This window comes from Mobula hypostoma, unplaced genomic scaffold (assembly GCF_963921235.1).
Source record: "Mobula hypostoma unplaced genomic scaffold, sMobHyp1.1 scaffold_88, whole genome shotgun sequence".
Lineage (NCBI taxonomy): Eukaryota > Metazoa > Chordata > Chondrichthyes > Myliobatiformes > Myliobatidae > Mobula > Mobula hypostoma.
In genome coordinates this window covers 29,151-156,303 of record NW_026948254.1, presented here as the reverse complement: position 1 = coordinate 156,303, position 127,153 = coordinate 29,151, and the positions used below count along the sequence as shown (strand labels likewise).

Here is a 127,153-nt window from a genome sequence, read left to right as displayed (position 1 = left end):
CTCACCCAACACTCCTTTCACCTTGTGTTACTCTTGGCTGCCCACTCAAGACCCTCACTTTGCCTGTGGAGTTGGAGACCCACCTGCCGGAATCCCGGCCTGCAACCTCAGTTGACTCCGCCCAATAAATCCGTGGAAACGGAGTGAACCCCGGCCGTCACCGAACCTGCACAGGACTATCACAACTTAGCCATCGCTTTCAGTAATAGAGAAGCAAACGCCCTGTCACCTCACAGACATGGCCTCCTTCCGGACATCTCCCATTCCCGCGGCACTCTCTTCTCCCTCACACCTTCACTGACCGAAACTATCTATCACGGCATGGCCGAAGCGGTAAAGCGCGGCTTCATCTGCCTAGCCAGTTGTCCGAACTTGCAGTATCTTCGTCTCTGCAGTGACAACGGTGGACTCACCAGGATCACTGTAACGATACACAAACCTATGCCCTCATGGACAGCAAATTCACACACACCGTGTGGTCCAGATCTGCAGAAATCCGATCAACATCCGCCAGGTGGTGGTGTGGGGGGCGGTGTGTGGGGCTGGAGTTGGTGGGGGGGGGGGGGTTGCTGCTGAAGGCTGGTGAATATGGAACATAGCGTTCATAACGTCCGCTGGGCACAAGGTGATGCACTTCCGACTTTCCAACATTCTAGCCGTTTTCCATGGCTTCATTAATGAGACACTCCGAGATATGCTGCGTTGTCATCTACTCCAATAACAGAAAGGATAAAGTCATTCAGGTCTGTTCAGTTCTACAGCTTCTCCTCTAAAAACCCCTTGTTCGACTAGAAAACGATCTTTTGTGTGAGATGGTGCAGGTGGAACACAGAGCCGTGTTGCGGCAGCTGACAGAACTTCTAACTATACATCTGAACTAATTTCACGACAGACGGCAGCCTGCAAATTCCCTTCAGTTAACACACTGTACTTTTGAACCATCTTAACGAACTAGCGGTTTCACGATTTTCTGAATGATTTGGTTCGTTTAACTGTGAGCCTTGCAGGTACCAGACCTTTAAGCTATCCAAGGTACGTCGCCATAAACCTAAGCGGGGTGGGGGGTGATGACTGTAACCCAGGAAGAAAAGCAAAGGAATGAAGCTCCTCTAACCTGCATCTTCTCAGCAAATGTACTGGCCGACGAACACGATTAACTACCTTATAGATAGATCGTTGTGTCGGAGAGAAATGAGAATTTGCTGCATTTCCCGCTTAAAGAAGACACGGCTTACTCAAGACCCGCCGTTTCCGTCGGTAAGACTGGAGGTTTCTCGATACACAGTATGGAATGGACTGCTGATTCGGAGAAGACAAAAGGTCAGGGTTTGTCGTTCAGTATAAACTCTTTGAGTTGCTAAGACGCAGCTGTCTTGTCGCACTCGTGTTTCCCAAAGCTGATACCTTTAATGACCAACTACCAAGAGCGTTCTTCTTGCTGTTCCAGTTTACATGCCGACAAATGCCTACCTCAGGCAAGCACTCGAGGTATTGAATGATATCGTCAGCAAACAAGAAGCAGCGTAGCACGAACCCTTCAAATCATTCGTTCGCTTCAATCAGTCTTTAAAATTATTGTCGCCGACTTCAATCAGGCTTGTTTGAATAAATTTTCCTGCCAATTATCTCCAAAATGTAACCTGCAACTCCAAGGGTCACAACACATCCAGGTATTGCTATACCACGATTAGCGATGCCAACTGTTCCTGGACCACACTTCGGGAAATCTGATCACTTGGCTGTACATCTCCTCCCTGCATTCAGGAATAAGGAAATCAGAAAGGCTCCGGTGATTAGACATCAGAAGCGTGGTCCCGGGAGGTACACGAGCAGCTGTAGGATTGGTTCGAGTCGGTGAACTTGGCCGTGTTTAAGGGCTCATCAAAGGATCGGAATGATCATCACCGTGGTTGTCTCGGACTTTATAAAAACAGTCGTAAACGAGTGTGTCCCCACCAAGTCATTCATCTTCTTCCCCAGTCAGAACCATAAGATCCGCAAGCTACTGCGGGCCAAACCTGAATCACTGACAAATGCTCGACAGCTATGGCAGGGCTTGAATGCAATCACTTCCTACAAAGTGAAGCCAAGCGACATAGATGAAAACAAGGCATTGCCTGCAGATGATCCTAATGCCTTCTCGACATGCCCTCTGGCCGTCAAGACATGCAGGAGTCTTCAAGAACACTCACAGCCCCCGATGAACCTGTCACTGCTGACATGACAGAATCATTCAGGAAAGTGAACCAACGGTAATCATCCGGCCGAGATTGAGTACCTGGGCGAGTACGAATGGCGTGTGTTGAGCAACTGTCTGGACTTTTCATTGATATCTTTAATCTCTCGCATAGGCAGTCTGAGGAACATACCTGCTTCAAGCAGGCTTTAATTATACCGGTGCCTAGGAGAAGCCCTTCCCGACCATTGAGCACATCGGCACGGAGCGCTGTCGCAGGAAAGCAGCATCTACCATCAGTGACCCACACCATCAAGGCCTTCTTCTCTTCCTGCTGCTTCTGTATGGAAAAAGGTATAGGAGCTTCAGCGCCTCCTGCAGCAGGTTCTTACCCCTCAACCATTAGCCCTTGAACTAGTGGGGATTATTTCAATCAACTTCCCTCACCCCATCTCCGAACTGTTCCCAGAGGCTATGGACTGACTTTCAAGAACTCTGTATCTGCTTTTCTTGATATGTATTGCTTATTTATCATTTATTATTATGTTTTCAAAGTTCAGAACCTGTGGTACATGGGCATAGCCAAGCACACTCGTTTCTTAAATGCTAGGAACCTCCGGACTATTCTAGTGTTGGTTAGTTTAGTAGCTTTCTGAATACTTACACAGATATTGTTGTGTAGCCCTAATTGTTTAGTGCTAGTGTGCAGGGCCTTTTGGTGTGAAACCACTTGTGGGTATTTCTATTGGGACAGAATTTGTCCTGTTCTTGCCCATAGTCTTTCAATTTCTCCTTTGAATTCGACATGTCTCCGGTGGTTTTCACTTATTGATTTCTGAATGTTATATGTTTTTAGAATGGCTATATCTGTTAAGTACGTTGTTCCTGCGTGTTTATGCAGTAATATTACATCTGGACGATTATTATGGATTCTGCGCTCCACAATCGGTCGTGGTATAATGAGTAGGACTCTGACACTAAAAGTGGGACAGATTGTGTTTATAGTAAGGTATGGTGTCTTTTAATGAGTTTATATTTTAAACCAGTATTTTGGTGAATGATGCTATTAATTTGATTTTGCCTGTGTATGTCATCAGATTGAGTTAAACTGCTCCAGGGTCATGGAGTGTGTTCAATTGTTTCTAGCTTCTTTTGGAATTTCCGGCATTTACCTTGAATTTTTTGGTATTTTGTTATGTATTTTCAATAATATTCTACATCTACATCTACATCTCAGAGCCAGAATTTCGACGCTTCCGTGTCGACGTCTGGACATTGATTATGTTTACTGGGTTCATTGTTTATGAAATTCAGAAAATGAATCTCAGTCTTGTACGTACAGTGAAATCCCGTTATAACACGATCGTTTGGCGTTTGGCTTTTAGACCTGCTTCTTCTTCAACTTTGCAAAGCGACGCTCGTAACTTTTCTTCGTGAGATTTCCAGCCACGGAGTGTTGGTTCAGGCCTCGTGCATCTTGAGTATGACTTTTGCGTCAAGTGCGTGAAGCTTATCTTTCACAGAAAAAGGTTTTCTTTTTCTAGCAGTTTGTTTCTGCTAGAGAAAGGTCCAGTGACTCACACAAACTGCTGGTGGAACGCAGCAGGCCAGGCAGCATCTGGTCGAGACCCTTCGTGAGGAGTAACGGAAAAAAAGAGATAGTAAATGATTTGAAAGTTGGGGGGGGCGGACAGACCCAAAATGATAGAAGACAGGAGGATGAGGGAAGAAGCCAAGAGCCGGGAAGTTGATTGGCAAAAGGGATACAAGGATGGAGAAGGGGGAGTGTGGATGGACATGGACATGGATGGACATGGAGTCCAATGACACATCGTGTTATATCCGAATTCGCGTTAAATCGGGGCGTGCAAAATCCGGGTTTCACTGTATACGGTGACATATAGCTGCTTTGATAATAAATTTACACATCTACTTCAAAGTGACCATTCTGGATTAAATTTCTCCGAGAAGACCAATTGGTTGCTCACTCCAAAACGATATCCTCCCTATGAAGTGCGGTGATGTTCTCCATTCTCTATCGTACAAACCTTTCCCTCACAAAATGAACTCTTTATCAGCGCATTCGTAGCCTGGAAGCTGGAGATGACAATCAACCGATACATCGGTCATATGTCTATATGCAAGTTTCCATAATAATTACTATTCACAGCCACCTGCACATTTCAAATGTTTTGTTGTTCAAACTATCTCAGTGATGAAGAAAATTACGTTAGTAGTTTTAGTAAATCCGCTAAAGGCCAGTAAGTGGAAGAATGTTTACGAAGGACGATTGCTTGATATCGCTTTGCTTAACAGTACACTCTACAAAAGCACGTTCTCGTTAAAAATGAACTTTGTAATTGAAACGAGATGATAATAAATACAAACAACAGGAATTCTGCAGATGCTGGAAATTCAAGCAACACACATCAAAGTTGCTGGTGAACGCAGCAGGCCAGGCAGCATCTATAGGAAGAGGCGCAGTCGACGTTTCAGGCCGAGACCCTTCGTCAGGACTAGGGTCTCGGCCTGAAACGTCGACTGCGCCTCTTCCTATAGATGCTGCCTGGCCTGCTGCGTTCACCAGCAACTTTGATGTGTGTTGATAATAAATACATTTTCCGGTCACGTTAGACGAAGTGACTAACTACGAGGTCGCAGTAACTTGTAATTTTTTAGACGCGGGACTCTCCATGGACCTGTGTCTTAGTAGATAACGGAATCCATAGAGGTACCTGTCTGTGCTCATTACATTTAGATTCTTTAAACAAAAACATTGATTTGATGCGCGAAATTGTAGTTAAATAAGCAAAACATCTTCAAGTACAACAATTAAAGCAGAGATCGATTCCATTTCACCTACCATGTATTTCTGTGCCTGTGTGTGTGTATGTGTGTATGTGTGTGTGTGTGTGTGTGTGTGTGTGTGTGTGTGTGAGTGTGTGTGTGTATGTGTGTGTGTGTGTGTGTGTGTGTGTGAGTGTGTGTGCGCGCGCGCGTGTGTGAGAGAGCGAGAGTGTGTTTGTGAGTATGCGCGAGTATTAACGAGAAAAAAATAATGTAATTGCAAATGGAGACGAGGTGTCGCAGCGTTAAAAAATGCGACCACATAGTTTCAATGGTCATATTAGATAATGATCTCTGTCTTTCCCCATGTATCATGTTCGACGTGCCATAATTGCGTTGCACTTTCCTCCAAAATTCAAAAGATATGCGGGGGGATCAGTCAAGGTTCGTTCGTTCTCGTCCACAAATCAGCTTGTTGGTCGAATTCCATTCAAAAGTCCTTCACTTCCTGATCAAGTGTTGTTTCATTTGCAGGATGAACGTCACAAGGATCTTGAGATTGGTTAACATATGCAAGCCTGATAATCCTGTGGATGTAGCGAAAAAACTATGGATGGTGGTGGCGCGAAATGCAGAGTAAGGTGGAGAATGAACCAATCCAGATAAACAAGACGACCAAACGCAACCGAAAGGCGAAATAACAAACTGAACTACTGAAGCTGGAACTCTTACGATTAAGCACTGAGTGCTCAGCCTGTCCTCCTGTCCTCTGCCTGCCTGGTCCTGTGTCTATCTGTCTAAGTGTCTCCCGCTCGGCATTTGGGCCATACCCGAACTTGGAGACACAGTTCCTTGGTCTTATTGATATTGAGTGAGAGTCTGATGACACCGCTCAGCCAGGATTTCAATCTCCTTCTGTCTGGTGATTCATCTCTCAATTTGATACAGATCACGCCGGTGGTGTCATCGGCAAACTTGAATATGGTGTTGGAGCTGTGCTTAGCCACACAGTCATACTTGTAAAGCGAGAGAAGAAGGGGGCTAGTTACACATTGCCGCTGCTGTGCTGATGGAGATCGTGGAGGTGATGATTTTGCAAATCGGAGCTGACTATGTTATATTTATGATCGATTTGCACAAGCGGGTATTGAGGCCCAGATCCTGGTGTTACTGATCGTTGAGAAGAGGATAATAGTGTTAAATTCCGAGCTGCATTCGGTAAACGGCGTCATGATGTAAGCCTCTTTGGTGTCCAGATGTTCCAGGGTTGCATGAAGAGAGAAGGAGATGGCATCTGCTGTAGACCTGTTGCTGCGGCAGACGAACTGGAGCGGATACATAGTCATTCAAACAGGAGCTGACATGTTTCAACACCAGTCTCTCAGAATTATTTTATTGTGGAAGTAAGTGCTACTGGACGATAATATTTTGACACGTTACCGTGTTCATCTTCGGCACTGGTGTAATGAAAGCCTGCTTAAAGCAGTTGGGTACCACACACTGCGCAGAGGGAGGCTGAAGATTTGCGTAAATGCAACAGCCAGACCTTTTTCCGGAAAAGGTCATCAGTACTCGGCCAAGTGCTTCGTCCGAAACGGATGCTTACCTTGTATTCACTTGCTTGAGGACAGCCTCCTCGTCATTTTCGGATACTGAGACCAAAGGAGCATCGGGAGACAAGGGTGTGCGCGACGGTTCCTTCCCGTTCTGGTGATCGAAGCGATTAGAGAACGGACAGCGGCATCTACCCACACTGCGGGGAACTGGAGTGCCGGAACCCGAATGCTAGTCGCTGATCAGTTGGGACAATCAGAGTGGAGCTCTTCCCTGTAAATGGACTGCAGGGTTCTTGGTGTTAATCTTCATCTGCCCTTGAATCATTCTGTTTACGTTATTCCGTTGTATGTCCAGCCAACTCATTGGGGCTGAGAACTTATATTTTCATCTGAGTTGATTGTCCATCACTGTGCTTCATTTTCTCAGCCAGTTGGCATGAACCTTCACTTACTTTTGCCACTCTATATCCACCAAACCATATATCATCAATGCAGTTACACCTGGGACACCAAGTGAGAGATTGCAGACTGCCGAATCGCTGGCTAATGGATCATGAGATTCAGTCCGACTTTGTAAATGCCTTGAAGCGGCAATGGAATGGTGAACTGCCGTCATTCCCACAGCACAGCATTTCCATCTTGTGGACATCGATCCAGTAGGATTGAGAAAAGAGGCATTTCCATCTCCATAACAGTCAATCAATGTCCATCTCCTTGCGATCAAAGCTGCAATTTCTGGTGCAGCAACAGATGAACAAAATACGGTTAGACAGGTCGAGAGAGGAGCAATCGGGCAGGGAACAAGAAGAGAGAGATACAGGTAGGTAGATAGACAGACGGATAGATAGATAGACAGATAGATAGATGGATAGATATAGATACTGCAAATAGATGGATGAATAGACATACAGACAGATGCGTTCTCCAGAAAGAACTGTAATCTGCAGATCAGTAAACAGGAGCGAGGCAAAGGCAGTGGAACTAGGCAATGGGGAAAAAAAATATTTATTGTCACTCAGTGAAGACTTAATCAGAGCTATTACAGGTGGACACATTGAGTTTTGTTTAGTCATATTATCCTTATAGTTTTCTCATTGCTTCTGATCTGCTAAACCAGAGACTATTTTCAGATGAGAAGAAAAAAAAAAGAAACAAACTAGCCGAAGGAACAGCATGTCACCTGGTGGTCTGAGCCAAGTGTTTGGCTAACCTAGTTGGTCTCGTTTAAAACAGATTGACAGGAGAAAAATTAATTACTTGGATCACAAGCGTGGGGGGAAAGCCCTACAGATAGAGTCAACGAAAATTAATCTTAACAGATTGATCTGATAAGGAAATGAATACAAATATCTGATTTCAGGAGTACCAGTAGCAACAACTCTGAGGATGGCAACCGTCGTAGAAGATGATGACCCTATGTCAGAAACACGAAGATTTCATCAGGATCAAGTGGGACGCCTTGTCAGTGTAAAATTATTTTCCTGGTTATTTCCTTTCCTATTCTATGACTGTTCGTGGAGTGTAAGGAACACACAGTCGGTGTACACAAAAGTGATTTCTCTGCCGCTTGTGACAATGTGCATTTCATCCTGGAGGAAATCTCGCACACTTTTAGATATCATTCATCCGCCACTACACCACGCCAAGCAATGCCTCCACATTATTCGCTGCCATAGATCGGCTTGCTCTGACCATAGACGTTTGGCAAATTATGACCCATTATTTCTTTCCAGCGTGAATCGCGAAACAGATGTTGTTTCAAGGTCTGAAAAAGAAAAATAGACTGGTAGAACTTATCCATTGGAAAAGTCTCCGTAGTAAGCAAAACTAGTTAACACTCACCCTTGGAAATGGGTCAAGAGTGTAAATGTGCCAAGTTCCAACATGAAGATTGCAGGGCGGTGAACAATAAATTAGAACACGGAGTGGTTCTTTAGGATTTTATCTTGCCGGGGCGAGAGGGGGACCTGGACATCACCATAGAAACAATCAGAGGGAAGTTCTGCCAGCGGACGAAAACAAAGTACAGCGCATTCCCGATCGTCGCAATGTGTCCATTTGGAAGATGAGGTGCCGATCCTCGAATTTAAGTGCTGCCTCGTGATGGCAGTGGAGAGTGTTGGAGACAGAGACAAAAAGTTTGTGTATCAGTGGATTAAGTAATATAGTGCAAATAAACAGGGAACAGACCAAGTACACACAGCCGCTCTCTTTTATTTTCTTGTGTAGGGGAGACATCACTGTGACCGCTGTAAGTACAGTAGCCGAGGTCGGTACAGATACATTGAAGTTGCTGTGTCATTTCCTCACATCATAATGAAATCAGGAAAATCAATAACTTACGCTAACTTAGCATAAACTTCCACTTCCACTGAACCTATTCCCTTCATATTCGAAGCATCTGATATAGAGAATGTCTACTACTACTGAACACATGAATGTCGCTAATAATTCTCTATGAAACACCTGTTCCTCCTCCGTTTTAAGAAGAGTCTGATCCCTGAATATCTGAAATGTTCCGCTTTCTGCAGCTTCATGGCGAAATCCCTCTGCATCGGCTCCTCTGCTATCACACCCTTCACTGAAGAAACATTAATGTTCTAATCAGACCAATATTATACATTATGATTGTTATCGTCACTGAAGGCAGGTTTTCGGAATGTACTGAACACCACATTATCAAACCGTATGCCTATTTTCACTGATGTTTGAACTTCCATTTCCTTGTCCGTCTCTACATCAGCACTCTTTGGAAACCCATCACTCTTTGAGAATATCCCAGCCCTACTCACCCATGGGAGTTAATCACCACGTATCACCACCCCTTATCAGCCCTTCGATGACCATCTGACAAATTGATACATTTTTTTTCAATGACGGGGTCCTGTGTTACCCCTATCAACTGTGCTTTTGAAAAGAGAGAGAATGAGGTGCCATACACTAGACACCTTGTTAAAAAGACAGAGAAAGAAAGGGAAAGAGAGGGAGAAAGAGAGGGAGAGAGAGAGCGAGAGAGACAAAGACCGCTCACAGTTTACTTATACATTCTACAGGGACATTTCCTGCATGTACGTTCTTACAGAGAGAGAAGGGAGGAGCTGTTTGAGAGACAGTTGGTATTCAGCGCAGTGAGATAAATAGGTCAGATGATAGACCTACGGGCACATGGCTTTGGACACTGAATGAACTTCGTTGTGCCCACAGAAAGGGAGAATTTTGGAGGATGGATCAGGCGGATCGATCAGTTGTTCTTGCAGTATAGAAAGGGTGTGACCGGTGGGCAGTTATTCGTGTGTCCAATCCTCGCCTGGGTTGACAATTCAACCACAGAAGAACGGCCCCCTTTGTTGTGCTCACAGTCGTTGACTTCTAAAGGATTTCGGAGGACAAAGGGAAGATCAACGGCATCAGCTCACCTGGAGATTCAAAGCTCTCCTTCTCTTTCTCTCCAGCAGTACTCAGCACAATACCAGGAACTGAACTGAACTTTACTCATCATCTTAAGACTACTTGCTTACCCCAAGAGTTGAAGAAGCTTGGTTTTCATATATTTCCACACACACACACACACACGCACACACACACGCACACACACACACACACAAACACACACACACACAAACACACGCAAGCACACACACACACACACACACAAACACACACACATGCACACACACAAACACACACACACACGCAAGCACACACACACACACACACACACACACACACACACACAACAAACACACACACACATTCATTGCTATTCTGTTTGATATACCTGCATTTAAATTACTGTATTGCGTAGTTACTAATAAATAGTATTAGTTAATAGCAATACTGGACTCCAAAGTGCTTTCTATTTCTGCTGGTTCTTTAACCCGTCACGGGATACGTGACAATACCCACGGGGTATGTAACACCTCCCTCCCAAAAAAAAAAGTTGGTCTGTCACGTGACACTACCCATAACCAACGACCCACTACCTTATTACCTCAACAATTATACAGACACAGCGAGCGCCCTTCTTATGTGCTACTCAATTCAGATCATTCAATACACAGGTACATAGAGGTAGCACGTCACGAAATACGAATATACAATGTCGTATTATCTTTATAGTGAAAGTGCAATTCAAAATGTCAAATAAGTTAATATGCCTAAGTACAGTGGCTTGTGAACCCTGTAGAACTTTCTCTCTTTCTACATAAATATGGCCGAAAATGTGATCAGATCTTCACACAGGTCCCTAACTAGATAAAGAGAACCCAATTAAATAAATAACACAAAAAGACATGAGACTTATACAATTATTTATTGAGGCAAATGATCCAATATTAATGCAACTGTTGGAAAAACATGTGAACCTTTGCTTTCAGTAACACGTGTGACCCCCCTTGCACAGCAGTACTTTCCAACAAACGTTCCCGGCAGCAATTGATCAGTCCAAAAAATTGACCTGGAGGAAATTTAACGGATACCTCCTTACAAAGTGGCTTCAGCTGTGACGAGTTGCTAGGTTTCCTTGCAAGGACTACTCGCTTCATGTCCATCCACAACATTTCTACTGATTAAGTTCCGAACTTTGACTCGGCCATTAAAAAACAAGAATTTTCTTCTTTTTAAAACTTTCCATTTTTGAATTACTCTTATCTTTCGGATCAATGCTTATTGCATTACTCAACTTCTATTAAGCCTCAGGTGATGCATTGCTACTCGAACATTCCTCTGAAAAATGTTTTGACACGTACAAATCGCATGAGGAGCTCCGCAGACCAGGTAGCATTTATGGAAATGAATAATTAAATAGTCGATGCTTCGGGCCGAGACGCTCCTCAGAGCTGGAGAGGAAAGGGTTAGCTGCTTCCACAACAGCAATTATGAAACCTAGAGTTCAGCCTGAGAAGGTTTCACAACTATATTCACTGACTTCTCCGTTATGTCGTGTCGTCATTGAGATTTTGCAATTTCGTGTCAAGCTATCCATACCTCATCACAGTTGGGATTTCACTTGAATTATATTATTTTTATTTTTATCCCAGCTGTTGGAAGACACGTCAGCCTTGTGTAGTATTGAATATTCAGTGTGCTGGAGCGAGTATAAATGAATGACCGTGGAGATTCATCAGCTCAGAGTTTCTTCAGCGAGATCGCGGGCAGCTGGAAGACAGGCTGAGTCTCACACAGTATGCTTGAAACATTTTACCTTGTGAGGAAGATATGTCACATGATCATTGCCGTTATTGGTGTTCCTGGTGAGAACATAGGCGAATTAACTTTTGCAGTTCTGTGTGTACAGTCTTTGGACTCGTTCATTTACCGACAGCGTTGTGATGCCGCTGTCAATGTAAACCCCCATAATCCAGCGCGCTCGGTATTATTCCATATCAATAGTGCAACCTGCTTTAAATTCAAATGTAAAGACATTGCTTTGTGCTTTATCAAATCGCTGTAAGTGTGAAGGAAACGCGGGAAGCGGCTCGCCAGTGAGATTCAGGGGAGAGAGGTAGACAAAACTTATGACTTGGACTTCAAACTATCGGGAGTTTCCAACATTTAAATCAGGGTCTATGCGCGATTTTAGTGCACCAGGGATTGTTTCCATGAACTGTTCCGTGAAGCGATTGGAGTTAGGAGCCAATACAGCGATTTCCGTCAGGGGCTCTGGAACAATAAGCTTCGCATTTAGAAAAACACTGCAGTGATTTGGAGCGACATCTAAGACAGGAAGATGATTCGAAGTAACTATATTTTCTATGCTTTAGAAATTGGATATTTTGAGCACTAACAAGCAAAATATCTGAAATGTTCATCCGGTCAGACACAATATGTAAAAGCGAAAATTGGAACTTTCTGATCCTACATACTGACACCGATCAGAAAAGAATTGGTGTAGGAACCCCAACAAATATTACTTGCAGATTTTAAAAGAAGCGAGCCAGCCGAGGCCCCGTGTGCAAACGGGAACTGAGGGGGAAGCGAAAACAATCGAACTAAAAAACTAAATTCATTTGAAATTCTTAAATGGAATGAGAAGGAAGGACCGGGCAGATCATAGCTCACGGGAAGGCGGCGATCACTACCGCTGAGAATGCGGCCGAGGTATCCAAGCTTCAGTAGAAAAGGTGATGATGGGAGAATGATATTGATTTCTACAAAGCACTTTCGGTGATCAGTTAACGATTCCAAAACAAAGTTCCTATTCCAGTACCGAGTATTCTTCTCAATTTCCAACTCATCTAGCACATGGAGCGGCGAGACAGTAATTCACTCATTATTTTTGCTGTTCCCCCAGTGAATTTAGTGGCGATTGTGATCCTGTCCCGGGGAAAGTGCGGCATCTCCACCTGCACCACCCGCTACCTGGTGGCCATGGCTACGGCGGATCTACTAACCATCGTCTTTCCGGTCATATTGTGGCGGGTCAGTTATTATTACTTCCCCGGGACTTTCCTGGACATCACCCCCGTATGCAGTGTGATCTCTGCCCTGGGAGAGGCAGCCACTGACTGTTCTGTCTGGTTCACCGTCACTTTTACATTTGATCGGTTTGTCGCCATCTGTAGGCAGAAGCTGAAAGCAAAGTATTGCACCGGGAAAACTGCGGCTGTGATTCTGACAACAACCGGTGTTTTGTTCTTTTTTAAAAATGTGCCCATCTTCTTTATATTTCGTCCTGTTAACGTGATTGACAATATACCCTGGGACTGTATTCGAAAGCCGGCCTACTTTGAGGATCCCGGGTGGGTGGGATATAGAATGTTTTCCACCGTCCTAACGCCGTTACTCCCGTTCGTGTTAATACTACTGTTCAACGCTCTGACAGTCAGACACATCCTAGTGACAAGTCGCGTCCGTAAGGGGCTGAGGGGCCATACCAAGGGAGATAACCGTAGTGACCCGGAGATGGAGAGCAGGAGGAGGTCTGTGATTTTACTTCTCACCATCTCCGGAAGCTTCATCACTCTGTGGTCCCTAAATGTCGCCGAATTCCTGTATAACACCATCGCCGAGTTGGATCAGAATAGTTACAACGTTACGGAATACATAGTTGAACACACCGGTTACATGCTGATGTTATTAAGTTGCTGTACAAACACTTTTATTTATGGGGTAACGCAGACAAAGTTCAGAGAGCAGTTCATCAGCGCAGCGAAATATCCTCTCACGTCAATTACTCAAATGATTAACAAACGCAATATCTAATGCCTCTCCGAGGCGGTCGCTGTTTTCTTTCTGTCTTGACGTTACAGAACCGGCGGGCACCGAAGATCGTGGCACATGCGAGAATAAAATTGGTTTAGATTCCGAGAAAGACGCAGCTCGGAAACATCCCCTCCCGCACCCACAGCCCACCACGTAACCCTTCTATCAACTATTAAACTCAACCTACCTTTTATTGTTTTATTCTCTTTCGCTATATTCCGGCTGTCGTCACCGCCACGACACTTTCGATAACGAATCCCACCCTCCGGTGTAAATACTCACCGGTCGAGTGGCCTAAAAGCCGTTGCACTCGGTGACGGAGAGGAAACGGAACAACTGGAAACTAGCGGAAATACTGCCGTCACTAGGAGAACGGGCGGAATCCACACTGAGCGCTCCGGAAATCAGATCGAGCCTGGCCCGTACGCAGACTGAACAGACAGCGCCACAAAGAGACTTAGCTGATTGCCTCCAACATCGGCACGGTCTTTGAAACACTATGAGCAGACAACACTGGCGTGTACAGAGATCCTCACTTCAGCTGTGAGTGTGCCTGTCCAGTCAGTTGGTATCAACATTGTGATGTGTCTCCCTGCACAGGCAGTGTCTCTCCAAGGTCCAAATATCACCTGCAGAAAGTCTGTAGCTGATGGTGACTTGCATGACGTTGTGAGGAAGGAAGTCTTCCTTCCTCATTTCCCTGGGTGTCTTTTAGCAGGTAACAAGACCGTTCATGAAGGCAAAGCGATCGAAGCTGTCGATAGACAGCTTATTGAGGCTTCGGTCGAAGGCCCGATGGTTAACACCGACGGTCAAATGACACGGCATTAAACCACAGGATACAGAAGCTGTCGATAGACAGTTTATTAAGACTTTGGGCGAAGGCTCGATGGTCAATACTGACGGTCGAACGACTCGGAATCAGACCATTAAACCACAGGATACAGAAGCACAATCCGCTCATTCGCTCCATCGAGCTCTTCTGCTGTTCTTTCTCAGGTAATCTCTTTCTCATCCCAAGTCTATTCACCAAGAAACTGTGAACCCCCTCACGAATTAACAATCAAACTTTATTTTCTTTAACTTCACCCACGAACCGGACCTCCGCGCCATCGGTGGCATCAAATGCGACTCCTCTGCCAGCATTGCATTCGCTTCTTTACTAAGCAATTGCCCTGCACGTTAGCCTTCAGTAAATCCAGAGCTGGGACTCGTCACTTCATATGAATCTTTTTTTTTCTGAATTACCTCCGCAATTAGAAACTTCTTTGCGCATTAATCTTTCTTTCTTAAGTCCTACCCCACACCTTCATACACTGTATTCCACCTGTCACTGCATTGCCCACTCGGTCAAACTGACCCCTGCCGGCGACACCACTTGTCTCTTCAGGTAAATCCTGTCCATCTGAATCCCATCCATTGTCTGACCCTGCACTGTTGTGAAGCTCATCTGCAGTAGTTCCCGGCTTATCTGTGTCTTACATTGCGACACAACATTGTCCATCCGCCATCCTTTCCATTCATTACTGTTTGATAAGGAGGGCACAAAGATCGCTTCCAAAGGCACAACAATCTGTGCTTTGTTTCCCCATAGGATAGAGTAGGCGAAGATAGTAGGATATACAATATACAATAGACCATAGGTGCAGGAGAAGGTCATTCGGCTCTTCGAGCCAGCACCACCATTCACTGTGATCATGGCTGATCATCCACAATCAGTACCCCGTTCCTGCCTTATCTCCATATCCCTTCACTCCGCTATCATTAAGAGCTCTATCTAACGCTTTCTTGAAAGCATCCAGAGAATCGGCCTCCACTGCCTTCTGAGGCAGAGCATTCCACAGATCCACAACTCTCTGGGTGAAAAAAAAAAAATTCCTCAACTCCGTTCTGAATGGCCTATCCCTTCTTCTCAAATTGTGGCCTCTGGAACATGTTTCCTGCCTCTAGCGTGTCAAATCCCTTAAACAATCTTATATCTTTCAATCAGATCCCTTCTCATCCAACTATAGTCCAGTGTACACAAGCCCAATCGTTCCAATCTTTCAACGTATGACAGTCCCGCCATCCCAAGAATTAACCTCCTGAACCTACGCTGCACTCCCTCAGTAGTAAGAATGTCCTTCCTCAAATTTGGAGACCATATTCATGAAGAACTCCAGAACTTCAACCTTTCTAATGTTGATTTGCTCTCACGTGCAATAGACCCCTCCAGTGAACTCACAATGTCCGTCTCACATGTAATTATAGATGAGATGCGTTCATTTAACAGTTCGACCATTTCCTGTGGTTCTACAGATAGATCAGCATTTATGTTAACGGCGTCTATTCCCTGCAGTCACACTTCTAAAATCAATCGTTTCGGTTTCTCTTTGATCTTTTCAGTAAGGAGCATTTCTTGGCCAACCCTTGTCCTACTCAGGTACTGTCATGTTCCTTCTACTGAACAAGGAACTGATTGATCCCGGCTGCGTATATCCAGAAGATACCTCATCTCCGTATTGTTCCTAATATTACCCTTAATGGTCATTGTAAAAAGAGCTTGCCTGCTTATTCCAGCGCTGCCCTTTACTCTAACCTGAGCATTCTGACACCCATGTTTTCTCAAAAGCTTCACACATGTGCAGCGTTTACTAATATAACATTTGCAACTTCCTGCCTTATGCCACCGGAATTAGTGTTCGACCATTCAGGTGTTTGACTTCAACGTCTGTTCCATCTTTTCTCTCTAACAACCTGTGATCGTTTAGAGTGATGGCCATTGGTCACAAATGAGCCCCCACGGACACATAAGCCACGGGGACAGTCTCATTCCCTCACAAGTGATCGAGGGTCACCGTCTGATTTTCATAATCATGTACATCTTAATTCACAAAGCATTCCTGGGGGCTCATAACACATTGTTACCAATCCAAACAGCTGGCACTTAGGCTATCTCGGGCAGTATTTAAGAAGATAAACTCACGAAGTATTACACCCTATTATTATTCATACACCTATCTCTGAATTCCTCCAAATTTTCCCCTCTACATCGAGCTAACGATTGAGTGCCCTGTTGTGTTGTCATTGTGATCTTCCCTTCCGTATTTCTGACTTGTTCCCCAATTACGTCACTGGGTCCCATCCTTTGTGACGTACGTACTTCCTGTGAACTACCGTCAGTGACGCAACTACCGTCCATTTCACCTCCATCAGAGCAATGGTGCAGCGGAGAGCCGAGCTGCCCGTCTCACCATCCGTCAGCCACGCTTGTACAGTCATTTTTACATAATTGCTAGTTTCTCATTCCCCCGCTCCGAGTTCCTGTGCCTCTCCGCCATTACTCCTTGTTTTAATGTAATTGCGTCCCGACACTTTGCATAGTTATGCTCTGCGGTGCTCGCTTACCTGTTTCGTATTCCGTCATCCGGAAGTCTCTGCAAAATCACCAGCTGGAAAAGTCGCAAATTTAAGGGGTTTCGCTGATCAAAGTGACGCAGCGATGAAATAAATGACGCAGTAGTAAAATGAATTCGTTACAAATCGGACAGTAAGATAATAGTTTGTAAAGCTGATTGCAAACCCTGCCTCTGTCTTGTAACACAGTCCACCAAAAGGCAAGTGTTCATTAAATAACCGATGATTTCAATGAATGTGCGGCGGTAAGAAATGAGACTATTACAGTCAGATTAGATGAAAACATTACCACGGATATACTGGTAACGATGATATACTGGTAAATTTATAAAGACACGGGCGCCTGTGCGTTTGCTTCTCCTGAACTGCTGGTGACTTGAAAGGGAGCGGAACTTCCGGTGGCGTCGGAGCACCTCACGGTAGTTGTAGTTCTCTACTCCAGTCACAGGGAACCCTGGGGTCTTTGTGTTTTTGGCCTTCTTGCTGTGATAAGTTTTCACACTTGCCGCAAAGATTGGAGAAATAGCTGGCTTTGATTATTTCATACATCGGGAATCGGTTAAAAGAAAAAAAAATGCAAAGATTGGATGGAAATATGTGATTGCGGTTGTGTTCCAATAAGCAAAAGAGAACAAAGATAGATTCGAACAATTAAGATAGAATAAACAAATCAAACAATAAATAAGTGATTTTATTTATTAACGCAAACACCAGGAAATCTGCAGATGCTGGAAATTCAAGCAACACACATAAAAGTTGCTGGTGAACGGAGCAGGCCAGGCAGCATCTCTAGGAAGAGGTACAGTCGACGTTTCGGGCCGAGACCCTTCGTCAGGACTAACTGAAAGAAGAGCTAGTAAGAGATTTGAAAGTGGGAGGGGGAGGGGGACATCCGAAAAGATTGGAGAAGACAGGTGGGGGAGGGATGGAGGGATTATATTTATTCCAAACTTTATACATCGTTGATTTACATATACTGTGCATACAGTACATTTATTTGTCGCCGCGCTGGAAACAGCACCCTGGTGTCAGAATGTGCTGGGTGGAGATGTCTGCGTCGGTTCAATTTCAATTTAAAATCATAGAAGCATATAACACCACTGCGGAAAATAGACGATTCGGCCTGGCTAGTCTGTGCTGAACTGTTACTCTGGCTAATCCTATCGATCTGAAACCACACCAAAGCCAACCATAACCTACTAATTCATATATTGATACATGGGGAAACAGTATCCGCATCCTCTTGCAAGTTGTCACATATTCCCACCACCATCGGATGAAGACGTTCCCCATCATGCTCCACAGAACAGAGAAAATAAAAATCTACAGCACGTTACAGACCCTTCGTCCCACAATGCTGTGTCATCCATGTAACCTACTCGAGACACTGCCTAGAATTTCCCAAGCGCATAGCTCTCTAGTTTTTAAAGCTCCGTGTACTTATCTAAGAGGCTCTGAAAAGACCCTGGCAACACACATACAAGTTGCTGGTGAACGCAGCAGGCCAGGCAGCATCTCTATGAAGAGGTGCAGTCGACGTTTCAGGCCGAGACCCTTCGTCAGGACTTAAAAAGACCCTATTGTATCCGCTTCCACCACCGCCGCAGGCCGTGCATTCTCCGCATCCACCACTCTGGTGTGAAAAAAAAAAATACCCCGGAAATCCCCTCGATACCTATTTCTAAACACATTGAAACTATGCCCCCTCCTGTTAGCCATTTCAGTCCTTGGGCAAAAGAAGCCCCTCGCTATCAATACCTCTCATTATTTTATACACCTCTGTCAGGTCGCCTCTCATCCTCCGTCGCTCCAAGGAGAAAAGGCCGAGTTCACCCAACCTGTTTTCATAACGTAAGACCTTCAATCCTGGCAACATCATTGTAAATCTCCTCTACACTCTCTCTCTCTCTCTCTCTCTCTCTCTCTCTCTCTCTCTCTCTCTCTCTCTCTCTGTGTTTTCTAATTTATCATGCTGATTGTGTTGTCTTTTATAAGTATGTTTGATTTGTGTGTGTGTGTGTTAACCACTTGGTCCTGCATTGCCACAAGAAACTCTTTGTTTCTGGGAAGTCTCCAACTTTTACCCGGGCGTTCGACGGTTCCCTGTGTAAATCCAGTCTGCTCAGATCGTGGGGGGAGGAGTCTCCCATCATGGGCCATGCTCTTCCATTAGATAACTTTTTTTTCAATGTTCATAATTACTTCTTTACTTCTGAGTTGTGCTCTCATTTCAGTTCAGTGGTTTGTACTTCTTATCAGAATTGCCTGTGCTCGCGTCGAATGCTGAATACGGTTTTCGTTGATGAAAATATATTGTCAGAAGTTGTATCTGACTGTCGTTGTATCGTCAGTAAATGTTTAATGTCTGTTATTCCTCGTCCCTCTTCTATAATAAATAGAGTTAATCTAAGCGAATTCGAATATACATTTTTTACCTAAAAAAATCCCATTTCAATTCTTACTTTTCTTTTTAAATTTCCAGATCTGTTGCGGATATTATGACAAAATGATGCGTTAATATGGGTGTAGTGAAAGTGTGTATCGCCTTTGTTGTATCTTTACTGTTGAGCTGCGTTTAACAGATTTTCTGAAACCTTGAAGTAAATTCTGTCAAAATGTTTTCCCTTAGGAAACTATGATCTGTTTTCATTCATTGTTGATATACCAGATATTTACACCCCATATTCGTCCATCGGTTGTATTGTATCCCGCTGCTGTGGCTTATATTCTATTAGCTCGGTTGCACCTTTCTGTATGTTAAATTCTCGACACTCATCCAGTCCAAAGTTCATAATTATAACGTTCGAAAATAGTACTGCTATTTGAATTAGTTGTTTTCTCTTCATTGATGAAGGAGCAAATAATTTCAAATCAACCATGTATAGAAAGGGTATTAAAGTATAATCGACTCCATTGTTTCTGAATTGATGTCATTTTTCGTCCGATTCAGTAAATTAGATTGCGGGTGTAAAACGGGAGAGAGCCACAGTGGATTTACACAGTCGCCCGGGAAAAAAAAAACACCTTGGTTTATTTTGATAACCGTGGTTGTTCTATTGTGTTTGTTCGCTACAGTAATTACAGTACGCTAATGCTTCCACATGTTGAAAGAATTTCTCAAGGACTGGGTGCAGTTTATATATTTTAAGAGCGTCTATTCTCCATGAGTGTGGGACAAGTCTAATGCCTTTGTGAGTCAATATAGCAACAGGAAAGCTTTCTGATTTTCCGCCGGATATGATTTAGAATTACGGAATCTATTATCGTTTGTTCGTTACATGCTTCCGCACTATTACCGCATCCTTTATGCACCTGTAAGTATATTGCGGTCGACTAAATGAGTAGTGATCAGTTGCGAGATGCATAATGTTACAATTCTATATATAGAGTAGCTAGTAAACAAGTAATAACGAGCTATTGACGCATCATTTGTGATTTCCCCTTTAGGTTGGATATTATCAGCTGCGTTGTCTGAGCAGTCGGTGCCCAGCGCTGGAGCCTGCGGATGTGGGAGGCGTCTGAGCAGTCGGGGCGACGTTTCAACGAAACAATGGTCCCCGAGTGCGATTAATGCCATTACTTGTGTGTTTGAGCATTTATTTTGAGGCTGTAAGTTGCTCTTTCGACCAAAGTAACTGAGAGTCGGACTGCAGGAAAAGTGACGTACGTTGGACTCAGTGTTAGTGACGGCCGATACTGCCGGCGTCGTCTCCATGGCGACAGACATTATGAGTTGATATCAGATAAAATGAACAAAGACAAGCCTCTATCAGGAACAGTGTATGAAGCGTCACATCCATAGGGAAGAGTGGATGGAGCGTCACCTCCACCGGGAATAATTGATGAAAGGTCAAATCCTCCAAGAGCAATGGATGTAGGGACACAGAACCGGGAGACAAGGATGGGTCGTCACCTCACCGGGATCAATGGATGGAAGGGTAACTTCCATCGGCAAAATTGGATGTCTGGTCACCCCACCCCCTCCACAAGGATCAATGACGTTGGGTCATCCCCACCGGGTACATTGGACTGATGGTCAGCCCGGCGGGATCAATGGATTGTTGGTCACTCACACAAGGAACATTGGATGGACGTTCAACACCATACGGACCAATGGCTGAGGCTTCACTACCACCGGGAACAATTAATGCAGGTTCAACACCACATAGATCAACGGCTGAGGCTTCACAACCACCGGGAACAATGAACGGAGTTTCTGCGCCACTGGATGGACGGGTTATGGTCACCACTACAACAGATGTAGTGTCAACCACCTGGTACAAGGGTCGGTTGGTCACACTTAACGGGAAGAAGGGCTGCAGGGCCACCATCATCAGACATTATAGATATTAGAGAATTGCTGTAATTTGTAACTCTGATTGGTAATATACTTTATCTTATCGGGAGTTGAAGGGATTTGGCATGTCAACAAATACACTCAGGAACATCTATAGTGGTACCGTGGAGAGCATTCTGACAGGCTGCATCACTGGTATGGAGGGGCTACTGCTCAGGACCGATAGAAGATGCAGCAGGTTGTAAATCCAGTCAGCTCTATCTTGGGGACGAAGATGTACCCAGGACTACAAAGTACCCAGGACATGTTTAGGGAGCGGTGTCTCAGAAAGGCAGCGTCCATTATTAAGGACCTCCAGCTCCCAGAGAATGCCCTTTTCTCACTGTTACCATCAGGGAGGAGGTACAGAAGCCTGAAGGCACACACTCAGCGATTCAGGAACAACATCTTCCCCTCTGCCATCCGATTCCTAAATGGACATTGAAGCATTGGACACCACCTAGCTTTTTTTTTAATATACAGTATTTGCATACTTTAAAAAAATCCCCTCTATACGTAATTGATATACTTGTTTATTTATTATGTTTTTCATGTATTATTATTATTTTCTCTCTCTCTGCTAGATTATGTATTGCATTGAACTGCTGCTGGTAATTTAACAAATTTCACGTCACATGCCGGTGATCATAAACCTGCTTCTGATTCTGATTCTATTGTTTTCAATTGTGGACACAGAATCGCTGTATCTGGGGACTGAGGAGAAAGTGGAACCTCTTCATTGTCACTGAGAGTTCAGAGTATCCGAAGGAGGGCAGTGTGGGGGAGAGTCACTGAGAGGACGGGGTCTCCGACAGAAGGCAGTGTGGGGGGAGGGTCACTGAGAGGACGGAGTCTCCGACAGAGGGCAGTGTGGGGGGAGGGTCACTGAGAGGATGGGGTCTCTGACAGAGGGCAGTGTGGGGGGGAGGGTCACTGAGAGGACGGGGTCTCCGACAGAGGGCAGTGTGGGGGGAGAGTCACTGTTCCCGGAGACTGCAGGATGATGTCATTCACCTGACACATTGACCTGGGGACTGAGAATCCGATGGAAGTGGATATACAGTTTCACGTTCCCAGACGTGCGGTCGAAAGAGAGTGACAATGCTTACTGTATGGACATCGTAGCTATACGGTCCGTCGATATTCAGCCAGCTGCGTCACCTTAGGGAAGAGAGGATAGAAGTCGGGAGAAGCGGGTCTGACTGTGATCAGGTTTGTGCTTCCTTAGGGGGCTGCTCTGTTAATGAACCGGAGTACTGAAATGAACGGATATTTCACCACGCTTTTCACCTGCTCCCGGAATCTGGACTGAGTGGCGGCGTAAATGAATGTGTTCGTGCAGCAGCTGAAGTTCCTTAGCAAACATCCGGCATAGGCGAAAATAATTTCCGAATCATACCCTGTGTTCCTATCCCGGTGTTGTGATAACAGATAAATTCTGCAACATTCGTCAGCCACAGGAGGATGAAGCTGCCGGAGAGGGTGAAGAGTAAAATCACAGGCCTCTTCCCGCTCTCCATCTCCGGGTCACTGCTGTTTACCCCCTTGCTCTGACCCCTCAGACCCCTCCGGACCCGACTGACCACTGAAATGTGAGACTGTCAGAGCGTTGAGCAGCAGAATCCCCCCGAATGGGAAGAACAGAGTTTAAATGATGTCAAACCAGTCATACGCCACCCACGCCGGTTCAGTGAAGTAACTTGGCTTCGGATAATACAACCATGGTATGTTGTTAGTGTAGTAGAGTGAGCCGGTTTTCAGACAGAACAGACCGCTAGATGGCGCTGGAACCACGGCCGCCGCTCTCCCCGGGCAGTACTTTGTTTTCAGTTTCTGACAGCAAATGGCAACAAACCGATCGGAGGTGAAAGTGACGGTGAACCAGACGGAACAGTTCACGGCAACGCGGGACAGGACACGGAGAACAGTGCACACAGAGGCGACGTTCAGGAAACAAACGGGAAAATAGTGATTATTGAGTTGATACAAAACGACCTCAGTGATAATGACCAGTAGATCCCCCGCTGCCATTCCCACCGGGTACCGTGTGGTGCAGGAGAGACCGCACTTTCCCCGGGACAGGATGACAACCGCCACTAAATTCACTGGAGAAAGAGAAACGAATGACATAAAAATATGATTCGCAATCAGGCACCCCCAACTTAATCGTCCTCCACTATCCATCAAGGGTAAGGTTGAGTTACTGTTAACCTCAGATTCACAGCTATCGGAATCCAATGATTCAACAATCACGAGCATTAAGGAGTTTCGTCTGATATCCGTCGTGAGCAGTGTATTTATTCTTCTGAAATTTTGCCTCATCGGCCTCGACTGCACGGTGCAGGATACATATTCCCTGCACCCAGACAGTCAATCATAGAATCATAGAACTCTACAGCGCATTACAGGCCCTTCGGCCCACAATGTTGTGCCGACCATGTGGATTCAGATGGAGATTATCTGCAATATTTGTAAATCTTTTATCTTGCTCAGTGTGAATGAATGCTCAGGTCATTGTTTGAATGAAGCAGCTTGGTGACAGAGCGTCCAGTCCACGTAATCCAATTCCCGTCACAGTCCCGCCACGTCAGAAGCCAAGAGGGTGAACATTCCTCTATTGCGAGTAGGCATTTCTTAAGCAAGGAGCACAAGTTGCACACGATACACCAATTTTTGCCTCATAATGTCGAGACGAAGCTGGAGTAGGAAAACATTACTCTGACAGTGGGATAAAAGTTACTTGCTGAGAATATCAACTGATCATCTCTGAATCTAACTGGCTGCCCTATTTACACGTGAACAGTGGACAGTGTTGCAAGTGACCTGAGAATTGGCACACGAGGAATTTCCAGTATATTATGCAAATCGCTATTTTGGTAGCATTTCGTTTCCCTACATTCCTTTTGTCCACGTTATTTTTTTTTAATTGCCATGAATTTTCACAGACATCGAGATTCATCAAATTGCATTGGATCATCCTGGCGTCCTGATAATTCTCCACATCGCCAAATTTCACCTGGCCAGGAAAAATAAAACCCGCCCTCATCATTCCCAAATCGCCCAATTTCACTCAGCCTGGAACGTCAGAAAAAAAAACGTCCACTAATTCTCCACATCGCCCAATTTCACATCGCCTGGAATGCCAGAAAAAAATAAAACCCGTCCTCATAATTCTCACATCAACTAATTTCACCTCGCGGGAACAATAAAACCCGACCTCATAATACCCCACATCACCCAATTTCACCTCACCGGGATAAACAGCCAAGGGAATTACTCCTTGGGACCCATTATGTTCATTCCGAAACTACAAAGAGCAAAACAGCTGATTCGCCTGATGGATGAAATCGACAGATGGATGTGGAGAGGATGTTTCCTATAGTGCGGGAGTCTAGGACCAGAGGACACAGATGGCGTGGATGTGGAGAGGATGTTCCTTATAGTGGAGGAGTCTAGGATCAGAAGGCACAGAGAGAGTGGATGTGGAGAGGATGTTTACTGTGTTGGGCTTGTCTAAGTCCAGAGCACACAGCCTCAGACTTTCACTTAGAACAGAGATGAGGAGGAATTTATTTTGCAAATGGCTGGTGAATCTGTGGATTTCATTACCACGGGCGGCTGTGGAGACAAAGTCGTTGGGTATACTTAAAGTGGAGGTTGATAAATTCTTGATTAGTTATCGGGTTAAGGGTTACGGGGAGAAGGCATGAGAATGGTGTCGAGAGGGAGTGTAAATCAGCCACGGTGGAATTGCCCAATTCTTCTCCTATGTCTTATGGTCTAACCTGGAGTTTCAGGCAGGCTTTCAGGCTCAGTAGAGGGAGTAACTGGGCGATTCAGGGAGAATTGGGGGGTAAGAGTGCGGCCAATATTACAGACTATTAAGGAAGAGGTTACAGGCGTCTGTCACAGGGTGATATTGCAGGGACTTCAAAGATCAGGAGGCGGAGAATTGTGGATGAGAAAGCAGATTCGCGGGGTGTTCAGAGGACTCAGAGCAGGGGGATTTTAGAGCAGATAAGGAATGCCTAGACGACGCAGCTGGGGAGATATTAGAGTGGATTCAGAGAGGGTTGAGGGGGCAAAATGGGAGAGATATTCGAGTGATGGAGTGTTTAATGTTGACTGTTAAGAGCAAGATCCTTCACAGTGTCGCTGAGCAGAGAGACCTTGCAATCCAAGTTCATGGCTCCTCGAAAGCGGCGACAAAGGTCGATTAGGTGGTTATGAAGGCCTACGGGATCCTTGCTTGTATTAGTCGAGGCTTTGAGTTCAAAATTCAGGAGGTTATATTGCAACCTTATCAAACTCTGGTTAGGCCACACCTGGAGTATTGTGTACAGTTCTGATCGTCCCACCACAGGAAAATGCTGAGGCTTCGGAGAGGCTGCAGTCTAGGTTCACCAGGACGCTGCCCGGTTTAGAGGGCATGTGCTCTCAGGAGGGGCCGGGTAAACTTGGGTCGGTTTTCCGGAGCGCCGGAGGCCGAGGGGAGATCTGATAGAAGTTTATAAGATTATGAGAGGCGTAGATAGAGTGGACAGAGTGTATCTGTTTCCCAGGGTTGAAATGTCTAATCCCAGAGGGCAGGCATCGAAGGTGAGAGGGGGTAGGTTCAAGAGGGATGTGAGGATAAATATTTTACTCTGTGAGTGGTGGTCCTGCAATGCTTTGATGGTGGAGGCAAATACATTAGAGGCTTTTAGGAGATGTTTGGATAGGAACGTGGATGTAAGGAAGATGAAGGGATAAGGACGGTGTAGAGAGGAGGGATTAGTGTTTGGGTGTTTTTGATCTGCTTTTTAGCTGGGTCAGCACAACATTGTGGGCCGAATGGCCTGTTCCTGTGCTGTACTGGTCTATGTTCTATGATCTATGACACGGGGAGGGGAATATAAGATGGATTGAGGGAGGATTTAACGGACAGTAACCAGTCAAAACCCTCTTCTTCCTCCCCCAGCCTCTCTCCATGACGCCGATCCCGGCGAAGGCGGACACGCCGATCCTGGTGACGGAGCCGCTGTGCCAGATCCCGGGGTTTCCGCCGTCCTACGCCAGCGCGCAGCTCCCGCCGGGGACCTACCTGATCCCCGGCCTCGAGGAAGAGGCGGCCGAGGCGGAGAGGGAGGCGACCATGAGGAAGCTGAGAAACCTGGCGGTGGCTGGGCCAGGGATCCGCCGCGGGTTTCTGCCGATATCGGGGGGAGGGAAGGGATAAACCCCACCGTTCACGAAGGGTGTACTACCCTCGGATAAAAAGGACCCTCCGTCCCTCGACACTCCCCATCATTTACAGTGTTTGTCCTACCTTCATACACCGAGGTCCCTCTGTCCCTCGACACCCCCCACCGTTCACGGTGCGTGTCCGACTCTCATACGCTGAGGTCCCCCTGTACTGAATGGATGAAAAATTGATGACTGTGGGCATTTTGTGGACACAAGGGATGAGAGTCGGCCCTACTTTGTAGCCGAATGACCCTGCACTATTTGCTGCTCTGTCTTCCCCCTCTCACCCCCTCTATCTCACTCTGTCCCCACTCTTTCCCCCTCTCTGCCACCATCCCCACCTTCTCCTTCTCACCCACTACCCCTCTTTCCCGCCTCTCCTTCACCTCTCTCTCCCACCATCCCTCTCTCCTCACCTCCCTACCGCCCTCCCCCTCCCTTTCGCTCTCCTCTTGCGCACGTCTCAACCCCTCCCTCCCCCCTCTCTCCCTCCGCTCTCTCTCACCCCTTCTCCCTGTCTCCTCCCCTCCCTGTCTCTGCCCCGCAGTTCGGACAAATGGCCTCGGGGATCTCCAGCGCTCTGCTCGGCCTGCGCATCCTCTTCACCGCCCGCTGGCGGCTGGGTCACGCCATGCTGATCGGCGCCCCCTGGCGGACCGGCGTCACTGTGAGTGCGGTTCCCCTCGGGCAGAGGCGGGTCAGCGAGTAGGGGGCGGCAACGAGGGACTGTGTGTGGGAGAGGGGCGGAGGGGGAGGTGAGGGGCGATAGGGAGGGAGGGCTGAGGAAAAGGATAAGGAGAGGGAGCGTGGTGAGTTGTGAGAGGCCGCGAGGAGGGCAGGAGGAGGGAGTTGTATCTGCTCAGAATTGCGAGTCTGACACTACAGTTCCCGGTCTCCTTATCCCACACCGGGAGCTTTACCATACACCTTTCGTGTTTTCTCTCTCTCTCTCACTCTCTCTCCCTCTCTCTCTCTCTCTCTCTCTTTCTCTCTCTCTCTTTCTTCTTCCCCCTCTCTCTCCTTCTGCTTTCTCTCTCCTTCCCCCTCTCTCTCTCCTCTCCCTTCGCTCTCTCTCCTTCCCCTTTCTCACTCACTCCTTCACCCCTTCTCTCTGTCTCTCCTTCCCCTCTTCTCTCTCTCCTTTCCTCTCACTACTTGCCCCTCTTCTCTCCCTCCCTCCCCCTCTCTCTTTCCCCCTCTCTTTATCCCCCATCGCCGTGTCTCTCACCCGCCATCTCTCACATTTCTGTTCCTCCTCTTCCTCCCTCTTTCTCCGACTGTTCCCTCTCTCTCTTTCCCCTCCCTTTTCCCTGATCTCCATCTCTCCCCCTTTTCTTCATCCCTCCTCTACACCTTCTCCCTCTGCCTCTGTCCGCTCCTGTCTTTTCTGTCTTGGCCCTCTCACGCTCCCCGTCTCTCTCTCCCCCTCTGGGTCTCCCCGTCTCGCCTCCATTTTCACTTCCCCTGTCTCTCCCCTATCTCTTTCCCACTTCTCTTTCCATCCCTGGGACGACCAACCCGCATCTCCCTTTCCACTCTCTCTCTCCCCCCTTCTCACTCGCTGCCATCCTTTTCAACTTTTCCCCTTCATCCTCGTCCCCGTCACTCGCCCCCTCCCTTTCCAGTTCTCTCTCCACCCGTCTCTCCTCCGTCCTTTCCGCCTCCCTCTCCTTTCCTTTGTTTCCCCTCCCTCTCTCCCTTTTCACTTTCTTCCACCTCTCTCACTCGTCCTTCTCCCTTTTCACTTTCTCTCTGACTCTCTCCTCTCCCTTACCACTCTTCCTCTCTCTGTCTATCTCCACCCCTTCTCCCTCTCTATTTTCTTTCTTCCCCTCTCCAGCTGTCCCTTCTCCCATTTCACCTCTCTCGCTCTCCTCTCTCTCTATCTCTCCCCTTCCTTTCCAACTCCTCTCCCCCTCTCTCTCTCCGGCTTCTCTCTTTCCATCCCTCTCTCCCTCCCTCTGTTTTCACGTTCTCTCTCTCACTCGCTCCTCTACATTTCCGCTTTCTCTCTGCTGCTACCTCCTTCCATCCTCTGTCTCTATCTCCTTTCTCTCTCGCTGTCTCTGTCTCCCTCTACTTCTCCCTTTCCACGTTCTCCCTCTCTCTCGCTCTGTCTCTCCCCTTCTCCTTTCCGTCCCTCTCTCTCTCCTTACATTTCATTCCGTTTCTCACCTCTCTCCATCACTCCCTCTCCCTCTGTCTCCCTCCGATCTCCCTTCTGCCTTGCTACGTTCACTCACTCTCACACTCACTCCTCACTCTCTCGCTGCCCTCTATTTCCAGTCTCTTTCCTTTCCGTCACTCTCTCTTTCTCTCACTCTCCCTCCCCTATCTCTTTTCCACTTTCTCCCTCTCTCTGTCTCTCTCTCAGCTCTCTCTCTTTGTCTGTCACCTCTCTCTGTCTAACACCTCCCTCTCTCTCAACTCCGTCTGTCTCTCACCTCTCTCAGTCTCTTCCCTCTGTTTCTCTCTCTCTGTCTCTGCCCCTCTCTGTCCCTGTCTTGTCTTTCCCTCACTTTCCATTTCCTCTCTCCGCCTCTCTCTTCCTCCCCTCTTTCCCTGCTCCTCTGCCTTTGCACTCGCTCCGTTTCGACTTCCCCCCGTCAACTCTCTCCACTCTATCCCTTTCCACTTTCTTTCTCTCTCTATCCTCCTCTCCATTTCCTCTCTCAGTTCCCCTCTTATCTTCTCTCTTGCCCCTTTCTCTCTATCCCTCCTCCCTTTCACTTCCCACTTTCACTCTTCGCTCTCCATTTTCACCTTCTTTCTCTCTCTCTCCCATCCCACTTCCTTCACTCTCTCCGTTTTGACTTCCTCCTGCTCTCCATCACTTTCTCTCTCTCGCCTCTCTCTCTGATTCTCTTCCCTCTAGACGGGGAGGGGTGTAGGGGAGGGAGGAGGTGACGACGACGGGGGTGGGGTGTGGGGGAGGGAGGGGGTGACGGAGACGGGGAGGGGTGTAGGAGGAGGGAGGGGTGACGGAGACGGGGAGGGGTGTAGGGGAGGGAGGAGGTGACGACGACGGGGAGGGGTGTAGGGGAGGGAGGGTGTGACGACGACGGGGAGGGTGTAGGGGAGGGAGGGTGTGGCGGAGACGGGGAGGGGTGTAGAGGAGGGAGGGGGTGACGGAGACGGGGAGGGGTGTAGGGAGGGAGGGGTGACGGAGACGGGGAGGGGTGTAGGGGAGGGAGGGGGTGACGGAGAGGGGGAGGGGTGTAGGGTAGGGAGGGTGTGGCGGAGACGGGGAGGGATGTAGGGGAGGGAGGAGGTGACGGAGACGCGGTGGGGTTTAGGGGAGGGAGGGGTGACGGCGACGTTGAAGAGTGTAGGGGAGGAAGGGGTGACAGAAACGGGGAGGGGTGGAGGGGAGCGAGGGGCTGACGGAGACGGTGAGGGTTGTAGGGGAGTGAGTGGCTGACGGATACGGGGAGGGGTGTAGGGGAGGGAGGGGGTGACGGAGACGGGGAGGGGTGTAGGGGAGGGAGGGGGTGACGACGACGGGGAGGGGTGTAGGGGAGGGAGGGGGTGACGACGACGGGGAGGGGTGTAGGGGAGGGAGGGGGTGACGACGACGGGGAGGGGTGTAGGGGAGGGAGGGGGTGCCGTTGACGGGGATGGGCGTAGGGGAGGGAGGGGTGCCGGAGACAGGGAGGGGTGTAGGGGAGGGAGAGAGTGAGGGGGACGGGGAGGGGTGTAGCGGAGGGAGGGGGTGACGGAGACGGGGAGGGGTGTAGGGGAGGGAGGGTGTGGCGGAGACGGGGAGGGGTGTAGGGGAGGGTGGGGGTGACGGAGATGGGGGGGGGTTTGCAGGGGAGTGTAAGCGGTGTAAAGCCTTTCTCTCTCACACCGTGATCTCTCTCTCCCACCGTGATCTCTCTCTTTCAACGTGACGCCCCCTCCCTCTCCCTCTGACCTGACCTCTGCTCCCTCGAGACTCCCTGTTTACCAGCCTCCTCCCGAGTCCGTTGTCAACCCCAGGGGGAGAGAGGCGATCGCTGGTAAACAAGTGGAAAATATCCCACTCGGGGACCCGGCCTGTCCCGTGACAGATACACACACACACACAGAAACACCCGCAGACGGTCGGAACGCCCTCCCGGTCCGGCGTCCGCCGCCCCGCACTCGACTCCGAGCGCACCGAGGCTGCCGGGTTGACCGTCGGCGGCTGCGACTCACCCGGGACGAGATGGCGAGCCAGGGGCCGGAGAACCAGCAGGTAAGCGAACGCGCTTTTTCACGGGGGGGCGAGCGACAGCGAGTTTTCACGGGAACCGTCTCTCCCCGGTGGTCGTCCCTTCCATGTCCCGTGCGAAGGGTAAGTGGCTCATCTCTCGTAGATCCCCCTCCTCTGCCTTCCCTCCATCCCGTAACTCATTTTCTGCCCCCTCCAACCCGCCTCCCCTCTCCCCGTCCTCCTCGTCCACCCCATTCCCTCACCCCACTCAAATCCCACCTGCTCCCTCTGCCCTCCACTCCTCACTCTCCACCTCCCCTCTTCCTCCCAACCCACGTTAAATCCCACCCTTCCCTCTGCCTTCCACTCCTCACTCTCCCCCTCCCCCTCTTCCTCCCTACCCCCTCAAATCCCACCTCCTCCCTCTGCCCTCCACTCCTCACTCTCCCCCTCCCCTCTTCCTCCCTACCCCCTCAAATCCCACCTCCTCCCTCTGCCCGCCACTGATCACTCTCCCCCTCCCTTCTTCCTCCCTACCCCCTTCAAGTCCCACCCCTCCCTCTTCCCTCCACTCCCCACTTTCTTCCACCCTATCCCCTTAAATCCCACCTCCTCCCTCTTCCCTCTGCTCCTTCTCACTCTCCCCTCCCCTCTTGCTCCCTATACCCCTCACCCCATCTCCCTGAAATCCCACTTCCTCCCTCTTCCTTCCACTCCGTTCTCATTTCTCAATCTCCCCTCTTCCCCCTATCATCTTCACCCCATCTCCCTCAAATCCCACCTCTTCCCTTTTCACCCCACTCACTCATTTCCGACTCTTCCTCCCCCTCCCTCACCCCATCTCCCTCATTCCCCTCCTCCCTCCACTCCACTTACTCATTTCTGACTCTCCCTTCCCTCTCAGTCCCCCTCTTCCTCCCTATCCATCTCATCTCCCTCAAATCCCACCTCCCCCCTCTGCCCTCCACTCCTTCGCACTCTCCCCCTCCCCCTCCCCCTCACCCCACCTAACTCGAGTCCCACCCCTCCCTCTTCCCACCACTCCTTACTCATTTCTCACTCACCCCTCCCCTCCTTCTTCCCTCCCCGTCCCTCACCCCATCTCCCTCAAATCCCACTCTCCTCCTTCAACCCTCCACTCCTTACTCACTTCCTCCCTCCAACCCCACCTCGTCCCTCCACTGCACTCAGATTTCCGACTCTCCCCTCCCTCGTCCTCCCTATCCTCCTCACCCCATCTCCCTCAAATCCCAGTTCCTTCCTCTTCCCTCTACTCAGCACTCATTCTCAACTTTTCCTTCCCTCTCCGTGCCCCCCTCTCCCTCCCCATTCCCCTCACCCCATCTCCCTCAAATCCCACCTCTTCCCTCTTCCCTCCACTCACTCATTTCCGACTCTCCCCTCCCTCTCCCCGTACCCCCTTCCTCCCCTTCCCTCACCCATCTCCCTCAAATCCCACCTCCTCCCTCTTCCCTCCACCCCTTACTCACTTCCAAATCTCCACTCCCTTTCCGTGTCCGCCTCACTTCCTCCCTATCCCCTCATCCCACCTCCCTCAAATCCTAACCCATTCCTTTTCCCCCTCCACTCCTCACTCATTTCGCACTCTCCCCATTCCCTTCCCCCGGACCACCTCATCGTCCCATCTCCGTCAATCCGTTGAAGTTAAACTTTTACGGGAAGTTCAGAATCAAGTTAAATTAGCAGTACAAGCTAAAAAACACGAGGGTCTGTTCACACGGGTTCGATCTCCGTTCAGAAAGCGGATGGCGGAGGGGAAGGAGCTGTTCCTTGAATAGTCAGGCTCCTGTACCTCTTTCCCGATGGCAGCAGTGAGGAGAGGACAAGTCCTGGGAGGTGGGGGTCCTAAATAAGTTTTGAGGTCCTGCATCATCTTTTGCCCATGTCCCGGACGCTGGGAGGCTGCCGCCCCCTGCTGCCGCGGGCTGGGGATTGCAGCTCCCCCGCGGCTTTGTCCGACCCCGCTCAGTGGCGCCACCCTCCGTCCGCAGGCGTGGCTGCGGCCGATCAGATCGGCTCCCCACTCCCACGGGAGGTCTGTACAAACTTGCCCGTCTTACGGAGCGCTCTCGTCGGGGCTTCTTGCGTACAGGAGCCGGGAGGGGCGAGGTTGCTACGTCGCAATCGGCCACATCTGGAGCGCCGCGCACACTTCTGGTCGCCCCACTACAGGAAGGTGCGGTGCTGTGGCGGTGTCCCCGGGGTTCCTCAGAATCCCAGCTTCGTCGCTGCCGCGCCTCAGCGACGCGGGGAGCCCGCCGCCCCACACAGGCCCTTCGGCCCGCAATGCTGTGCCGACCACGTACTCACTTTAAGAGATTACCTCGGGCTCCCCCGTGGCCCTCTGTCTTCCTAAGCTCCGTGCACCCGTCCAGGAGTCTCTCAAGAGGCCTTCTTTGCAACGGCACCGGCGGGTAGGACCCAGGGTGGGTCTTCGGAACCTGAAACTGCTCACCACACAGCCCATCAAGTCTCGGGTCCCAGTCGACCCCACGCACCTGCCTTCTCGCCATATCCTTTGGTGCCCTGGCCGCCTTAAATATACCCACGGACTTGGCTTGCGCCGCAGATTTACCACGTTCTTGGCCGCCCTCCAGCCTGCCTGCGTTCCCCTTCGAGACGGACAGGTTAAGGGGTCAGGGCGGATGTACGATAGTCTGAGGAGTTGTCTGGTCTTGCAAAGGCGCAGACTGTCTCCCCCGTGTAAAATTCACGGTGCAGCGGCGACCTCTGCTGGACAAGGCCGGGACTGCCGTCAGAGTTGGCACGCTCCCTCTTGCCAGAATCAAAATCAGGTTGATTAGTCCTGACGAAGGGTCTCAGCCCGAAACGTCGACTGTACCGCTTCCTAGAGATGCTGCTTGGCCTGCTGAGTTCACCAGCAACTTTGATGTGTGTTGCTTGAATTTCCAGCATCTGCAGAATTCCTTGTGTTCAGGTTTAGCAGATTAGATTAGATTCAACTTTGTGCCGACTGCAGACACAAAGCCAATGAAATGCATCCAGCATCTGACCAGAAATGCAAAGAATAGTGTTAGACAATAGACAACAGACAATAGGTGCAGTTGTAGGCCATTCAGCCCTTCGAGCCAGCACCACCATTCACTGTGATCACGGCTGATCATCCACAATTAGTATCCAGTTCCTGCCTTCTCCCCTTATCCCTTCACTCCGCTATCTTTCAGAGCTCTATCTAACTCTTTTCTGAAAGGATGCAGAGAGTTGGCCTCCACTGCCTTCTGGGGAAGAGCATTCCACAGAACCACAACTCTCTGGGTGAAAAAGTTTTTCCTCAACTCCGTTCTAAATGGTTTACCCCTTATTCTTAAACGGTGGCCTCTGGTTCTGGACTCACCCATCAGCGGGAAAATGCTTCCTGCCTCCAGCGTGTCCAATCCCTTAATAATCTTATATGTTTCAATAAGATCCCCTCTCAGCCTTCTAAATTCCAGTGTATACAAGCTCAGTCGCTCCAATCTTGCGACATATGACAGTCCCGCCATCCCGGGAATTAACCTCGTGAACCTACGCTGCACTCCCTCAATAGCAAGAATGTCTTTCCTCAAACTTGGAGACCAAAACTGCACACAGTACTCCAGGTGTGGTCTCACCAGGGCCCTGTACAACTGCAGAAGGACCTCTTTGTTCTTGTACTCAATTCCCCTTGTTATGAAGGCCAGCATGCCATTAGCTTTCCTCACTGCCTGCTGTACCTGCATGCTTGCTTTCAGTGACTGATGAACAAGAACATCTTTTGTTATTCACAAAATAACTTCGAATAAATAAAAAGCAAGTGCTACAGCACACAAATATAAAAGTACTGAGACAATACAATATGGGTGCAATACTGCTTAGCGCTGTGATGTGAGGTTCAGCAGGGTCACAGCCTCAGGGAAGAAGCTCTTCCTGTGCCTGCTGGTGTGGGAGCGGAGGCTCCTGTAGCGCCTACCGGATGGAAGGAGAGTAAAAAGTCCATGGTTAGGGTGAGATGCATCCCTGATAATGCTTTCCGCCTTGCTCGGGCAGGGTTGATGGTAAATGTTCTCAATGGTGGGCAATTGGCTGCCGATAATCCGCTGGGCAGTTTTCACCACATGCTGGAGTGTTTTGCGGTCCGATACGGGACAATTGCCATACAACACTGAGATGCAGTTGGTGAGTATGCTCTCAATGGTACAGCGGTAAATGTCCGTCAGTATCCTGGGACAGAGGTGAGCTTTCTTCATGCTCCACTGGAAAAAAAGGCGCTGTTGCGCCGTCTTGATCAGGATGGAGGAGTTCAGGGACCAGGTGAGATCCTCGGAAATGTGGACACCGAGGAATTTGAAGGTTGACACACGCTCCACTACAGCTCCGTTGTTGTAGATGGGGACGTGAGTGTGACTCCCGGCATGCCGGCATGTCCACCAGCATGTTAACTTAGCAGCAGCAGTTCAATATAGAAGAAAAAAATTAATAATAATAAATAACTCAATTACGTTTATTGAATAGATTAAAATCGTGCAACAAACAGAAATACTGTGTATTTTAAACAAAGTGAGGTAGTGTCCAAAGCTTCAATGTCCATTCAGGAATCGGATGGCAGAGGGGAAGAAGCTGTTCCTGAATCGTTGAGTGTGTGCCTTCAGGCTTCTTTACCTCCTACCTGATTGTAACAGTGAGAAAAGGGCATGCCCTGGGTGCTGGAGGTCCTTAATAATGGACACTGCCTTTCTGAGACACCGCTCCCTGAGGATGCCCTGGGTAATTGGTAGGCTAGTACCCAAGCTGGAGCTGACTAGATTTACAACCTTCTGCAGCTTCTTTCGGTCCTGTGCAGTAGCCCCTCCATACCAGACAGTGATGCAGCCCGTCAGAATGTTCTCCACGGTACAGCTATAGAAGTTTTTCAGCGTATTTGTTGACATGCCAAATCTCTTCAAACTCCCAATGAAGTATAGTCGCTGTCTTGCCTTCTTTATAACGACATCGATATGTTGGGGCCAGGTTAGATCCCCAGAGATCTTGATACCCAGCTGCTCGCCCTCTCCACCTCTGGTCCCTCTATGAGGATTGGTATGTGTTCCTTTGTCTTACCCTTCCTGAAGTCCACAATCAGATCTTTCGTCTCGCTGATGTTGAGTGCCAGGTTGTTGCTGTGACACCGCTCCACCAGTTGGCATATCTCACTCCTGTACGCCCTCTGGTCACCATCTGAGATTCTACCAACGATGGTTGTACCGTCAGCAAATTTATAGATGGTGTTTGAGCTATGCCTAGCCACACAGTCATGGATATATAGAGAGAGTAGAGCAGTGGGCTAAGCACACAGCCCTGAGGTGCGCCAGTGTTGATCGTCAGCGAGGGGGAGATGTGATCACCGATCCGCACAGATTGTGGTCTTCGGGTTAGGAGGTCGAGGATCCAATTGCAGAGGGAGGTACAGAGGCCCAGGTTCTGCAACTTCTCAATCAGGATTGTGGGAACGACGGTGCTGATCGCTGAGCGATGAACCCGCCCCGCTGCTGTTCCAGTGGTTTAGTAAGAGTCCAATATACACGTGAAAACCAGCGGAAGTTGTAAGTCCAAGGAAACACGCACACACAGAAAATGCTGGAGGAACTCAGCAGGCCAGGCAGCATCCGTGGAAGAGAGTGAACAGTCGATGTCTCGGGGGGGCCGAGACCCTTCATCAGGGCTGAGCGAGGAGGGGAGCATTCAGAGTTAGAAGGTGGGGGGAGGGGAGTTGAGGAAGGAGTACATGGTGGCAGGTGATTGGTGAACCCGGGAGAGGCTGAAGTCAAGAGCGTGGTTGATTGGTGAAAGAGGGAAAGGGCTGGAGAAGGGGGAATCTGATTGGTGAAAGAGATGAAGGAGATGGTTAAGGGGGAATCTGATTTGTGAACGAGGTAAAGGACGAGAGAGGGAGGGATCTGATTGGTGAAAGAGATACAGGGCTGGAGAAGGGGTGATCTGATTTGTGAACGAGGTAAAGGACGAGAGAGGGAGGGATCTGATTGGTGAAAGAGATACAGGGCTGGAGAAGGGGTGATCTGATTGGTGAACGAGGTAAAGGACGAGAGAAGGGGGGGATCTGATTTGTGAAAGAGATACAGGGCTGGAGAAGGAGGGATCTGACTGGTGAAAGAGATACCGGGCTGGAGAAGGGATGACCTGATTGGTGAACGAGGTAAAGGAAGAGAGAAGGGAGCGATCTAATTGGTGAACGAGGTAAAGGACGAGAGAAGGGAGCGATCTGATTGGTGAAACAGATACAGGGCTGGAGAAGGAGGGATCTGACTGGTGAAAGAGAGACAGGGCTGGAGAAGGGGGGATCTGATTGGTGAAAGAGATACCGGGCTGGAGAAGGGATGACCTGATTGGTGAACGAGGTAAAGGAAGAGAGAAGGGAGCGATCTAATTGGTGAAAGAGATACAGGGCTGGAGAAGGGGGGATATGATTGATGAACGAGGTAAAGGGCTGGAGAAGTGGGGATTTGATTGGTGAAAGAGATACAGGGCTGGAAAAGGGGTGCTCTGATTGGTAAACGGGGAGAAGGACGGGAGAAAGGGGGATCTGATTGGTGAAAGAGATACAGGGCTGGAGAAGGGGGGGGATTTGATTGGTGAAAGAGATACAGGGCTGGAGAAGGGGTGATCTGATTGGTGAACGAGGTAAAGGACGGGAGAAGGGGGATCTGATTGGTGAAAGAGATACAGGGCAGGAGAAGGGGGGATCTGATTGGTGAAAGAGATACAGGGCTGGAGAAGGGGGTGATCTGATTGGTGAAAGAGATACAGGGCTGGAGAAGGGGGGATCTGATTGGTGAACGGGGTAAAGGACGGGAGAAGGGGTGATCTGATTGGTGAAAGAGATACAGGGCTGGAGAAGGGGGGATCTGATTGGTGAACGAGGTAAAGGACGGGAGAAGGGGGGGATCTGATTGGTGAACGAGGTAAAGTGCTGGAGAAGGGGGGATCTGATTGGTGAACCAGGTAAAGGACGAGAGAAGGGGGGGATCTGATTGGTGAAAGAGATACAGGGCTGGAGAAGGGGGAATCTGAATGGTGAAAGAGATGAAGGAGATGGTTAAGGGGGAATCTGATTTGTGAACGAGGTAAAGGACGAGAGAGGGAGGGATCTGATTAGTGAAAGAGGTACAGGGCTGGAGAAGGGGGGATATGATTGATGAACGAGGTAAAGGGCTGGAGAAGTGGGGATTTGATTGGTGAAAGAGATACAGGGCTGGAAAAGGGGTGCTCTGATTGGTAAACGGGGAGAAGGACGGGAGAAAGGGGGATCTGATTGGTGAAAGAGATACAGGGCTGGAGAAGGGGGGGATTTGATTGGTGAAAGAGATACAGGGCTGGAGAAGGGGTGATCTGATTGGTGAACGAGGTAAAGGACGGGAGAAGGGGGATCTGATTGGTGAAAGAGATACAGGGCAGGAGAAGGGGGGATCTGATTGGTGAAAGAGATACAGGGCTGGAGAAGGGGGTGATCTGATTGGTGAAAGAGATACAGGGCTGGAGAAGGGGGGATCTGATTGGTGAACGGGGTAAAGGACGGGAGAAGGGGTGATCTGATTGGTGAAAGAGATACAGGGCTGGAGAAGGGGGGATCTGATTGGTGAACGAGGTAAAGGACGGGAGAAGGGGGGGATCTGATTGGTGAACGAGGTAAAGTGCTGGAGAAGGGGGGATCTGATTGGTGAACCAGGTAAAGGACGAGAGAAGGGGGGGATCTGATTGGTGAAAGAGATACAGGGCTGGAGAAGGGGGAATCTGAATGGTGAAAGAGATGAAGGAGATGGTTAAGGGGGAATCTGATTTGTGAACGAGGTAAAGGACGAGAGAGGGAGGGATCTGATTGGTGAAAGAGGTACAGGGCTGGAGAAGGAGGGATCTGACTGGTGAAAGAGATACAGGGCAGGAGAAGGGGGGATCTGATTGGTGAAAGAGATACCGGGCTGAAGAAGGGGGGATCTGATTGGTGAAAGATATACAGGGCTGGAAAAGGGGGGATCTGATTGGTGAACGGGGTAAAGGACGGGAGAAGGGGGATCTGATTGGTGAAAGAGATACAGGGCTGGAGAAGGGGGTATCTGATTGGTGAAAGAGAGACAGGGCTGGAGAAGGGGGGATCTGATTGGTGAAAGAGATACAGGGCTGGAGAAGGGGTGATCTGATTGGTGAACGAGGTAAAGGACGGGAGAAGGGGGATCTGATTGGTGAAAGAGATACAGGGCAGGAGAAGGGGGGATCTGATTGGTGAAAGAGATACAGGGCTGGAGAAGGGGGTGATCTGATTGGTGAAAGAGATACAGGGCTGGAGAAGGGGGGATCTGATTGGTGAACGGGGTAAAGGACGGGAGAAGGGGTGATCTGATTGGTGAAAGAGATACAGGGCTGGAGAAGGGGGGATCTGATTGGTGAACGAGGTAAAGGACGGGAGAAGGGGGGGATCTGATTGGTGAACGAGGTAAAGTGCTGGAGAAGGGGGGATCTGATTGGTGAACCAGGTAAAGGACGAGAGAAGGGGGGGATCTGATTGGTGAAAGAGATACAGGGCTGGAGAAGGGGGAATCTGAATGGTGAAAGAGATGAAGGAGATGGTTAAGGGGGAATCTGATTTGTGAACGAGGTAAAGGACGAGAGAGGGAGGGATCTGATTGGTGAAAGAGGTACAGGGCTGGAGAAGGAGGGATCTGACTGGTGAAAGAGATACAGGGCAGGAGAAGGGGGGATCTGATTGGTGAAAGAGATACAGGGCTGAAGAAGGGGGGATCTGATTGGTGAAAGATATACAGGGCTGGAAAAGGGGGGATCTGATTGGTGAACGGGGTAAAGGACGGGAGAAGGGGGATCTGATTGGTGAAAGAGGTACAGGGCTGGAGAAGGGGTGCTCTGATTGGTAAACGGGGAGAAGGACGGGAGAAGGGGGATCTGATTGGTGAAAGAGGTACAGGGCTGGAGAAGGGGGGATATGATTGGTGAAAGAGATACAGGGCTGGAAAAGGGGTGCTCTGATTGGTAAACGGGGAGAAGGACGGGAGAAGGGGGATCTGATTGGTGAAAGAGGTACAGGGCTGGAGAAGGGGGGATATGATTGGTGAAAGAGGTACAGGGCTGGAGAAGGGGGTATCTGATTGGTGAAAGAGATACAGGGCTGGAGAAGGGGGTATCTGATTGGTGAAAGAGGTACAGGGCTGGAGAAGGGGGTATCTGATTGGTGAAAGAGATACAGGGCTGGAGAAGGGGGTATCTGATTGGTGAAAGAGATACAGGGCTGGAGAAGGGGGTATCTGATTGGTGAAAGAGGTACAGGGCTGGAGAAGGGGGTATCTGATTGGTGAAAGAGGTACAGGGCTGGAGAAGGGGGGAGGACAGAAGAGCATGGAAAAAGGGGAAAGCGGGCGGAACCAGGGAGCGGAAATATGCAGGCAAGGAGAAGAGGTGTGAGGTGGGGAGGGGAACGGGAAGGGGACTGGTGAAGGCGAGGAAGTAGGGAATTATGCGGCAGGAGGAAATCGACGCTGATGCCATCAGGTTGGTTGCTTCCCAAATGGAATATAAGGTGTTGCTCTTGCAAACAGAGTGAGGCCCCCATCGGGGCAGGAGAGGAGGCCACGTTCTGACGCACCAGGCTGGGAATGCTGAGGATGGACGCCATTGCTTTGGCCGCACTTGGAGTATTCTAATCATCTGAGAAAGGATGTGCGCTGGCAATTGGAGAAGGCCCAGAGGAGGTTCACGAGAATAATGCAGGGACATAAAAGGTTAACGTATGGGGAGCGATTGGTGGCTCCGGGCCTGAACTCGCTGGTTAGAAGAATGAGTTAGTGGTGGTGTGGTGCGGGGGGAGGAATTTCATTGAAACCTATCGAATATTGAAAGTTCGAGACAGAGTGGATATGGAGAGGATATTTCCTATAGCGGGGGAGTCTGGGACCAGAGGACACAGATAGAGTGGATGTGGAGAGTATGTTTCCTGTAGTGGGGGAGTCTAGGACCAGAGGACACAGATAGAGCGGATGTGAAGAGGATGTTTCCTATAATGGGGGAGTCTAGGACCAGAGGACACAGATAGAGGGGATGTGGAGAGGATGATTCGAAGAAGGAGTCTGAGAGTCTGAGTGGGAGTGCCGAAAAAGAGATTTTTGAAATTTTCGTTATTTTTTTTCTCCAACGGCTTTCTGAGAGGCGGGACTGCGCAGGCGTGTGACGTCGGGCAGTGCAGCGCGGCAGATTTAAAAGGGCAGACATCCTGCTTCGGATTTGATTCGAAGAAGGAGTCTGAGAGTCTGAGTGGGAGTGCCGAAAAAGAGATTTTTGAAATTTTCGTTATTTTTTTTCTCCAACGGCTTTCTGAGAGGCGGGACTGCGCAGGCGTGTGACGTCGGGCAGTGCAGCGCGGCAGATTTAAAAGGAACAGAGCCTCAGAGAGCGGGCAGCGTAGTTTGCGGGCAGCAGAGTGAGCCGGGAGCAGAGTGAAGACTTAAGGGCTTCGGCTCACCGGGCTTAGGCGGAAGCGGGCGAGGCGAGGAAGGTTTGACATTCATTTTCTGTTGCTATTTGAGGAGAGGGGCATTATGACTGTGAGGGCAGTTTGCTGTTCTCGGTGTCGGATGTGGGAGGCCCTGGAGTCTCCAAGCCTCCCGGACGTCTACATCTGCGCCAAGTGCATCGAGATGCAGCTCCTAAGGGACCGCGTTACGGAACTGGAGCTGCAGCTCGATGACCTTCGTCTGGTCAGGGAAAGCGAGGAGGTGATAGAGAGGAGTGGAAGGCAGGTGGTCACGCCGGGGCCACGGGAGGCAGACAAGTGGGTCACGGTTAGGAGGGGGAAGGGGAAAAGGAAGGTGATGGGGAGTACCCCGGAGGCTGTGCCCCTTAAAAACAGGTACTCCTGTTTGAGTACTGTTGGGGGGGGGAAGCGACAGTGGCCGTGCCTCCGGCACAGAGTCTGGCCCTGTAGCTCAGAAGGGTAGGGCAAGGAAGAGGAGGGCAGTTGTGATAGGGGACTCGATAGTAAAGGGGTCAGATAGGCGATTCTGTGGACGCAGTCCAGAGACTCGGATGGTAGTTTGCCTCCCTGGTGCCAGGGTCCGGGATATTCCTGATCGTGTCCAAGATATCCTGAAGTGGGAGGGTGAAGAGCCAGAGGTCCTGGTGCATATAGGTACCAATGACATAGGTAGGAAAAGGGATGAGGTCCTGAAAGAAGAATATAGGGAGCTAGGAAGGGAGTTGAGAAAAAGGACCGCAAAGGTAGTAATCTCGGGATTACTGCCTGTGCCACGCGACAGTGAGAGTAGGAATGCGATGAGGTGGAGGATAAATGCGTGGCTGAGGGATTGGAGCAGGAGGCAGGGATTCAAGTTTTTGGATCATTGGGACCTCTTTTGGCGCAGGTGTGACCTGTACAAAAAGGACGGGTTACACTTAAATCCTAGGGGGACCAATATCCTGGCAGGGAGATTAGCGGGGGCTACTGAGGTGACTTTAAACTAGAATGGTTGGGGGGTGGGAATCAAATTAAAGCGGCTACGTGTGAGGAGGTTAGTTCACAACAGAGGGATGGGAACCAGTGCAGAGAGACAGAGGGGTGTAAAGTGAGCGTAGAAGCAAAAAGTACAAAGGGGAAAAGTAAAAGTGGCAGGCCGACAAATCCAGGGCAAGCATTAAAAAGGGCTAAGAGAGTTGTAAAAGAGCGCCTGAAGGCTTTATGTGTCAATGCAAGGAGCATTCGTAATAAGGTGGATGAATTGAAAGTGCAGATTGTTATTAATGATTATGATATAGTTGGGATCACAGAGACATGGCTCCAGGGTGACCAGGGATGGGAGCTCAACGTTCAGGGATATTCAATATTCAGGAGGGATAGACATGAAGGAAGGGGAGGTGGGGTGGCATTGCTGGTTAAAAAAGAGATTAACGCAATAGAAAGGAAGGACATAAGCCGGGAAGATGTGGAATCGATATGGGTAGAGCTGCGTAACACTAAGGGGCAGAAGACGCTGGTGGGAGTTGTGTACAGGCCACCTAACAGTAGTAGTGAGGTCGGAGATGGTATTAAACAGGAAATTAGAAATGTGTGCAATAAAGGAACAGCAGTTATAATGGGTGACTTCAATCTACATGTAGACTGGGTGAACCAAATTGGTAAAGGTGCTGAGGAAGAGGATTTCTTGGAATGTATGCGGGATGGTTTTTTGAACCAACATGTCGAGGAACCGACTAGAGAGCAGGCTATTCCGGACTGGGTTTTGAGCAATAAGGAAGGGTTAATTAGCGATCTTGTCGTGAGAGGCCCCTTGGGTAAGACTGACCATAATATGGTGGAATTCTTCATTAACATGGAGAGTGACGTAGTCAATTCAGAAACAAAGGTTCTGAACTTAAAGAGGGGTAACTTTGAAGGTATGAGACGTGAATTAGCTAAGATAGACTGGCAAATGACACTTCAAGGATTGACGGTGGATATGCAATGGCAGGCATTTAAAGGTTGCATGGATGAACTACAACAATTGTTCATCCCAGTTTGGCAAAAGAATATATCAAGGAAGGTAGTGCACCCGTGGCTGACAAGAGAAATTAGGGATAGTATCAATTCCAAAGAAGTAGCATACAAATTAGCCAGAGAAAGTGGCTCACCTGAGGACTGGGAGAAGTTCAGAGTTCAGCAGAGGAGGACAAAGGGCTTAATTAGGAAGGGGAAAAAAGATTATGAGAGAAAACTGGCAGAGAACATAAAAACGGACTGTAAAAGCTTTTATAGATATGTAAAAAGGAAAAGACTGATAAAGACAAATGTAGGTCCCCTGCAGACAGAAACAGGTGAATTGATTATGGGGAGCAAGGACATGGCAGACCAATTGAATAATTACTTTGGTTCTGTCTTCACTAAGGAGGACATAAATAATCTTCCAGAAATAGTAAGGGACAGAGGGTCCAGTGAGATGGAGGAACTGAGCGAAATACATGTTAGTAGGGAAGTGGTGTTAGGTAAATTGAAGGGATTGAAGGCAGATAAATCCCCAGGGCCAGATGGTCTGCATCCCAGAGTGCTTAAGGAAGTGGCCCAAGAAATAGTGGATGCATTAGTGATAATTTTTCAAAACTCGTTAGATTCTGGACTAGTTCCTGAGGATTGGAGGGTGGCTAATGTAACCCCACTTTTTAAAAAAGGAGGGAGAGAGAAACCGGGGAATTATAGGCCGGTTAGCCTAACGTCGGTGGTGGGGAAACTGCTGGAGTCAGTTATCAAGGATGTGATAACAGCACATTTGGAAAGCGGTGAAATGATCGGACAAAGTCAGCATGGATTTGTGAAAGGAAAATCATGTCTGACGAATCTCATAGAATTTTTTGAGGATGTAACTAGTAGAGTGGATAGGGGAGAACCAGTGGATGTGGTATATTTGGATTTTCAAAAGGCTTTTGACAAGGTCCCACACAGGAGATTAGTGTGCAAACTTAAAGCACACGGTATTGGGGGTAAGGTGGAGAATTGGTTAGCAGACAGGAAGCAAAGAGTGGGAATAAACGGGACCTTTTCAGAATGGCAGGCAGTGACTAGTGGGGTACCGCAAGGCTCAGTGCTGGGACCCCAGTTGTTTACAATATATATTAATGACTTGGATGAGGGAATTAAATGCAGCATCTCCAAGTTTGCGGATGACACGAAGCTGGGTGGCAGTGTTAGCAGTGAGGAGGATGCTAAGAGGATGCAGGGTGACTTGGATAGGTTGGGTGAGTGGGCAAACTCATGGCAGATGCAATTTAATGTGGATAAATGTGAAGTTATCCACTTTGGTGGCAAAAATAGGAAAACAGATTATTATCTGAATGGTGGCCGATTAGGAAAAGGGGAGGTGCAACGAGACCTGGGTGTCATTATACACCAGTCATTGAAAGTGGGCATGCAGGTACAGCAGGCGGTGAAAAAGGCGAACGGTATGCTGGCATTTATAGCGAGAGGATTCGAGTACAGGAGCAGGGAGGTACTACTGCAGTTGTACAAGGCCTTGGTGAGACCACACCTGGAGTATTGTGTGCAGTTTTGGTCCCCTAATCTGAGGAAAGACATCTTTGCCATAGAGGGAGTACAAAGAAGGTTCACCAGATTGATTCCTGGGATGGCAGGTCTTTCATATGAAGAAAGACTGGATGAACTGGGCTTGTACTCGTTGGAATTTAGAAGATTGAGGGGGGATCTGATTGAAACGTATAAGATCCTAAAGGGATTGGACAGGCTAGATGCAGGAAGATTGTTCCCGATGTTGGGGAGGTCTAGAACGAGGGGTCACAGTTTGAGGATAGAGGGGAAGCCTTTTAGGACCGAGGTTAGGAAAAACTTCTTCACACAGAGAGTGGTGAATCTGTGGAATTCTCTGCCACAGCAAACTGTTGAGGCCAGTTCATTAGCTATGTTTAAAAGGAAGTTAGATATGGCCCTTGTGGCTACAGGGGTCAGGGGGTATGGAGGGAAGGCTGGGTTCTGAGTTGGATGATCAGCCATGATCATAATAAATGGCGGTGCAGGCTCGAAGGGCCGAATGGCCTACTCCTGCACCTATTTTCTATGTTTCTATGTTTCTATTAGGGTCCTTTTACCTTTGCCATTTCTTAATTCACCCCATCGACACTCTGCACCTTCTGATCTTATGTCATCCCTTTCTAATGATTTAATATTATTTCTTATACACAGGACCACGCCACCCCCTGTGCTTACTAACACATCTTTCCTATACACCGTATATCCTTGGAGGTTCAGCTCCCAATGAGAGCCATCATTTAGACAACTTTCAGAGATGGCCACAACGTCATATTTTTCAATCTGTGGCTGAATTTTAAGATCGTCCATTTTATTTGTGTGATGCGTGTATTCAAATACAATACTTTCATTCCAGTATCTGGTGCTTTCTGTTTTAACTGCACCATACCTCTGTTACCCTGTAAATGATCCCTTTGGCTGTGATTATGCCTCATCTCCTGCCTGTACTTTGTAGCATGTCTGTTGCCTGCTATCTTTGATTTGTTTCTGTTTTCCCCTTTCTCAGCCCTATTGCTGCGGTTTCTATCCCCCTGACGAATTCGTTTAAACCCTCCCCAACAGCTCTATGAAAGCTGCCTGCTAGGATATTGGACCCCTTTGGGTTCATATTTAACCCGTCCTTTTGTATATTTTCGACCTGTTAGCAAACGCTTCCCCCACTCCACCATCACTTCACCCACACTCCCTTTCTGCTGCCGCCTATCGATCTCCCACCTATCTGACGAGGTGCTGCCCCGATCTCACTGATACTCGCAGATTATTCTTCCCCTCCAGCGAAGCCCTGTTCCCTCTGCGGACGTCACTCAACAGTCGCGATGAGAGCGACGGGAGAGATGAGTATGCAAGGGTGAAGGCTGAAGATACGATACAGCTTTACCCGAGAGGGTGGTGCTGCTCGGAGAACCCCTCGGAACTATTTTTCCCTTTTACCATCCCTACTCTCCCTTTTCTGTGTCGCCGCCACTCTCTCTATCCTTCCTTCCCTCTCCAGCTCAGTCATCCCTGCCCAATCTGCTTTCGCTATCCCCTCTCCCTCCGGTCTTTCACTGTTTCTCCTGCATTTCCTTTTCCCTGTCTCCCACCACTTTATCCCCCTTCACTCCACACGGGACTCTGTCCTCCATATTTCACCCGCAGGCTCCCTCCCGTCCCTGAATTGACCCGGGACGATTACAGACACGTCAAAACAGCACCGTCTCCCAGAACAGGTTGCCTGGACTGATGCCCAGGGTGGAAGTATTGTCCGACTAGGAAACTTCTGACAGACTCGGCGTGTTTCCACTGTGAATTGACGGGGAAGAGCAGAGGGATGCCGGAGTGAGAGGGGTGGGGTAGTAGGGGGAAGAGAGGAAGGAGAGAGCGTGCTGTGAGAGATCTGGAGAGGGTTATGCAGGAGAGAGGGTAAGAATCAGAGTCTAAAATAGTATCACTTGTAGATATGACGTGATATTTGTTGTTTTGCGCCAGCAGTATGGCTCAGATACATAAAACTACAATAAATTGCAAAAACAAATCGATAGTTCCAAATGGAATAACGAGGCAGTGCTCACGGGTTCGTGGGCCGTTCAGGAATTTGATGCCCGAGGGGAAGAAGTTGTTCCTGAATCGTTGAATGTGGGTTTTCAGGCTCCTGTACCTTTTCCCCGCTGGTAGAGACACGGATCAAGCGTATCCCGAATGGAGAGGGTCATATGTAATAGTTGCCGCTTTCTTGATGCGCAAATCATTGAAGATGCCATTAATGGCGAGGAGGGTTGTACCCGTGATGGAGCTGGCAGGCTCGAAAACCCTATACAGCGTCTCTCGATCCTGTGTATTGGAGACTCCATCCGGGAAGTCAGAACGCTCTGCACCGTGTACCTGTAGAAAGTTACTAGTGTAATGAGCCTCCGGACCTGTGCGGGGGCCAGAGAGCATTGAGCGCTGAGGCATCGAGAGCACCTTAATTGGTTAATTGTGAATTAACCATATATAGACATTTATTGATTAACCCCGTTTCGTTTATTTTTATAACTCCTGCGATACATAATCACCTGGACTATTTAAGCGGAGGTTCCTTAGCGCTCATCACGTGGTCCTAGTTTGGAGAATGTTCCCTCTGGTGGTGTCATTCGTTCGAGCCACCGATGTTCTGTTCCAATTTCTACTTATAAGCTCTGGTTGACGTCCCTACATGGGTTCGGTCTTTCTTCCCCACTTGGGTACAGCCATTGACAGAAGGAGCACGCAATGTAATGGACCCAGCAGAGGTTGCACAGTGGCTTGGACAACAGTCGGCTGGAGGCGCGGATGTCGTCGAATCTCAAGCCCACGTTCCGAGTGTCTCCAGTTTTCGTTCCGAGTTTAAATTGTACGTTTCCAGCCTCTCCAGTCTATGTTCAAGGCATTTTCCAAGGTTCCCAAAGCCGACAGGGTCCGTTCGGTCTCCCATGCTCCTCCATGTTTCGGAGGTGTATTCGGTGTTTTTTTTTAATGTTTCCTACTTCTATTCAATATTCCCGAGTTTATTCCACGCTTCCGAGTTTTATTATATGCTTCAGAGTTTTTTTTTCTATATCTCGAGTACCCCAGCCGCAGAGGTGGGAGAGAGAGACTAGAGAGACAAAGAGAGACGGCAGAGAAAGAGCGTCGGGAGAGAGTCTGGACAGGGAGAGAGAGTATGTGGCAGGAAGTCTGGGGTGGGGGCGTGTAGGAGTGTAGGAGGAGACTGAGGGAAGAAAATCCTGCTCAGTTACCATTGGCAAATATTGATTCATTGATTCTATCCTGGTTGTTATTCTATGTTTGGCTTATTGGGTACGCCTGCAAGGAAATGGTTCTCAATTGTGTGTGGTGATTATATATATAAATTTCAATATAAATTTACATTGAATTTTGAACGAGTCTGTTGGAATGAGGGAGTCTGGGAGACAGAGAATGGAGTGCGGAGAAGACTGTGGAAGGACCAGAGAGGCCAGTGGGGGAAGGAGAAACCAAGGCGGGAGACAGTCTAGGAGAAGAGAGGAGAGATAAATCGTATATGGGAGAACAGCCGGGGTGAGGGAGAGATCGTGGTGGGGAGAGAGATCGTAGTGGAGAGGGATAATGGAAGATCAGATTAGTATTTCAAAGGTAAAGAATTGCAGCACGCTGCTGTGCAGAAGGACTTGGGAGTGCTTGTACGCGAATCACAAAGGTTGGTTTGCAGGTGCAGGAGGCTAACAATACCGGCCTTCATTGCTAGAGAAATTATTCTGCAACTGTAGGGGGCACTGGTGAGGCCGCGCCTGGAGTTCGGCGTGCGGTGCTGGTGGTCTTACTGAGAAAGAATACATTGGCTTTGGAGGCGGTTCGTAAGGTTGATTCCAGAGATGAGGGGGTTGGACTATGAGGAGAGATCGAGTCAGAAGAATGAGAGGATATCATACAGAAACATATATAATTGTGAAAGGCGAGATAAGAAAGAGTGAGAAAAGTTGTTTCCACTGCTAGGTGAGACTAGAACTAGGGGACATAGCCTGAAGATTCGGGCGAATAGATTTAGGATGGAGATGAGGAGGAACTGATTTTCCCAGAGAGTGGTGAATCTGTGGAAATTTCTCCCCATGACGCATTGGAGGCTACCTCAGTAAGTATACTTAAGACAAGGTTTGGATAGATTTTTGCAGAGATGGGGAATTGAGGGTTATGGGGAAAAGGCAGGTAGGTGGAGATGAATCCATGGCTAAATCGGCCATGATCTTTTTAAATGGCGGCGCAGGTTTGACAGGCCGGATGCTCTAATCCTGCTCCTGCTTCTTATGTACTTGTGAGATTGGGGTGGATCGAGACCGCGGGGGTAGAGCGACTGGGGGACAGATGGTGCCGGTGGTGGTGGAGTAGTAGAAAGAGACTAGGAAAGAGGAGTTTGGACGGAGAGCAAGATGGTAGGGAGGGGTGGGGAGAGAGGTCGTGATTGGGGAGATTGCCTGGGAGCAGAAAGAGAGATTGTGGGGGGTGGGGGGGGGTGCGGTGGTGGAAAGTGGCCGTTAGTGAGAGATGGGGAAGAAAGAGAATTGGGAAAGGGAGATAGGGAGACTGGGGATTGAAAGAGAGAGAGGGAGAGGGAGAGAAAGGCCCCTCTGTGCCTAATGTATGGAAATATGGATGAATATGGGCATTTTGTGGACACAAGGAATGAGTTGTGTTATCCATTTGAAATCTAGTTTGTTTGGTACTACTTTGTAGCCGAATGATCTGTACACTTTGTTGCTCTCTCTCCCCCCTCTCAACCCCTCACACCCGCACCTGCCCCCTCTAACTCTCTGTCTCTCTCTGTCCCCACTCTTTCCCCCTCCCTGCGCCTCCCTGCCCCCATCCCCACCCTCTCCTTCTCAGTCACACCCCCCCCTTTCCCGCTTCTCCTCCATCACTCTCCCACTCTCCCTCTCTCCTCACCTCCCTACCGCCCTCTCCCTCGTCTCTACCCGCACCCCGTCACCCTCTTCCCCTCTCGCTCTCCTCTTCAACCCCTCTCTACTCCTCTCTTCCCCCTCCCTCCGCTCTCTCTCTCTCTCTTGCCGTCTCCCTCTCTTTCCTCCGCAGTTTGTGCAAATGGCTCCGGGGATCTCCAGCGCTCTGCTCGGGCTGCGTATCCTGTTCATCGCCCGCTGGCGGCTGGGTCACGCCATGCTGATCGGCGCCCCCTGGCGGACCGGCGTCATTGTGAGTGCGGTTCCCCTCGGGCAGAGCCGGGTCTGCGGGGAGGGGGCGGCAACGAGGGACTGTGTGTGGGAAAGGGGCGGTGGGGGAGGTGAGGGGCGATGGAGAGGGTGGTGAGGAGGGAGGGCTCAGGAAAAGGGTAGGGACAGGGAGCGATTAGGCGTGGTGAGTTGTGAGAGGCGGCGAGAAGGGCAGGAGGAGGGAGTTGTATCTGCTCAGAATTGTTAGTCTGACGTTATTTGTTCAGTCCACAGTGGCTGCGCTGTTGATTATGGCTATTCACAAGTCACCAAACAAATCCACGGTGAGTTTACAGCTCCCGGTCTCCGTGTCCCACACCGTGAGCTTTACCGCACACCGTTCCGTTACGTGTTCTCTCTCTCTCTCTCCCTTTCCTTCCCCCCTCTCTCTACTTCCCCCTTCTGTCTCTCCCCTTCCCGTTTCTCTCTCTCTCTCTTTCCCGCCCTCTCTCTCCTTCCCTTCTTTCCTTCCACCTCTCTCCCTCCTTTCTCCTCCCTCTCTCCCCTTCCCCCCTCTCTCTCTCCTCCCCCTCTCTCTCTCCTTCCCCCTTTCAATCTCTGCTCCCCCCTTCTCTCTCTCGTTCTGCTTTCTCTTTCTCCTTCTCTCCCTTCCCCTTCTCACAAGTCACCAAACAAATCTACGGTGAGTTTACATTTCCTGGTCTCCGTATCACTCACCGGGAGCTTTACCGCACACCGTTCCCTTTCGTGTTTTTTTCTCTCTTCTCCCTCTCTCTATCTCTCTCTTCTCCATCCCCTCTCCCCCCTCTCTCGATTTCTCCCTCTCTCCTTCCCGCTTCTCTCTCTCTCCTTTCCTCCTTTCTCCCTCTCCTTTCTTCTTCTCCCTCTCCCTTCCCCTTTCTCTCTCCTTCCCCCTTCTCTCTCCTTCTGCCTTGTCTCTCTTCTTCCTCCTCTCTCTCTCGTTCTGCCTTCTGTCTCTCCTTCTCTCTCCTTTCCCCTTCTCTCTCTCTCCTCCCCCTCGTCTCTCCCTCCCCCTCCTCTCTCACTCCTTCCTCTTCACTCCTTCCCACCCTCTCTCTCTTCCCCCCTTCTCCTACCCCCTCTCTCTCCTCCATCTCCCTCCCCTTCCCCCTCTCTTTATCCCCCATCGCGTTGTCTCTCACCCTCCATCTCTCACATTTCTCTTCCTCCTCTCCTCTCTCTCTGACTGTTCCCTCTCGCTCTCTTTCCATCTTTTTTTCCTTGATTTCCACCCCCCCTTTTCTTCATCTCTTCTCTACACTGTAACCTCTTCCTCTGTCCACTCTTCTCTTTTCTCTCTTAGCCTTCTCACGCTCTGTTTCTCTCTCCCTCCCCCTCTGGTTCTCCCTGTCTCTCCTCCATTTTCACGTCCCCTCCCCTTTCTCTTTACCGCTTTCTTTCTGTCTCTGGGACTACCAATCACCACCCCCCCCCCCCCGCCCATCTCCCTTTCCATTTTCTCTCTCGCTTCTCTCCTTTACAACTTTTTCCCTTCGCACTCGTCCCTGTCACTCGCCCCTCTCTTTCCAATTCTCTCTCCACCCGTCCCACTCTCTGTCTCTCCTTCACCCTTTCTGTCTCTCTATCTCTCTCTCGCTCTGCCTCTCCTATTCTTTGTTTCTCACTCTGTCTCCCTCTCTCCCTTTTCACTTTCTTCCCCCTCTCACTCGCCCCTCTGCCTTTCCACTTTGTCTCTGACTCTCCCTTACCACTCTCCCTCTCCCTGTCTATGTCCTGAACTTTCTGTCTGTCTGCACCTCCTCTCCCCCTCTGTTTTCTTGCTTCCTCTCTCACTCTGTCTGCCCCTTCTCCCATTCCATCTCTCTCTCTCCCTCTCCCCTTCCAACTTCTTTCTCCCTCTCTCTTTCTGTCTCTCCCGCTTCTCTTTCCATCCCTCTTTCTCCTCCCTCTGTTTCCACGTTCTCTCTCTCACTCGCCCCTCTACATTTCCACTGTCTCTCTGCCGCTACCCCTTCCATCCTTTCTCTCTCTGTCTCCCTCCACTTCTTCCTTTCCACGTTCTCCCTCTCTCGCTTTCTCTTCCTCCTTTTCCGTCCCTCTCTCTCCTTACCTTTCATTCTGTTTCTCACCTCTCTCCATCACTCCCTCTCCCTCTGTCTCCCCCTGATCTCTCTCTGTCCCTCCTCCTTCTCCCTTTCCATGTTCACTCACTCTCACACTCACGCCTCACTCTCTCACCGCTCTGCATTTCCACTCTTTTCTTTCCGTCACTCTCTCTTCCTCCCACTCGCCCTCCCCTATCTCTTTTCCACTTTCTCCCTCTCTCTGTCTCTTCCTCTTCTCTCTTTCCACCTCTTTCACCTCCCTCTGTCCCTCCCCCCTCCATCTCTTTTTTACACTTTCTCTCTCTTTCTCTCGCTTCCTGTCACCTCCCCTCCCCCCCCCCCCCAACACATCTGGCTTTCTCCCTCTGCCCTCTCCTCGTCCACTTTCTCTGTCTCCAACACCTCTCGCCATCAGCCTCTTTCTTGCTGCTCACCCGTTCCACTCTCTGTCTCCCTTCCTGCTCCTCTCTCTCTCCCTTCCCTCCTTCTTCCTGTCTCTCCCCTCCCTTTCCACTTTCCCTCTCTCTTCCTCTCTCCCATTCTCCAATCACCCTCTTCACTTCCACCTTTTTCCCCACTCCCTTTCCTCTCTCTCCCTCTCTGTCTCTCCCCTCTCTGCCTCTTTCACTCCTTCCTCATTCTCTCACCTCTCTGTCCGTCCCAGATCTCCATTTCCAGTCTCTCTCAAACACACCACTCCCTCGCTTTCTTCCGCTCTCTCACCACTCTCCATTACCTCTCTCTCTGCCTCCCTCCATTCTCACTTTCTACCTCTCCTCTCTCTCTAACTGCTCGCTGCCTCACACCCTCTCTGTCTTTCATCTCTCTGTCTGTCAGCTCTGTATCTCTCTCACCTCTCTCTGTCTCACACCCTTGCACTCTCACTCACCCCCTCTCTGTCTCTTCTCTCTCGCCCTGTCTCTCCCCCTTTCTGTCCCTGTCATATCTTCCCCTCTCCCTTTCCATTTCCTCTCTCCACCTCTCTCTTCCTCCCCTCTCCTTCCCTCCTCCCTCTGCCTTTCCAATTCCTTCTTCCCTCTCTCCGTCACATTCCCCTCTCTCCTTTTCCACTTCTCCCTCCCTCTCTCTCTGTCACCTCTCTCTCCGCTATCTCTTTACACTTTCTTTCTCTCTGTCTCGTTTTCTGTCTATCCTCCTCTCCCTTCCCTCTTATCTTCTGTCTCCCTCCCTTCTCTCTATCCCTCCTTCCTTTCACTTTCCACTTTCACTCACCTCTCTCCATCTTCACCTTCTTTCTCTCCCTCTCCCATCCCACTTGCTCCAATCTCCCTTTTGACTTTCTCCCACTCTCCATCACACTCTCTCTCTCACCTCTCTCTCTGATTCCCTTCCCTCTACATTTCCACTTTCTCTCTCTCTCTCTCACAGGCCACTCTCTCTCCCTGCCCCCTCTCCATCCTCTCTCCCCCCTTTACAATTTCTCTTCCACTCTCTCTGCCCCTCCTCCCTCACCCTTTCCACAGTCACTCCCTCACTTTCTCTCCCCCTACCTCGCTGTTTTCCCTCTCCACGTGCTCTCCTTTCTCTCTCACTTCCACAGACCCTTTCAACCTGTATCCCTCTCTCTCTCTCTTCGTCGCCCTCTCTCTGCCTCTCACTTTCTACTTTCTCTCTCTCCACACCCCCTTCTCTCTGTCTGTTCTCAGTCTCTCTCTCTCTCTGTATCCGACAGACTATCTCCTGTCTGTTTGCGAATGTGATCTGCGCTCTCGCCTGTACTCGCCAAATGTCCGCATTGGGTACTGCTGCACCGGATGCCGGCATCCCCCCCCCCCCCACACACACACACACACTAGCGATCCAGCCCTCATCCCCCTCCCAACCCGCGGAGATCTCCACTTCCCCCTCTCCCGCGGCGCTATCTTGCTCCCCTCCTGGTAGCGCTCCCTCTCTCCACGGCAAGATCTCCCCAAACCCTCCTCCCTTCTGTTGTACCGTCCCCTCTCCCCTCTCCTCCCCCATCCCTCCGTCGAGCACTTCCCCTGGCAGCTCGTTCCACAGACCGAACACCCTCTGGGTGAAAAAGTTTCCCCTCGGTTCCCCTATTAAATCTCTAAAACCTGTGCCCTCTGGTCCTTGATTCCCCGACCCTGGGGAAATGTCTGTGTTCATTCACCCTGTCTGTGCCCCTGGTGGTTTTACACACCTCTGTCAGGTCACCCCGACACTCCCGGGAATAAATTCCCAACCTGCCCGACCTCTCTCCATAACTCAGTCCCCGCAGTCCCGGCGACATCCCCGTAAATCCCCGGGATCTCCGGTCTCCTGTTCCCGGTGTCCGGTCCTACGATGGCGGGGATGCCGAACGCCGCCTTCACCGCCCCGTCTCCCCGTCACCCCACTTTCAGGGAACCAGAAACCAAAACCTCCCACCTCCCTTTCCCCCTCTCCGTTTCTCACCCCCCCACTTCCTCTCCCTCTTTTACCTCTGTCCCCTCCCCGTCTCTCCCCTCTGTTTTCCAACTTTCTCTCCCTCCCTGTCTGCCCTCTCTCATCTCCTGCCTCTCTCTCCCCACTGTCACCTCTGTCTCCCACCACTCTCTCTCTCCCGTCTGACTCTCCTGTCTCTCCCTCTATCAACTATTCTCTGCCGCCTCTCCTCTTTCTCCCCCTTCTCTACCCCCATCTCTCTCCCACCCACCCCGTCTCTTCCTCACCCATCGCCACCCCAAGTCTCTCCCTCCCCTACTCTGCAGAGAATGGTGGTGATCCACGCTAACCAGCCCGCACCGCCGGACCTCGCCTCCATCTTCTCCAGCGAACCAGCGCCCACCCCGGCCTCTGACGGGCCCCAGTGACTTCATGTTCCACGGGACAGCCCGAAGGATTCGGGCCGAGCGGCCTGAAAGAAAAATCAAGGCGGGATTTTGGAGACGGGGCTGTGAGGGGTGGGGGAGGTTTAGGGTGCTACCCTCTTCCGGTAGTCACATTCCTACCCGTGGGTACCCCCCAGTTCCAGCTCCATTGTTACGAGTCGCCCTCTCCCACCCTCGGCATCCGGTCACTCCTGAAACACTCCGCTCTCTGTCCCCTCTATCACCGCCCGTCTCGCCCTGGCTGGCGGCCATTTTGTGATGATTACCATTGATAACCGCTCTCCCAGCAAAGTACAATGAAGCACACTCTTTTCCTCACCTTCCACTCACTTCCCACTGTTTATTCAATCTCAATTCCTCATCCCTCCTCTCCTCCCCCGCCCCACCGCACTCCCCCGACACCCAGCTCTCCGGACTCTTCATTTAACCTTCTGCCGACAGCCATTTAGTAACCCCGGGTGTGACCCTCCCTCCCACTTCCTCCACCACTCAGTGAGTCACTCCCTCACCCTCACCATCCTGTCACCCTCCTTCCCATCCCATTACTCGCAACCCCCTTCCTTCCCTCCCTTCCTCGCTTTCCTCTCCCCACCACCTCGATGCTCTGTACAACATGCTGGGTGGCTGCCATTTTGCGATGCCAATTTTCACCTCCCTTCATCGCCCTCTCTCTCTCTCTGTTACCCAGTGAGTCTCTCCCCTACTCTCCCCGTCACTCTTGACACCCTCCCGTCTCCGATCCCTTGTCCTTTCTCCCACTACCCATCACATCCTGGGTGGTGAACATTTTCCAATGGGAAATTTCGCTCCCCCACCCGATCCCTTCCCTCCGTCGTTGAGTGAGTCGCTCCCCTCTCCCTCCGTTCAGACACTCAACTCTCCGTCCCATCAGCAGTGACCGCGTCTCGACCCCTCGCTCCCCATTTACCACCTGCCCACACCCCACACTTCTTGCTGTTCTTCTTATTTGCGATGGAACGTCACCACCCATCCTCCCTCACACTCCCCATCAAGTTCATCCCCATTCTGTCCTATCAGACCCCTCTCTCCCAGTTCCTGTAACTTCCCCTCACTCCCCGTCCCATCACTTACCCTCACTCCCCGTCCCGTCACTCCCCCTCCCTCCCCCGTCACTCCCCCTCCTTCCCTCCCCAACCCGTCACTGCCCCTCCCTCCCCGTCCCATCACTTTCCCTCCTTCCTGGTCCCATCACTCCCGCTCCCTTCCTGTCATTTCACTCCTCCTCACCCCGTCTTTATCTTCTCCATGTCACCACAAGTTTGTGACAGGAACTTTCGCCTCCCCTTTTCGTCCCCTATTGACTTCGCCACGGTCACCGTCTCATTAGTCCACTCCTCATCCCGTCACTCCTCTTCCTCCCAAACCCCTCACCCCTCCTCCCCAAAACACACATGTATATGTGTATGTTTATCAGAGCTATACACATTAGTTTATTCAATTAAAAAATTATTAGAATTAAAATATATACACAATACCCAAGACTATATAAAACACAAATTAAAATACTGTTTTTACAATCAATAACACACTCGATCCCGGGATTGTATCCACGGGCACCGCATGTTCCTTCGCCATAGATTCTGTGAGCGACAGTCGCCATTGTAAGTCAGTGTCTCACTCCATCCCCGGCGGCCACATTAACCAAGGAACACACACAAAAATGCTAGTGAACGTAGCAGGCTGGGCAGCATCTCTAGGAAGAGGTACAGTCGACATTTCGGGCCAAGATCCTTCATCAGGACTAACTGAAGGAAGAGATAGTCAGAGATTTGAAAGTGGGAGGGGATGGAGAGATCCGAAATGATAGGAGACAACAGGAGCGGGAGGGATGGGGCCAAGAGCTGGACAGTTGATTGGCAAAAGGTATACAGAGTTGGAGAAGGGGGAGGGTCATGGGACAGGAGGCCCAGGGAGAAAGAAGGGGGGAGGTGAACCCACTATAGTGAGAGGCACAGAGAGAGAAAAAAGAGACAAAATAGGGAAAAGAATAATGATAATAAATAATAACGGATGGGGTAGGAGGGGGAGGTGGGGCATTAGCGGAAGTTAGAGAAGTCAATGTTCATGCCATCAGGTTGGAGGCTACCCAGACGGAATATAAGGTGTTGTTCCTCCAACCTGAGTGTGGCTTCATCTTTACAGTAGAGGAGGCCGTGGATAGACATATCAGAATGGGAATGGGATGTGGAACTAAAATGTGTGGCCACTGGGAGATCCTGCTTTCTCTGGCGGACAGAGCGTAGGTGTTCAGCAAAGCGGTCTCCCAGTCTGCGTCGGGTCTCACCAATATATAGAAGGCCGCATCGGGAGCACCGGACGCAGTATATCACCCCAGCCGACTCACAGGTGAAGTGTCGCCTCACCTGTAAGGACTGTCTGGGGCTCTGAATGGTGGTGAGGGAGGAAGTGTAAGGGCATGTGTAACACTTGTTCCGCTTACAAGGATTAGTGCCGGGTGGGAGATCGGTGGGGAGGGATGGTGGGGGAACGAATGGACAAGGGAGTCGCTGGGATTGTGTGATGGGACGGCGTGGAGGGAGCTTCACGCTGTGTCTGATCCCGGGAGTGTGTGATGGGACGGTGCGGAGGGAGCTTCACACTGTGTCTGACCCCGGGAGTGTGTGATGGGACAGTCAGGGCCCCAGACATATTTATTTGTTATTTCCCTTTTTTTCTCCCTCTGTCACTCTGACTATACCCCTTGCCCATCCTCTGAATTTTCCCCTTTTCCGCCTTTCCCTTCTCCCTGGGCTTCCTGTCCTATGACCCATTCATATACCTTTTGCCAGCTCTTGGCTCCATCTCTCCCCTGTCTTCTCCTATCATTTTGGATCTCCCCCTCCCTCTTCCACTTTAAAATCACTCACTATCTCTTCTTTCAGTTAGTCCTGACGAAGGGTGTCGGCCCGAAACGTCGACTGTACCTCTTCCTAGAGATGCTGCCTGGCCTGCTGCGTTTACCAGCAAGTGTGATGTGTGTTGCTTGAATTTCCAGCATCTACAGAATTCCTCGTGTTTGCGGTTATAAAATCACATTCAGGGCCATGTCCAAGATCGCTGCAGATCCAGGGTTTCTGCCGAGGTATTTGTCAATTTAACATCATTATATCGGCCAGACTGCCGAATGCACCGTCCTCAGCAAAGGGAGCAAAAGGATTCTCTCCCAGGATAATCCCACCCCGGGACACCGGTGTCCCAGACTGAGACCGGTCCCCCGAGATCTTCCTGTCTGTGTAATTCCCCGGGGTCTCGAACCCGCACATCCAGCGGAAGCTCCGGCACTGGACAGGAGGCGGAAATACGTCACTACGGGAGAACAGCGAACGACACACAGCGCGAGACTGGAGCCAATTCCGTTAAAACCGTTGGGAATTAAACCTGGCGCGTGGCCATTAAAGGTACGGGGAAGGTTAAAGGGGAGGGCGGGGAATCGGCCAAAATGTCGGCATCCCGCGGGCGGGGATGTTCACACATTCAGATGTTCACAGATACACTGTCAGTCCGGGTCTGGGTTCCTGCAGAGATCTCAGCTCCTTCCCCCCGGTCTCACTGAACTGATTCACTGCCAGCCTGAAACAGATGGGAGAATAAAGATGAAATAAACAGATTACACAACAGTGTCAGTAACAGGGGACTGGGGTTAATGTTTCAACAACACTCACAGACAAATATCACCAGAAAACCCGCGGATCCGCTGATATTTTATCACATTGAACATTAACACAAACACTCACTGGATCCACTTCAGACTCGGGAGGGTCAGTATGAGGCGGCGGACAGCGGGGACAGATCGGTCTGTCAGCGAGTTTAATCCCAGTTCCAGCTCCGTCAGTGATGGGTTTGTACTGAGAGCGGAGACGAGATCCTCGACACCAGAATCTTTGAGAACAACATTGCTGAGCCTGGAGACGAGAGAGAGTGAGGGTGAAGGACACAGAGAGACAGGAGATGGTACAAATCCCCAGTGTTTATCAGTAACACAATTACTGATCACATTTATGTTCAGTGTCAGACACCCAGTGACTGTAAACACAATCTCCCACAGTCTGGTACTTACCGCAGTTTCTGTATTTTACACTCCGGGTTCCTCAGAGCCGCAGACACCAGTTTCACTCCTGAATCTCCCAGTTTATTAAAACTCAGTCTAAACACAAACAGACAAATTGATGAACAAAGTGATTCAAACCGTGGGTCTGAGGGAATTTCTCTCACTCGGATATTTCAGGAAACATTAAACCCTTCAGTAAGTCACTGATCGGAGTTCCCATCACTGTCAATGTCCCTCACTGCCCAGCTCCAGGCTATTCACCGAATGTCAGTAATTTAGTCTGTCGGCGTGACCCTGTAAACTCCACATATTCTGTCTCATTCCCCGATGGTTAGAAACGTGTTCCTGATGTGAGAGGGTCGGAAGGGGCAGGGGTGAAGGGCAGAAACTCCCACAGTGAGGAAGATTAGTGAATGGGGAAATGTCGATGGGAGATGGTGGAAGAAAAAGGAGGAAGGGGGAAGGGGAACAGAGATCCCACAGGAGGAAGGGGGATGGCATTTGTTACAAATCTTCAGAATCATATTTACTACAGTTTTACCCAAATCCCTTTATGTTGAAACAACACAATGGAACAGTTTCACAGTTCAGAGTGAGAGATAAATCAAGTTACCTCAACTCCTGGCACTTGTGCAGCCCGGGTCCCAGCCGCTGGATTCCTTCACATTGAATGTGGCAGCTCTCCAGGTTGAGGTGTTTTATTGTATCACAGAGTCCGATGACATGAGACAGGACCGCACAGTCAATCGGGGTCAGTGTCATTCCCAAGAATGAAAGTGTTTCCACAGATCCCAGTGCGGCCTGAGCCAGTCCACGATTCTGAGACTCAAACAGGTAGTGCAATGTGTTCAGGAGGCTCCTTTTACCAGCTTCACTCCTCGTGTTTCCAATCTGGCGTTTAACCTCCTCCTTCACCCAGTCAATCACCCGGCAGGTTGTTTGATGAGGAAATGGACCCAGAAACTCCTCCAGGCCCCGAGCTGTCATTGGGTTGGAGAGACCAGCAACGAAACGGAGAAATACCTCAAATCGCCCATCTGTCGTGCTGTGGGCCTCAGTGAGGAATTTCAAGGTATCCCCGGGATGTGGATTCAGGAATTGTGCGATAGCAGCTACAAACTCTTGGATGGTGAGGTGTGGGAATGTGTAAACCACGCTCCGGGCAGAATCCTCTCTCTCCAAAAGCTCCATCAGGAATCCGGACAGGAACTGGGAAGGCTTCAGATTGTAGTTGATCAAATCTCCATCTGTAAACACAATCTTCCTATCGTACACTCCTCTGAAGGCCATCTGACCAACCCTGAGTAACACATCACGGGGGTTCTCAATCTCACGGCCGTGGTTTTTCAGGATGTTGTAAATATAGTAGGAGTACAGTTGGGTGATGGTCTTGGGAACTCGCTGCGGGTCCCTGACTCTTTGTGTGAAGAAGGGGCCCAGTGCCAGAGCGAGGATCCAGCAGTAGGAGGGGTTGTAGCTCATGGTGTACAGGATCTCGTTCTCCTTCACATGTTTGAAAACAGCTGCTGCCACCGTCTGATCTTCAAAATACCTGATGAAATATTCTTTCCGTTCCTCACCAACAAATCCCAGGATTTCAGCCCGGACACCGATCTCAGCCTTTTCCAATAAATGTAACGCAGTGGGACGGGTGGTCACCAGCACTGAACACCCTGGGAGCAGCTTGCCCTGGATTAAACTGTACACGATGTCAGACACTTCACACCACCACTCGGGATCTGGGCACTGGTGCTTGGGTTCTGTATCTCTCTGACTGTCAGCAAAATCGATTCTGTGTTTGAATTCATCCAAACCATCGAATATAAACAGCAATCCCTCTGGGTTCTTCCAGACCTCTCTCAGGATATTCCCAAAGTAAGGATATTGATCCAGAATCAGTTCCCTCAGGTTTATTCTGCAGTTAATGGAGTTTAAATCCCGGAATTTAAAACTGAAGACAAACTGGAATTGTTGGTATATTTTCCCCGTGGCCCAGTCATAAACAATCTTTTGTACCATTGTTGTTTTCCCGATCCCCGGGACTCCGGCCACTGCTGCTGAACTCCCAGATTTGGATTTACTCCGGGAACAGCTGCTCTGGAACAACCGATCTGTCCGGAGTTTCTCCAGCTCTCCGCGGAGATGTTTCACTCTCCACTCCTCGTGGTCTCTGCCTCTTGCCAGCAGCTCATGTTCCACCAGTCTCCGATCTCGAACAGCAGATATGACCGTAAGCTCAGCGTATCGATCAACCAGCTGGAAAACCTTCACCTTCTCCCTCATCAGGATCGTGTTGACTCTCAGTGTTTCGGTTTGTGTCCGCAGAGTCTCCTTGTGTTTCTGTTGAACATCTTCCATGGGAACAGACAGTGGACAAACTGTTAGATGCCTCAACTCAGAACTCAGCATTTAAGCACACAAGAGTTAGCTCAAAGCTCTTGCATTAATTGGATTCATCAATGGATGCTCGAACAGTAAATTTGATAAACAGACCCCTAACTGGACAGAGAGGCCTGGTCCAGATAAACACCAGATCATCACATTTCACAATTAACTGTGCTGTGAAGGTGAGTATTTCCCTGGTAGTTCACTGACCCCTGACTGTCCCGTACTGGACAAACTCCCACTACTGTCACAGCTGTCATTTTCTTCCTGTGGAAGAAACTTTTAGTCCCCAGTGTTGATGTGGCATCTGGAGATGGAGAAAAGGATAGTGGGCATTCTGTGAAAGGAACAGGTCAGGGAATCACAGTTCCCCCTCCCCTCTCATCGTCACCCTGTCGGGGGTGTGTGGGCTCTCACAGTGTGTCAGGACCCTGTCAGGGGTGTGTGGGATTTCACATGATGTCAGGAACCTGTCAGGGGTGTGTGGGATCTCACAGTGTGTCAGAACCCTGTCAGGGGTGTGTGGGGTCTCAGTGTGTCAGGATCCTGCAGGTCTGTGTGGAGTCTCACAATGTGTCACAACACTGTCAGGAGTGTGTGGGGTCTCACAGTGTGTGAGGACCCTCTCAGGGGTGTGTGGGGTCTCAGTGTGTCAGGATCCTGCAGGTGTGTGTGGGGTCTCACAGTGTGTCAGGACCCTCTCAGGGGCGTGTAGGTTTTCACAGTGTGTCAGGATCCTGCAGGTGTGTGTGGAGTCTCACAATGTGTCATAACACTGTCAGGAGTGTGTGGGGTCTCACAGTGTGTCAGGACCCTCTCAGGGGCTTGTGGGTTTTCACAGTCTGTCAGGACTCTGTCAGGTGCGTGTTGGGTCTCAAAGTGTGTCAGTATCTTGTCAGGGGTCTGTGGGGATCTCACAGTGTGTCCGGACCCTGCCAGTTGTGTGTCGGAATCTCACAGTGTGTCAAGACCCTGCCAGGGGTGTGGGGGGTCTCACACTGTCACAGCATTTTGCCAGGGGTGTATGGCGTCTGGCAATGTGCCAGGACCCGATCTGGTGCGTGTGGGGGTGTTAGAGTGTGTCCTCTCCCTCTCATGTGTGTGTGGGGTCTCACAGTGTGTCAGGACACTGTCGGGGGTGTGTGGGGTCTCACAGTGTGTCAGGACCCTGTCAGGTGTTTGTGGGGTCTCACAGTGTGTCAGGACACTGTCAGGAATGTGTCGGGTTTCACAATGTGACAGGACCCCAACTGGGTTGTGTGGGGTCTCACAGTTTGTCAGGACCCTGTCAGGGATGTCTTTGGTCTCACAGTGTGTCAGGACTCTGTCAGGGGTGTGTAGGGTCTCAGAGTGCATCAGGGGTGTGTGGGTTCACACAGATTGTCAGCATCCTGCCAGGTGTGTGTGGGTCACACAATGTGTCAGAACCCTGTCAGGGGTGTGTGGGGTCTCACAGTGTGTCACGACACTGTCAGGAGTGTGTTGGGTCTCACAGTGTGTCAGGACCCTGTCAGGGGTGTGTGGGTTTTCACAATGTGTCAGGACTCTTTCAGGTGTGTGTTGGGTCTCAAATTGTGTCAGTAGCTTGTCAGGGGTGTGTGGGGGTCTTACAGTGTGTCAGGACCATGTCAGGCCGTGTGGGGATCTCACTGTGTGTTTAGACCCTGCCAGTGGTGTTTGGGGTCTCACACTGTCTCAGGATTTTGTCAGGGGTGTGTGGCATCTGGCAATGTGTCAGGAGCCTATCCGGTGCATGTGGGTGTCTTAAAGAGTGTGTTCTCTCCCTCTCATGTGTGTGTGGGGCCTCACAGTGTGTCAGGAACCTGTGAGTGGTGTGTGAGGTGTTACAGTGTGTCAGGACCCTGTCAGGTGTGTGTGTGGTCTCATAGTGTGTCAGGACCCTGTCAGGTGTCTGTGGGCTGTCACAGTGTGTCAGGACCCTGTCAGGGGTGTGTTGGGTCTCAAAGTGTGTCAGGACCCTGTTAGGGGTGTGTGGGATGTCACATTGTGTCAGGATCCTGTCAGGGGTGAGTGGGCTCTCACAGTGTGTCAGGATCCTGTCAGGGGTGAGTGGGGTCTCACAGTGTGTCAGGAACCTGTTAGAGGTGTGTGGGGTTCCACAGTTTGTCAGGAATCTGTCAGGGGTGTGTGGCGTCTCACTGTGTGTCAGGAACCTGTCAGTTGTGTGTGGGGTCTCACTGAGTGTCCGGACCCTGTCAGGGGTGTGTGGGGATCTCACAGTGTGTCAGGATCCTGTCAGGGGTGTGTGGGCATCTCACAGTGTGTCAAGACCCTGTCAGGGGTGTGTTGGGTCTCAAAGTGTGTCAGGACCCTGTTAGGGGTGTGTGGGATGTCACAGTGTGTCAGGACCCTGTCAGCGGCGTGTGTGATCTCAGAGTGTGTGATTATCCTGTCAGGTGTGTGTGGGTTCTCACAGTGTGTCAGGAACCTGTTAGAGGTGTGTGGGGTCTCACAGTGTGTCAGGAATCTCTCAGGGGTGTGTGGGGTTCCACAGTGTGTCAGGATCCTGTCAGGTGTGTGTGGGTTCTCACAGTGTGTCAGGAACCTGTTAGAGGTGTGTGGGGTTCCACAGTGTGTCAGGAATCTCTCAGGGGTGTGTGGCGTATCACAGTTTGTCAAGACCCTGCCAGGGGTATGGGGGATCTCAGACTGTCTCAGGATTTTGCCAGGGGTGTATGGCATCTGGCAATGTGTCAGGACCCTATCCGGTGCGTGTGGGGGTCTTCGAGTGTGTTCTCTCCCTCTCATATGTGTGTGGGGCCTCACAGTGTGTCAGGAACCTGTGAGGGGTGTGTGAGGTGTCACAGTGCCTCAGGACCCTGTCAGGTGTGTGTGTGGTCACACAGTGTGTCAGGACCCTGTCAGGTGTCTGTGGGGTCTCACAGCGTGTCAGGACACTGTCAGCGATGTGTCGGGTCTCACAATGTGTCAGGACCCCAACTGGGTTGTGTGGTGTCTCACAGATTGTCAGGACCCTGTCAGGGATGTCTTTGGTCTCACAGTGTATCAGGAACCTGTCAAGGGTGTGTGGGATCTCACACTGTGTCAGGACCCTGTCAGAGGTTTGTGGGGTCTCACAGTGGGTCAGTACCCTGTCACGGGTTGGTGGGGTCTCACAGTGTGTCAGGACCGTGTGTTAGGGATGTGATGTTGAGGCTCTATAAGGCGCTGGTGAGACCTCACTTGGAGTACTGTGGGCAGTTTTGGTCTCCTTATTTAAGAAAGGATGTGCTGACGTTGGAGAGGGTACAGAGAAGATTCATGAGAATGATTCGGGGAATGAGAGGGTTAACATATGAGGAACGTTTGTCCGCTCTTGGACTGTATTCCTTGGAGTTTAGAAGAATGAGGGGAGACCTCATAGAAACATTTCGAATGTTACAAGGCATGGACAGAGTGGATGTGGCAAAGTTGTTTCCCATGATGGGGGAGTCTAGTACTAGAGGGCATGACTTCAGGATTGAAGGGCGCCCTTTCAGAACAGAAATGCGAAGAAATTTTTTTAGTCAGAGGGTGGTGAATCTATGGAATTTGTTGCCACGGGCAGCAGTGGAGGCCAAGTCACTGGGTGTATTTAAGGCGGAGATTGATAGGTATCTGAGTAGCCAGGGCATCAAAGATTATGGTGAGAAGGCTGGGCAGTGGGACTAAATAGGATAAAATGGATCAGCTCATGATAAAATGGCGGAGTAGACTCGATGGGCCGAATGGCCTACTTCTACTCCTTTGTCTTATGGTCTCATGCTCTTATGACCCTGCTAGGGGTATGTGGGGTCTCACACTGTGTCAGGATCTTGACAGGTGTTTGTGGGGTCTCACAGTGTGTCAGGACCCTGTCAGTTGTTTGTGGATTATCTCAGTATTTCAGTATCCCTCCATGGGTGTGTGGGGTCTCACACTGTGTCAGGACTCTGTCCGCGGTGTGTGGGGTCTGACAGTGTGTGAAGAACCTATCAGGGGTGTGTGGGGTCTCACAGTGTGTCAGGAGCCTGTCAGGGGTGTGCGGGGTCTCACAGCGTGTCAGGACCCTGTCAGGGGTGTGTGGGGTCTCACAGTGTGTCAGGACCCTGTCAGTGGTGTGTGGTGTCTCACAGTGTGTCAGGACCCTGTCCGGTGTGTGTGGGGTCTCATAGTTTGTCTGGATCCTGTTAGTAGTGTGTGGAGTCACACAGTGTGTCAAGACCGTGTCAGTAGTTTGTGGGGTCTCACAGTGGGTCAGGGTCTCACAGTATGCCAGGATGCTAACTATGTTCTGTGGGGTCTGACAGTGAGTCAGTATCCTGTCAGGTGTTTGTGGGGTCTCACAGTGTGTCAGGACCCTGTCCGGGATTTGTGGGGATCTCACAAGTGTGTCTGGATTCTGAAAGGGGTGAGTTGGGTCTCAAAGTGTATCAAGACCCTGTCAATAGTGTGTGGCATCTCACGGCTTGTCAGGACCCTGTCAGGGGTGTACGGGCTTTCACAGTGTGTCAGGACTCTGTCAGGGGTGTGTTGGGTCTCAAAGTGTGTCAGGACCCTGTCAGTGGTGTGTGTGGTCTCAGAGTGTTTCAGGATCCTGTCAGGGGTGTGTTGGGTCTATCTGAGTGTCAGGACCCTTTCAGTGGTGCGTAGGGTCTCACAGTGCATCCGGGTGTGTGGGAGCTCACAGCTTGTTAGGACCATGTCAGAGGAGTGTTTATTCTCAAAGTGCGTCAGGAATCTGCCAGGGGTGTGTGGGGTCTCACAGTGTGTCAAGACCCTGTCAGCGGTTATTGGGGTCTCACAGTGTGTCAGGATCTTGTCAGGGGTGTTTTGGGTCTCAGAGTGTGTCAGGACTCTGCCAGGGATGTCTTTGGTCTCACAGTGTGTCAGGACTCTGCCAGGGGTGTGTAGGGTCTCAGAGTGCATCAGGGGTGTGTGGGTTCACACAGATTGTCAGCATCCTGCCAGGTGTGTGTGGGTCACACAATGTGTCAGAACCCTGTCAGGGGTGTGTGGGGTCTCAGTGTGTCAGGAACCTGCAGGTGTGTGTGGGGTCTCACAGTGTGTCACGACACTGTCAGGAGTGTGTTGGGTCTCACAGTGTGTCAGGACCCTGTCAGGGGTGTGTGGGTTTTCACAATGTGTCAGGACTCTTTCAGGTGTGTGTTGGGTCTCAAATTGTGTCAGTAGCTTGTCAGGGGTGTGTGGGGGTCTTACAGTTTGTCAGGACCCTGTCAGGCCGTGTGGGGATCTCACTGTGTGTTTAGACCCTGCCAGTGGTGTTTGGGGTCTCACACTGTCTTAGGATTTTGTCAGGGGTGTGTGGCATCTGGCAATGTGTCAGGAGCCTATCCGGTGCATGTGGGTGTCTTAAAGAGTGTGTTCTCTCCCTCTCATGTGTGTGTGGGGCCTCACAGTGTGTCAGGAACCTGTGAGTGGTGTGTGAGGTGTTACAGTGTGTCAGGACCCTGTCAGGTGTGTGTGTGGTCTCATAGTGTGTCAGGACCCTGTCAGGTGTCTGTGGGCTGTCACAGTGTTTCAGGACCCTGTCAGCGGTGTGTGGCGTCTCACAGTGTGTCAGGACCCTGTCAGGGGTGAGTGGGGTATCACAGTGTGTCAGGAACCTGTCAGTTGTGTGTGGGGTCTCACTGAGTGTCCGGACCCTGTCAGGGGTGTGTGGGCATCTCACAGTGTGTCAAGACCCTGTCAGGGGTGTGTTGGGTCTCAAAGTGTGTCAGGACCCTGTTAGGGGGGTGTGGGATGTCACAGTGTGTCAGGACCCTGTCAGCGGCGTGTGTGGTCTCAGAGTGTGTGATTATCCTGTCAGGTGTGTGTGGGTTCTCACAGTGTGTCAGGAACCTGTCAAGGGTGTGTGGGATCTCACACTGTGTCAGGACTCTGTCAGAGGTTTGTGGGGTCTCACAGTGGGTCAGTACCCTGTCACGGGTTTGTGGGGTCTCACAGTGTGTCAGGACCGTGTGTTAGGGATGTGATGTTGAGGCTCTATAAGGCGCTGGTGAGACCTCACTTGGAGTACTGTGGGCAGTTTTGGTCTCCTTATTTAAGAAAGGATGTGCTGACGTTGGAGAGGGTACAGAGAAGATTCACGAGAATGATTCGGGGAATGAGAGGGTTAACATAAGAGGAACGTTTGTCCGCTCTTGGACTGTATTCCTTGGAGTTTAGAAGAATGAGGGGAGACCTCATAGAAACATTTCGAATGTTACAAGGCATGGACAGAGTGGATGTCGGGTCTCACACTGTGTCAGGATCTTGACAGGCGTTTGTGGGGTCTCAAAGTGTGTCAGGACCCTGTCAGTTGTTTGTGGATTATCTCAGTATTTCAGTATCCCTCCATGGGTGTGTGGGGTCTCACACTGTGTCAGGACACTGTCCGCGGTGTGTGGGGTCTGACAGTGTGTGAGGAACCTATCAGGGGTGTGTGGGGTCTCACAGTGTGTCAGGAGCCTGTCAGGGGTGTGCGGGGTCTCACAGCGTGTCAGGACCCTGTCAGGGGTGTGTGGGGTCTCACAGTGTGTCAGGACCCTGTCAGTGGTGTGTGGTGTCTCACAGTGTGTCAGGACCCTGTCAGGGGAGTGTGGGGTCTCGCAGTGTGTCAGGACCCCGTTGGGGGTGTGTGCGGTCTCACAGTGTGTCAGGACCCTGTCCGGTGTGTGTGGGGTCTCATAGTTTGTCTGGATCCTGTTAGTAGAGTGTGGAGTCACACAGTGTGTCAAGACCGTGTCAGTAGTTTGTGGGGTCTCACAGTGGGTCAGGGTCTCACAGTATGCCAGGATGCTAACTATGTTCTGTGGGGTCTATCAGTGTGTTAGGACCCTGTCCGGGATTAGTGGGGATCTCACAAGTGTGTCTGGATTCTGAAAGGGGTGAGTTGGGTCTCAAAGTGTATCAAGACCCTGTCAATAGTGTGTGGCATCTCACGGCTTGTCAGGACCCTTTCAGGGGTGTATGGGCTTTCACAGTGTGTCAGGACTCTGTCAGGGGTGTGTTGGGTCTCAAAGTGTGTCAGGACCCTGTCAGTGGTGTGTGTGGTCTCAGAGTGTTTCAGGATCCTGTCAGGGGTGTGTTGGGTCTCGCTGAGTGTCAGGACACTTTCAGTGGTGTGTAGGGTCTCACAGTGCGTCCGGGTGTGTGGGAGCTCACAGCTTCTAAGGACCATGTCAGAGGTGTGTTTATTCTCAAAGTGCGTCAGGAATCTGCCAGGGGTGTGTGGGGTCTCACAGTGTGTCAGGACCCTGTCAGTAGTGTGTGGCGTCTCACAGTTTGTCAGGGCCCTGTTAGGTATGTGTGGGGTTGCACAATGTGTCGGGACTCTGTCAGGGGTGTGTAAGGTCTCACGGTTTGTCAGGACCCTGTCAGGTGTCTGTGGGGTCTCACAATGTGTCAGGACACTGTCAGGGATGTGTCGGGTCTCACAATGTGTCAGGGCCCCAACTGGGTTGTGTGGGGTCTCACAGTTTGTCAGGACCCTGTCAGGGATATCTTTGGTCTCACAGTGTGTCAGGAACCTGTCTGGGGTGTGTGGGATCTCACACTGTGTCAGGACCCTGTTAGCAATGTGTGGGGTCTCACAGTGGGTCAGGACCCTATCAGTGGTTTGTGGGATCTCACAGTGTGTCAGTACTCTGTCAGGGGTGTATTGGGTCTCAAAGTGTGTCAGGAACCTGTGAAGGGTGTGTGGGGTGTCACAGTGTGTCAGGTCCCTGTCAGGGGTGTGTGGCGTCTCACAGTTTGTCGGGGCCCTGTTAGGTATGGGTAGGGTTTTACAGTGTGTCAGGAATCTGTCAGGGGTGTGTAAGGTCTCACAGTTTGTCAGGAACCTGTCAGTGGTGTGTGTGGTTTCACAGTGTGTCAGAAGCCTGTAAGGGGTGTTTGGGGTCTCACAGTGTGTCAGGACCCTGTCAGGAAATAGTGGGGATCTCACAGTATGTCAGGATTCTGAAAGGGGTGTGTTGGGTCTCAACCTGTGTCAAGACCCTGTCAGGGTTGTGTGGGGTCTCGCAGTGCGTCAGGACCCTGTCAGGGATGTGTGGGGTCTCACAGTGTGTCAGGTCGCTGTCAGGGGTGTATGGGGTCTCACAGTTTGTCAGGACCCTTTGGGGGTGCGTGGGGTCTCGCAGTGTTTCTGAACCCTGTCAGGGATGTGTGTGGTGTCACAGTGTGTCAAGTCCCTGCCAGGGTTGTGTGAGATCGCAATGTGTGTCAGGACCCTGTCAGGTGTGTGTAAGGTCTCACGGTTTGTCAGGACCCTGTCAGCGGTGTGTGTGGTTTCACAGTGTGTCAGGATTCTGAAAGGGGTGTGTTAGGTCTCAAAGTGTGTCACGACCCTGTCAGGGGTGTGTGGGGTCTTACTGTGTGTCAGGACCCTGTCAGGGATGTGTGGGGATCTCACAGTCTGTCAAGGCCCTGTCAGGGGTGTGTAGGATCTCACAGTTTGTCAGGACCTGTCAGGGGTGTGTTTAGTCTCAAAGTGCGTCAGGAATCTGCGAGGGGTGTGTGTGGTCTCACAGTGTGTCAGGACCCTGTCAGCGGTGTGTGGGGTCTCACTGTGTGTCAGGACCCTGTATGGGGTGTGTAGGGACTCACAGTCTGTCAGGACCTGTCAGGGGTGTGTAAGGTATCACAGTTTGTCTGGATCCTGTTAGTAGTGTGTGGAGTCACACAGTGTGTCAAGACCGTGTCAGTAGTTTCTGGGGTCTCACAGTGGGTCATGGTCTCACAGTATGCCAGGACGCTAACTATGTTCTGTGGGGTCTGTCAGTGAGTCCGGATCCTGTTAGGTGTGTGGGGGGTCTCACAATGTGTCAGGACCCTATCCGGTGAGTGTGGGGGTGTTAGAGTGTGTCCCTTTCATGTGTGTGTGGAGTCTCAGCTTGTGTCAGGACCCTGTCAGGTGTTTGTTGTCTCACAGTGTGTCAGAACCCTGCCAGGGGGGTGTGGGGTGTCACATTGTGTCAGGAACCTGTCAGTTGTGTGTGGGGTCTCATTGTGTGTCTGTACCCTGTCAGGGGTGTGTAAGGTCTCACGGTTTGTCAGGACCCTGTCAGCGGTGTGTGTGATCTCACAGTTTGTCTGGATCCAGTTAGTAGTGTGTGGAGTCACACAGTGTGTCAAGACTGTGTCAGTAGTTTGTGGGGTCTCACACTGTGTCAGCACTCTGTCAGCGGTGTGTGGCAACTCACAGTGTGTCAGGACCCTGTTGTGGCGGGGGGGGGGGCGGGGAAGCGTGTCTCAGTGTGTCAGGAACCTGTGTGGGGTCTCACAATGTGTCAGGACCACAGCTGCGTTGTGTGGGGTTTCACAGTGTGTGAGGGAACAGTCAGGTTAGTGTGGGGTCTCACAGCGTGTGACGGTCCTGCCATGGTTGTGTGGGGTCTCACAATGTGGCAGGACCCTGTCAGGGGTGTATGAGGTCTCACAGTAGGTCAGGACCCTAACTACGTTCTGTGGGGTCTGACAGTGAGTCAGGATCTCGTCAAGGGTGTTTGGGGTCTCTCAGTGGGTCAGGACCCTGCCGGAGGTGTGTGGGGTGTCACACTGTGTCAGGACCCTGCCAGAGGTGTGTGGGGTCTCACACTGTGTCAGGACCCCGTCAGTTGAGCGCGGGGTCTGACAGTGAGTCAGGACCCTGTCAGGTGTGTGTGGGGTCTCATACTGTCTCAGGATTTTGTCAGGGGTGTGTGGCATCTCGCAATGTGTCAGGACCCTATCCGGTGCGTGTGGGGGTTTTAGAGTGTGTCCTCTTCATCTCATGTGTGTGTGGTGTCTCGCGATTTGTAAGGAGCCTGTCAGGGGTGTGTGTGGTCTCACAGTGAGTGAGGACGCTTCCAGGGGAGTGTGGGTCACACAGAGTGTCAAGACCCGTCAGGGGTGTGTGGGGTCTCACAGTGTGTCAGGACCCTGTCAGGGGTGTGTGGGGATCTCACAGTGTGTCAGGACCCTGTCAGGGGTGTGTGGGGATCTCACAGCATGTCAAGACCCTGCCAGGGGTGCCTGGGGTCTCACACTGTGTCAGGATCTTGACAGGTGTGTGTGGGGCCTCACAGTGTGTCAGGACCCTGTCAGGGGTATGTGGGGTTTCACAGTGTGTCAGGTCCCTGTCAGGGGTGTGTGGCGTCTCACAGTTTGTCAGGGCCCTGTTAGGTATGTGTGGGGTTGTACAGTGTGTCAGGAATCTGTCAGGGGTGTGTAAGGTCTCACAGTTTGTCAGGACCCTGTCAGTGGAGTGTGTGGTTTCACAGTGTGTCAGGAGCCTGTAAGGGGTGTTTGGGGTCTCACAGTGTGTCAGGACCCTGTCAGGGATTAGTGGGGATCTCACAGTATGTCAGGATTCTGAAAGGGGTGTGTTCGGTCTCAAAGTGTGTCAAGATCCTGTCAGGGATGTGTGTGGTCTCAAAGTGTGTCAAGATCCTGTCAGGGATGTGTGTGGTCTCACAGTGTGTCAGGACCCTGTCAGGGGTGTGTGGGGTCTCGCAGTGCGTCAAGACCCTGTCAGGGGTGTGTGGCGTCTCACAGTTTGTCAGGGCCCTGTCAGGGATGTGTGGGGATCTCACAGTCTGTCAGGGCCCTGTCAGGGGTGTGTAGGGTCTCACAGTTTGTCAGGACCTGTCAGGGGTGTGTTTAGTCTCAAAGTGCGTCAGGAATCTGCGAGGGGTGTGTGTGGTCGCGCAGTGTGTCAGGACCCTGTCAGCAGTGTGTGGGGTCTCACTGTGTGTCAGGACCCTGTATGGGGTGGGTAGGGACTCACAGTCTGTCAGGACCTGTCAGGGATGTGTGGGGCTTCACGGTGTGTCAGGACCCTGTCAGGATCGTGTAGGGTCTCACAGTTTATCAGGGCCCTGTTAGGTATGTGTTGGGTTGCACAGTTTGTCAGGACTCTGTCAGGGGTGTGTAACGTATCACAGTTTGTCTGGATCCTGTTAGTAGTGTGTGGAGTCACACAGTGTGTCAAGACCGTGTCAGTAGTTTGTGGGGTCTCACAGTGGGTCAGGGTCTCACAGTATGCCAGGATGCTACCTATGTTCTGTGGGGTCTGTCAGTGAGTCTGGACCCTGTCAGGTGTGTGTGGGGTCTCACAGTGTGTCAAGACCCTGCCAGGGGTGTGGTGGGTCTCACACCGTCTCAGCATTTTGCCAGGGGTGTATGGTGTCTGGCAATGTGTCAGGACCCTATCTGGTGCGTAAGGGGGTGTTACAGTGTGTTCTCTCCCTCTCATGTGTGTGTGGCGTCTCACAGTGTGTCAGGACCCTGCCAGGGGTGTGTGGGGTCTCACAGTGTGTCAAGACCCTGTCAGCAGTTATTGGGGTCTCACAGTGTGTCAGGACCCTGTCAGGGGTGTGTAGGGTGTCAGTGTGTCAGGACCCTGCAGGTGTGTGTGGGGTCTCACAGTGTGTCACGACACTGTCAGGAGTGGGTGGGGTCTCACAGTGTGTCAGGACCCTGTCAGGGATGTCGTTGGTCTCACAGTGTGTCAGGAACCTGTCGGGGTGTGTGGGATCTCACACTGTGTCAGGACCCTGTCGGCGATATGTGGGGTCTCACAGTGTGTCAGGACCCCTTCAGAGGTTTGTGGGGTCTCACAGTGGGTCAGGACCCTGGCATGGGTGTCTGGGCTTTCACAGTGTGTCTGGACACTGTCACGGGTTTGTGGGGTCTCACAGTGTGTCAGGACCCTGCCAGGGGTGTGGGGGTGTCACACAGAGTCAGGACCCGTCAGGGGTGTGTGGGGACTCACTGTGTGTCAGGACCCTGCCAGGGGTGTTTAGGCTCTCAGAGTGCATCAGGGGTGTGTGGGTTCACACAGATTGTCAGCACCCTGCCAGGGGTGTGTGGGTCACACAGTGTGTCAGGACCCTGTCAGGGGTGTGTGGGTTTTCACAGTGTGTCAGGACTCTGTCAGTTGTGTGTTGGGGCTCAAAGTTTGTTGTACCTTGTCAGGGGTGTGTGGGGTCTCACGGTGTGTCAGTACCTTGTCAGGGGTGTATGGGGATCTCACAGTGTGTCAAGACCCTGCCAGGGGTGTGGGGGTTCTCAGACTGTCTCAGGATTTTGCCAGGGGCGTATGGCGTCTGCCAATGTGTCAGGTCCCTATCCGGTGGGTGTGGGGGTCTTAGAGTGTGTCACCTCTCTCTATCGTGTGTGTGGGGCCTCACAGTGTGTCAGCAACCTATGAGCGGTGTGTGGGGTGTCACAGTGTGTCAGGACCTTGTATTGGGTGTGTGTGGTCTCACAGTGTGTCAGGACCCTGTCAGGTGTCTGTGGGGTCTCACAGTATGTCAGGACACTGTCAGGGATGTGTTGGGTTTCACAATGTGTCAGGACCCCAGCTGGGTTGTGTGGGGTCTCACCGTTTGTCAGGACCAAGTCATGGGTGTGTTTAGTCTCAAAGTGCGTCAGGAATCTGCCAGGGGTCTGTGAGATCTCACAATGTGTCAGGAACCTGTTAGAGCTGTGTGGGGTCTCACAGTTTGTCAGGACCCTGTCAGGGATGTCTTTGGTCTCACAGTGTGTCAGGAACCTGTCAGGGGTGTGTGGGATCTCACACTGTGTCAGGACCCTGTTGGCGATGTGTGGGGTCTCACAGTGTGTCAGGACCCCGTCAGAGGTTTGTAGGGTCTCACTGTGTGTCCGGAACCTGTATGGGGTGGGTAGGGACTCACAGTCTGTCAGGACCTGTCAGGGATGTGTGAGGCTTCACGGTATGTCAAGACCTTGTCAGGGGTGTGTGGGGATCTCACAGTGTGTCAGGACCCTGTCAGGTGTGCCTGGGTATCTCACAGTGCATCAGGGCCCTGGCAGGGATGTGTAGGGTCGCACAGTGCATCAGGGGTGTGTGGGATCACACAGATTTTCAGGACTCTGTCAGGGGTTTGTGAGGTCTCACATTGTGTCAGGACCCTGCCAGTGGTGTGTTTGGACTCACAGTGTGTAAGGAAACTGCCAGGATTGTTTGGGGTCTCACAGTGTGTCAGGGCCCTGTCAGGGGTGTGTGGGGATCTCACAGTGTGTCAGGACCCTGTCTGGTGTGTGTGGGGATCTCACAGTGTGTCAGGATCCTTTCAGTGGTGTGTAGGGTCTCACAGTGTGTCAGGGTGTGTGGGAGCTCACAGTTTGTCAGTGCCACGTCAGGGGTGTTTTTAGTCTCAAAGTGCGTCAGGAATCTGCCAGGTGTGTGTGGGGTCTCACAGTGTGTCAGGACCCTGTCAGGGGTTTGTGGGGTCTCACAGTGTGTCAGGTCCCTGCCAATGGGGTCTCACAGTGTGTCAGGACCCTGCCAGTGGTGTGTTTGGGCTCACAGTGTGCAAGGAAACTGCCAGGATTGTTTGGGGTCTCACAGTGTGTCAGGATCCTGTCAGGTGTGTGTGGGGTCTCACACTGTGTCAGGACCCTGTCTGGGTGTGTTGTCTCTCCATTCAACGTATTCAGTGAAAGTAGGAAGAGCAGGAAAACATTGATTGTAGAAAAATATACTTTAGATAATGTTGCAGTTGTAGAAATAATGTTCTTCAATAATCAGGGAGAGAATCTGTTTCATCTTCAGAAATAGATGTGGGAATTTCATTGCCGTGACTGTTCCCTCCGCAAACAGCGTGAAGAACAGTGAAGAACAAGTTTGCAGGGAAATTGTAGAGAGTTACTAAAGCCTTCGTGCAGGGAAAGGTGGGGTTTTGATTGTCTGAATGTGGACTGGAAAAGCATTAACACAGCTGACAGCAACGTGATTAGTTTGAAACCTTTCTCTGGTACCATTTAAAAATTAACTTCTTTGGAACTTGTCCTTGGAAATGAGACAGGCTGCATGAGGGTTCCGTCCGAGATTCTTTATGTTTCTGTTCAAGGGCTTTGAGTAATCAGTTAAAACATGGGCTACTGTAAGATTGATAATTTTTACGATATCTGTCTTTCCTTCGCTCTCTCCGCTGTTAAATGTGGCGTTGTGTGATGTCTGTGATGATGAAGCCTGACCATCTCCTGAGCCCATGCACTGCCCCGGGCTCCATATTTACAGACACCATGTGCTTACGGATGTAGAGAGTTTCTTATCCAGATGGTCACAATTTAATTAATTGCAATATTATTTATAGATATTTTCAGTCTTTTCCACCTTCCTTGCCGCGATCGCACAACCCTCGGTTTCTCTGTCCTAATTCCCATCTCTCACCCTTCCACAGTGTCCATCACACAACACAGACACACATGAATTTCAGCTTCTGTGGAAGAGCTGAGGATTTTGTCCTGAATCTCACCCTCACTGACACTGCCTCCTGATGGAATTTCCAGGATTATTGAGTGGGAAATTAAACTGGATAACTCTAGCAGTGTTTGCACTAAGGGGGTGCAGATGTGAACAGAGTGGGGTTCATTTGCTGCTTTGGGGTTGAACAGGGCAGTTTGGGTGTTACGTGATTTTCTCATTAAATTGTCATTGTAATTCTGTATCGAGAATTTCAATGGACTCCCGGTTCTAAAAATGATGACCTGTAGGATCTGAGGGAGTTTAGAAAAGTGATTTAGGATGAGGGCTGTACCGGGGGTTGGGTGCTTGTAGGGAAATGATTTCACCTTTCGGAGTGAGAAATGTCCCATAGTTTTGCTCCTCAGATTGCCCTCTTCTCCATTCTGACCCCGGTGAAGGGATCTGCAGTTTCAGGACCCAGAAAGGTGTGATCCCTTTCAGCAAACTCACCAACTCTCTGTGTTGTTCCTTATGCTGTCCTGTGAAAACTCTCCCTCCAGAAAACATTTTTCCATGTGTCTCACTGTGCGCTGTGTCACAGTGGAACATTTACCTGATCAAATCCCCGTGGCTCAACAACGACATGACCCTACACAACATCAGCCAGTGATGGTAACAGCGGTTTCTTCACTTACCTTTCAGCTCTCTGGGAATCTCCGGGACGGGTCGCTGGACCGGAACACAACCTGTCCAGATTTAAACAATTTGACACATTTCAGTTCCTCAGATTCTAAGTATGTAACGTTTGAATCCAAAATTAAATTAATCTCTGATATTATCTCACCATATTCCTGTATTTCTTTCAGTATTTTGTCCAACTTTGGGACACCAATCCGCATTTTCACAAAGGTTTCCCACATCACCCTCCGGGCGCTGGAGCCTTTCTCCATCACCAGGCTCAGGAGGAGTTTAGAACTGTCCGCCCGCTCTCCCTTATCAGCGAGATCAGAGATTTTCTGTGAAGAGTAACAGTGAACATATTGGGGACTGACAGATTCACACAGAGAATGAGAAGTAAATGATGTGCTCTGTAACGGGATCACACTGAGCAGTCACCCGGACGGGTACTGATCCTGTCTGGACATGGACTGTACATTCTGAGTGCAGAGCACACGGAGAGACATTCACCGTGAACCTGGTCCACCAGTCAATGAGATCCTGGCTGGTCTGTGACCGCTTCATTGACGTGGCTCCAAATCCATAAATAATTCCTCACCGGATTTGACGATGGAAACAGAAATCAGAAAAATAGTATCGCAGATAAAAAGAAAACAGGAGAGTTTTTATAACAGTGAGCAGTTGCAGAGAAAATGCAGAAAAGGATGATGTAATTCATCTCCTTAATCTGCCAGTGTCCAACATGACAGCGGATTACAGGCTGACACCTGATTCCTTTCCTTTGCCTTTTCCAGTGGAGGTTTATTCAGTGATTACGCATTACAACATGGCAGTGTTACCCGATCCACACTGTTTGCTGCTACAGATTGTAACACAATCATCTCCACCCTGAACAGAACACACTCGAGCTCCTGTGGCACCCGCTGATGATGTCCCGGTTCTGACATCCTGCAGTCACGCTGCACGATCTTCCCAAACCGAAACCTCCCATCATATTTCCATTTAATACTGTGAGCCCACACAACTGTTACCTGCTCAACTCACTCTGAACACTGAGCAGCCACCCACCAGTCCGCGGGGTCTTTTCACCTCTTTCTATCACTGGTCCAGATTCACATGTTTGTGATTGTATGTACAGTATTTATTTCCCAGTTGTTCTTTTATCTAATTTAATACCCAATGAGTCAGAGTTCCGACACCCATCAGTCCTGTGATGTGTGAAAATTCAAACCCATTCTCCCTCCCGCTCACCCGATGTTCCTCTCCGCTGAACTGATTCTCGGCCGTTAACGCCAGGCTCACTCCGTGCACCCCTCCTTCCATCGCCTGCTCCAGCCTGTCCCGGTAGAAATCCATCAACAGCAGCAGCTGGGAATCGTCCCAGCCTGCCAGGAGCTCGGTGATCACTGAGCTCGTATCTGTGAAGCACAATGGCGAAAATTAAAGAAATTACTGACCCCATATTAAGCAGCAAGTTTCTCTCTGGAACATAAACATCACGAAATACAGTCTGAAATATATAAATTGGGGGGCGGGGAGAGGAACAGGCTCGGGCCGGGGGGTGGGGTTTATAGTTCCATCTGTTGAAGGCTGCTTTTTTTTAATCCCCAAGAATATACCTCCGTGTTTGGAAAGGACTCTGCTTATTGCTGAGAATATAGTAACCCATCACCATCAATCTCCTGGCACTGCCCATCACCACCGCTCTGCTCTGGGTTACTGTCTGCCTGCCTAGTCAACCCCTTCCACGGCAAATCTCTGGGATATCTCACACAATGCAGGAGGTACTCAGTATGTCAGGCAGCATCTATGGAGGAGGATAAACAATCAACGTTTCGGGACAAGGCCCTTCATCAGACAGGAAATGAGGGGACAGAAATTCTAGATATTGCCACATTACTTTCTATTCCTTCTGGTCCTGATCCAAAATGTCGAATGTTTATTCCTCTCCATGGATGCTGCCTGACCTGCTGAGTTCCGCCAATCTTCTGTGTGACTTTATGTTGCCCAAAACTGTCAGCATCTGCAGAATGTCTTGTGTTCTGGAGTAACTCGCTATTTTAATATGCATCACAATCTGTTAGAGGAGCAGGAGCAGACGGTAATTGTACTCCTTCCACGTGTGACTGTGTTCCCCCAGAGATGTTAACTCTCTCTCTCATCTCTCTGCTCAGTTTTCACAAATATTTTGTGAATTGCCAGTACTGAATTAAACCCAGACGCAGAAGCAGCAGAATATTTATAAACTAAAATAATTCACCAACATACCCGGGTCCTTTCCCGATGTTGACTTCACTGGAACTCCTCCACCGCTCGCACCTTGACCCATTTTGAGGACAGGTGTGATCAGTTTTTGCTGCTCTGTAACAAAAAACAAACAAACAAAAAAAAAAAAACAGGAGGGTGAAACATTCAGTGGGGTTTAAAGGGGAACACCGGTTTGTTTTTAAACTGAGGCAAACACTTCCAAACATCTTGGGCCTGTCCACTGAAGCCTTGGCATGGCCTGGTCCAACTGCGCCCATCCACCTGAATTCACACAATGTCCATTTCCACTCTCTCCATGGATTGTACACTGGGCCAGGATTCTCCAGGGTATCTACTCGCCTTATTGCAGGCAATTCCCCTTTCGGGAGCAAACTTGTGTCTTGGACCGGGAGTGATGTGTGAACGGTAACCCAAGGCAGGTTGAGCAGACAGCGCCCACTGCTTTGGTCCCCCTACCACTGGTGGCGCTATGGTGAGTAATGGACAGCTGTTACAGCGGTGTGGGGTGAAATATTTCTGCTGACCAATGGGACATCTATTCCTCTTGACACTGAATTATACAGATTTCTCAATCACACCTGATTCTCACCGTCTCATTTCAGTTTAACATCACCTGGCATTGACACCTATGGCAATATATGGTTTGATTATACATAGAAACACTGTAACATCCCTAGCGGTGCAATCCCACCCACAGCATCACGATATCCGGTCCTAAACTGTTATAGTTTCTCTGGCAGGACTTTAAGACCATAATTATCACCTGAACTCCGATCAAGATTTCTTTGAGCATACCACCTGGCAAGAATCAGATAGTTACATGGCACCTTCTTAAACACAATGCAGGCGCCATACATCCAAAACAACACTTGGCAAAACAATATTTAAAATAAATAAAACAAAATGCTGTAATTATTCAACAAGACAGAGAGTATGTTAATATTTCAGGTGGAAGACCCTTATCACAACTGAGGCTGTGTGTCGGAGCCATGTACCTGTTCTAAATCTGCATTGTATTCTGCGTTGTGTATTTATGATGTTCTTATGCTAACTAGTCGCATCAGTCGGGGGTTGGTAAACGTGAAGGGAATCAGTTACATATTTGTGCTGTGTTCCGTGCGGTACACAGCTGGGAACTGACCGATGTTATATCTTTTATTATTATCCATTCAAATTCGCTGAACTGACACTTGGCTACACTTCAGTTTCATTGCTTCATGATTGTATGTTTGCTAATTGCTAACAAAGGATCGGATACATATCACCATTGTTGCCAATACAGAAAGTAGAAGTGGAGCATCCTATGAAGAAAATGTGAAAGAAGAAGTCATCGGGACCAGATAATATTCTGGTTGAACTGTATGAAGCGCTAGAAGATTTTGGTGCAGAGAAATTAACAACCTTATTGCATAGAATATACAACAGTGGCAAAGTATCAGAAGATCTTTTAAAGACAATGTTTACTGCACTGCCAAAGAAACCAGGTGCAACGGAGTGTGGACAACACAGAACAATTAGTTTAATGAGCCACCTCACAAAAATTCTACTTAGAATCATCATGCTCAGAATAAGAAACAAAATCAAACCAGAGATCAGGGAAGAACAGTGCAGATTTGTCTAAGGCAAGGGACTATCAAATACCTCTTATATTCTCAGGAATATTGTCAAAAGGTCAATAGAAGTACAACAAGACCTATACTTCTGTTTCATTGACTACACAAAAGCTTTTCACACAGTGAAACACCAGGGCATCATGAAAATGCTTAAATATATTAATATCGACAAAAAAGATCTAAAATAATCAGGAATCTCTACTGGCAACAAAGTGCAGCCATACGGAGAGACAACGAGATTGGTGAATATCAGCCAATACAGCGAGGAGTCAGACAGGGTTGTGTTCTATCACCAGAGCTGTTCTCCCTGTACAGTGAAAACATCATGAGAACCATACAAGACCTACCTGGAATAAGCATAGGAGGATACAATATCAACAACCTCCGCTATGCAGATGGTACAGTACTGATAGCAAACAGTGAAGTAAATTTACAGAAACTAGTGTCTACCATCAACACAGAGAGCGAAAGACGTGGCCAAACCTGAATGAAAAAGAAAGCTGAAGTAATGGCAATATCAAAGAAACCTGATATCCCAAACTGTAGGTTGTATAGGGAAATAAAATCCTGACACAAGTTCACAACTTCAAGTACCTTGGATCATGGGTAACATCTGATGGAAAATGTGAAACAGACATAAAAACGAGAATAGCAATGACAAGAACAGCAATTACAGAAATGAGAAACATCCTAACAAGCAAGAAAATAGCAATTGACATCTGCCTTAGAACTGTCAGTTGCTACATTCCTCCTATATTAGACAATTGACAATAGGTGCAGGAGTAGGCCATTCGGCCCTTTGAGCCAGCACCGCCATTCACTGTGATCATGGCTGATCATCCACTATCAGTATCCAGTTCCTGCCTTATCCCCATAACCTTTGATTCCACTATCTTTAAGAGCTCTATCCATCTCTTTTCTGAAAGCATCCAGAGACTTGGCCTCCACAGCCTTCTGGGGCAGAGCATTCCATATATCCACCACTCTCTGGGTGAAAAAAGTTTTTCCTCCACTCCGTTCTAAATGGCCTACCCCTAATTCTTAAACTGTGGCCTTTGGTTCTGGACTCACCCATCAGCGGGAACATGCTTCCTGCCTGCAGCATGTCCAATCCCTTAATAATCTTAACTGTTTCAGTAAGATACCCTCTCAGCCTTCTAAATTCCAGAGTATACAAGCCCAGACGCTCCCATCTTTCGACATATGACAGTCCCGCCATCCCAGGAATTAACCTCGTGAACCTACGCTGCACTCCCTCAATAGCAAGAATGTCCTTCCACAAATTTGGAGACCAAAACTGCACACAGTACTCCAGGTGTGGTCTCACCGGGGCTCTGTGCAGCTGCAGAAGGACCTCTTTGCTCTTATACTCAATTCCCCTTGTTATGAACGCCAGCATGCCATTAGCTTTCTTCACTGCCTGCTGTATTTGCATGCTTACTTTCAGTGACTGATGAACAAGGACACCTAGATCTCGTTGTGCTTCCCCTTTTCTTAACTTGACTCCATTTAGATAATAATCTGCCTTCCCGTTCTTACCACCAAAGTGGATAACCTTACACTTATCCACATTAAACTGCATCTGCCATGCATCTGCCCACTCATCCAGCCTGTCCAAGTCACCCTGCATTCTCATAACATCCTCCTCACATTTCACACTGCCACTCAGCTTTGTGTTATCGGCAAATTTGCTAATATTACTTTTAATTCCCTCACCTAAATCATTAATATATATTTTAAACAGCTGCGGTCCCAGCACTGAACCCTGCGGTACCCCACTGGTCACCGCCTGCCAATCCGAAAGGGATCCATTAACCGCTACTCTTTGTTTCCTGTCAGCCAGCCAATTTTCAATCCATGTCAGTACTCTGCTCCCAATACCATGTTCCCTAATTTTGCCTAATAATCTCCTATGTGGGACTTTTTCAAAGGCTTTCTGAAAGTCCAGGTACATTACATGCACTGGCTCTCCCTTGTCCATTTTCATAGTTAAATCCTCAAAAAATTCCAAAAGATTAGTCAAGCACGATTTCCCTTTCGTAAATCCATGCTGACTCGGACCAATCCTGTTACTACTATCCAGATGTGTCGTAATTTCATCTTTTATAATTGACTCCAGCATCTTTCCCACCACCAACATCAGGCTAACCAGTCTATAATTCCCTGTTTTCTCTGTTCCTCCCTTCTTCAAGAGTGGGACAAAATTAACCACCCTCCAATCCACAGGAACTGATGCTGAATCTATAGAACATTGGAACATGATTACCAATGCGTCCACGATTTCTAAAGCCACCTTTTTAAGTACCCTGGGATGCAGACCATCAGGTCCTGGGGACATCAGCTTTCAGACCCAACAGCCTATCCAACACCATTTCCTGCCTAATATAAATTTCCTTCAATTCATCCATTACCCTAGGTCCTTTGGCCACTATTACATCTGAGAGATTGTCTTCCCTAATGAAGACAGATCCAAAGTACCTGTTCAACTCGTCTGCCATTTTCTTGCTCCCCATCATGAATTCACCCGCTTCTGTCTTTAAGTGCCCAATTTTGGTCTTAACCGTTTTGTTTTCCTTTTCACATACCTAAAGAAGCTTTTACTATCCTCCTTTATATTCCTGGCTAGTTTACCCTCGTACGTCATTTTTTCTCCGCCTTTTTAGTTACCTTCAGTTGCTCTTTAAAAGTTTCCCAATCCTCCAGCTTCCCACTCGTCATTGCTATGTTATACTTCTCTTTTATTTTTATACTGTCTATTACTTCCCTTGTCAGCCACACCCTCCCCTTACTCCCCTTAGGATTTTTTGATGTATGGCTGCGAGACATGGACCATCACAAATGCAGTGGAAAAAATAATCAATGCAGTAGAGATGTGGTTCCTCAGAAGAATGCTATGCATAGCATATAAGGACAGGATAATCAACGAATAAGTTCTACAGAGAACGAAAACAAGAAGTACGTTACTTTAAAAAAAAACAGATTAACAACAATCAAAGTTCTTTGGACACATTATGCGAAGAGAGACATTAGAACATTTAGTTACAACTGGAAAGCTAGAAGGAAAATAAGCAGAGACAGTCAAAGAATGAAAATGATAGATGGAATGACATAATGGTTAGAAACAGGGCAGGCAACAACTACGATTAGGAGAGTCAGGGACCGTGATGGATGGAGAGGCATGATCGTTCACGCCGAACGGCAAGGCACCTGAATAATAATAATAACATATCACCAACCTTCGTAACAATGATCACTGGAGCTGAGGGAACGCCGTGCAAGTATAACAAATCGTTGGGGGTCGCCAGCAATGTCAAGTTGATTCTGTTAGAATTCACGCTGCATTCTCAGCAGATGTTTCTCAATCTGTCGATTATTTTAATATTCTGAGGTGCTTGAGTGTATCAACATTAAGAGGATGTGCTGGAGCTTTTGAAATGTATTAAGTTAGATATATCACCAGGACTGCAGGAGATATAACCCAGGCTACCGTGGGAAGCGAGGGAGGAGATTGCTGAGCCTCTGACGATGATCTTTGCATCATTAATATGGTCAGAAGAAATACTAGCGAATTGGAGGTTTGCAAATCTTGTTGCCTTGTACAAGGAAGGGTCTCGAGATAACCCAGTAAATTATAGAGCGATGAATCTTACTTCAGTGATGGACAAGCTGTTAGAGAAGATTCTGAGAGGCAGGATTTATGAGCATTTGGAGATAAATAATCTGATTAAGGATAGTCAACATCGCTTTGTCAAGGGCAGGTCACGCTTTACAGACCTGATTTAATTCTTTGCGGATGCAGCAAAACACATTGAAGAAGGTAGAGCAGTGGATGTGGTGTATGTGATTCGAACAGAAGAGGAGTGTCCCGCTCCCTCCGGATGAGCCGGACCTGGTGACATCGAGATTCATCGTCACCAAGGAGGACGTTAGAAGGACCTTCCTAAAGATAAATCCAAGGAAGGCGACTGGCCCAGATGGCGTCCCAGGACGGGTTCTCCGGGCCTGTGCAAGCGAGCTAGCTGGAATGTTTGCTGACATCTTCAACTGCTCCTTGCTTCAGTCTAAGATCCACTCGAGTTTTAAGAAGGCAACGATAATCCCAGTGCCGAAGAAGAGCAAGGTGGCATGCCTGAATGACTATCGACCCGTGGCTCTGACATCAATTGCTATGAAGTGCTTCGAGAGATTGGTTATGGCACACAGCAACCACAGCCAACTGGTCAACCTCGACGCTTTGCAATTCGCCTACCGGAGCAACAGGTCAACGGCAGATGCCATCTCTCTGGTCCTACATTCCTCCTCAGAACACCTGGAAAATAAAGACGCATACGGAAGGCTCCTTTTCATTGGCTACAGCTCTGCCTTTAATACCATCATTCCAAATAAACTGATTCCTAAGCTCCAGAACCTGGGCCTTAACACTCAGATCTGCAGCTGGATCTTCAACTTCCTCACAGACAGGACCCAAACTGTAAGAATATGGGACAAGCTCTCCTCTACAATCACTCTGAGCACCGGTGCCCCACAAGGATGTGTACTCAGCCCCCTGCTGTACTCACTGTACACCCATGATTGTGTAGCCAAGTTTCCATCAAACCCCGGATATAAGTTTGCTGATGACACAACAATTGTAGGCCTTATCTCGGCTAATGATGTGTTTGAGTACAGAGAGGAAATTAAGAACTTGGTGGCATGGTGCGAAGACAATAACCTATCCCTCAAAGTCAGCAAGATGAAGGAATTGGCTTCTGACTTCAGAAGGAGTAGCGGACCGCACGACCCAATTTACATCGGTGGTGCGCAAGTGGAACAGGTTAAAAACTTTAAGTTTCTCGGGGTCAATATCACAAATGACCTGACTTGGTCCAACCAAGCAGAGTTCACTGCCAAGAAGGCCCACCAGCGCCTTGACTTGCAGAGAAAACTGAAGAAATTTGGCTCCTCCCCTAAAACCCTCACTAATTTTTTATAGATGCACAGTAGAAAGCATTCTTATAGGGTGCATCACAACCTGGTATGGAAGCTGTCCTGTCCAAGACCGAAAGAAGCTGCAGAAGATCGTGAACACGGCGCAGCACATCACACAAAACAATCTTCCGTCCGTGGACTCACTTTACACCGCACGCTGTCGGAGCAGTGCTGCCAGGATAATCAAGGTCACGACCCACCCGGCCAACACACTTTTCGTCCCTCTTCCCTCCGGGAGAAGTTTCAGGAGCTTGAAGACTCGTACGGTCAGATTTGGGAAAAGCTTCTTTCCAACTTTGATAAGACTGCTGAACGGATCCTGACCCGGATCTGGGCCGTACCCTCAAAATATCCGGACCTGCCTCTCGTTTTTTGTTTTTTTTTTTGCACTACCTTACTTTCCATTTTTCTATTTTCTATTTATAATTTATAATTTAATTTTTTAATGTTTACTAATTTTAATTATTTTTAATTTTTAATATTTGTAATCCAGGGAGTGAGAAGCACTGAATTAAATATCGCTGTGATGATTGTACGTGTTAGTACCAATTGTTTGGCGACAATAAAGTATAAAGTATGTGGACTTCAGGAAGACATTTGACAAGGTTCCCCAGGCGAGGCTCATTCAGAAAGTAATGAGGCATGGGATCCAATAGACGTTGCACTGCGGATCCAGAATTGGCTTTCTCACAGAAGACAAAAGATAACTCATTAACTCAAAATTGTTCTTATCGGCCCTCAGACTAAATGCTATATTTGGTGTAAGCCAAACACTACACTAGACACTCGAATACTACAGCACAGTACAGGCCCTTCGGCCCTCAATGTTGTGCCGACCCATATATTCCTAAAAAAAATGTACTAAACCCAGACTACCCCGTAACCTTCTATTTTTCTTTCATCTGTGTGCCTGTCCAAGATGCTCTTAAATACCCCTAATGTTTTAGCCTCCACCACCATCCCTGGCAAGTCATCCCAGGCACCCATAACCCTCTGTGTAAAAAAACTAAACTTACCCCTGATGTCTCCCACTAAATTTCCCTCCCTTAGTTTTGTACAAATGCCCTCTGGCGTTTGCTATTCGTGCCCTGAGAAACAAGTACTGGCTATCCACCCTATTTATGCCTCTCATAATCTTGTAGACCTCTATCAAGTCCCCTCTCATCCTTCTACGCTCCAAAGAGAGAAGTCTCAGCTCTGCTAACCTTGCCTCATAAGACTTGTTTTCCAATCCAGGCAACATCCTGGTAAATCTCCTCTGCACCCTCTCCATAGCTTCCACATCCTTCCTATAATGAGGTGACCAGGACTGAACACAATACTCTAAGTGTGGTCTCACCAGAGATTTGTAGAGTTGCAACATGACCTCACTACTCTTGAACTCAATCCCCCTATTAATGAAGCCTAGCATCCCATAGGGCTTCTTAACTGTCCTATCAACCAGTATAACAACCTTGAGGGATGAATGGATTTGAACTTCAAGGTCCCTCTGCTCATCCACACTCTTAAGTAACCGACCATTAACCCTGTACTCAACTTTCTGGTTTGTCCTTCCAAAATACATTACCTCACACTTATCCGGATTGAACTCCATCTGCCACTTTTCTGCCCAACTCTGCATCCTGTCTATATCCTCTTGTAACCTTTGACAACCTACAGCTTCAGCCACAACTTCTCCAATCTTCGTGTCATCCGCAAACTTACTCACCCATCCTTTTGCCTCTTCATCCGGGTCATTTATAAAAATCACAAAGAGCAGGGGTCCCAGGACAGATCCTTGTAGCTCTCCACTAGTCACCGACCTCCAGGCAGAAGACTTTCCTTCCACTACCACGCTCTGCTTTCTTCCTGTAAGCCTTTTTTTTTATCCAAACAGCCAAGCTTCCGCTGATCCCATGCCTCATGACTTTCTGGAAGAGTCTGGCATGGGGGACCTTGTCAAATGCCTTGCTAAAATCCATGTAGACCACATCTACCGCCCTACCCTCATCAATTTCTTTTGTTATCTCTTCAAAAAACTCAATTAGGCTCGTGAGGCATGACCTTCCCTTCACAAAGCCATGTTGACTATCCTTGAGTAGACCGTACTTCTCCAAATGCTCGTAGATCCTATCTTTAAGAATCCTTTCCAATAGTTTGCAGACCACTGACGTAGGACTCACCGGTGTATAGTTCCCAGGATTCTCCCTATTACATTTTTTAAACAAGGGAACTACATTTGCCATTCTTCAATCCTTCGGCACTTCCCCTGAAGCCAAAGAATATTCAAAGATCATAGCTACTGTTCCAGCGATCTCTTCTGTCACTTCCCACAGCAACCTGGGGTATATCACATCTGGACCTGGAGACTTATCGATCTTGATGTTTTTTTTTAAGAAGATCCAACACTTCTTCTTCCTTAATGTCCACAGTGTCCAGCAGACAGGCCTGTTCTGTTTCTACCTCACCCTGATCAAGGTCCTTTTCACTTGTGAATACTGAAACAAAGTATTCATTTAGGACCTCCCCAACCTACCCAGCCTCTAGGCACATGTTGCCTTCTTTACCTTTTAGCGACCCCACCTTCATTCTTGTCATCCTTCTGTTCTTCACAGAAGAATAGAACACCTTGGGGTTCTCCTTAATCCTACATGCCAAGGCCTTCTCATGCCCCCTTTGAGTTCTCCTTAGTCCTGTCTTAAGCTCCTTCCTGGCTACCCTGTATTTCTCATGAGCCCCTCCTGCTTCCTGCTTCTTATATCCAACATACACTTCCACGAGTCTCTCGTGGAGAACCTTGTCAAATGCCTTGCTAAAATCCATGTAGACCACATCTACCGCCCTACCCTCATCAATTTCTTTTTGCTACCTCTTCAAAAAACTCAATTAGGCTCATGAGGCACGACCTTCCCTTCACAAAGCCATGTTGACTATCCTTGAGTAGACTGTACTTCTCCAAGTGCTCGTAGATCCTATCATCAAGAATCCTTTCCAATAGTTTGCTGACCATCGACGTAAGACTCACCGGTATAACAGGACCGCGCGGAGAGTTTAAAAAGGAGTCCACCCTATACAGCGGGCAGCTGTCGGAGCTGACAGCGGAGTGAGTGGGAGCAGAGTGTAGGGCTTTGGCTTCTACGGGCTTCGGCGGTAAACGGGAAGAGGCGAGAGCGAGGCACCAACTCTTTTTTTTCTCCCCCACCTTTCGCGAATCGGCCCAGACAGACAGGAACAGCAGGGCTCTCACAGCTAACGGTTTAAAAAGTTCGCCTGGTTGGTGAGGTAAGTGGGTGAGCAGACTTATTTTTCCTGTTTCATTCCTGTAGAATTAGGTAGCATGCCTGCAGGATTAGTGCTTTGTTCAGGGTGTCAGACGTGGGAATCCTGGGAGACCTCCAGCCTCCCTGATGGCCACATCTGTGCCAGGTGCACTGAGATGCAGCTTCTGAGATACTGTGTTAGGGATCTGGAGCTGCAGATTGATGACCTACTGCTTATCAGGGAAAGTGAAGAGATGATAGACAGGAGCTACAGGGAGGTAGTCATCTCTAGGCTACAGGAGTCAGTAGTCATCCCTAGGCTACAGGAGTCAGAACACTGGGTCACTGTCAAGGGAGGGAAGGGAAATGCCTGATAGTGGAGAGCACACCTGTGGCTGTCCCCCTCAGCAACAAATATCTTGTTCTGGATGCTGTTGAGGGGGATGACCTGACAGGGGACGCCCACGGTGACCAGGTCTCTGGCACTGAGCCTGGCGCTGTTGTGCAGGAGAGAAGGAGGGAGAAGAGAAATGTGGTAGTCGTGGGGGATTCCATAGTCAGGGGAACAGACAGGAGATTCTGTGAGCCTGATAGAGATACCCGCATGGTGTGTTGCCTCCCAGGTGCCAGGGTACGGGATGTCTCGGATCGGGTCCTGAATATTCTGAAGGAGGAGGGCTAGCAGCCAGTGGTCTTGGTACATGTTGGTACCAATGATATAGATAGGACAAAGGAGGAGGTCCTGAAGAGAGATTTCCAGGAGTTAGGAAGGAAGCTGAGAAGCAGGACCTCCAGGGTAATAATCTCGAGATTGCTACCTGTGCCACGTGCTAGCGAGGGCAAGAATAGTCGGATCAGGCAGATGAATGCGTGGCTGAGAGACTGGTGTAGGGGGCAGGGCTTCAGATTCTTGGATAATTGGGATCTCTTCTGGGGGAAGTATGACCTGTTCAAAAAGGACGGGTTGCACCTGAACCCGAAGGGGACCAATATCCTGGCGGGAAAGTTTAATAGAGCTGCTAGGGAGGGTTTAAACTAATTTGGCAGGGCGATGGGAACCGGAAAGATAGAGCGGAGGAAGGGGAAAACAGAAATAAATCTCAGATAGTGAGCAGTAAAGATGTCAGGAAAGACAGACAGGTGATGGGGCAAATGTGTAGCCATTGGGATGAGTTGCAGTGCAATAAAGTTGCAGTGAAATCAAAGCAAAAAGTATCAAATACTGGTCTTAAGGTGTTGTACTTAAACGCACGCAGCATAAGGAATAAGGAGGATGATGTTGTTGTACAGCTACGGATTGGCAGGTATGATATTGTGGCCATCACTGAGACCTGGCTAAAGGATGCATGTCTCTGGGAGCTGAACGTCCAAGGATACACGGTGTATCGGAAGGATAGGAAGGTAGGCAGAGGAGGAGGCATGGCTTTATTGGTAAGAAATGATATTAAATCATTAGAAAGAGGTGATATAGGATCGGAAAGTGCAGGATCTTTATGAGTTGAGCTAAGAAATAGCAGGGGTAAAAGGACCCTGATGGAAGTTATTTATAGGCCTCCAATCAGCTGCAGGGATGTGGACCACAAATTACAACAGGAAATAGAAAAGGCTTGTCAGAAGGGCAGTGTTATGATCATTGTGGGGGATTTTAACATGCGAGTAGATTGGGAAAATCAGGTCGGCACTGGATCTCAAGAGAGAGAATTTGTAGAATGTCTATGAGATGGCTTTTTTAGAACAGCTTGTTGTTGAGCCCACTAGAGGATCGGCTGTACTGGATTGGGTATTGTGTAATGAACCAGAGGTGATTAGAGAGATTGAGGTGCAGGAACCCTTAGGAGGCAGTGATCATAACATGACTGAGTTCACTGTGAAATTAGAAAAAGAGAAGCCGAAATCTGATGTGCCGGTATTTCAGTGGAGTAAAGGAAATTACAGTGGCTTTAGAGAGGAACTGGCCAAAGTTGACTGGAAAGGGACACTAGCGGGAAAGACGGCAGAGCAGCAGTGGCTGGAGTTTATGCGAGAAGTGAGGAAGGTGCAAGACAGATATATTCCAAAAAAGAAGAAGTTTTCGAATGGGAAAAAGGATGCAACCATGGTTGACAAGAGAAGTCAAAGCCAAAGTTAAAGCAAAGGAGAGGGCATACAAGGAAGCAAAAATTAGTGGGAAGACAGAGGATTGGGAAGTTTTTAAAACCTTACAAAAGGAAACCAAGAAGGTCATTAAGAGAGAAAAGATTAACTATGAAAGGAAGCTTGCAAATAATATCAAAGAGGATACTAAAAGCTTTTTCATGTATATAAAGGGCAAAAGACAGGTGAGAGTAGATATAGGACCGATAGAAAATGATGCTGGAGAAATTGTAATGGGAGCTAAGGAGATGGCAGAGGAACTGAACGAGTATCTTGCATCAGTCTTCACTGAGGAGGATATCAGCAGTATACCGGACACTCAATGGTGGCAGGGAAGAGAAGTGTCACAATTACGACAGAGAAAGTACTCAGGAATCTAAATAGGCTAAAGGTAGATAAATCTCCTGGACCAGATGGAATGCACCCTCGTGTTCTGAAGGAAGTAACTGTGGAGATTGCGGAGGCATTAGCGATGATCTTTCAAAAGTCAATAGATTCTGGCATGGTTCCAGAAGACTGGAAGATTGCAAATGTCACTCCGCTATTTAAGAAGGGGGCAAGGAAGCAAAAAGGAAATTATAGACCTGTTAGCTTGACATCGGTGGTTGGGAAGTTGTTGGAGTCGATTGTCAATATGAGGTTACAGAGTACCTGGAGGCATATGACAAGATAGGCAGAACTCAGCATGGATTCCTTAAAGGAAAATCCTGCCTGACAAACCTATTACAATTTTTTGAGGAAATTACCAGTAGGCTCGACAAGGGAGATGCAGTGGATGTTGTATATTTGGATTTTCAGAAGGCCTTTGACAAGGTGCCACAAATGAGGCTACTTAACAAGATAAGAGCCCATGGAATTACAGGAAAGTTACATACGTGGATAGAGCATTGGCTGATTGGCAGGAAACAGAGAGTGGGAATAAAGGGATCCTATTCTGGTTGGCTGCTGGTTACCAGTGGTGTTCCACAGGGGTCCGTGTTGGGGCCGCTTCTTTTTACATTGTACATCAATGATTTGGAATATGGAATAGATGGCTTTGTGGCTAAGTTTGCTGACGATAGGAAGATAGGTGGAGGGGCCGGTAGTGCAAGGAAACAGAGAGTCTGCAGAGAGACTTGGAGAGATTGGAAGAATGGGCAGAGAAGTGGCAAATGAAGTACAATGTTGGAAAGTGTATGGTTATGCAGTTTGCCAGAAAAAATAAACGGGCAGATATTATTTAAATGGGGAAAGAATTCAAAGTTCTGAGATGCAGCGGGACTTGGGAGTCCTCGTACAGGATACCCTTAAAGCTAACCTCCAGGTTGAGTCAATAGTGAAGAAGGTGAATGCAATGTTGTCATTCATTTCTAGAGGAATAGAGTATAGGAGTAGGGATGTGATGTTGAGGCTCTATAAGGCGCTGGTGAGACCTCACTTGGAGTACTGTGGGCAGTTTTGGTCTCTTTATTTAAGAAAGGATGCGCTGACGTTGGAGAGGGTACAGAGAAGATTCACAAGAATGATTCCGGGAATGAGAGGGTTATCATAGGAGGAACGTTTGTCCGCTCTTGGACTGTATTCCTTGGAGTTTAGAAGAATGAGGGGAGACCTTATACAAACATTTCGAAAGTTAAAAGGCATGGACAGAGTGGATGTGGCAAAGTTGTTTCCCATGATGGGAGAGTGTAGTACGAAAGCGCATGACTTAAGGATTGAAGGGCGCCCTTTCAGAACAGAAATGCGAAGAATGTTTTTTAGTCAGAGAGTGGTGAATCTATGGAATTTGTTGCCACGGGCAGCAGTGGAGGCTGAGTCATTGGGTGCATTTAAGGCAGAGATTGATAGGTATCTGAGTAGCCAGGGTATCAAAGGTTATGGTGAGAAGGCGGGGGAGTGTGACTAAGTGGGAGAATGGATCAGCTCATGATAAAATGGCGGAGCAAACTCGATGGGCCGAATGGCCTACTTCTGTTCCTTTGTCTTATGGTCTTATGGTATATAGTTCCCAGGATTCTCCCTATTACCTTTTTTAAACAAGGGAACTACATTTGCCATTCTCCAATCCTCCAGCACCTCCCCTGAAGCCAAAGAATATTCAAAGATCATAGCTACTTCTCCAGTGATCTCTTCTCTCACTTCCCACAGCAACCTGGGGTATATCAGGTCCGGCCCTGGGGACTTATCAATCTTGATGTTTTTAAGAAGATCCAATACTTCTTCTTCCTTAATGTCCACATTGTCCAGCACACAGGCCTGTCCTATTTCGACCTCACCCTGATCAAGGTCCTTTTCACTTGTGAATAAGGAAGCAAAGTATTTATTTAGGACCTCCCCAACCTCCTCCGTCTCCAGGCACATGTTGACCTCTTTATCCTTTAGCGGCCCCACCTTCAAACTTGTCATCCTTCTGTTCTTCACATATGCACAGAACGCCTTGGGGTCTCCTTAATCCTACATGCCAAGGCCTTCTCATGCCCCCTTTGAGTTCTCCTAAGTTCTTTCTTAAGCTCCTTCCTGGCTACCCTGTACTTCTCATGAACTCCAGCTGCTTCCTGCTTCTTATATCTAACATATGCTTCCTTCTTCCTCTTGACGAGTTGCCTCACGTGTTTCGTCAGCCACGGTTCCTTTTACCTACCAGTTTTTCCTTGTCTCAGTGGGACAAACCTATCCTGAACCCAGCACAAGTGGTCCCTAAACTTCCTCCACATTACTTCTGTGCTTTCACCCTCGAACATCTGTTTCCAATTTACTCTCGCTAGTTCCTGCGTCATCCCTTCATAGTTAGCCCTTCCCCAGTTAAGCTATTTCCCATTTTTTTCTGTTTTTATCTTTTTACATAGCTATGCTGAAGCTAAGGGAGTTGTGGTCATTCTCACCAAAATGCTCCCCCACCAAGAGGTCTGCCACCTGACCAGGTTCATTACTGAGAACTAGATCCAGTATGGCCTCTCCTCTCGTCGGCCGGTCCACGTACTGTGTCAGGAATCCTTCTTGAACACACCTGACAAATTCAGCCCCATCTATCCCCCTTGCAGTCAGGAGGTGCACATCATCAAAACCACGCAATTCCTACCATGAAACTCCATGCTGTGGGGATGCTTCACTGCAGCAGGCCCTGGAAGGCTTGCGAAGGTAGTGGGTAAAATGAATGTAGCAAAAAAACAGGGAAATCCTGGAAGAAAACCTGATGTAGTGTGCAGAAGAACTGCGACTTGGGAAAAATATTTTTCCAGCAAGACAATAATCTCTAGCATAAAGCCAAAGCTATACTGGAAGAGCTTAAGAAGAACAAAGTTAATGCCCTGGAGTGGCCTTGTCAGAGTCCAGACCTCAATCCAATTGAGAATTTTTAGCTGGACATGAACAGTGCAGTTCACTAACGATTCCCATGCAATTTGACAGAGCTTTAGCAGTTTTGTAAAGAATGGGGAAAAATTGCAGTGTCCAGATTTGCAAAGCTGATAGAGACCTATCCGCACAAGTCAAGCCTGTAATTGCTGCCAAAGTGTGATCTACTAAATATGGACGAGAAGGGGGTGTGTATATTATTTATATATAGCATAAAATTATATATAAATAAATGCCAATAAATCTCACAACATATATCTGTGATAGTAAACCTGTTTCTAATTCTGAGAAGTTTTATCTGACTGTTGTGTATTTTTGTTTATGTCTGTTAATCCTCTTCCTCATACTGTGGTAGGTAGTGTTAATCTAAGTGCACTGGAGTGTTATTTCAGTTCTTTTTTTTTGTAAGTTTTCCAGATCGGTTTCAGACCGAGATATTATGCCAAAGGAATACGTTAATATAGGCAGAGCGAACGTGTTTATTGCCTTTGTTATATTGTTACTACTCAGCTCAGTTTGGCAGATTTTCTTAAGCCTTGAAGTAAATTCTGTTGAAACATTTCTCTTTATCACATGATGATCTATTTTCTTTGTTTGTTAATATCCTTAGTATGCTTATGTTTCATATCGATCCATCTGTTGTATTGAATCCTGATGCTCTGTCATACACTACAAGCTCTACTACACCTTTCGTAATGTTTAATGTTTTGTACTTTTCTAGTCAAATGCTCATGTTTATCATCTTTGGAAATTAGTTCCATTATTTGAATTAATTGTTTTAGCTTTACTGATGCAAGAGAGCGAATAATTTCAAATCATTCTGTACAGCAAGTGTGTCAAGGTATAATTCATTAGTTTTTTTTCCTGTTTTGATATCCGATTTTTGTCCGATTCAGTAAATTAGAGAGCGGGTTTAAAGCTAGACAAAACCATAGTGGGCTTAGCGTTTTGCTCTGGAAATGCCTTCATTTATTTGGATAACAGTAGTTGTTCCTTTGCGGTTGTTAATAGGGCGATTACTGTCCACCAATGCTTCAGATGTTGTAAGTATCAGGCGTATATATTAGGAAGTTCTATGAACCACGAGTGAGGGACAAATCAAACGGTTTTTGATAGACAATATAACGTTGAAAGATTTCTGCTTTCCCCAGGGCTTGATATAGAACTACATCATCTATTATCAGTTGTTCCTCAAATCCGTTCATACCCAAACAGTATTCTTTCTGCTCTTCTGTAAGTATATTTCGTTTGTCTAAGTGAGTGGTTATTAGTTACGACATGCACAATGTTACAATTTTAAATGTAAAATTGTCTCATTGTTATTAAGAGCCAATAATAACATTGTAGGTGACCATTCAATAGTTTTATAAATGCAGAATTAAAGATGTTCTTTTGGCTGGCGGTACTTACATTCAGCCTTTTATATCTTCTGCCCCATGGGAGTATGAAAGACAGAATGTTTGAGGTGGGTTAGGGTTCAGCAGCAAGGCTTTGAGCGGGGAAGTAGCATGTTGTTAACCTGATTAAGTTCTTCCAGGAAGTGAGAAAACTGATGCATGAAGTTACACAGTGGATGTTGCCTACTTGGCTATCAGTCGGGTGTTTGACAAGGTCCCACATCAGAGTCTCATACAGAAAATTAACATGCTTGGGAACTGTGGTGAATTGCCTTTGGGTTCAAAGTTATCTTCCCCATAGCAGACAGGTGGTAATGAGGTTTAACCTGGCTGGTGCTCTTTGACCAGTGATGTTCCACAGGGAACCACACTGGTATCGGCCATTTATACACATATGTTCCTTTCCCCAAGAATGGGGTTTCCCCAAAACCTACCCAACAAAGCTCTGGAAATTACTTTGCCAGAAAGCAACCCCTCCCACCCCAGCCAGTCACCTATTCCAATTTAGGATGGGAATAAATGTTGGGACTGTCAATGAGAGTCGCTTCCCAGAGATGGTCTCTCCATCCTGGCGAATACATTTCTCTTAATTCATATCCCGAAAATACTCTCTTATCTGGACAGCTGTATTTCCTCCAATACACATCCTGGAAATCATCAGAGCAGGTAGTACATTTCCTGTAGTGCGGTAACGGGTGCCTCACTACACCATATGTACCACACCCACATCATTCCTCTCTCCTCTGACCAACTATCCAACAAGGAATCATATTTACACTTCTCCCTGCCACATACTGTGAACCCATCACCATCATATTCCACTCACCTGCTCCTTGTTGGACACTTGACAATTCCGTGTTCAATGAGCTTCCGAGATGACAGACAGTCACCTCACTTGTACCGGTTCCAGGGTCCTGATCAGTGTCTCTGACGTCACTGTCTCTGGGCTGACAGACAGTCGCCTCACTTGTGCTGGTTCCAGGGTCCTGATCAGTGTCTCTGACGTCACTGTCTCTGGGCTGACAGACAGTCACCTCACTTGTACCGGTTCCAGGGTCCTGCTCAGTGTCTCTGACGTCACTGTCTCTGGGCTGACAGACAGTCGCCTCACTTGTACCGGTTCCAGGGTCCTGATCAGTGTCTGTGACGTCACTGTCTCTGGGCTGACAGACAGTCGCCTCACTTGTACCGGTTCCAGGGTCCTGATCAGTGTCTCTGATGTCACTGTCTCTGGGCTGAATTTGCTGTCCCTCCTCTGCGGCCGGACCGCATTCAACTGGGACATTGCTCTCAATCTGATCCTGGTTTGGTACCTTGTTTCCCGTTATCCGATCATCTTCTCTCGGTGAGCGGCCTGGTAAAAGTTTCCGAAATGATTTCCGTAGTCGATTTAATTTCCCAGCTGAAATAAATGATGAATTGCACGTTATACTAGAGTGATTTAGAGTGGAGCAAAAGACAGATTCACAATGGGTAGCTACAATAACTCAAGTCAAGTCACTTTTTATTGTCATTTCAACTATCACTGCTGATACAGAACATAGTAAAAATGAGACCATGTTTTCCAGGACCATGGTGCTACATGAAACAATACAAAAACTACACTGAACTAGGTAAGACAAAACACAAAAACTACACTAGACTACAGACCTACCCAGGACTACATAAAGTGCACAAAACAGTGCAGGCATTACAATAAATAATAATAAAAAAAAGACAGTAGGCACAGTAGAGGGCAGTAGGTTGGTGTCAGTCCAGGCTCTGGGTATTGAGGAGACTGATGACTTGGGGAAAGAAACTGTTACATAGTCTGGTCGTGAGAGCCCGAATGCTTCAGTGCCTTTTTCCAGATGGCAGGAGGGAGAAGAGTTTGTATGAGGGGTTCCTGGGTTCCTTCATAATGCTGTTTGCTTTGCGGATGCAGCGTGTGCTGTAAATGCTTGTGATGGCGGGAAGAGAGACCCCGATTATCTTTTCAGCTGACCTCACTATCCACTGCAGGGTCTTGCGATCCGAGATGGTGCAAATTCCGAACGAAGCAGTGACGCAGCTGCTCAGGATGCTCTCAGCACAACCTCTGTAGAATGTGCTGAGGATGGGGGGTGGGAGATGGACTTTTCTCAGCATTCGCAGAAAGTAGAGACACTGCTGGGCTTTCTTGGCCATGGAGCTGGTGTTGAGTGACCAGGTGAGATTCTCCACCAGGTGAACACCAAGAAATTTGCTGCTCTTAACGATCTCTACGGAGGAGCCTTCAATGTTCAGCAGAGCGTGGTCGCTCCGTGTCCTCCTGAAGTCAACAACCATCTCTTTTGCTTTGTTTACATTCAGAGACAGGTTGTTGGCTCTGCACCAGTCCGTTAGCCGCTGCACCTCCTCTCTGTATGCTGACTCATCGTTCTTGCTGATGAGACCCACCACAGTCTTGTTATCGGCGAACTTGACAATATGGTTCGAGCTGTGTGTTGCAGCACAGTCGTGGGTCAGCAGAGTGAACAGCCCTGGGGCGGGGGGGGCCGGGGTGGGGAGCGTGCTCAGTGTGATGGTGTTGGAGATGCTGCTTCCAATCTGAACTGACTGAGGTCTCCCAGTCAGGAATCTAGGATCCAGTTGCAGAGGGAGGTGTTCAGTCCCAGTAGGCTCAGCTTTCCAATCAGTTTCTGAGGAATGATAGTGTTGAATACTGAACTGAAGTCTATGAACAACATTCGAACGTACATGTCTTTTTTGTCCAGGTGGGTTAGGGCCAGGAGGACGGTGATAGAAATGGCGTTGTCTGTTGAGCGGTTGGGACGATACGCGAACTGCAGGGGGTCCAGTGAGGGGGGCAGCAGGGTCTTGATGTGCCTCATGACGAGCCTCTCGAAACAATTCATGATGTGAGTGCAATAGGACGGTAATCACTGAGGCAGGACACTGAAGACTTCTTCGGCACGGGGACGACGGTGGCAGCCTAGAAGCACATAGGAACTACAGCGCTGCTCAGGGAGATGTTGAAGATGTCAGTGAGAATCTCAGCTAGCTGGTCTGCACATCCTCTGAGCACTCTGTCAGGAATATTTTCTGGTCCAGCAGCCTTCCGTGGGTTGACCCTGCGCAGGGTTCTCCTCACATCACCCACGGTAAGACACAGCACCTGGTCATTTGGAGGAGGGGTGGTCTTCCTCGCCGCCAAGTCATTATTCGCCTCAAACCGAGCGTAGAGGTTATTCAGCGTATCTGGGAGGGAGGGATCACCAGCACAGGCAGGCGGTGTTGTCTTGTAGCTGGTGATGTCCTGAATGCCCTTCCACATGCGCCACGTGTCTCCGCTGTCCTGGAAGTGGCTGTGGATTCGCTGGGCATGTGCACACTTTGCCTCTCTGATGGCCCAGGACAATTTGGTCCCCGCTGTTGTTTGGGCTGCCTTGTCGCCTGCTCTGAATGCGGAGTCAGGAGTCCTCAACAGTGCAGGCACCTCCGCGGTCATCCATGGCTTCTGGTTAGACCGTGTCGTGATGGTCTTGGCACAGTGACGTCATCGATGCACTTGCTGATGTAGATAGTCACTGATGCCGTGCACTCCTCTAAGTTGATGGAGTCGCCATCGGTTGCAGCCTCCCTGAACATGTGCCAGTCAGTGTGCTCAAAGCAGTCTTGAAGAGCAGACATGGCTCCTGCTGGTGAGGTTTTCACCTGCTTCAGAACCGGTCGGCAGCGCCTGACGACGGGTCTGTATAACACAAGCAAAAATCTCCCTAGGTCACAAACTGTCCAGTCACCTGTGTCACACAGAGATCAGCCATCGGAATACACACTGCCCGATCCACTAGATCCACTGTGTCAGAGTGTCACGTCCCCTGTGTCACAGACTGGCCAATCCCTTGTGTCACAAACTGTCCCGTCCCCTGGGTCACAGACTGACCGTTTCCTAGATACGCACACTGTCCCGTCCCCTGGGTCACAGACTGACCATTACCTAGATACACACACTGCCCGATCCCCTAGATCCGCTGTGTCAGAGTGTCACATCCCCTATGTCACAGACTGGCCATTCCCTTGTGTCACAAACTGTCCAGTCCCCTGGGCCACAGACTGACCATTGTCTTGGGTCACACACCGTCCGCCTCCCTGGATCACAGACTGACCATTACCTAGATACCCACACTGTCCTGTCCCCTGGGTCACAGACTGACCATTGTCTTGGGTCACACACCGTCCTCCTCCCTGGATCACAGACTGACCATTACCTAGATACGCACACTGTCCCGTCCCCACGGTGAGATCAGCCACCTGATTACTCACAGTCGGATCCCCTGGACCATATATTCTCCGTACGCTTTGACATACAGTATCCGGTCTCCTGGGTCACAGACTGCCTATTGCTTTGACACGCACACTGTGCAGTCCCCTGGGTCACAGACTGACCATTCCCCTAAGATGCACACTGTCCTGTCCCTTGGAGGAATATTTTCTGTACCCTTTCCATCTTATGGACTGCAGTAAGGCCTTTGACAACGTTCCACACGGAAGGTTAGTTAGGAAGATTCAATCGTTAGGTATTAATATTGAAGTAGTGAAATGAATTCAACAGTGGCTGGATGGGAGATGCCAGAGAGTAGTAGTGGATAACTGTTTGTCAGATTGGAGGCCGGTGACTGGTGGTGTGCCTCAGGGATCTGTACTGGGACTAATGTTGTTTGTCATATATATTAATGATCTGGATGATGGGATGGTAAATTGGATTAGAACGTATGCAGATGATACTAAGATAGATTGCGTTGTGAATAATGAAGCAGGTTTTCAAAGCGTGCAGAGAGATTTGGGCCAATTAGAAGAATGGGCTGAAAGATGGCAGATGGAGTTTAATGCTGCTAAGTGTAAGGTGATACATTTTGGTAGGACTAATCAAAATAGGACATACATGGTAAATGGTAGGGCATTGAAAAATGCAGTAGAACAGAGGGATCTAGGAATCATGGTGCATAGTTCCCTGAAGGTGGAATCTCATGTGGGTAAGTTGGTGAAGGAAGCTTTTGGTATGCTGGTCTTTATAAATCAGAGCATTCAGTATGGGAGCTGGGATATGTTAAAATTGTACAAGGCATTAGTAAGGACAAATTTGGAGTACTGTGTACAGTTCTGGTCGCCGAATTATAGGAAGGATATCAACAAAATAGAAAGAGTACAGAGAAGATTTATTATAATGTTACCAGAGTTTCAGCTCCTGAGTTACAGAGAAAAGTTGAACAAGTTAGGTCTTTATTCTTTGGAGCGTAGAAGGTTGAGGGGGCGGGGGGGGGGACGGGACTTGATAGAGGTATTTAAAATTATGAGGCAGGTAGATAGAGTTGACGTAGATAGGCTTTTTTTTCCATTGAGGGTAAGGGATATTCACACAAGCAGACATGAATTGAGAGTTAGGGGGCAAAAGTTTAGATGTAACACGAGGGGGAACATCTTTACTCAGAGAGTGGTAGCTGTGTGGAACGAGCTTCCAGTAGAAGTGGTAGAGGCAGGTTCGATGTTGTCGTTTAGAGTTAAATTGGACAGATATATGGACAGGAAAGGAATGGAGGGTTATGGGCAGAGTGCAGGTCAGTGGGACTAGGTGAGAGTAAGCGTTCGGCATGGACTAGAAGGGACAAGATGGCCTGTTTCTGTGCTGTAATTGTTATTTGGTTATATGGTTAATCACATCCATCCTGTGCCCTATCTACGTGTATGAACTGCTCCAGGGAATCGTGCATCTGTACCCTTGGTTTCCCCTCGTTCTACAACAATTTTCACGGCCTTACAATTTACGATGCAACTCCTACCCTGGTTTAACTTTACAAAGTGAACCCATTCCTTGGAGCACTTTCCATGTTCGTCTAAGTCTCCTTGTAAATTTACATAACCCGACTATACTGCCAATTTTGATGTCATCTACAAACTAACAAATGACATTATTTTTATCTACGAAGTCTTTAATTGAAAGAACAAACAGTGGACCCAACACCCATCCATACCACTGTCACAAGCTTCCAAAATGAATCGCCCTCTGATTCCTTCCACCTTGCCAGTTCCATATCCAGTTGGCTGTTTCGCCGTAAGAAAATGAATCGCAGTGACCTTTTTACGGTGACATCCATGTCCTTCGATTATAAATTCACAGTGAACTTTGAACTTTAATTCTCCAAAGATTATACGTAGACAATGTGTGGAGTCGACAGTTGGCATGTTTGACATCATTAGCTGCAGTGCAGAATACAGGCGAGGAGAGATCTTGTGACAAGGCTATAAACTGTTGGCTGGACCAGTTGGAGTAGTGTGTGCTGTTCTGATATCAATACTACAGGAAGGACGTATTAGTACCTGAGGGATTGCAGATTGAATATTCAATTACAAAAGATTGAATCGGATGAGAACATTTTCTGACTCAGAGAAAATCATTTTCCTCCATAGATGCTGCCTGACCTGCTGAGTTCCTCCATCATTTTGTGTGTTACCCGTTTTAGTTCCCCTCTGGGAATGCCGTCAGAATCACATTAATCCTACTCACCAATGACATTGCATTATCCCAATAGCCTTTTTTGATTCCATGTCTGTCTCCTGCTGTTTTATATTTCCTGTGCCATCGAAGCTCCTTAAACTTTTTTTTTTGAGAGACCCACATTCACCATTTGTCCACAGACCTGACATTCACTGGGGTATTAAAACATCGAAGCAGACCACACACTTATCTGCGAGCTACATCCTGATCCTTAGCTATTCTCGGCTCGGCTACGGAAAACAGATTTCAGAAACACACCTCAGCCTCATCTCCTTCGCACAACAGTCACGAAAACCAGGCGGGAGTTGATAGCTACCCTTCTAAAACCTGCAATGTTGTGTTATCACACAATCTCTGAAATCCCTGAAATGCTCCAATCGTCTGGCTCTGAATTGTGTAAATGAAAGTTGGAGATGTCTGTCACCTCTAAACAGGCCCTGGCGTGCAACAGACCCTGAACCTGGACTTTTACATAACAAACAACACATCACCGCTGTCACATTCCTGTGTGTTTGACTCTCAACCACCTGATTCAGGGTCTCTGGCTCCTTTCACTCAGGTGAAGCTTTGCATGGGGAGCAGAGTCATTCAACCGTTACTGGTGTCAGGTCTCTGCCCTGGAACTGTTGGATTGATTCATTACTGATAGTGGATGATCAGCCATGATCACAGTGAGTGACGGTGCTGGCTCGAAGGGCCGAATGGCCTACTCCTGCACCTGTTTTCTATTGTCTATTGCCTCTTTACCAAACAGGGATTCAATGGCCCTGTTTGGTGAAACTTTTCTGTGCCCGTTCGCATCTGTGTAAGTTTCTTCATCTCAACTATTGTGCACAAATGCGACAGAAGTTTAATTATAAAGATCCCAGTGAACATACCTGTAGCCATTCTGATTCTGGCTGACGATTGTTGATTGTCGTCTTCTTGTTTGCACTTCAGTCCCTGTGCAGGACAGCTCCACTTGCTGGCGATGCCCTGAATTACACACAACAAGCAGACAGTGAGTCAGAGAGAGTAGGACTACTTTGCAAATATGACAGTATCTCCATCCCCTGTATCAGAGCAGCAGTTCGCTCAGGGACCAAACATTCCCTGTTAACATCAACTCCCACACCATGTCTGTATGTCTGTCCAGTGATATCTGGTGAATCCTACTGATAAGAGTTACAGAGCAACAGACCAGAGACACAGACCCTTCAGCACAATGAGACAATGCTGACCACAGTCCCCACAGAGATGGTCCCAATTTCCTGTGTGGGGCCCATTTCCCTCCTGGCCTCTTCATTCCAACTTCACATCCCAACTGCTTCTTGAATGATACAATTGTGCTGCCTCATCCACTTCCTCTGGCAGGTCCCTCCACATCGTCACCAGCCTCTGCGTGAAACCGTTGCTGCTTGTGTTGGTTTTACAATCTATTTACCACTCCTCTGCCCATTTAGATACCCTATAAGCTACGATAATCTTCACCATGAGTACCATCTACTAATTTTGTGTCATCCATGAACTTACTGGTCAAGTCTTGTGCACTTGCATTCAAATCATTGCTATCAAATAAAAAAATATCAAATGTCCCAACTTGTAGCTTTGCGGTTCACCACTAGTTCCTTGCCTCCATTGTGAGGAGAAACCTTCAACCAACACTCTTTGCTTGCTACCTTCAAGGCAATTTTTGAATCCATCTAACTTTCTCTCCCTGTACCGCATGGGACCTTATCTTCCAGACCAAGCTGTCATGAGGCACCTTGCCAAAGGCTTTACTGGAGTTAAATGTACAACATCCAGTCCCCCACCCTCATTGACAATCATCCTCAAAAATCTTCAAGAAGTGTTGTTGCACACAACTTCCCATGCACAATGCCATGGTGACTTCTGATCAGTCCCTGTCGAAATAAGTGTTGGTAGATATTCTGTGTGTGACTGGTCCACATTGTGGAAAATCACCTCCTGCAGCTCCCCTTCCATTTTCTCCACTTACCATCAAAAAGCTAAAATGGCAACCCGAAATAAGATTATCCTCCTCCAAATGCTGTCACCAAGTATCCGTTCCAAGGGTTGGCCCAACCCCGATATAACACTCATTGGTCTATAATCCGCAGGATTAAACCCATTTGGTTTATTGAATTACAGAACAACATTTGACAGCCTCCAATCATGTGTTACTACCCCTGCGGCCAGAGAGGATACAATGATCATTGTCGATGCCCCGTAACCTCCCCCCTCACTGTCTCTAGTAACGTGTGTATATTGGTATATTCAATAACACCTCTTTCTTAACATTGAGGAAATGTATTGTATGATAATTGTGACCTAACACAGCCAAGCAAGGAAACATCAGAACTGATAGGAGTTTCAAATCAGCAAGCAATATGCGTGAATGTGCATGGTTTCACAGAGCGATTAGCAATTCTGGAGTGATTGCAACTGGGTCTGACAGAGGCATAACTGGTATCGCTAGGTTTATTCAGTCCCACTCCAGCTATTTTCTACCTTCCTTGGTACGGAAATGTAATGTCTACAGGACCAGCGTTTGGATAAATGAGACTCACCAAACTTTCCCTGACTGAATCAATGGAAACTCTGAGTCAGAGGGGTTCTCTCCGTTTGGTGCTCTCAGTCCTCGGGCTGGTTGATTGTTGCTGTTCCCTTGTCTTCAGTTGTGGTTTTCTTCCAGTCCTGGGCTTTTCTTCCAATATATCTCTCAGCCCAGATCTAACTTTAACCAGAGAGATAATGAAGCATGTTACTATTACAGAGGAGAACGAAGCATTAAACCCATTGAAATTTAAATCTTGAACGCATATATAATGATCCAAGTGAAGAAATCTGGAACCGTCCCTCACACTTTACAAAACCTGACATGGGAACACACACAAAATGTTGAAGAAACTCATCAGACCGGGCAACATCTGTATGTCGACTCTACTCTCTTCCATAGATGCTGCCTGGCCTGCTGAGTTCCTTCAGCATTTTGTGTGTGTTGCTTGGATTTCCAGCATCTTGGAGGAGGAGAAGATGGCGACGCGACGCAGCTTGCATGGCCGCTCCGGTGAATGATATCTGTAATCTGTCAAGTGGGGTGCCGTGCACAATCCTGATTTGATGGAGACAGAGGTGAGACAACAGAGGAACATCTGGAGAAACTTCTGAAATGCCTTTTTCGCTGCCGCTGTTACTGTGTGATCTAGAATCTCCGCAGGGGAAGGCCCCAAATCCTCGGCTTTGCTTGTTGCTCGGCGGCCGGGACGGGGTCGATGCGCTCGGCAGAGATGGTGCTCGGTGCTTGGTGTCAAAGGGCTGGTCGGAAGCTCGAAGTTTTCGGACGGACTCAGAGTCGGCTGTGGTCGGGTGCTTCCAGGCATCGACAGTTGTCGGTGCCCAGTGGCTTATGGTAGAGAGAGTTTCTCCCTTCTGGCGTCTGCACTCGGAGACTATCCGGAGTCGATCGGAGCTTTGAGACTTTTTGTTTTACCATTCCCATGGTCTGCCCTTCATCAAAATATGGTATTACTTTGCACTGCTGTAACTATATGTTATAATTATGTGGTCTTGTCAGTGTTAGGCCTTGGTTTGTCTTGTTTTTTTTGTGATATCACTCTGGAGGAACATTGTATCATTTCTTAATGCATACATGCATTTCTAAATGACGATAAACGAGAACTGAGTGTCCTCATAATCTAATCTGAAGATTTTCTCTTGTTTGTGATGGGATACAAAGAAGTCATCGTTGATTCATGGTATAAGATACAAGTCATAACACATAGGAGTAGAATTAGGTGATACGGTCATTCTAGTCTGCTCCATAATCAACCATGAAGGATTATTTTTCCAACACCGTATTCTTGCTTCACTGCTATAACCCTGGACCTAATTAGCAATCCAGAACATGAATATACCCAACGACAGCCTCCACCACCCTCTGTGGTATCAAATTCCACAGGTCAACCAACATTTGACTAAAGTAATTGTTCTCGTCTCAGTTATAAAGTGATGCTTCTTTATCCTGAGGCTGCACTCTCAGATCCCAGACTCTGTCTAATCGAGACATCCTCTCCTTTCCCACTGTATCCAGGCTTGTTGGTGTAAATAATCACCCCCGCCCTACCTTCCCGACCCCCCCCCCCGCCCACCAAACCCCAATCACCATCCCTCTGCCCTCTGAACTCCACTGAACACAGGCCCAGGGTCATCAAATGCTCCACATGCATAAAGCCTGTCATTCCTCAGTAACAACTGTACTGAACACATTTCCAGGAAGAACAGGGCAATTGGTACCTGGATAATTTACTGAGGAAAGCTCTGGTTTCTTTACTGTTCTACTAATTTATCACAAAACAAGCGCTGGTACGCTGGTCCATTTCCAGCCTATTTAAAGTCTTCCACAGTGAATGTAATTAAGAGAAAATGGAATTATAGAAACACTCAGCAGGTAAGGGACTGCCGTGGAGGGAGGAACGAAGTTAACAATTCAGTTTCCTAACCATTCGTCAGAACAGATTCAAATATCATCCAGTTTTTCGTGGAAATTTTGGGTTGTTCTCCTTGGAGCGGTGTGGACTGAGGGGAAATCTGGTAGAGGTTTATAAGATTATGGGAGGGATGGGTAGAGTAGACAGTAATTTTTTGCTGTTTAGAAATATCTAATACCAGTGGACACCATTGAAGTTGTGAGGGAGTAGATGCCAGTGATTTGCCGCGGTGTTCCTGCCATTTCCGATTCACAAACTAAGGTGAAACTGGAACCTAATGACCCTCTGCTGGGGCCGGAGCTCGGGTTGGTTCCCCGGTCTGTAGATTGTGAGAGAATACAGATACACTTCAACTTGTCCCCGGCAGCTAAACTGAGCAAATTTGATCACAATCTTATTGTTGTGTGGGACATTGTCAAGAACAGTTTGCTGCTAAGTTTCCCGCAGTGTAGCAGGCACAAAATGTAACATTATAAAGTAGAAAATGCTGGGAGATCAGTACATCAGACGACATCTGTGAAAGGAGAAATGGTGGAAGACCTGGTAACAGAAGTGGAACTTTTCAAGATGCTGCCGACCTGCTGAGCGTTTCCAGTATTTTTTCGTTCTTACTTTAAATTTCCTGCAACTGTATTTTTTTTTCTGTTCATTTTAATGCACAGATACCGATTGCAAAATGTCAGCAACACCTCAAACTGTGCAAATGCCACCCCACCCCCGCTGGTTTGTTAGTTCTGAGTTCATTCTGACCCTGGCGTAATACATTCCATACAGTCAATGCTCACAGCATCCTTTCCTCCCACTGTCATTCTGTCACATTTTCTCCCGAAGCCACTGTCTCTACGCTGAGAGGCGGTGAACACAGATCGATAAAAATTTGCAACACTCCTTGCAGCTCTGAAGACAGGATTTTCACTGTAATTCGGTACATGTAAAAAAAAAACGATTTTAATTATGTGGAAATATTAGACAGCCTGGGTTGCTCCTTTGGAAATTCTGGAGGGAGTATACGCACTTCCGAGAAACACAGATACATGGAAAATAAGACTTAATTCTCGCAATAATAGGGTCATATACCGGAAAACATTGGCTGCATTTCGGCACGTCTTAGCCATGCAAAGAAGAAGGAAATAAACTTCCCAGTCCCCTGAGAGAACGTGAGGGATCCGGATGTCACTGTCCTACCTGTCTAGTAGTCTCTAAACTTCACTAGTGTATCTGCCTCCACCACTGACTCAGGCAGTGCATTCCACGCACCAACCACTCTCTGAGTAAAAAACCTTCCTCTAATATGCCCCTTGAACTTCCCACCCCTTACCTTAAAGCCATGTCCTCTTGTATTGAGCAGTGGTGCCCTGGGGAAGAGGCACTGGCTATCCACTCTATCTATTCCTCTTATTATCTTGTACAACGCTATCATGTCTCCTCTCATCCTCCTTCTCTCCAAAGAGTAAAGCCCTAGCTCCCTTAATCTCTGATCATAATGCATACTTTCTAAACCAGGCAGCATCCTGGTAAATCTCCTCTGTACCCTTTCCAATGCTTCCACATCCTTCCTGTAGTGAGGTGACCAGAACTGGACACAATACTCCAAGTGTGGCCTAACCAGAGTTTTATAGAGCTGCATCATTACATCGCGACTCTTAAACTCTATCCCTCGACTTATGAAAGCTAACACCCCATAAGCTTTCTTAACTACCCTATCCACCTGTGAGGCAACTTTCAGGGATCTGTGGACATCTACCCCGAGATCCCTCTGCTCCTCCACACTACCAAGTATCCTGCCATTTACTTTGTACTCTGCCTTGGAGTTTGTCCTTCCAAAGTGTACCACCTCACACTTCTCCGGGTTGAACTCCATCTGCCACTTCTCAGCCCACTTCTGCACCATATCAATGTCTCTCTGCAATCTTTGACAATCCTCTACACTATCTACAATTCCACCAACCTTTGTGTCGTCTGCAAACTTGCCAACCCACCCTTCTACCCCCACATCCAGGTCGTTAATAAAAATCATGAAAAGTAGAGGTCCCAGAACAGATCCTTGTGGGACACCACTAGTCACAATCCTCCAATCTGAATGTACTCCCTCCACCACCACCCTGTGCCTTCTGCAGGCAAGCCAATTCTGAATCCACCTGGCCAAACTTCCCTGGATCCCATGCCTTCTAACTTTCTGAATAAGCCTACCGTGTGGAACTTTGTCACATGCCTTACTAAAATCCATATAGATCACATCCACTGCACTACCCTCATCTATATGCCTTGTCACCTCCTCAAAGAACTCTATCAGGCTTGTTAGTCACGATCTGCCCTTCACAAAGCCATGCTGACTGTCCCTGATCAGACCATGATTCTCTAAATGCCTATGGATCCTATCTCTAAGAATCTTTTCCAACAGCTTTCCCAGCACAGACGTAAGGCTCACTGGTCTATAATTACCCGGACTATCCCTACTAACTTTTTTCAACAAGGGAACAGCATTCGCCTCCCTCCAATCCTCCGGTACCACTCCCGTGGACAACGAGGACATAAGGATCCTAACCTTCTCTGTCTGCAAGAACACAACAGGCCGAACGGCCGCTTCCAGTCTGCTGGAAATATGTAAAACAATTATCGACCACAGGCATCGATCCAGGTGAAACTTGGATCCGAAACCGGACCGTGCGATGGGAGTAATGTTCCCCAGGTACAAATCAATGGATGAGTTTAGTCCCGGCATCATCACTTCATCGCTGTCCTGGGACCAGAACCCAGGTGCTGAGCGGCGGCTCATCTCGAGCGGTTCGGTGTGAAGGTGCCACGACCCCGCCCGACCCGGGCAGGATGTGTCCAGGAAGCAGGACGAGGCTACCTCGTCCTGGCCGCAGAAACAAACAAAGCTGAGGAGTCAGAGGCCTTCTCCTCCGGAGATACCGGACCAGACAGTAGAAGCGGCAGCGAAGCGGGCATTTCAGAAGTTTCTCCTGATGTTCCTCCGTGCTCTCACATCTGTCTCCAACAAATGAGAATTGTGCACGGTACCCTACTTATCAAATACAGATATCATTCACCGGGGAGGCCGCGCACGCTGCGTTGCTCCGCCATCTTCTCCTCCTTCCTCAAATATTTAAAGGGAATCTGAGCAGCAACTACTTCACTGAGAGGGTGGTGCGAATGTGGATGCGGGTTCAATTGCAGCGTTTAAGAGAAGTTTGTATGGGCACATGGACGAGGGAGGTATTAATATCTGTGGTATGGGTGCACGGAGATGGTGTCAGGCAGAAAATGGCACCGACTAGATGGGCTCAAAGCCCTGTTTCTGTGCTGTAAGAGAATGCATTACATTGTGCGTCCTACACAAGTCCATTAATCCAGGAGAGTTAAATTATTCCAAATAAATGTTCTAAAAAACACTGCAAATGCAAGAAGCACTCAACAGATAAAGAATATCTGTGGAGAGGAAGAAAGTTAATGCTTCACCTCCAACACCCTGTGTCAGAATGGCTTCAAACAATTTCTGATTTGATTTCAGGTCTCCAGCATCTTGAGTGTTTCTTTAATATCCAGCTGCTCACAGATAGGCGACAGTGAGTGGGAATTTCCAAACACGGTGAGAATACTGAACTCGAGTTGATAACCAACGATGTAAACACTGAACAGCTCATTTCATGTACTCAGTACCCCTGTGTATTGAGATTACATCTCAGGTCTATTCGATCTCTCTGCTTGTTTCTATCTGTGGCCATTCAGCCCCTCTAACCATCAACAAGATGGTGGCTGCTCTCCCATCTCAGCCACATGTTTCTGCCAGATCGTTATTTCCTCGATACCTTCGGTCTCCACACATCTGCCGGCCTCTGTTTTATGTGAGGACGATCACTGAGTCTTCACCAGCCTCTGTGGTGGGGATTTACAGACATTCACCACCCTCGGAGTGGAGACATTTCCCCTCATCTCAGTCCCGGACAGTCCACCCCCTTTTTCAGAGACTGGGATCCCTGGTTCAACCGGTAATGATGTTGTGCATTTCAATGTGGTCACCTCTCAGTCCTCGATTCTCTAAATAAAGGGGTTATCACATTTGATCTTTCTTCATATGATGACCCCACCACTCCAGGGATTAGTCTGGTGAATCTTCATTGCACTCTCCATAACAAATACTCTCCAACCTCTTTGTTAATCCTCTATGGAATTAATTTCCATCTTCTGCAGCCCCGTGTTGCCCCAACCACTCACCTCCCACCCCCGTCACTATTTCCACCTTCCCACCTCCCCCCTCACCTGGATCCACCTCTCACTCCCCAGCTCTTGCCCCATCCCCACCCCTCACTTCTCTTCTCAATTTCCCATCTACTCTCAGTCTTAAATATCCACGACCTGGCTCCGCAGCTGCCTCTGCTAATTTCACAAATCCACTACACTCTGGCTAAAGAAATTTCTCTGCATCTGTTTTAAATAGACGCCCCTCTATTCTGAGGCCGATTCCCCATTTTAATTGTGTGGAAATTGACCGCCTGGGTGGCTGATTGGGATCTTCCACCGGGAGAGTTATGTGAAATGTATCATTGAGGAGCCCAGATAGTTGGAAAATAAATGAATAAATGGCCGACAGCTCGAGTAAGTTAACGAGACTCACTGCCCGACATTAGACCTCCCGATTCAACACTGGTCTCAGTACTCACTGATGGGAAACTGATCTCTCCCCTGGAGGACCCTCTCCCTCTCCGGATTCCGCAGACGATCCGCTTCAACAACGAGCGGGAAAAAAACACCGACCATTCGGGGGCTGTGAACATGCGCATGCGCAGAGTGATTATAGTGCAATTAGAGCAGAGGGATCCCCAGGGAGCAAATTCCAGTGACCCACCAGTCTCCGTGGGGAAAAAGAAACGCCCCTCACAACTCCTTTAACCTACGCCCCTCCCAACCTTCAACCCAAATAAATGGCCTCTTATCTTTGACATTTCAACCCTGGGAAAAGGATATTGTCTACCTACTCTATCGATGTCTCTCATAAACTTATAAGCGTCTGTCAAGTCTCACCCCAGACTGCGTGGGTCCAGAGAAAACAACACAAGTTTGTCCAACGTCTCGTAGCAGCTCATGCCCTCTAATCCAGGCAATATCCTGGCAAACCTCTTCTGCAGCCTCTCCAAAGTCCCGACATGCTCCCTAGAATGGGGCAACCAGAAATGTATGAAACATTCCAGATGTGGTCTAACTAGAGTTTTATAAAGCTGCGACACAACTTCCCGACTCTTGAACTCAATGCATCAACTAATAAAGACAACGACGCCATTTCCCTTCTTAACCACCCGATCAATCTGTGCAGTGTCTTTCAGGGAGATATGAACCTGGAGTCAAAGATCCCTCTGATCATCAACACTGTTCAGGGTTTTTGCATTTAACAGTGTACTGTCCCTCTACATTCGACCTACCGAGTTGCCAAGGTGATCATCACTAATCAAATCTCACTGGGTTGTCTCAGGTCCTGTTGAATGCATCGCCAAGTGTACAAGTACGGGAAGGTACGGGGACAGAGAAACACTGACTTGCAGCAGCATCACAGGCAAGTACAGTCAGATAACACACAGAACACAAATTATACGATTCTCTGTCAGTAACAATATAGAAATATGGTTTACGTCATCCTGCTAACAGGACCAGAACAACAGGGGCTGAGCGGCGGCTCATCTCAGACGGTTCGGTGTGAAGGTCTCACAACCCGGACCGACCCTGGCAGATTCTGACAAGGAAGCGAGGCGAGGCCGCCAGTTCGGGAAAGGTCATCCCCTCCCCCTTCAGGTTTCACCGATCACCTTGTGTTTCTCTCTCCCTCCCCCACCCCCGCCTTTTATTCTCCAGTCCTGCCGAAGGGTCTCGGCCCATAACGTCCGAATTCACTCTCACTAGGGAATGATCAAAGTCGCTTTAACCCTTTTTTTCCAGCAGGGAAACCGATAATATCTATACCGTGATATAGGAGACACCACTTACATCTGATGCTATTACCAGATGGTGTTCGGTGCGGTCCCGACTTCCCGGATGAGCGACAATGGACTTTCACAATCAGTGTGCTTAACCTGCACAGACAGTTCAGTCTGAGATGAGGCATAAATTGACATTTCCGGGCATTAATGGGCGCTAAATAACTCGTAAATCACCTGACAACAGGTGGCTGACAGATGACCAAATGGTCTCAGCGTGATCCCGGGAGCGCGAGGGTAACGAGCTCCGCGAGAGCGCGCGTGTCGGGCAGTGGGCGGGGCGGGGCGGTGAGCGAGAGCCCCAGGGAGTCTGCACCGGGATTAACAGGGAACGGGGAGCGTGTCTCTCGGTCCGATACCGTGCTGTCCAGCACTCCGAGTTAGTCAAAAAAATCCGACCCCCTAGTACAGCTGGGGCAAGTAAATAACGTACAAAGCTGGACGTAAAGAATTAATGCTTGTTTTCAGTTCAAATACATAAATAATATCCTATCTCCCTTCGCATGCAGTCATTGTACCAGTTTATACTAATTAAATTGTCAGAGATTTTCTGGTCAGCGGACCAACACGCATCACTGGACCACACGGGCCCTCGAAACGGCTGCTGCAGATCATGAAATCATGGCTGATTCGATCTAAAAGTTCATTCCCTCTTCCCCCACGGAATACTTCAAACCCGCCGTTCATCAAGAATCTCGGCCTTTTACAGAATCAACGACTTTGCTTCCACTGACGATTGACGAGAAGAGTTCAAATTGCACACAATCGACACAGGAACAATAAATGTATTGGTCTGAAATAAGAAACTCTGAAAACGGAGCATGTGTTTACCGTGCAGCTCTCGCACGCTTGCTTTGAAACAGGAGGCCGTTGTTCTAGAGCTTATCTTAATCTTTACCTAACCTGGAGAAAATATAAATCATGTAAGCAGGGAACAGTTGGAACACGAAAGGCTCCACAGCCAGAAGGGGCTTTAAAAAACAAATATCCTCTTGATCGCTGATCCAATGCACAGACAACTGGTTGTTTGGAAATAAAGATCGGAAATAAATATCAGAAGCTGAATTATTTCCACCTTAGTTCTCCAAGAATATTCTAACAGTGTTGAGGCTGTGTATCGTTTCTTACAAATAACCTGGCCCACCGCCCCACACAGATCTCTCGTAACCATGGTAACACACTCAACACTGGAGGAACTCAGCAGGTCAGGCTGCTCTACGGATGGGTGTAAACAGTCGACGTTACGGACCGAGTCCCTTCATCAGGACTGGAATGGAAAGGGGAAGCGGGCAGATAATTGACTGATTTGGAAGGTGCGGCTTCTTGTTCTGTGAGACTCGGTGCTCAGGGTCTGCGTGCAGGCAGCTGCCTGTCCGTGTACATTCCTCAGAACAGGGAGCGGCCGTTCCGCTGAAATCAAATCCAAACCGGTTCGACCAAACACTGTTGTTCAAATGTGAAGAAAATTTAACGCTTTCTGCTACAGGGAAGAGCGATTGAACCAATGATGTGATATAAAGTACATTAGGTGTGGGCTCGAAGGTCGACTGTACTCTTTTCCATAGATGCTGCCCGGCCTGTAGAATTCTTCCAGCATTTTGTGCGTGTTGCTCGGATTTCCAGTATTCGCTGACTTTATCTTGTTTGAGAGAGATCAGTGACGGTTCACTGCCCCATGGGATAATTCATATATCACTACCGGGGTGAAAGATGCCTTCTGCTCGCACTCAGTAGAAATCACCCTGGAGAGTATTTCTGGTTGACGGCAACGATGTCGTTTCTCTTAGTCCATTTGGACAGTAATTGACTCGTTAACATGAACATGTCAGGGCTCCCTTCTCCCACTAAATTCACTCCCGAACCCGACCAAACACGAGCCTCGCTGTAACTGCTGAATAATTGTACAGAATCATAGACAACACTTACCTCTGATGTTGTAACCAGACGGCGTTCAGTGTGATCCCTGGAGATCACAGTCTGACTACCCGGGTGACCGACAATGTTCCTGCACCGGTGTGCTCACCCTGTACGGAGAGTTGAGTCTGATCTGCCGCTCCCGAGGCCACTCGGCTGTGATGTGTCCGTCGCTCATTACAAATGGACAGGGCCGGGTGAGCCGGGGTAGAGCGGGACTGCCGCAGTCCGGGTCACACTGACTCTCACCGGCTCAGGACCGGTCTGACAGCGGGAGGAGGCGGGAGTGGGATCAATGTAGCAACCCTAAAGAGGAAAACAAACCGGCTGCGTTAACCTTTCTGTCCGGATTTCCGTGTCGATCTCTCCTTTTTCTTTCATCGCAACCAGTGGGGCGGAGTTTCTCTGTTTAACTCAGCAAGTCCCAGGCTGCGGATTTGATCCAGTCCGGGTTCTGGGAGGGTCTGAGCTCCGTCCCGTGTGTAAACTGGACTGTCCGGCGTAGGTACAGTTTCAGCTCAAACGTTCCTCGCCTGTTCAGTACAGGGAGTGTCTTTCTGCTGAAACTAAACCAAACGAATTCGACTGGAAAAAAATCTGGGAAAGATTATTGTATTTCCATCCGGACAACTCTTGTCACAAGAAACCCCTCGCCCACGGTTAACAACGGGTTTCATTTCACAAGCAGTAATTGTTGATCCACACCCCGCCGGAAATACTTGTGGAATTTGTTTCTCTTTAAAGGCATTTATTCCAAATGGCAAGAAGTTTTACCGAGGGAGGGAGTGACGCACTGACTGAAATTTCACTTATGTTTAAATGGCCGACAGGGAGGGAATGATGCTTTGATTGAAAATGAGCACGGAGGGACGGGGGAGTTGTGTGCTGATTAAAAAGGAAGCCTGACTCCCCTCTATCTCCTGACCTAACCCTCACTCTCCCCATCCCTCTACCCATCTACCCTATCTATACTCCTCATGATTTTGCAGACCTCCGGTAAATCTCCCCCAAATGTTCTGCGTTCCAAGCAACAAAGTCGTGACCTATTCAATCTTCCCTTATAACTCGGCCCACCAATCACGGAAACAACATCCTTGTAAATTCCCGGTATACTCTGTCACCCCTATTTACATTTTTCCTGTGGGTATGTTACGTAAGCTGCACACGATACTCCAGATTAGGCCTCATAACCATCTTAAATCATGCAATCTGCTGTACTGAATACTTAAATTTATGAAGACCGGAGTGCCAAATATCTCTTTATTACCTTATCCAGGTGTGCAGTCACTTTCAATGAATTGTGCACCTGCATTCCCGGAAGCTTTTGTTCTACGGCACTCCTCAGTTCCCTACCGTACACTGTGTAAGACCTCCTCTGGTTGATCCTACCGGTGCAACAGCTCGCAGGCTGCATTCAATTCCATCTGCCATTATCAGCCCATTTTACACCTGATGCAGATCCCGCTACAAACTCTGATAGTCTTCCTCGCTTCAAATACACCCCAAACCACGGTGCCATCCGCAAACTTGCTGATTCGTTTCATCTAATTATCATCGAGATCATTGATATAGAATCATGACAACAACCGATATCAGCACTGATGCCTGCGGTATTCCACCAGTCACAGGTTTCCAGTCAGAGAGGTTACTATCTGCTACCACTATTTGCCTTCCTCCTCCATGCCAATGTCTACTCCCATTTACTACCTCACCTTGATTGCCAAGAGAATTAACTTTCTTGGCCAACATCCTACGCGGGACCTTGTCAAATGCCTAGCTAAAGTCCATGTAGACAATATCTATTGCCTTGCCTTCATCAACTTTCCTGGTAACATTTCTTGAACCTCAATAAGATTTTCTAGAACATACAAAGTCATGTTGGATATCCCTAATCAGCCCTGTTTTTTTAAGTACTCGTATGTCCAGCCCTTCCAATATCTTCACAAGACTGATATCAGGTGCACTGATTTAATTTCCTGGCTTAATTCTGGAGCCTTTTTTAAACAGCGTATCAAAATTAGCTGTCCTCCAGTCCTCTGGTATCTCCCCTGTCTTTGAGAATAACATAAACATATCGGCTACTTCCCTACAATTTCCGCACTCGCCTCCATCGGAGTCCGAGGGATCAACCTGTCAGTCGCTGGGGATTTATACACTCGAATTTGCCCAATATGTCAAACATCCATGGCTTCACTTCTCCTTTGCTTAACTTCTATAGATTCTTTTCCCGAGTGAACACAGAAGCAAAAATCCACTTAAGAACTCCTATACCTTCTTAGTTTCCATGCATACATGACCATTCTGATAATCTAGACGATAAATTGCGCCCACTGCAATCATTTTGCTTTTAAGATATCTGTATAATCCCTCTCCTTGTCAGCTAGGACAACCGTACGCAACCCTATAGCCTTCCTGGTTTCTTTCCTCAATGTTATCTTGATTTTCCTCGACTCCATAATTGCATCATCTTTTTCCCTTCCTGCCTACACCTGTTATGCACCTATATTTTTCTCTGTACCAGGGCCTCAATATCTCTTGAAAAACTGGTAGATTTACCTTTTATTCGGACAGGCACATTGAAGTCTACAAATTTTATCTTTCAGGGTCTCCCACTTACCAAGTACACATTTGCCAGAATATAGCCAATTCACACTAGTCAGATCCTTTCTGATACCATCAGAAGTGTTCTTTCTCCAATTTAGAATCTCAACCCCTGGAGCAGAGCTATCATTGTCCACACTTCCTTTGAATCTGATGACATTGTGTTCACCGATGCAAAGAGTTTCCCAACACAGACTTCTGTTACGTGTCCTGTCCCAGTCCCTAATGGGAGATCAAATATCACAATTGTGTTTTTGGGACTTCAATGTGCTGATTGACGAAACTTTCCTGAAGACATTTGTCAAATACATGAGTACATCTACTCAATATACAGCATGAGAGTTCTCGTCCGTATATGGAAGGTTAAAATGAAAATATAACGAATTATGTTTCTTCCAATATTCTCTGACGTCTACTAATTTGTTCCACTAAATCCCGCAGACCCTTAGGTGGTCTGTAAGACAGACCCATTAACATGGTCAACAATTTTTATTTCTCCGATCTACCCATAAAACCTCACGAGATGAGTTCTCTCATCAGTCTTTATTGCACACTGCTGTGACATTTTCCCTGCGTACCGAAGCCACCCGCTACCCTTTAACCTCTCCGGCTCTGTCGTGTCTAAAACAACGGAACCACAGATGCTGGAAAATCAAGCAATACACACAAATTGCTGATGGAACTCAGCAGGCCAGGCAGCATCAATAGGAAGAAATACAGTCGACGTTTCGGGCCGAGACCCTTCGTCAGGACTAACCAGAACCACAGGATATCGAGCTGCCAGTCTCTATAATGGTGACGATATCATAATTCCATGTGTTGATCCATAATCTAAGCTCATCTGCCTTTCCTTCAATACTTGTTGCATTGAAATACACGCAGCTCAGAACAATAATCACAACATGTTTAACCTTCGATTCCTGACTTTGCTGAGGTCTTAACAACATCTGTTTGAGAAGCTTGGATAGGTACATGGATGGGAGGGGATGGACGGCAGGTCAATGGGTCTCGACGGATTAACAGTTCGACACGGCGGCCTGGAACTGTGCACAGAAAACTCCCGGTGTGGGAAAGGGAGAATAGGAATCATTCGCAGTAAAGCAGCCGGTTGCTAAAAAAAAAAATCACCATATGGGATTGGAGACCCGGAAACGTGCGTGGTAAACACCCCCGCTGTGGAATACCACGACCGGCAACCACAATCTCTACGGTAGATTTGTACAGTGACTTGTGATCAGCTATGATCAACATCCTTGCCACTGTGGATGAATAAATATTTAATCCAATACTTCTGGCCTCCCTCACTCGTCTTTGCCTCCTCACCACCGCTCTTCACCCTGTTCTCTTCTCCATGTCTCTGCCTCACCCTCCACACTCGCCCCGCTCTACTCACTACCCATCAACCTCGCCGTCCTTTCTCATCATCCCCCCTAGTGCTCACCCTCCTACCCCTCCGCACCCCACACTTTAACTCCTTCTACCTCAATCCCGTCTCCCTGACTGCTCTGTTATTGATGTCATTCTCACTCGCCCGTCTTTCCTCATCGCCCAACTCGGTCACACATCCTCCTCAATGCACAGCCCACCGCCCCTCCCTACTCACTGCTGATATCACTCACACCTCCCTCCTTGCCAGCCTAGTCACACCCCTCCTTACTTGCTGCCCCCCTCGCTCACCCATTCCTCCTTCGACATCCCACTCGCTCACCCTTCCTTGGATACCACTCATTCCACCTTCCCCTCCTATTCTCCTTAACCCTATCTCCTACTCCCTCACTCTCCCCACCATTTACTCCTTCCGCACTCTAACTCCTATTCTCCTTAACCCTATCTCCTACTCCCTCACTCTCCCCACCATTTACTCCTTCCGCACTCTAACTCCTATTCTCCTTAACCCTATCTCCTACTCCCTCACTCTCCCCACCATTTACTCCTTCCGCACTCTAACTCCTATTCTCCTTAACCCTATCTCCTACTCCCTCACTCTCCCCACCATTTACTCCTTCCGCACTCTAACTCCTATTCTCCTTAACCCTATCTCCTACTCCCTCACTCTCCCCACCATTTACTCCTTCCGCACTCTAACTCCTATTCTCCTTAACCCTATCTCCTACTCCCTCACTCTCCCCACCATTTACTCCTTCCGCACTCTAACTCCTATTCTCCTTAACCCTATCCCCTACTCCCTGTCGCTCCCTCACTCTCCCCACCATTTACTCCTTCCGCACTCTAACTCCTATTCTCCTTAACCCTATCTCCTACTCCCTCACTCTCCCCACCATTTACTCCTTCCGCACTCTAACTCCTATTCTCCTTAACCCTATCTCCTACTCCCTCACTCTCCCCACCATTTACTCCTTCCGCACTCTAACTCCTATTCTCCTTAACCCTATCTCCTACTCCCTGTCGCTCCCTCACTCTCCCCACCATTTACTCCTTCCGCACTCTAACTCCTATTCTCCTTAACCCTATCTCCTACTCCCTGTCGCTCCCTCACTCTCCCCACCATTTACTCCTTCCGCACTCTAACTCCTATTCTCCTTAACCCTATCTCCTACTCCCTGTCGCTCCCTCACTCTCCCCACCATTTACTCCTTCCGCACTCTAACTCCTATTCTCCTTAACCCTATCTCCTACTCCCTGTCGCTCCCTCACTCTCCCCACCATTTACTCCTTCCGCACTCTAACTCCTATTCTCCTTAACCCTATCTCCTACTCCCTGTCGCTCCCTCACTCTCCCCACCATTTACTCCTTCCGCACTCTAACTCCTATTCTCCTTAACCCTATCTCCTACTCCCTGTCGCTCCCTCACTCTCCCCACCATTTACTCCTTCCGCACTCTAACTCCTATTCTCCTTAACCCTATCTCCTACTCCCTGTCGCTCCCTCACTCTCCCCACCATTTACTCCTTCCGCACTCTAACTCCTATTCTCCTTAACCCTATCTCCTACTCCCTGTCACTCCCTCACTCTCCCCACCATTTACTCCTTCCGCACTCTAACTCCTATTCTCCTTAACCCTATCTCCTACTCCCTCACTCTCCCCACCATTTACTCCTTCCGCACTCTAACTCCTATTCTCCTTAACCCTATCTCCTACTCCCTCACTCTCCCCACCATTTACTCCTTCCGCACTCTAACTCCTATTCTCCTTAACCCTATCTCCTACTCCCTGTCGCTCCCTCACTCTCCCCACCATTTACTCCTTCCGCACTCTAACTCCTATTCTCCTTAACCCTATCTCCTACTCCCTCACTCTCCCCACCATTTACTCCTTCCGCACTCTAACTCCTATTCTCCTTAACCCTATCTCCTACTCCCTGTCGCTCCCTCACTCTCCCCACCATTTACTCCTTCCGCACTCTAACTCCTATTCTCCTTAACCCTATCCCCTACTCCCTGTCACTCCCTCACTCTCCCCACCATTTACTCCTTCCGCACTCTAACTCCTATTCTCCTTAACCCTATCTCCTACTCCCTGTCGCTCCCTCACTCTCCCCACCATTTACTCCTTCCACCTTCCCCTCCTATTCTCCTTAACCCTATCTCCTACTCCCTGTCACTCCCTCACTCTCCCCACCATTTACTCCTTCCGCACTCTAACTCCTATTCTCCTTAACCCTATCTCCTACTCCCTGTCGCTCCCTCACTCTCCCCACCATTTACTCCTTCCGCACTCTAACTCCTATTCTCCTTAACCCTATCTCCTACTCCCTGTCGCTCCCTCACTCTCCCCACCATTTACTCCTTCCGCACTCTAACTCCTATTCTCCTTAACCCTATCTCCTACTCCCTGTCGCTCCCTCACTCTCCCCACCATTTACTCCTTCCGCACTCTAACTCCTCTCTCAATCTGCCTCTTTCCTTCATCCTCTCTCCTCTTCCACTCCCCTCTCTCTACGCCTCCCATTACCTTCTCACCATCCATTCATCCCTCTCACTCCCTTTCTCTCAGTCGCTCTCCCCACACTTTACCCCCTCTTTGTTCCTCCCTCTCTCTGGCCCTTCTTTTCCTCTCTGTCCCTCGCTCCAATCTCTGTCACCCTTTTTCCTCCTTCTAGACCTCTCTGACCCTAATTCCCTTCTCCCAACCTCACTCCCCCTCATTCTCTTTCTCCCACTTCGTTCCCCCCTACGTCTCACTCTCTCACTCCCCCCTCTCGGTCCCTCCCGCTCCCTCCCCTCTCTCTCGCCCTCTACCCTCACTGCCCATCTCTCACTCCCCATCTCTCTCCACTCACTCTCTACAGCCCCCACACAAATTTATCTTCTCTCTGTTCACCTTCCACACACTCACCCTACCCTTCCCCTTCCCCTCACAGTCTCCCCCTTGCACTCACCCTTACATAACAGCAGTTAACTGTTTAGTGGGACCTGTGACTGCAAAGGCTGCAGGTTCATTACACATGGTAATGTCCCTTAATTTACAGAATGTCGCAGTTCGGAATGGCACGGACTGATTTATTGCTCCCTTTCTCTGTCCTTTCTTTCCCTCTCCGACCCTCTCCCCCTCTCTGTCCCTCTCTCCCCTCTTTCTAGACCTCTCACCCTGCTTTCCTTCTCCCCACCGCACTCCCCCTCTTTGCCCCTCTCCCCTTCTTTCCCTCCCCACGTCTCACTCTGTTACCCCACCTCTCTCTTGCCCTCTCCCCTCATTTCCCATCTCTCACTCCCACTCTCTCTACTTAGGAAACATAGGAACATAGAAAATAGGTGCAGGAGTAGGCCATTCGGCCCTTCGAGCTTGCACCGCCATTTATTATGATCATGGCTGATCATCCAACTCAGAACCCTGCACCAGCCTTCCCTCCATACCCCCTGATCCCTGTAGCCACAAGGGCCATATCTAACTCCCTCTTAAATATAGCCAATGAACTGGCCTCAACAGTTTCCTGTGGCAGAGAATTCCACAGATTCACCACTCTCTGTGTGAAGAAGTTTTTCCTAATCTCGGTCCTAAAAGCCTTCCCCTTTATCCTCAAACTGCGGCCCCTCGTTCTGGACTTCCCCAACAACGGGAACAATCTTCCTGCATCTAGCCTGTCCAATCCCTTCAGGATTTTATACGTTTCAATCAGATCCCCCCTCAATCTTCTAAATTCCAACGAGTACAAGCCCAGTTCATCCAGTCTTTCTTCATATGAAAGTCCTGCCATCCCAGGAATCAATCTGGTGAACCTTCTTTGTACTCCCTCTATGGCAAGGATGTCACTCCTCAGATTAGGGGACCAAAACTGCACACAATACTCCAGGTGTGGTCTCACCAAGGCCTTGTACAACTGCAGTAGTACCTCCCTGCTCCTGTACTCGAATCCTCTTGCTATAAATGCCAGCATACCATTCGCCTTTTTCACCGCCTGCTGTACCTGCATGCCCACTTTCAATGACTGGTGTATAATGACACCCAGATCTCGTTGCACCCCGCTTTTTCCTAATCGGCCACCATTCAGATAATAATCTGTTTTCCTATTTTTGTCACCAAAGTGCCTAACTTCACATTTATCCACATTAAATTGCATCTGCCATGAATTTGCCCACTCACCCAACCTATCCAAGTCAACCTGCATCCTCTTAGCATCCTCCTCACAGCTAACACATGCCGCCCAGCTTCGTGTCATCCGCAAACTTGGAGATGCTGCATTTAATTCCCTCATCCAAGTCATTAATATATATTGTAAACAACTGGGGTCCCACCACTGAGCCTTGCGGTTCCCCACTAGTCACTGCCCGCCATTCTGAAAAGGTCCCGTTTATTCCCACTCTTTGCTTCCTGTCTGCTAACCAATTCTCAATCCACATCAATACCTTACCCCCAATGTCGTGTGCTTTAAGTTTGCACACTAATCTCCTGTGTGGGACCTTGTCAAAAACCTTTTGAAAATCCAAATATACCACATCCAATGTTTCTCCCCTATCTACTCTACTAGTTACATCCTCAAAAAATTCTATGAGATTCGTTAGACATGATTTTCCTTTCACAAATCCATGCTGAATTTGTCCGATGATTTCTCCGCTTTCCAAATGTGCTGTTATCACATCTTTGATAACTGACTCCAGCAGTTTCCCCACCACCGACGTTAGGCTAACGGGTCTATAATTCCGCGGTTTCTCTCTCCCTCCTTTTTTAAAAAGTGGAGTTACATTAGCCACCCTCCAATCCTCAGAAACTAGTCCAGAATCTAACGAGTTTTGAAAAGTTATCGCTAATGCATCCACTATTTCTTGGGCTACTTCCTTAAGCACTCTGGGATGCAGACCATTTGGCCCTGGGGATTTATATGCCTTTAATCCCTTCAATTTACCTAACACCACTTCCCTACGAACATGTATTTCGCTCAGTTCCTCCATCTCACTGGGCCCTCTGTCCTCTACTATTTCTGGAAGATTATTTATGTCCTCCTTAGTGAAGACAGAACCAAAGTAATTATTCAATTGGTCTGCCATGTCCTTGCTCCCCAGAACCAATTCGCCTGTTTCTGTCTGTAGGGGACCTACATTTGTCTTTACCAGTCTTTTCTTTTTTACATATCTATAAAAGCTTTTACAGTCAGTTTTTATGTTCCCTGCCAGTTTTCTCTCATAATCTTTTTTTCCCCTTCCTAATTAAGCCCTTTGTCCTCCTCTGCTGAACTCTGAATTTCTCCCAATCCTCAGGCGAGCCACTTTTTCTGGCTAATTTGTATGCTTCTTCTTTGGAATTGATACTATCCCTAATTTCTCTTGTCAGCCACGGATGCACTACTTTCCTTGATTTATTCTTCCCCCACATAATTTCAGCTTCCCCCTCTCAAGCTTCCAACTTCCACACACTTACCCTGCCCTTCCTCTTTTTGTAAAATTTGTAAAATTTTGTAAACTCACAGAAAACAGAGCAGCAAATTTAACTGATAACGTTACAGGTTCGAGACGCCAGTTCATTTACTTTATTTCACATTAAAGTCTCTATCATTCTACACTTCAGCAGAAATGGTTACATACAATATTAAAGTGGCTTTGTTCACACTCCATTGAGAGTGATTTGTCGAACCGGTTACATTTGATTTCAGCAGTTGTGAAGAAAGTGTGTGTGGCAGTTTGCAATGACGTCAAAACGGTGTTGGACTATTCTTGGGGAATCATTCAACTTTTGCCATTTATCAGAAGTTCCTGTTAAAAGAAAGGACGGGGTTGAAAAGACAGGAGAACATTAGATGGCCAGGGAGGTGATAAATTTGGTCAGGAAGGAAAATGAAACGTACGTAAAGCTTCAGATGTTAGGATCAAACAAAACAGACGAGGTGTATAAAGACACCAGGACATAACTGAAAAAGGGAATTACGAAAGAGAAGAGGGGGTCATGAAAAATTCTTGGTAAGTTCGATTAAAGTGAATCCTAAGGAACTCTATACATTCATCAAGATCAGGAGGATAACTAGGGAGAGAACCCTAATGCATTCTCTTCAGTAGCCAGCTCTAATCACGTCAGGCAGGCACCAACCGCATCATTCACAAAGCTACATGTTATATTATATCAAAGAACGCCTCACAAATAACTTCTTTGGAAAGGATCTCCAGTCTAGCAGATGAGCTGAGGCATCGTTGTGTCGATTTTAAAACACAGAGCAAAGCAACTTTATCTCACAAAATGGAGGATGTAAAACAGTTCCACAAAATGGCAGCTTCCGTCTCCCAGCACGTGGCAGGAGCAAAGACAATTCACCTGTCTGCTTCCACTGTCCTTGACCCATTCGAGTTCGACATTTTCTTCCAGATTTTAAATCCGCCATGGCCAACAAATTGACAAGAATGAGTTGAATTGTTCAACTTCCAGGTTAAGTGGTTAAAATAATATGGTCCAATCATCACCGTCGTTCTGCATTTATTAAAAAATTACAGCACAGCAACGTGTGCCAACATCTCTTCATATCCAGAGTCAACTGTTGAGATATTAGTCAAATTAACTTTATACAGACAGGCCGTAATAGGGACAGCAGTAGACAGTCCAGATACACATAACTCATGACCTGGCCAAACGGCTCTCGCCCCGGATAACCACGCCCTTGCGATACTAAATCCGATCACTGTTGCCCCATTCTACGCCCCATCCTGCGGCACTGATGGCATTACAAGTGTCCAAGACCGAGCCCCACCCGGTTCTCTGATTGCCATTACTGGTGTTCCATTCTACATCCCAACCTGGGACAGTGATGGCATTACTAGTGTACCTTACTGAGACTAATCCTGGGGTACTAATGACATCGTGGGAAAATGGTTTTGTTTCCATCGATTTTGGGAGAGAGAGGATGTGGTGGGTGCAGTCGTCACACGGAGTTAAAAGGGATTTCAGCCACCCCAGAACAACAGGAGTTGTGTTCTATGAATGTTTCGGAGATGTGGTCATTTTTCCTGCAGTTGGAAGATTCCACATCCCTTAAAAGGGTAACAATCATACCAGTGCCCAAGGAGAGCAGCATGAGCTGCATTAAGGACTATATTCCATAGTACTCACACTACTGTGAGAGGTTTGCGATGCCTTGAATTAGCTCTTCCCTTAGCAAGGACCTGAGCCCACTGTCATTTGACTGCATCCACAATAGGCCACAATGCGATTTCATCGGCTCATCATGCGGCTTTGGATTACTTTGACAATACGAATACTTATATCAGAATGCTGTTTCTCGACCAGAGGTCAGCCTGTAATGCAATTATTCTCAGAGATCTGATCAAAAGGCTCAAACCGCTGGGCCTTTCTACCTTCGTCTGCAACTGGTCCTCGATTTCCTCACCGGGAAACCACAATGTGTGCCGATCTCCACCTCGCTGTCAATCGATACTGAGGGAGCTGTGTACAGGCCACCTAACGGTAGTAGTGAGGTTGGAGATGGCATCAAACAGGAAATTAGAAATGCGTGCAATAAAGGAGCAGCTGTTATAATGGGTGACTTCAGTCTACATATAGATTGGGTGAACCAAAGAGGTAAGGGTACTGAGGAAGAGGATTTCTTGGAATGTATGCGGGATAGTTTTCTGAACCAACATGTCGAGGAACCAACTATAGAGCAGGCCATTCTGGACTGGATATTGGGCAATGAGGAAGCGTTAGTTAGCAATCTTGTCGTGAGATTCCCTTTGGGTAAGAGTGACTATAATATGGCGGAATTCTTCATTAAGATGGAGAGTGATATAGTTAATTCAGAAACAAAGGTTCTGAACTTAAAGAAGGGTAACTTTGAAGGTATGAGACGTGAATTAACTAAGATAGACTGGCAAATGATACTTAAAGGGTTGACGGTGGATATGCAATGGCAAACATTTAAAGATCGCATGGATGAACTGCAACAATTGTTCAGCCCAGTCTGGGAAAAAAATAAATCAGGGAAGGTAGTGCACCCGTTGCTGACAAGGGAAATTAAGGATAGTATCAATTCCAAAGAAGAAACATACAAATTAGCCAGAAAAAGCGGCACACCTGAGGACTGGGAGAAATTCAGAGTCCAGTAGAGGAGGACAACGGGCTTATTTAGGAAAGGGAAAAAAAGATTATGAGAGAAAGCTGGCAGGGAACATAAAAACTGACTGTAAAAGCTTTTATAGATATGTGAAAAGAAAAAGATTGGTTTTAAGACAAATGTAGGTCCCTTACAGTCAGAATCAGGTGAATTGATCATGGGGAATAAAGACATGGCAGACCAATTAAGTTTAGCACACGTGGGAGTGGGGTGGGACTGCACCCGGTCCTGATATGAGGCGTTCTGATCCCACTCAGGAGCGCAAGGCACACAGAGAGGGACTGAATGTTCGCGGTGCTGACTCCCCGGCAGGAGTAACGGTTTGGTAAAGCAACGTGCCAGGAGGAGCGGGGCTAAGGTGTTACTGGGGGAGAGATACAGTGAATACAGATGGACGAACAGAAGGTTAGAAAAATCCTTGAGCCAAGTCACACATTTCCCATTCTTCCAGGTCACGGGATTAATCATCTAATCCCGCACTAGTCTAGTATTAAAGCCCATGTCGCGATTGTCGCAAAAGTCGGACCAGAGCAACACCACAAATCCTATTTACAAATGCACTGTGTTTCCAATGTTACCTAATGCCATGACCGGGCTACAGATAACCAATGGAGGCCCATTGACTCAGCCCCATTTAGCGGAGCCTGATCCCACGTCCAACAGCATGGAGCCACTCACAATGTTTCATATGAATCCGTACTTGTTGCACAAAAGGAGCGAACCCAAAATAACCTTTTCCCACATAAGTTTATAACATACACTCTAAAACAACATTGTGACAAATTGCGACAGCCTTGGCAATTGGCTCGCCTGTCAATATGCAGCTGCAAAACTTCAAAAGCTACTTACCTTCACCCAACAGACAGATCTTATTTTGGGGTCTATGACAACTACAAAATGCTGGAGGAAATCATAGGTCCGGCGACATCTAGG

The 127,153-nt window shown here is 48.5% G+C and overlaps 2 protein-coding genes, 1 long non-coding RNA gene and 1 pseudogene across 3 annotated transcripts; 1 reads left to right on the top strand and 3 right to left on the bottom strand.

Annotated features, from left to right (window-relative positions):
• The first annotated feature begins 11,704 nt into the window (after positions 1-11,704).
• On the top strand, positions 11,705-13,722 carry LOC134342207 (probable G-protein coupled receptor 139). The gene is made up of 2 exons (XM_063040179.1): positions 11,705-11,771; positions 12,812-13,722. Exons 1-2 carry the CDS (start codon positions 11,705-11,707, stop codon positions 13,720-13,722), a joined length of 978 nt encoding a protein of 325 aa, XP_062896249.1.
• A 19,866-nt stretch (positions 13,723-33,588) lies between these two features.
• Positions 33,589-55,151, bottom strand: LOC134342205 (uncharacterized; annotated as a pseudogene).
• Positions 55,152-58,011: 2,860 nt separating this feature from the next.
• LOC134342203 (NACHT, LRR and PYD domains-containing protein 3-like) lies at positions 58,012-96,659 on the bottom strand. The gene is made up of 8 exons (XM_063040178.1): positions 96,091-96,659; positions 78,582-78,674; positions 77,565-77,731; positions 76,480-76,651; positions 76,331-76,381; positions 59,685-61,422; positions 59,081-59,167; positions 58,012-58,925 (listed from the first exon to the last, which is right to left on the bottom strand). Exons 2-8 carry the CDS (start codon positions 78,640-78,642, stop codon positions 58,754-58,756), a joined length of 2,448 nt encoding a protein of 815 aa, XP_062896248.1. The 5' UTR covers positions 78,643-78,674; positions 96,091-96,659; the 3' UTR covers positions 58,012-58,753.
• Positions 96,660-102,677: 6,018 nt separating this feature from the next.
• Positions 102,678-114,461, bottom strand: LOC134342204 (uncharacterized). Its single transcript, XR_010016965.1, has 3 exons — positions 114,143-114,461; positions 104,328-104,494; positions 102,678-102,753 (listed from the first exon to the last, which is right to left on the bottom strand). It is a non-coding gene; the product is annotated as an uncharacterized LOC134342204 (long non-coding RNA).
• Between the last annotated feature and the right edge of the window lie 12,692 nt (positions 114,462-127,153).

What these genes read in the sequence shown, in the direction of transcription:
- LOC134342207 (XM_063040179.1), top strand. Translation starts at nt 11,705, where the DNA reads ATGCTTGAAACATTTTACCTTGTGAGGAAGATATGTCACATGATCATT. An exon ending in TGCCGTTATTGGTGTTCCTG is followed by an intron (nt 11,772 to 12,811) that starts GTGAGAACATAG and finishes CTGTTCCCCCAG; the next exon opens with TGAATTTAGTGGCGATTGTG.
- LOC134342203 (XM_063040178.1), bottom strand. Translation starts at nt 78,642, where the DNA reads ATGGGTCAAGGTGCGAGCGGTGGAGGAGTTCCAGTGAAGTCAACATCG. An exon ending in GAAAGAAATACAGGAATATG is followed by an intron (nt 76,382 to 76,479) that starts GTGAGATAATAT and finishes AAATCTGGACAG; the next exon opens with GTTGTGTTCCGGTCCAGCGA. An exon ending in TGTAAAATACAGAAACTGCG is followed by an intron (nt 58,926 to 59,080) that starts GTAAGTACCAGA and finishes TCTCGTCTCCAG; the next exon opens with GCTCAGCAATGTTGTTCTCA.